Source organism: Girardinichthys multiradiatus, chromosome 24 (assembly GCF_021462225.1).
Source record: "Girardinichthys multiradiatus isolate DD_20200921_A chromosome 24, DD_fGirMul_XY1, whole genome shotgun sequence".
Taxonomy (NCBI): domain Eukaryota; kingdom Metazoa; phylum Chordata; class Actinopteri; order Cyprinodontiformes; family Goodeidae; genus Girardinichthys; species Girardinichthys multiradiatus.
In genome coordinates, this window is record NC_061816.1 from 5,704,753 (window position 1) to 5,834,157 (window position 129,405).

The following is a 129,405-nucleotide window of genomic DNA, read 5'->3' on the forward strand; positions in this document are numbered from 1 at the left end:
TTCAGTCCTCACTACATTTAATTTTATGACGTTTAACTGCCTTTAAAATGTCTTTATTTTTGTGTTTTAGAGATAAAACACAAGATTATTATCCAATCCAAGTGTGTCAATTTTTTATATTTTTTGTGCCAAGTTGTTACAGAGTCAATGAAAAGTTTTTCACCTGTCCCATTTATGCGAATTGAAATGAAATCTAGATGATATTTACACATCAGGAAATCAGCCAAATTTTATGCAATTTGCACCAAAACATCTAAAGTTGAGCAACAGTAAAATTTTAAAAACAAAGCAAAGAAAATGTCCAGGGATCCAGGAGGGTTATAAGAAGGTCTGAACCAGAAAACACACCAAAACATAGAGTTCAAAAAATAAAGTTTAATGTTTATGTGCTGTATAACAAATAAAATATATTAGTGTTTAAAAAACAGGTGCATAACTGGGTGAAAGCCTAATCTATCACTTTAAAAGAACAGAACAGTGAAACAGTAAAAAAACAGTGATCAGTGAGACGACATGCGACCGCTCTCAAAAATCCAATGAGACGTGGAGTCATCGCTAACCTGCAGAGCTTTTTAAATACAGACAGAGTGCTGGATGCACTAAAAGACAACACAAAGATCTCCCAGAAGGTCCCAACCCTGGTGACAGACATACAGTTACTGAGCACATGACCAAAACAATGCATTTAGGATGCAAATACACTTATTACTTACATAAATATTGCATTGATCTCTCTGAGACTAAACTATGTGCAGGGGGTCAAACAGATGTATTTACACACAGAAAAAAAACAAACAGCTGTCATGTTTCTACATCTAAACATCAAGAACAAGTTTGAAATCTGCACAGATGGCCATTAAACACCATTAGAGCTAAGGCTAAAAGCAGGTCCTTATATACCAGACACGTTTTTTCCTTAGTGACAATTAAGATTTCTTTTTTCTGTTGTAGCTCCACATACATGAACACTGTATAGACACCAAAAATCTACAGCAAAGTTACACTGGACACAGAAAACCCTGGCTGACAGATTAGGCTATTTGTTATATTTACAAGCTGCTGCTTCAACAACAGCAATAAACTTCTTTCATTTTGTTGTATCTTGCAGCCGCTGCAACAAAAACCCACAAACCTGTGAGCTTTAATTATTTTACTGCATCCTCAGAAACTTTTTTTCCTCAAAAGCACACAGGCATCTTTATTCCTGAAACGCTCCCTGCATGCAGAAGCACGGTTTCTCTTCCAACAGCAGTGTTTTGCTAAATTACAAAGTGAAACGGAGCAGCAAAGGTTCCCCTGTTTGCTGCTGCTGATCCACAACAACTCCTGTACATCCTTTTCATAAATTACCTGCCATAAATTTACATGAGACAGGATCGAGGGCGCAGAGGTCAGTCCCGCCTCATATGTGCGACCGTGTGAAGAAAAAGACACAAAAGTTAAAAAATGAGAACCCGCTGCAGGGCTGCACCTTATCTCTTCCTCCTTACAGTACTTAGTCCTCTGTTTCCGCCACCCTCTGCTTACATATACCAGCAAACACCTGTATGCAAACTGAGAGTCCTAAGACATTACAGGAGCATTAAAAATCCATTATGGATGTGTTAATGATTGACTCTCAGTACGAAGATAAGATTGATTTAGGGACCTTTGCACTGAACACCCCAATGAGCACTACAACATTGTGAATTTTAACAAGCAGATCAAGTTTGCAACACGATTTTTAAATAGAAATTGCTAAATGCATCAACACAAACCAATGCTTCAGCCTCCACAGTAAGACTGGAGTTAAGATTCAGGCTCTGGCAGCACAGCCAGAAACCACAGAAAGCAACTCCCAGGCAGAGGTACAGAGTTTAAATTACATGTACATCAAATAAAAACAAAAAAGACCTGCAGAGCACTGAGGGGCTTCCTGATGAGCTCTCTGGGTGCTTTGGCAAATACTTTTAAAAACAAAGAGACAAATTAAAATAAATGCTATTCATGAGGCAACGTTGGTTGTTAAGGCTCTACTGTGGCTGTGCTTGCTTAGTATCTATTGATGGGTGATAACTGCATACTATCAAGTGAGAGTAGAATGAAGAGGGTGGGTTGATGGAGATGCAGGAGGCACTATGTGGAGTCTTCTGGTTCTGATTTGATGATCTTCTTCTCTGTGTTGCTGGGCGCCCGCTGTGACACCCCGTTTTCTGGTGAAACAAAGCATGGTATCATCAGCGTAGAGGTTTATAACATTTCAGAAGAAATTCTGAAGGGTGCCAATATAGTTACTGATCAAAAGTCAACATACATCAACCTTCTTCTGTTAAGCTGGTTAATATGGATCTTAAAAAAAAAAAAAAAAAGGCATAACATTAAGACCGGCAAACTTGCAAACTAGCCAAAAAGAAATTGGTTTGACAATATTAAAATTCACCATGAGTTCCAGCTGGCGTTCGCAGAAAAGTTAAAATCCGTTCCTTAAAGTTTATGCTTTTAAAGCGTAAGCGTAGGAATTTGAGCAAGTTTGATAATCCAAATTGTGATGATAGGCTGATTAAATCAGAGTATGTTCAAAACTGCAGCTTTTGTGGTGTGTTTCCAGTCTGCAGTGGTCAGTAAGAGAACAGCAAAGGATGACCCATGTGGTCTGATCCAACCGATGAGCTACTGTAGCTCAATTTGCTGCATATTGTGAAGAGCGTTGGTCCGAGCAGTGGGCCCAGTGGAACGCCATTATTTTTTGTGTAAACAAAATTCAGTTTGTCACATTATAATAACCACCCTAGAAGTGTTTCTTTGGTCAAGCACAACGTTATTAACCGTCTTAAAGCAGATCAACCAAAATCTAAAAAGTGATCCAAAAGACAAGCAACTGTAGCTCAAACTGCTGAAGAAGGTAGTGCTGGTTCTGACAGAAAGATGTCGGTTCATGTAGTTTGTTGTATGCAGGGTTGTATACCTGCAGACCAGTCAGAAAGCCCATGCTGGCCGTAATGTTATGCTGATTTGGTGTCTTTGATAATGGAATAATACAGGAAAAAAGAATTGGCTGAGTACTATGATAATCAGACATTAGCCCGTAGTTGCTATGGTGCTATGGTCAACCTACAGTGGTTTATGTCAGATAAATGAAAGGTTAAACAGGCCTTTTTGATTGCAGTTTTGAAAATAGACATAAGACTTGATATTTAATGGGAGTGAATAGGTGTGAACACTTTGCACTGTGGAGGGATTTGACAAAAAAAACATAAGTCCTTCAGCAATGGGAGACACACTGGGTGAAAGTAGACAGAAATGCCTGTAATTTGACTTATAAATTGTACATGTAAAGGTGAAACAGTGGGCTAGTAAGTCCCAGTTTTTACTTTTATTCTTTTAGAGTGTGTGTAAGCATCACACTAAGCTGAAAACCCCCTGGCAAAATCTGTAGAAATACTAAAACTTAAATAGTGATTCATAAAAACAGCGAAAGGTACCAAAATACCAAATAAATGAGGTTAAGTCCAACTTTCTGTAAGGAGTTTAATTTTTGAATGGTGCGTCTATCTGAAGGTATGACTAAGTTATAAAGCTACACCAAGCAAAAAATGTCATCATTGGTAACTTTCTGCAGGTTTTGCAAATTTTGGTTTTACTCCAGCACTATTAATAAAGTAAAAACGCTTGTGAGTCCAGGCATTCATCACTAACCTGTTGCTGGTGTTTTGGTCTCATCTGTGCTGCTGCAGTTGTTATTGTTGTTGTGGTTATGGTTGTGGTTATGATGGCGCTTTAGCTCATTGGCTAGCTGCTTGCCCAATGGGAGGTCGCCCTCCTGCATGCTCTGACTGACCACTCGCAGGTTGATTGGTCGATCATCTAGAAAAAACAACCAAGAACAAGGACAAACTTACTGTTTTTCTGCCATATTTGATTTTAAGACCTTCACTGTAAAACGTCTGTCTGTCTGGTTATGACAGGTTAAGGAAGCAAAGACAGAAAGAACAAATGACAGAGTCACAAAAAGTTCAAGGCAAAGAAAACTGAAAAGTAGAGCAAAATCTGAGTGAGAGAGAAAAACAGAGAAAGAGAGAGAGAGAGACGCCCCCTCCAGGCTTCTGGCTAAAAGGTAAACAGGCGTGGGCGCCATAATTACAGGTGCATTGTGGGATTTGTGGGAGCAGTGTTATAATGAGCTGCTGGGAGTGGGTGAGGGAGGAAAAAGGATGAAAATGAGATGAGGCCTGGAGGAGAAGAAAGATCCTGAATAATGATGTGCCTTCTCTCCTCATGTCTTCTGTCCCCCTCTTCTGTGTTTGAGAACTCAGAGCAGGAAAATAAAAGACACTGGGATAGAAAAAAGGGTGACAGCTGCCACAACTGAGCGGGAAAAATCTGCACATTTTAGGCGTTTAGTTTTCATCCACTCACTCGCTTCCAGTGGCATTAGTCTGCGAATAAGACTGTAAGAAGCATCAAATTGAGCTGAATATGATGCAGGTTCATGCTGTTTGCTTTCATTTAAACTCAAAGAACAATGGAGTTGGATGGATTCTTTTATCTGGACCCCGGGGGCAGCAGTGAGCCAGAAAAAGGTGTCAGAAACGTGTGAAAAGTGCATTTTGACAATCATTGCTGCTTATGCAACTCATTTCTGTTTTTATACAGAATATCTGAAGATGTTTAAGATTTCTCTTCCCTTATCTTCATGCACTGTGTCTGTATCTATATTGAATAAGATCTGTAGGGGCTGTTGCTCTACCTTGGCTTTCCCTGCTTAAATCAGCAGCGGCGGCTCCGTTGGTGTTTTGGGCGTCATTGAGGTACTTCAATGCAGCGGGCGGGATCCTCCAGTCCAGAGCCTGGAGCCGCTCCTGCACGGCGGCATCCTGCAGGATCTCCATCTGCCTCGCCAGCAGACGCTCCAGCTGCATCTGACAGACAGAGAAAAGTGAGGCTTAAATTGGGAACGCAGGTGGTTTCCTGGATTTTTGGTTTGTGTGTGCAAAAATTCTGCAAATACAAGACTCCCTGCAATGCCCTGTTTTAGTTGGTGACATCGCTATGAAGCACATCTGCAGGTGGGTAATACAAACAGAGAGGGAACAGCTGTTCTGAGCGCTATTTGAGATCTATAGCTGGCCAATCAGGACAAACAAGGCATTCTTTTAAACAGACAGGCACCAAACCACAGAATGGTTGATGGCTACCACAATATGCAAATCCAAGGTTCCTCATTGCATCCTAAACTCAGAGTGTGCTTATAGTCAGTCACTGTCACTTTAAATCACTGCATGGCGTGTTTTACATCCTCACGCGGGCGATCCGCAGGCCTGCGGCGCCAACACAGCCATGAAATCTCTTCTTCTTCTGAATGAGATTTATGAAAAATCATATCAGCCTGACAAGTGTGAAAACTGCAGCCACAGGAGAGCTGAGGGAGCAGAGAAGACGCACAGATACATTCAAAAAGGTGAGGGGCTGCCAGTTTCTGGACGAGCTCTCATGTTTTCTGTTGCTATGTTAGAACTCACTCATCTTAAAAATAATAAGCTACTTTTAGACACGAAAAGCTACCTAAACCTATAAGTGTATTAAAACTACTTAAACTTTTATATATATATATATATATATATATATATACATATATAGATTTTTTTTTTTTCTTGGCACTAGAGGTCTTTATTTTTTATTTTTCGACAGTAGGCAGACAGGAAAGAGGGGCAGAGAGAGGGGGAGATATTCGGCACAGGTTGCCGGGTTCGAGTCCCAGACCCAGGACGGCTGCATCGAAGACTGTAGCCTCTATATATGATCACGCGCTTAACCCCTACACCACCAGCGCCACACCAAAACTACTTAAACCTTCTAATATTTAAACGCAAATTCTACGTAAAAACAAATGACTTCAGAGCCCTGAACACATCTCCCCTATGGTGAAACATAGTGGTGCCAGCATCATGCTGTGGGGATGCTTTCTACAGCACAGACACATTGCAACCACAAACCTCAATGTGTTTTATTGGGATTTTCTGATCGATCAACACATTGTAGTGCATAACTGTGACTTTGGAAGCAAACGGATTCAAGGTTTTCAGGGTGTGTGGCGTGTATTCCTATTCATCTCCATCGGCCAACAGAACCACCTTTCGCTGCAGTTCCAGCTGTAGGTCTTTAGGGTTATGCCTTTATCCGCTTTGCACATCTAAATCTTTAATGAATGACTAAAGTGGATCTCGGCAGCTCCTCCAGAGTTACCAAGGACCTCTTGGCCTCTTTTCTAATTAATGACCACCTTGGTAGGTTTGTGCTTCTGCCACACTCTTTCTTTTTTTAGATAATGTATTGAACAGAGCTCTGTGGGATAACGTTGTATAATATATCCCTGCTTCCAAAGGCAATTTGTTACACTAGATTGTATTTAGGGCCAAAATGGACTAAATACAAAAACCACCATATGTACAACTTTTGAGTTTTATTTGGATAAAAAGTGAAAATCATTTATCATTTTCTCTGTATTGGAAATCAGGAACTACTTTGTGTTGGTCTGTCACATTAAATCCAGTAAAATTCATTCAAATTTTGGATGTAATGTAAGGAAATGTGGAAAATTTTAAGGTGATTTTTAGACAACTTTGTAGCATTGGCTGTAAAAAAAGAAAGAAAGCAGGAGCGAACTACTTTCAGCAGCAAATTAACCCAAATCTCTCTGCAAGCATTGATTTCAGAAGTATTTCTTGACATTCATACATGTTTGACTCCTTTTAAATGAGTGAGCATGTTTTTTCTGGTACTTCTCTCTGATTCCTCCACCTACCTGCAGGTTGCGCCCAACCGTCTCCTCTCCTTTCGACTTGGCGCAGGCCAGCTGCTCCCTCAACATCTCCTGCCTCATGTGAATGGCCTGTAGCGCCTCCTGGATGTCAAAGAAGTTCTCCTGAAACAAAATTACATTCCCTTAGTCATTGAAACAATGTATGTTTTCATGTTTTGTTTCTTTTCTTGCCTGTCTTTATTTTAAGTCCATTTCTATTCTTCTCGTGTATTAGTTTTATGCAGAAATAGGGGCCTGTCACTTTAAAAGTAACTCATTCCTGCAGGTTTGTTGGAAACTGACAGGAATTCCCCTGTTTTTTCAGCAGGTGTTGGTTCATCTGCGCCTTTCGATCCCTCCAGAGTTGCTGGCCGCCACATGGTTTCCATTATCGGCTCGCACTCTGAGAGGACCCATTCAGAACCGGCTCTCGGCCGAGCAGCAACGAGGAGAAGCACTAAGAGTCGGCTTTGTACTCCGATCCAGGGTGCTGTTGCTCTGAGCTCTCAGAGGAGCTCCATCTGCCAGACCTACGTCTTTCTAAACTTCACAAATGTGCAGCTTCAACTGCCTTACGAGTGTCAGAGTTTGATCTTTAGGTTTAGCTCCACCATGATTTCAAATAAGCTGGAAGCCTTCATGTATTTGCATTAACCAATTGGAACAGAAAGATTTGCAGCACAAAGAGAGAAAGATGAGCAGAATCTTCAGAAATACAATAAATGTTTGTAGTTTCATCCTGGAGCTGCTGCCTAATTTTGTCGACTGGAAACAAGTTTCAACTTGACGAAAGGTTTAGAAGATGGAGACTACAATGCAGGTTAATCACATCGAGTTTAAAAAGTCGATCTCACCTCAGTTTTAATCCTTTTAGGGGACGGTTCGTCTCTGTCTCCACACCGAGACCTGCAGAGACAAACATTTAGGTTTTACCTTCCAGTAACCTGTTTTTAGCTCTTGTTTCTTAAGAAACTGGTGAGAAGAAGAGTAAGTGGTGCATGGCGGCTCTTACTTGCTGGTGCGGTAGGTGTATTTGTAGGTGACCTCTCTGGAAATCTGCCGGGCGAGTCCGAACAGCTCGTCCCGGCGCGTCAGCAGAGCCATGTCCCTCATGCAGAGCTGAGCTGCGGCCTCATTCACCGTCAGCTGCACATTTAACACAAATCAGTCAGGTTACACAGAAAAACCACCTTCTGAGGGTTCCTAGAACTATTCCAGTCTCAGTGAACTACCTCATGCAGTGTCAGGTGTTTGCCGTCCCTCCTCTTTGAGTCAAAGCGTCCGTAGATGGCGCTGTACTTCCGGATCTCCTCCTCCCTCCGCGGATCGTCGTCGCTCATTTCAAAGATGTGTCCGATCATCTTTGCCAGTTTCTTGTTGTTCTTCAGCTGCTCTTTGACCTCAGCCAGGTCCGTCTTAGGAAGTCCAGGTGTCATCCTGTCCACACACTCTAGGACCGACTGCACTGCCGCAGCGTCCAAGGCTTCCATCGCGTCTCTGGGGGAAGAGGGCGAGCCGAGATCTGATGGAGACAAGCTGTGCTCGCTGTCGTTGCTGTGGCCTGACCAGAACCGAGCCTCGCTGCTTCCCTGCAAGGGCGATCCGGTTGAAACTTTATCTCTCGCCACGTCCAGCTTCCCGGGGTCGGAGCAAGCGGCAGCAATAGCTTTGGGAATCTTAACACTGGCGGTGTTGGTGCGGTCCTGAGCGCTGAGCAGCGTGGGGGAACTCTCTGGCAGCTTGTAGACGGGGATGCTGCAGACGGGCAGTGAGGTGAGCGGCTGGTTGAAGATAGCCGGGTTGGTGACCCAGTCCCGCAATGCCTTCTGCAGGCGCCGCACATGCAGTGGCTTGCTGGCCATACCAACGAGGGCCATGATCTCTAGAAATTCTTCCTCACCAGCCTCACACAGCTGTTGCACGTCATCGCCGCCCTGCTGGATGAAAGCCTCGTAGTAATAAAGAAGGTTAGCTCGCTGCAGGATCCTGTAGAGCTGCAGCTCGCCCAGGGTTCTCGGCAACACCGCCGCCATACCTGAGACAGGAAGGAACAAAGAATCAGGAAGTTAGCTAAGTCTTCACTGTTGGCTGACCTAAAAACCGGTGGTAAATTGGCGCCCTGTCCAGGGTGAAGCACACCTCTGGGCGAGTGGCCAACCAGGACGGACAGGATAGGCATCACTTTCTTCAAAAACCTTGGGTTCGGGTGTCTTTAGACCTTTTTTAAATTGTTTTTAAGCAACTTTGCATTCTGAGTTTTACCCACATAAAAGACTTGGCTATATACCAAAAATGTGTTTATATGCAGATAATTTGGCCTTAAAATCAGACAGAATTATTTTTGTATACAAGATAAGCATTTGTTTTTATAAATATAAATAGATTTTTCATGATAATCTGTTGCAGAGGAAACCTCTCAGTTAAACCGAGGAAACACACATCCTTTTTCCACTGTCTGTTCAGCTCTGAAGGTTCCTCTACAGGCACACCTCCCTGTTCCAGCTCCTGACAGCCCGTCAGGTTGGTATTTATCCTCGAAAGCATCGCGGTCAATTTCTCAGCCTGCAATCTCAACCTTTTACCGAACCAATGTCCACACAGGGCTCCTGCCACTTTAAACCCAGGCAGGCAGGGAGAACAGGCTTGGCTTTGACTCTTCCTGGGTGCATGTGAGGCCCCTGCGGAGGCTCGGCTCAGCTGAGGAGTGGCAGCCAGCCGACCCAGCTAGCAGGGAGGACCACATACCTCTCTCCACCCCTGCAGGATGTGTAGGTGGTGGGCCTGCCTCGCCCAGAATAGGCCCAGGGAGCCAGGCAGGCGTCGACTCAGCCTCACACAGACAGAAGCTGCCTGAGACCAAGCCAAACAAAAATAAGTATATACATCTGTTGGAATGTTTCATCCAGAACGTTTTTAGAAAATTTAAATTCTTTAGCATAAAATTCCTCCAATTAGCCACATCTACACTGGGCATCAAAATAAGGTGATTAAGACCTTTTGCAACATGTAGGTTTAATCAAATGTAAAGACTGAGCTCATTTTTGTTTACAGTTTGTAGTGACTTAGCATTGAATTTTCTCTCTAAATCACTGCAGCTGCTTATTTGGACCTGTACAAACATCTTCCAGCAGACCAGAGCTGCAAAACAAAGACGTGAGGAAGAAAAATCTCTGTGGGAGAGTGAAGTCATGCCACTGAGCAAGTTCCTTATCTGCAGGATGAACAAAAACGCTTCTGGAAAAACCTAAAGCAAACAAACATGTGCAAACTGATGTAACAGAGACTGTGATGCGTTCAGGCGGCTTCTGTTCATAGACGCTGGTTTGTTGGAGCCCTGCTTTAAAATAACTGGGTGGACAGTTTCACAACCAGGGAGGGACGGAAATAAAGAAATGGTATGAAGCTGGGAGGTAAACCAATCAGTGCTTCATTAGTTTGCTGATCTTTAAAAGTTCAAGGGCAAACTGTAGATCACATTTCAAGCTTTAGACTAACTGTATTTATACAGAAATTAGACCCAAATCCTGAATCTGGTTCCACAAACAGGTCCCTAGAAACTAGTTCTAGCTGGTGGCCAGATGGGAGCCAGTCTCAGTTTAACACCAGAACCAAAGGTCCCGTCAGGATTTCAGGAGTTTTACTGTGCTGTTGTCATGCCATCATGATAAAAAGAAAGTACACCCCACGTCGGTCCTAGGTCTTAGTGATCTGCTCTTTATCGGCTTTTAAAATTCATTAAATCTAACTCCGAATATTTATGAAGGTTTATGAAAAATTCAGTACACCCCTCCAAAACCCAAGACTGTAATATTAATATTACTAAGGGTGTATTCAGACCAGGAAAGTCCTTTGGTCTGCTTGTTTGGTCCGGACCAAAAGCGAACTTTATTTTTTTCATTTGGTGCTGTTTGTTTTCACATTGTACTTTTTGCAAGTGAACTATTACTTGTAAACAAAGCCACGCGGGTGACGATCATTGTTCCCATTGGACAGAAATGACGGGGACGGGACAGAACACAGACCCGGAAATTTAGGAAAACAACTGTAGACGTGCTGCGTGCAGCTCCTCTGTTCTGCATATTTGTGCCGTTATCAAAGCTGTAATATTATTATGAGGCTGAAGAGCAGCTCATTCAACACAGACTTTGAGACGTTCCATTTATAATGTTGGAACCCCGTCAGAGAATGCGTGCTGAACGCCGACGTTCTCTACGTGCAACAAGCCAGTAGCGTTGCTAAGCAACACACAGCTTATCAGGTATGATTACCTTACAACACACACCTTTGCTACCGGCTACCGTGGCTTTTTATGTCCAAAGAGACGTACGCTTTTTGTAGTTGGTTCGGATCGGGGCCGGTTTGTATTCAGACCATAAGCGAACCGCACCAGAGTCCGTTTGGAAGCGGACCGAGACAACCTCAAAAAGTGGGTCTCGGTCCGGTTGTTTGGTCCGGACCAGAGTTCGCTTGAGTGTATTCACACCTGCACAAAAGGTCCGGACCAAGGGGGGAAACGAACTAAGGTCCGTTTAAAGCGGACCAAAAGTGGCAAGTGTGAATACACCCTAATATTTATTTATTTATTATATCTTATTGGATCAGTCTTTTTTTTATATAAGATTAGGCCAAATTATAAAAGTGTACTTAAAATTAAGTGCACCCCCAAAATCCTACAATTTGTGAAATAAATAAATAAAAAATAAAAACAAAATAAAAATGCACTTATTTGTCTAACCCAAAATTTACAAAAACAAACGTTATTATGCAATAATAATGATTTTTTTTCTTTTCTGCTGTTAAACAAATGTTTTAAAATAATCATGAATAAAGGAACTTTTGGAGGTGGCCATGGCCCCCCTTCAGCCCCTCTCTGTGACACCCCTGGTTGAACCCCAGATCTCAGCAGCTTTTTTTCTGATTTTCCCTCTCCATGATGCTCCAAAGAGTTTAAAGGCGACGCAGATCCACATGCAGGCCAGTTGAGCACGCATACACTCTGAAAAGGTCCGTAAAGCAACACTGTACGAAGTCCAGCAGGACGGGTTCTGCTGTTTAAAACATGGACTTTTATGGTGGCATATGTCCAAACATCTAACATCAGCTTCTGCATCAGAGCTGCAGGTCAGCTATAGACAATGATGCTCCTAAAGAAAATTATAATTTCTCAGTGTAGGACGTGCCTCAGTCGTGGCTTTAGGGCTCTAACGCCCAAAGAGACATTTCACACTTTCCAAGAGGATATTTTACATTTAGAGACAGATTTTTAGCTAATCAATGATTTTCAGCTTATTCTTGTTGAGCAAGTCTAAACCTCCTTGCTGACACCCTAATTAGTCATTGTTCCACTGATAGCAAAAACCTTCAACAATCATATTTTTGTGTTTATAAAAAAACAAAAAAGCATTAATTTGAATCCGTAGCAGTTTAAAACAAGGACCAAGAACTGAAATATGACAGAAAACAAACGAGGACATGCGGGACGTGACCAGATTTGATAAAGAAGAGGTGGAAAATAAACGGAACGTGAAATGTCACTTAAAGAACATTAGCATTGATGATAAAAACACGTGGGCTTGTGGAGCTTCTTAAAGAGCTCTCGTCCTCCTCCACCGGTTTAGGAGTCACTCACTGCAGATAAACACCGGTGATTTTGGACTCTAAAGCTTAAAGCGATTTATTTCACAGATGTTAGCAGCTCATTTTGCACGTTTTAATTTTGTTGGATGGCTCAATGTAGGCTCTTCGTGGTGAGGAGGGGGAAGGTTCACACAATTCGCTTCTTGCTACAAATATTCATTTTCTAAAAAGGTGAATTTTGTCCAAAAATAGCTACATTTTTCTACTTCTGGTGTCTAAAATGTGATATGTTGATATTTACAAGAAGCTGGTGTGCAGCATGTCATCCGAATATGTAACATTTCTTTCAGGAAACTGTTTTTACTATGTTTGTCCCTGGAAGGCTCAGTAATAATCAAAGCATTGTTTGTTGCATGTGATGTTTTGATGTTTCTGAGTGTTTTCCTTCTACTCCTGGAGCTAAATATAGCTGCAGAGTGAAAGCAAACCTCTGGGTGTGCAGCAGGTGAAAGGACCATCTTCCACAAAAATGAAAGCAATCCTGGCAGACAGACAAACAATTTAGTTGGGAGATCTCAGATGGAAATCTCCCAGCTATATAAGTGGGCTCTGACACACACAGAGGTGGAGTCCCCAAACTGCAATGAGGAATCCTCTGGCTTCACTCTTATGCCAGAGAAAATTTCAACAATTTTCAATGAGAGGGTATCCATGGAGGCTCACCATGGCACTGAAATTTTCAAGAAATGTTTTTAGTAATGGACACTAGTGAATGTGTACCACTTGTGCTATAGGTGCCGACACTGTTGATCCTGATATTCCACTCTCTAGGCTGTAGCATGCTTTTAGTCCTACCTCTCAGATGTTTTTGTGTCTGCATTAATGATCGTTTCTCATGGTTTTGTACCACAAGGCTCCATTCTCGGCACCCTTTTTTTCCCACTTTACTTGCTGCCACTTGGCTTTATTTTTCAGAAACATAAAATGTCCTATTATTTTTATGCAGATGACTGCCATGATTATTTTCTTTTTGGAAGTAGTCAGGCTGCCATAGCTTGCTCACAACTGATGACAAGTATTAAAGCTTGATTTTTAACTTATACCACTACACAAGGGCTAATTTCAGAAGGGCTAATTTTAAAAACAGTTTTACTCTGGCCTTTAACTTTGTATAAGATGTTTATTCCATGCTTTTAACTTTTGCATATTTTTCTGTTTGTGCACCGTTTATTCTCAGGCTTGGGTTATTTATGTTGAGTTTTATTGTTGGCGAGTCTTGATGTTGGCTTTTTAACTGCTTTAGAAATAAATCAGTATGTGTGGCAAGCATGTGCGTGTATGTAAGTGTGTGGTGTTATGTGCTCCTTAACAAATACTCACTTTGTTAAAGTCTCTGTATAGCAGCAAAAAATAGCCCAACAGCTGATAAGACAAACATGAAATACTTCAATTATTCGTGTTATTGTTCCTCTGTCATTCGTGGAAGGTAACATTCAAAGAACTTAAGAGTCCTGTTGTGTACAGATAATGAATATTTAGCCTGCACAGGAAGCAGAAAGTAGATCTACCGCTGCTTTAAGTGGTTTACCTGGTGCTCATTGTGTAGAAAATATTGATGAGTGATGCTTTGAATAATGTTTATCTCCGTTTTATTTCTCAGGTTTATTCTAATAGACACTAATTAAACAGCAAATTCATTTATTTACTATATTCTACTGCAGACATGTTTACATTTAACTGTCATTCTTTTGTCTGGATGCACTTCTCTAAAGCATTGTTTATATTTGCAGCAGAACTTGATCATTAATTTATGATCAACTGCAGCGGAAGAAGAAGAACGAGAAGGAAACAAGCATAGTTTAACCCGGCTTTAAGTGTTCCTACCTGGTGAGTGTTTGGCCCCCTTGGCGCGCCCTGGTTTGGACCCTCTTCCTTTTCTTTATTCCTCTTCTTCCTCCTCTTCAGTTTTTACCAGCACAATAACTGCCCGTTATTTTGTGCACAAAATAAGAAAAAGGACCCCTACAAGATGAGATCCCGCAGCCGAGAGCGTAAAACGGAGGAAACCTTCAACTTCCAGGACGCATGCAGAAGCGGTACCGAAGCAGCGGCTGTGCGTTTTTTCTGGCTCCTGTCCTCCCCTCTCTGCGTGGAAACTTTTTCCGTCTTCTGGCGCTGAGAGAAAAGGACCCAGAATATCAGAGCTGAGCTGCGGAGCTTTGTGCGTCTCTTCTCTCAGAGTGTGCGTTGCTTATGTGCGTGGGGAGTGTGTGATGAGTGTGTGAGAGTCCTCTCCCAGCGTCTCTCCACTCCCCTGCTCATCAAAGGTCAAACCACACGCACAGGCGCGCACACACATTTCCACCTGACCCAACAAAATAAGAGCTCAACAGGCTGAGTTTGGTGATGAGATACTGACGCAACAGGCAGGTTAGACTTTATGTTCCTGCTGAACCACAAGGATCTGATTAAGATTAATTACTTTCAACGTTACAAGTAAATAACAGAATTTCTCAGTATTTTATGTAAGCTAACACTAAATGTTCACAAACCACTTTCGGTGTGTCTGAGTTATCGATTTAAATCAGATGCAAACTGTCACATAAGCAATTATTTAAAGTCTGGTGTGAAAACTCACAACCTCACAAAGCTGGAATTTCACCATCAGCAGGTGTCCCATTTAAATTTGACTTTTTTTTTTTAAAGTACTAGATTGGACCAAAACATTTCAGTTGGCTGTGATGTCATTCTGAAACTGGACTCTCTAGGTCAGTGGTTCAAAGTCTTGGCTATGCAAACCAATTTTGCCAGGTTCAAAGTGCTTGTGGGCCACATTTTTTTTTTTTTACCTGTTCAGTAATAAATAAAACATGCAATATCGGAATGCAACAAATAGACTAAGAGTTTTTGTAGAAAAAGGGGGAACTATTCGTTGATGTCGATCCAAAACATGAAACAAAAGAGAAAAAAAAGTAAAGCAGGTCGTTTCCTAATTTTGGGGTTTTCACATAAACTAGAATGGATTAAAGGGTCACTCTTTCTTTGAAGAAGTTTCTGTATTTTACTAATTTTGATAAATGGATGCACCCATGTTTTAATGTTAGTGGTTCCACTTTCCAATAACTTTAAAAAAAAAAAAATGATAATAAAAAAACAATATTAAGAACATTTTAAACAGTGAAAATGTCCCTCTTATAAATGACAAATTGTGTCCGTCCGTATTGACAGATTGTTCTGGAGTGCCAAATTTGTACCATTCTTTTATTGAGGTCCAATAAGTTTTAGCACAAAACGTCATTATTTTATTCCCTACACAGATTATTAGTCTACTGGTGTTTATTTATCTCTACATGCTCTCAGACAGTCAGGTGCTTTTACTTTGGTAAGACTTCCGGCGCGCCGCGTTCTGACCACGTGGAGCTTCACGCGGCAGCTGAATAAAGTGGGATATTCCGCGCGGTCGCCACAGAGCCTGCTTCTCCCCTCTCTCTCTGTCTCTCGCCCACGCTGCTCCCTGCGTGACGCAAATCCGCGCGTGGGTGGACACACGGGGCGTGGGAGGCTTTCTGCACGGAATACTAAACACAGGCAGGTTCGACACCCACAGAAACACGCAGAGACGCTCCCTGGTGAGGAGAGGAGAGGTTTCTTCAGCTGCTGCTTATGTTAATATGCGTTTTCTGGTCAGTCTCTGGCCTCTGGAAATATGAACTCCATAGTGCTGCTACTTGCAGAGCATCTCTTTAATAATTTAAATATTTTATTGGGATTTTATTTGATGTAACAACATAAAGCTGTGTGTAATTTTGAGTGGAATGAAGATTGAATAAATAAACATTAAAAATGTGGTGTGCGTTTGTATTCAGTCCCCCTGAGTCAACGCTTTACAGAACCTCCATTCTCTGCATTTAAGGCTTCAGGTCTGTTGGGTTTGTCTCCGGCAGTTTTGAACATCTAGAGGCTGAAGTTGTGTCCATTCTTTATTATACAGCTCAAGCTCAGTCAGACTGCATGGAGAACATATATGAACATCAATTTTCAAGTCTTACCACTGATTCTCTGTTGGATTTAGGTCTGGACTTTGACTAGGCCAGCCTAACACATGAATATGCTCTGATCTAAACCATCTCATTGTAGCTCTGGCTCTATGGGTGATCAAGGAACCAAGATGGCCGCAGGTAGAATTGCAGGAACAGTACTCTTGATCTACTGCTTGCTTTTAAAATTTACAAAGCCCTTTAATGTTGACTCAGCTCTAAGGATTGGTAGCAATTTTTCACCATAACATTTAAATGACAACGCATCTAATTATGAGGATCTAGGCTACAAACTAAAACAATGAACCGGCAAAGACAAGCATCGGCTATGGAACCTACACACTGACTGTGACCTTGACCTACCCGTCGCTATACAACAAGATGACTAAGAGACCTAAAATAACAGCAGCAACACAATCGTGCGTCATTTCGTCCTTACAGGTATGGTCAACAGGTACATCTCAGGGTTCTTCTGTGCACCACTCTAATCCACTCCTGTCCCCGTCGATAACTTTGTCTGAGCTGTCTGTCCGGAGAGTCGGCTACAATGTTGCAGAGGGCGAGGTACCGGGGCTGCATGAGCTGACGCTGGACCAGCGGGTGTGTGGAGGTGTGTCGGATGGAGGCTTCGATCAAGGGACCGTGGAGAGGCTGAGTGCTCTGGCGGTTGCCTCGCTTGGTAGAGGGCGACATCACCAGGATGCACAACAACAAACCTTTTTATGGGTTAACACGATTAGTTGATCCTGACATTTTGGACACGCAGAAGTTAAAGCGACAACTCCTGAGCGATTTGCTCATAGGATAAAACAAAAGATTAAAATGAACAGCAAGAATGCTAATTGTGTAGCCAAAGATCCACCACAGATGTCATGCTTACACACCTCAGCCCTTTGGTGCACTGAACAGAGAGACATTGCCTGCAAGGCAGCATGCCACATCAGTTTGTGGAGGCATAATGGCAATCGTATTGCCGTTATTGGGGACTGCTTTGAAATAAGCATTGAGAGAGCATCAAATTTGAAAGCTGGAGCCCAAACATTTACACATTACATGCACAAGCACACTGTAAAGTATCTGGTTTTCATCACACCGCAGGGAGCAGTCTTTATTATTTCTAAAGGTTGGGGACAAACAGGTGACAAACACGTGACTGGGAACTCTGGGCTCCTACAAACATTACTGCCAGGATGCCTGGTTCTGGCAGAAGTGAAAATCCCCCCATTCACAAGAGGACGCTGCAAACTGGATGCAAAAGATGATGAGACACAACGGAGAGCACAGCTTAGGATCCATGTGGAGAGAGTGATTGGAAGTGTGTGCAACAAATACACCTTGCTGCAGGGTAACATACCACTGAACATGGTGCTGCCATGTGAAGAGGAGGTTGTGGTTTTACTGGACAGGACTGTGACAGTGTGCTGTGTTGTGACCAATATGTGTCCCAGTATTGTTTTGAAAGTGTAAAATCTAATAGCTTTGTGAACCACTTGTGAAACTTCTGCTAAGTAGAAAGCAGCGTACCGAGGCTGCCTTATGAATACATGATGGACAACTTTAAGATTCTTTGGAATCTTTATTAAACAATAAATGTTGCAAAGAAATGTAGTAATAATAGGAATTGCACATCAAACACAAATGGGAACAAATAGTTTAGTCCCCAAGTTTAAAAGGAATAAAAATGCATTAATAAATATAGAAAACCTCGACAGTTTCATTGTAGTGGAATCACATCAAGTCCAGGACTTGTAATTTCTGAATTGCATGTCTGTGTAGGAACTCACTCCAAACACGCCAGATAATTTTACCCCAGGAAGTTTGTTTAGGTCGGTTGTCCACTCACTGTGCTCGTAGGCAACGCTATTTCGCTTCGCTGTTCAATTTGTTGCTGAAGGGAATCCAGGACATGCTCTTTTCACGGTCCATAATCATTTGTGTTAGCTTCTGTTAGCGTGTGTTACAAAATGGCTGCAGCAACCCAGCATGCAATGCGTCGTGACGTCGATTTACAAACCCCATATAGGCTAATATGTTTGGAAGAGATGAGCAGAGCAGAAAGGGTGGTAGTGTCTTGATATATATATAAAAAATAATATCCAGTGTCAGGAAAATCAGTGGCTGAGTTGTCATGAATTAGAAGGCTTAGATTTAAATATTTTATCACCCCAATTGTCAATTACAATAATTGTGATTTATCGTCGTCCTTCAAATGGTAGTTTTTATGTTAGGTTTGAAAAGTTACTTTAAGAATGTAACTTAAATAGAGAGACTGTTATATTTGGAGATTTTTAGCATAAACTGGGAGGATACATCTTGCAGAAAGAACCTGAAAAGTGACAAATATTTCTATTTGTTCAGAGACAACGGATGAAAAATTGGCTTATTCCGGTACATTTACAGCAATGTCAATTAATGTACATTGTCCCTGTTAAATAAATCAATAAATAAAAACAAATGTTTAGGGTTGTCATCCTGCTGGAAGGTAAACCCCCACCCCATGATTCTGGTCTTTCTTCCAGCTTCCCTGCTGAAGAAAAGCCTCTCCACAGCATGATGCAGCCACCACCATGTTTCATCATGGGAATGTTGTGCTCAAGGTGACGTGCAGTTTTTCCAACACCAGCAGCGTTTTGCTCGCAAGCCAGAAAGCTCAATTGACCTCTGAAAACAACTGGTTGCACTAGATTTTATTTGGCAATATCAGAGTGAAGGGGGCTGATTGCATGCCAAACTTGCTGATCCATCACCCAAATCCCTATCCGTCTGTCCCCTAATTTTTTTTTAAGCAAGTATTTGCTAATTGTTATGTGAAATGATGAAGTTATTAATCATTCAAGCTAATATTTGGGCACTCAAACACTAAAGGAACATGTTCAACAACAGACGATGTAAAGACTCATTTTATTTTATTTTATTAGTGTGGAATAGAGGCTGAAATTTTTTCAGGAATCCCACGGGTCACGCAGGATGGGAGACAGCTTTAGTAAAGATGGGTTTGAGGGATCCTAGAGGCTATGTTGCCCGGGGCTTAAATGCCCCTTGTAAGGTCTCTCATGGCAAACAGGCCCTGGGTGACGGCTCAGACAAAGAACGGTTCAGACGCCTTCATGACGACCACTAGAACTAGGCAGGTGACATCGCCTGGTACAGGGGAGCTGGAGTCCCACCTTTGAGCCAGGCCTGGGGGTCGGGACTCGTCGCCGAGCGCCTGGTGACCAGGTTACTCCTTGCGAGACCCAGCCAGGCCAAGCCTGAATGAGAGACGCAAGGCCATCCCCCAGTGGGCCCACCACCTGCAGGGGGAACCATGAGGGACTGGTGCAAAGAGCATTGGCAGCGGACAAAAGGTGGAGACCTTGAAAACCCGATCTCTGGATGCTTAAACTGGCTCTAGGGACGTGGAATGTCACCTCGTAGGAGGGGAAGGAGCCTGAGCTTTTGCAGGAGATATCGGCTACAGTGTGAAGAGGTGAAGAGAGGGGCTGAGCTGTCCACTCATCACCACCTGGTGGAGAGTTTGATCCGCTGGAAGCACAGATTTGGGGAGTCATTTAATTATTAATATAATTAAAATATAGCTGTTTTCTCTTTCTTTTTTGCCACGTAAGACTGATGTGAGTAGGGTAGTCATGCTGCCAAAAAAGGCAGGTAATTTTGATTACATTAGCATACTCAGGACACCAGCCGGTTGTCACAGATAGATTAAGAATGTGTTAGCCAAAGGCGATTACCACCGTCATCCAAAAAAGGGCGCTCACATTTGTTTCAATTGTTTTTAAGTGCCACAGCAGTAAACGAGTAGATGAAGATACGTTCTAAGGCACTCCACACCAAAGCCATGCATCAGAGGCTGGTAATGAAAACAGTATTTTGAAAAAGGTTCAGGTTCCCAGAGATCTCAGTGGTAGGTAGTTAGTGCTGGATGTATGAAAAGCCAATAGATCATATAAAAGTGCAGGAAAATTTGATATATTAGGAGAATTGTGTTTGAAGACCAGTCGGTTAACGTCAGATTTATTTATATAGCATGTTTCCAACAACTCATGCTGCACAAACTGCTTTACAAGTAGAAATCAGCCAGAAATGGTAAAAGGTGTGACAGTAAAGCAATTGAAATAAAAAGAATCAAGAACAAAACAACAAAACATAAGACAATAAAAACAGCTTAAAACTGCTTTTTAAAAATACACAATAGCAGCCAGAAAGATAAAAAGGCATGAGGGTGAAGCAATTAAGATAAATGAGAACTAGGAGGAAACAAAAAGACGACAAAACGACTGTAAGAACCAAATGTTGCTGAAAGCAAGTTGAAAAAGTGAGTCTTCAAAAGGGATTGGAAATGTGTTTGAAGAAATGTGAAAATGAGTTTGAGCTGATTTAATATTAAGAGGCAGGCTATTAAAGCTTTGTCTTCTCAAAACATGAGTTTAGACGTCGGATTGGATAGCATTAGCCAGTCAGTGGGTGTGTGGTGGTACAAGTTTTTGTCCAGTACTGTCACTACAGCCGGATGAAGAATAGTCCCAGGTTATCACAACTCTCATTCAACGCTCACTTGTGTTTCAATTAGGTTTAAGTGCCACAGCAGGAAATTAATCGATGACAACACTTTCTAAAGCACTCTACACCAATAATCTGACTCTGCTACGGCTGGTGGCGTTGATTAAATAATGTTAAATACGCTGCCAGTTATTTAATAGACATTGCCTGGTGTTAAGACAGTGTCACAACAGAAAAATGTTGGGTGTCTTATTTTTCTTGTGTTATTCTGGGTTGCACAATAGAGCGTTTGGCAGCACTGTTGCTTTGCAGCCAGAAGGTCCTGAGTTCTAATCCCCGTCTGGGTCTTTCTGCAAACGTTTGCATGTTCTTCTAGTGCATGCCTGGGTTCTCTCTGGGTACTCCGGCTTCCTCCCACAGTCCAAAAACATGACTGTAAGGGTAAAGTGGTTTCTCTAATTTGTTCTAGGCTATGAGTGTGTAGGTGCTTGGTTGATAGTGCTGTGTGCCTCTGTGTTGTGAAATTGTTGTGAAAGAATTTTAAATGAGTCATTCTTTTTTCAGCAAGAAAAACACTATAAAACTATCAATATTAGCTTGTTTTGCTTATTATTTAATGTTAAATAGTCAGGTTTGTTTGGTGGATAATGTATAGATTCTGTCGTGTTTTCGTACATGTGTGTTAAGATTTATTTTCAGAACCTGTTAAAGACCAGATAATGTCCTGACACATAGACCCGTAGACTATAGAGGGGGTGCACTTACTTTTCATCATGACTGTGGCTGTCTGTATTATGTGTCATGAATGAAGGGTGCACGGAAGACAAAAAATGACTTTACCTGAGGAATTTTGAGGGACATTCCAGAGTGAGAAGAGATGATCTGAGAGTCATCTAGAAAAGATTTGGTGGCATTTGGAGGAAAACACACCGAGGCTGCTTTCTGGCAGCAGCAATCAGCACTTTTTAAAAGTGTAAAGTGGAAATTTTCCTCCTCACTGTGAAGCTGGAAATACTCCTGCTGTTTTTCAGTCTGCTCAAGGCTAGAATGTCAGATAAAAGTCAGAAGAATAACCTTTATTGATATTTATATTTTGATTTTATGGCCGAGTGAAATCAGAACAAGCAGCCCAGGCTCACGCGTGAACCTCCAGAGTCAAGCCCCACACACATGCGTCAGTGAAACACGTCTGTATGCAAATGCTCGATTCAGATTTCACAATTTTACAACTAGCAGCAAAGCGACAGGACATGCAAATGGTTTCCAACACAGGGAAGTGGGTAGCAGGAAGCTCAGAGCACTGCGTGAGCGTCTGAGCTCTGCTGATCTGATCGAGAGTTTCCCCAAAGTGACTGATGACAGAGCTGCTCTTTACTAATAAAATAGTCAGGTTAATACCGCTGTTGGGAAAGCTGAGCCAATATGATGTGGTGGAGCTGCAGACACGTTTGTTACGCACAAAACCCACAAAGACATGCTCTGTTTTACATTACCTGGATGTGTTCACAATGAAATAATTCAGATTTATTACAGCTTGTCTGCAGGGATGTGATTTAGCTGAAACCAAAGCAAGATTACTCACCACTGTGTTTGTTTTGCAGCACTTTGACCACTTTTGTTGTTGAAATAAGGAGTGTTCACACGTGTCCTCACTTCTCACGAACAGGTTAACAGATTGCCTTTTTATGCCCAGTTGAAACTGCATGTTGAAAAATGCTGATGGAAAAGGTCAGAACTTCCTGTTTTTTCCCTGCTTATAAAAACAGTCACTGATCAGAAGATACTGGATGGAAAAACCTTTTAAAAACTCAATTCTTATAGTAAAAAACGAGAAATATGCACTGAACAAAACCATTTCCCCCTCACTGACCGACATTAAATCAGGCTGAATATTTCCTGGTTTAGGATTTTAATTTTTTGCTAAATCCGAGAATTATGAAAGAATTTTGTTTCAAATTTAGAAGTGTATATACTTTTCTTTTAAATCAGGGGTGTCCAAAGTGTAGCCCCTGGACTGATTTTGTGCGCCCCCCCCGACTGCAATACAAGAATGATACATATTTGCCCCCCCCCCAGCACAGGCAGTTGATGCAGACATTTTTTTTTTTAATTAGCTAAAAATTGACAAATTAAAATGTTCTTATGAAGGCAAATATTATGTATTATTTAAGTATTCGTCATTTAATAACCACACTTAAATGTCTCTTTAATTTCATAGTAAATAAGACCACAAATATTCAGCGACTTTTAGTCAAAAGCAGGTTTTGGTGCACCCAAATCTTCCTGTAATTCTTTTAATAAACTTGGCTAAATAGATTTCCAAAAAACAGTGACCTAAATCCTGTTCTTATTGCTGAGAAAAATTTGTGTCTATTTTTCTAAATTGAGCCCAAAAGGATTTGCAAACTGGATCACTTTCATTTAAACAATACAAAATGTAAAAAGGGTTTTTGCACGTTTGCCTATGATTTACACATCCCGTTCCTACAAGAACATCCATCTATTCGGGATGTTTAATTAAAAATATTGTCCGCTTAGTGTATTAAATGGGTAAAACTGAAATTACCAATATAGTTTTTTATGATTTCTTTTAAAAAAATGTCTTTTTAAATAGATTTAACTAGATTTTGGCCCATGTGAAAAGACGTTTGCACATCTCTGCTTTAAACTGTAAGACCTGGTTCAGACATTCTGGGTTCTTGTTCCTCCTTTTTGCCGGACAGAACTGGTGGAACCAGGTCAGGTTTGTTCAAACACACCTTAACTTTTTGGACTGAGATCAGGGCTTTATGATGACCGCTCCAAACTTTGTTCTCAATAAGCCCTATGATGTAATCCGTTATGTGTCATGCTCCCGCATCAAAGCAACCCCACAATATGATGCTGCTACCTCCATATCATGTTTCCAAGCTGGCACACCTCTCCTGTTCTCTTCCAAATATAATAATGGTCATTATGGACAAAAACATCTGTTTTATGGTGCGTTCACATCAAACGCAGTTTCTGCGATAGGAGCGGGCGATTTACATGTTATCCCTATGTAGAGGCGCGTTCAGGAGCGATGGACGATGGACGAGTTGAAAAATCGTAACTTTTTCCTAAATTCGCGTCAACCAATCAGGGACTGGATGTGGCTGTGACGTAGAGTGAAAGACCGCAGTGGAGAAGAAGCAGTTGTCAATGATGGAGGACCAGATCATAGTGGCGGTGTGCGGCAAGCCAGAGTTGTATGACTCAACTAACTACTTTTACCGAGACAAGTACAGAAAGGACCTGGCCTGGTTATGTTTTGGCACAAATATCTTATATTTAGGAGATGTGGACATTAAAAATCGGCTGTTTTTTTACTGAGCTGAGATTTATTTACTCACCGAAGACAGATGGACAGGCGTTCAACAGCGGGGATACAGCGCCGGTAGTTGGCGTCCCGGAGGCCGATTCGTCTCCCAACGCTGGACAGCAGACCTTTGAACTGGGTCCTGGATAGACGGAAGTACCGCTGAAATCGACCGTCATCCAGACGCAGCTCCTGGAGTAGGTGGTGGTAATCTCCGAACTGGTCCCGACGTCCCTGAAGAATCTGGTGAACCCAGGGACATTGACGTCGGTGTCGTTTTTCGGCTCTCCACAGGTAAAACACCGTGATTATCCATGAAATCCATGTCCGCCATGTTCAGTTGAAACCAGCCAGCAGCAGATGGAAGCTCCTCCTATTTGATGACGTGGCGAAGCGTTGCCGCTTGTTGCCAAATGCCAACGCGGAGTTCACGCGGAATGTCAAGCGGGCAAAAGCACACAAATCATACGAAATATTCGCAGAATCCGTGTTTGGTGTGAACGCACCATAAGGCTCATCAGACCAAAGGACATGCGTCCAAAAGCCATCTGTTCCTCTGAGTGCTTTTGCAAACTATAATTTGGCTTTTAATGCTTTTTGAAGGAAGGTCTTCTTCCTTTCTGAGTGGCCTTTCTGTCCATGTTGGTTCAGGACTTGTTTCAATGTTAATGATGACACTTTCTTACCAACCTGCATCTTCACAAGATCTGCAGTTTGGGTTCTGAGGTTGAAATTATTCATTTCGACCCAGAACACTTTCATCTCTGGGACACAGAACCCATCTCCTTCCAGAACTGTATGATGGCTGGACATTCCAATGCTGTTCATACTTTTAACTGTGGAGGTTTATGATTCTTTTCAAATGTTCCATGAGGTCACAAGGAATTGGCGTGTTTGAGGTGTTGCTTAAACTACATCCACAGGTGTACTTCAGAACATTATGGCCAAGTTTCAACCATCCATCTGTCTGAGGTGAAGATGAAGAAGTTGAAAGTAGTCTTTCTTCATTGTGCCATCAACTAGTGCACAAATAGCACCAGCAGGTTGAGAACCCCACAGCATGATGCTGCCACCACTGTACTTGACAGCAGGGTTTTTTTTCCCCCAGGTGACCACTCTCTTGGTCCATGTTGATATTACACTGGCTTCACACTGGTGACACTGGTGTGCCAGCAGTGTTCAGCTCATGGTTGTTCCTGAAAAAACTAGTCTACCTTGACCATACAATGTTGTCTGAACTGCTCATTATGGAATCAGTAGTTCTTTAGTAAGGCTCCAATATTTTCCAAACTCCTGTAAATCTGTAGTTTTCCTTAGATCTCTGGTAAGTTCCTTGTTTGATGGAATAGCCAACTCTCAAATCCTTTTTATGATGCCAAAGACTAACTACAGGCACCTCTGCATATATTAGAGTTTAAGTGTACAATTTTAACTCTGTGTGCTTTGCAGAAAACATGCAACAATTTCAGACAATTTGTTCTTTTGTTGGCTATAAATTAGACCTGGTGACTGAAGCGACTACCACTGCAACTTGATGACAGCTTTCCATGACTATCTGCTCTCACTTCCCATTCATGTTCTGTCAACATGAAACATAAAGGAAGCTTCACTTCTCGAACCATTAGCTTTGAAAGTTAAAAAGCAGGTCAAAGGTCATGATTAACACAGAGCTCATAAATATCAGTCAGTAGATGTTAAGAGTTACCTAACAAGACGATACTTCTGGAAGAATTAAACCTCTAATTCTGCAGAGAAAAACTCCCTTTGAGCGAGAGAAACTTGTTACACCAGAAGATGAAGCATCAGAAAACGTTCTGCCTACAGAGCGACATACTCAGCAGCAGCTCAAGTCGACTCTATCCCCAATCACTTCCACTCTGCCTGATTTCCCATCAGCGAGCTATTTTGGGGAATTAGGCCAGCTGCCACAGGCGTGAAGCCCTCAGGGACCAACCCAGAACAGCTTCTGTCAACCTCCCACCCCTCAAAGCCCCCTTCCTCCCTGCTCACCCACCTCCAGCGCCATTACACCCTGAACGCAGCAGAAACACTACATTACAGATTAAGAACTGCAATTTATACAGACACTGTTCAGCTTCTTTTATATGTTTTTATAACGCCCAGGAGAAGAGAAAACCAGTACTTGGGAAGTGCTTGTGTGTGCTTTGGTTTTGAGGTGTGTGTGTTTCTCTGTGTGGGGGCGGTTAGGGTGGGACAGCATACGGTTAACATCCTCTAATTAATTTCAGAAGGAAACTAAAACAAATATCAAAGCAAAACTGTAGAATATACCAGATCCTGAAAATATTCTGGGGCTCATTTGAACTGCCTCAGATGAACAAATCATATCAGTTTGTTCTAACGTTTATTTAGGGAAAAGAAAGAAGATATAAATCACGGTCACCAGAATTGTCTATAAAGTCGCACGAAGAAACCCCTTGAGGAAAATTACTGCTAGGAATCAGGAAAGACTTTTGACCATCCAACCAATCGGCTAACGTCAAATTATCCAAAATCGGGTCATACTGGGAAAACCCAGCATCCTTCTTCACCAGCATCACTTTACAAGTCATTCTGGGTGGGCTCCTTAGGTGTTTTCATTTCAGAGGCGTTTTAGATCTCCAAACTATGGCTCTCATTTGTAGCGAGGAGCCGATTTCTGAATATAATCAGAGTTATGGACTGCACCCATACTGGTATAAGGGCCCCATCTGTACGTCAATACACTTTTATGAATAGAAATTTAATTCAATATATGTGCAACCTATTTGTGCTCTGCAAATGTGTCAATAATGCAATGACACGTTAGACTCCTCAACTCATGATCCCTTTATACTGTAATAATTCTATATTTATTCTAATTATAATAGTTATGTTGGAGACAAACCTCAAGAAGGCTCCATGCACAATGGCGGCTTCTAGCTATTTTTCTATTTTTTATGTGACCTCCTGAATGGCTGTAGATTCACTTCAGTCTTCCTAATAGAAATATGGGAGGCATATTCACTTCATTACAGGGATCAGCGCTGAGCTATGATTGAGCTTAGTGCAGCAGCTAGACAGCGCTGTTTGGATTTGATACAGACATTGTAGAACAGAACAGGTTCAAGCTCCCAAACTTTTTATTTTCAGTCAGGTTTTAGTCGCCGATATTATTCAAGTAGTTGTTGGTTTGCTGAAATTCACTATAAAACTCCCTCATGGTGTGTAAACAAAGTCCACCCGCTATGTATACTGCTTGGCATATGTATTTTTGGGCAGAGACTAGGCAGTCCAAGCACCACGTGCAGCTACGCCAAATTCACCATAAAGTGGGATGTATGAAGGCTACATGTGCGGTGACATGTCTACGCACAGTTTCTTACATCAGAATCTTGCAAGTTTCAGTATTTCTCACTTCTGCAAACTTTTAGCATGAAAGCTGCGCACTCTTTCATACATGAGGCCCCTGGTCTATGGCGCAGTATCAGTGCCAAAGTTCAGACTACTGTTCACCCAGCAGTGGCTTCTTCCTTGTTGCAGGAAGCTATATCCATTCTGAAGCCAGATACTGATCTGATTAATGGTAGGCCGACGGTCACCGTCATGATGGAGTAAAGCATTATTTGACATTTCACCCATTTATTGTTATAGTGCTTTAATATCTGCATTGTTTCTGTTTTTCTATTGATAATGGTATAATGCACTCTTCCCTATTACAACAGATATGAAAGGACTGGTGTCAAAAGACAAGCACAACACAGCCAAAGCCTTGCTGGACATTCACAATGTGCATGAACCAGAAATCATTTCATTGCATTCGGCTAATGTTACATTGTGCTTGACCTACCATGACCTGCCATGTAACTGGGGTTGTTCACCTTGACTGGTGCACATCAGGGGGCAGCACCCTTAGAGGAAGGAGTCGTCATGTGGGCCTGATCAGCCACAGGTGTGGACTCTGGATAATGTGGAAGGTAGGTCAGCCAATGAAAGATGTATTCTACTATTGTTTTCTACTATCACTGTAAAAACTTAGAGAGAGATAAGGGGAGCTCATACAATCCATCAGTGTAGATAACTCCTGGCTGGAGCTGCTTTCATGTTCAAGGTTTCCAGCATGTAACCATTCTTTCGAATGAAAAACATTACACTTCAGAGCTAAACACACTATTTAGAGGTAATGAATATTTTAACATATAAGCAGATATTGAGACAACACATTAAGCAAAAGTCTTCATGGCGATCATAACAGATTCTGGCAGACCATGGGTGTGGGAAAAGAGGTGGATAAGAGTAATCTTAAAAGGTTCCTCAAAAATAGCTTAAAGGGCCTCAAAGGAAACCATTAAATGTATGTTGATGAGAGCAGTGCAATGAAAATGAAAGTCCAGGCTGAAGCTAATAAAGAAAGTCTGAGTTGAACTTCTGGCTCAACACTCATGATGCATTTTCCAAACGCACACATCAAACAGGTAGGCAGGTAGGATTCCAGTCCGCCCACCTTCGGCCTCTAAAGCTACGTCTGGTAACTCAGTGTGTGTTTTGTGCAGATATAACCTAACACTGAGGATTAAGCTCCAAAAAGAGGATGAACAGGAAGTCAGCTTCATCTCTTTTCTTGAACCTCTCTCCTCACCCCCTTCTTTCTCCCCTCCTTTCACCTACACAAACTGAAGTCAACATTCAACAACAAGACTCAAATAAAGCAGATAAAAACACCGACAGGAAATGGAATGTCTGCCCACACTGGGAAGTAGGTTGACACCCAGGCCGCCTGTTCCCACAAGTCCCAGATTATCCAAATTTTACTCAGCCAACCTACTTCTTTATTTAGTGACATTTTTAGTAGATGAAAATCAGGACGACTCATCCTACCAAATTTGCATTTAATCACCCTGAAAGTTTGTTTATTTTGCTCTTGAATGTTCACTTCATTCCTTTAAAATGAGCCTGACATTTTAGCTCAAACGTTTGGTCTCTCTATGACTCAGAGTTGGAGGAGAAGATCAATACCGCTCTGGTTTCTGCCCAGCACATGTAGGACTGTGCAGCCTGGCTCTGTCTGAGGATAATTGTGAAAGAAATAGCTCAGATCATAATCCCACCCTCAGCCTGTCTGAAGGTTTGGTGTCGATAAAACGTTATTTTCCTTCATAAAAATACTTATAACATTTTAGCAATTCATTCCAACTGTAGGGTAATTTAAAAACGGAGACAAATTCTATGATGTTGGAAGAAAAAGGTAACAATTGCATTAAATTAATGAAAAGCTTCGACTAAAACTCCCTTCTTGACGTTATATTTTGGCCGGTAAAAGAACCAAATGAATTACAATCACCTCCTCAAAAGGTCATTCTGTAGCCATCCACAGTTTTACACCAAATCCCATGGGAAGAAGTGCAGCTGCAAATGTAAAAAATGCCACTAAAATGCAGAAAAGTTGTATTTTCTACAGCTTCCATCCACTGCTAATTTCTTTTAATAAAACCAAAGTTCAGGACCCACTGACCCTTAGGACCGAGCCATCTTAAAAGAACTCTGCTAAAAAACAAAACTGTTTTGACCAACTGAATAAGCCTTTATTTATCTGCACATTGCCTGTAGTCTGTATTTCAATACAATCAGCCACACAAATAGCTTTGTACAATTGAGCTACAGTATGACTGCATAAAATGCAGAGAAATACACTGTTAACAGCTTGCATTGCTAACATCAGGTAAGCTGGCTACTGAGTGAAACCATTAGCAAATCCCACTGGTTTTCCAACTTATGACTGGAAAACTATCCAAATGAGGGTGATGTCATTCCCAGATGGGAAATCCAAGGCAAACTGAGCCCAACATTTGATCCAACACTTCTATTGGAACTCTAAGATCCTTTGGATTATTGCCATTAAGTGGCAACGTATTCCATGATATGTTAAATGAATTGTTATATTAACTCAAGATAAATGATGCAGATATTATGCCTTCATGATTTGCATATTGTTAATTATGGGTCTGAAAATCTAAAGTCAGCAACGATCACATGAGTAATCAAAATGGCCCTTTATGAAGTCCAAGGACTCCAAAGCACTTCACACAACAATCAGTCTTCCACCCATTCACACACTGACACTGGTAAGCGTCATTGTAGCCATAGCTACCCCGGGAGAGACTAACAGAGGCGAGGCTGTCATACAATCTGCACCACCGAGCCCTCTAACCGCCATCAGCAGGTTGAAGTGTCTTGCCCAAGGACACAACGACTGAGACAGGCAGAGCGGGAGATCGAACCGGCAACCCACTGCTTACAGGATGAACTCCTACCACAGTCTCCAACGTTGCCCTGTTTTAAAACTAAAAACCGATGTTGGGGAGCCATCCTGTAATATTCAGAACACTGAATTGTTACATTTCTACTATTTTTTAGCCTTCGTGTTGTCAGACAGATACTGTGTCTAAGGGATCAATTGATTCTAGGTCTGGCAGTAATCAGACAATGGTTTTTAAAGTGGATTCGTGATTTAGCAACGGGGACCACTACTTTTCACATGGGGTCCAGTTGGTTTACTGTGGCACTGTCGCTCTGCAAGCAGCTACTGAACAGGTTCTTCTACATCCAATAAGTTTTCATAAGTGACATTTCAGAAAAATATATTTTCTGTTCTAAATAAAAACAAGATGAAAGCGTTGGGTTTGTGAACCTTGAACTTAATAAGGCTGTTCGCAGCAGTTCTTTCCTGTAACATTAAACAATGTTCTATGTGGATGTTGAGGACTGCTGTCAAGTGAGAAACATTTGTACAAAGGACGGATTTCTGGATGGAATGAGGCTAGACATTTCCTCTTAGGAGACCTGGTACATTATAAACTTTACTATAAAAACCAGAAGACCCATCAATTACCCATCAGAATGGAAAGATTATGTAAATGAAGCTGTGCCTTAGTTCTGCTTGCATCTTGTGGTAGCATACCGACAGTTCAGATAAATGATCCTGATCTCTGCTTGCAGGCAACAGAAAAGAGCAGAGGAAAGGAGCTTTCAGACAATGAAGAGCATTTTATCTGCAGGAATCCTTTCCATGAACCGGGGTGGGTTTTCTATCCCAGTCAATTCCACTTCAGAAACCAGGGCCAAATTACATTACCAGGAATTATTCTTCGCTATTAGTTTGCAAACAGAATTTAAACCCAGTCGCTCATTTTGAATATCCCAGTGTTTATCTTATCAAATACATTAATAAATGAAACATCTAAATAAAAAGTAGACTTCTGCGTTAGGTGTCGAGGCTCTCAAGTTAACTTTCAAAGACTAAAACAAGCAATGTTCTGCTGCTCTGTGCTTGATGGTACTTGTTCCTTTAAGATGGCATACAGGCTTTAATCATTAAAGATATGTGGATGATTGCAAACTTTGAGTATGAAGTGATTTTAATTCTGTTTCATATGTAAGCGCTAAAGAAACAATCTATTTCTGGCTGTATATCATTGGGTTGTTATCTGGACTGGAGATCTTTCCTCTTGGTGAACAAACAGGAAATCTGTCGACAAAATCTATTTAAAGTTGCACCTCCCCAAAGGATTTGGAGGCGACTCCACACGTTAAGTATCATTGTCCGTCATATAATCAGTTTATATGTCAATTCAGTTTTGTTTTTATAGTGCCAATTAAAAAAATATGTTGTCAGAAGAGACTTTTTAAAAAGAATAAAATATTGACTGGGACTCCTGTCCTCTCTCTTCCTCAAACACTCAGGAGTTGGTGTAGCTCAAATTTTACATCCGTTCTAGTTTCCAAAATATTTATTGTGACTTTTACTTAAAATTAAAGGTGCCTCAAAATAAAGTGGTTTTTTTTTGGGGAGGGTGTTCAGGTTTGGCTTGTGGAAACACATGTATAGTTCATGTAATTAACCCCAAATTATCAGCACAGATGCCTTTAAGTACCTTAAGTGAAAGATTTGTTAATTGGTGCCATGTCTAAATATAATTAGAAAAAAAAAAAAAAATGAATGGACTGCTTTTTAGTCAGATTTTCCGATCTCAGATCTGAAAATATCTAAAGAGAGCTGCCGTTAGAGAAATTTACCATATTCTAATACCCTACACATTAACACGGGAGAAAGACTGTACATGACTGCATAAATAATGTTGTAATTCACTCATATCTTTACAGTGTGGTTGTACTTGGTGAACCTGCTGGATGGTTCCTGTGTTTGGTTGTCCTCTGCCTGTTTCTTTAATTTCCTGTGTGAAAGGTGAAAAATGAATGCGAGCTACAACCGGCGCTTTACTGTTCACAGCAGGGGTTTCTGCAGTGCGCTGTGGGGGCCATTTGTGGCCCTTGGAAGGATTTTGTGTGGTCCCTGTCTGCAATTAAAAGAATAAACTAATTTTGGCTACCAACACAGGCAGATGGACACTTAAAAAATGTTCAGGGCAAGATTTTTATCACTGAACGGCAGATGGTACAATCAAAGTATTCATCTTTTATTAACCACATTTTTGCTTTCATTTTAATTTGATAGTAGAAACACAAACATCCTGTGATTTCTACTCAAAATTAGACATCCTTTTATTATTCCATGTTTAATTCAGTATTGAGCAAGTAAAAATCACTAAAATCAATAAAGTTTTTTTGCTTTAAGTTAATAGCCATTACGGCCCTTGCAGTTGTACCATTTGCCTACCAAGAATCATGCAGGGCTAAAAATCTGACCGGTTGCTGTTACTTTATTTCCTTTTATCCAGCAAACGTCTCCTCTGCTGACACAGGACTTTTAGCAATAAAAAGGGAAAGCTGTGGTTAACTGTCTGAACATCTGTTCCACTTGGAATCTTTCAAATTAAAGCACAGAAACATGGAAATGTTGTTATAGTCTGACAGAGCGGCACATGTCAGCTGTAAATGTCTGCTCCTCCTCAGCTGGGATGCTTTTTTAATTGAAGAGTTATTTCACACAGAAATTAGCTCCTGTCAGCTCATCTGATCGGCTTTAAAGCGGTTTCCATCCTCCAGTTTTAGTCAAAACCATTAAAAATCAGAGCAGGAGCTTCAGTTTCCACATGACAGCAGCAATCTGCTTTCATGTTGTCCTGTCAATCTTTCTCTGAGAGTAGGCGTCACTTTTCTTTTTTTTTTCCTGGCCCTCCCCTCCCCTACCCAAACCTCCAAATAGTGGATGTATCTCATTTGGCAGGGAGCCTCTTCATATTTCACTTTTCACGAGACGCCTGTTCATTTAATTTCTGCAGCCTGTTTTCCCCCTCTCCTCTTCTTCTTCCCTGCAACTTTTTTCTTCCCTTTCCCTTCCTCTGCCGTCTTATTCTCCCCCCCGGAGTAGAAACACATTTCAATGACACGCCCACGCCTGGGCCTGTCAGCCCCTCACCCTGTCAGAGCGCCCACGCTGCTCTGCTCCCCTCGGTCTCCTCCCCTCTCCACCAACCCACATCCTCAACACTTTGCGCTCTGAAAAAGCAGCTCCTTTCATCCAAGTTCCTCTTTTTGGAGGACAGATTTGAAAAAGAAAGAAAGAAAACAGGGGAGGAACAACAGAGGGATGTGATTCAGTCTCCAGGCGGTGTTGTGCCTGTCATGAAGTGTCCCCTTTCATTTGAAAGAAATATGAGTGTGATGAAAAAAGCAGTGGAATAATTAAAAAAAAAGGAGAAAAAACAAATGCCTCTCGTCTAGATCGTGTTGCCTCCTATTGTGGTCTCCACCCTGTGTTGTGTTGCTGTTTTTGGGTGGCAGACATGTTTTAGACAGGCGTGGATGTGACCTCACCGGGGAGGAAAAAGTAAAGAAAGACATTGTGAAATCAGAAATGTTGGAGCAGTGAAACAGGTTCCTACTCCAATAATCAGAGCATGTTCTCAGAGTTTCTGAAGCATTGTGAGGCCATACTGTGTGTGTATATGTGTAAGTGTGTGTCTGTGTGTGACGTGCAGGGCTGGAGCTGTTGTATGTGCTCAGTCTTACTTTGTGTCTGTTGAGAAAGTGTGGGATGGTATGAGCGGCTTATGTCTGACTGAACACGTGTGTGCCTGCGTGGGCAGGGAGTGTATATAGGGTTGATGTATGTATGTGTGTGTATCTCTGCACACATTACACTGGTGTGGGCGTTTTGGGCAAGGATGTGTGTGGGTGTAGTGAGCGTAGGCGGGGGTTATGTGACATACAGATAGAGACTGCAGTGTTCCTGCAGTGTGTTTATGTGTGTGAAACTTTACTGCAGAGTGTGAAGTGCAGAAACAGCTATAAGGGCCTCTTGCCTACAAATGTGCCAGTGTGGAAATCTGCTGCCTTTGCCTGAGTCTCTTACTACTTTAAGTTGAAATCACCTCCGAGAAGAAACACTCTCAAAATGTGTCACGATAAAGCGCTGAAAAGGACACCATCACAACTGCTTGTTTTACATTTTCTAAGCAAACTTTACTTTCTGCCTCAGAAAGAACATCCACTTAACTGATTAGATGTTTTCAAGTGCTATTGTTGCACATTTTTGCATTGCAATGCAGAATAAATCAATGACCATCTTCTTTACAAAGAAAGAGAACTTAAAAGAGCCCAAATTTAACAGAAAAATTCAAAATTCAAACTAGCTCAAATTAAAAATTTACAAAGAATTTCAGCTAATATTTTTTCCAAAAATATATATTGTAAAGAAATTAGGCCCAAGCAGCGAGCCCTGGGGTACTCCATAACTCAGGGATCTCAAACTCTAGTTCTCAAAGGGGTACTGGTTTGCAATAGAAATGTAGTGTTGTCATTGTTTGACCAGGAACCGTTATTCCAATCAAAAACAAGACATATAACCTCATAAAAAGGACTGCAACTATGGGGAAAATGGTGGACACTCTTATGAAGTAACAGAAGTGATATAAAAATATTGTATTTTGGGTTTTTGAAAAGAAAAAAAAGAATTTCAACTGACTAAAGTAAATCTATGTTTTTATTGCAAAACACAAATAACTGATCCAACCTTGGATAAATGGTTCAGTTAAAGGGGTAATAGGCTCTTAAAGAATGTTCCTCCATTACTTCATGTATTAATTCACCAAAACTGGACAAAGACGACCACACGGGTCCTTTTCTTAATTAAACCAGTTTACCATTTCCATCAATATTAACGCTGCAGACACGTAAACGACAAATGAAGATTGTTGTGTCTGGGGCTTCATTGCGACAGACCAGTAGGGCTGAGAGGTTATCTAGTTGCACTGTGGAATTAAGCTCTTAATGGTTGACCCCAGTTACTGAAACTTATCCACTTTCACTTCCTCTGCTTCTTGTATAAGAGGGAAGTGCTTCAAATAGTGACTAACAGTAAAACTACTTCCATCCATCGTCTATACTTGCACGGTTCTGGGGGGAGGCTGCCAATTTCCAGCAATCACTGGGCAAGGGGCAGGATACACCCTGGACAGGTCACCAGTCCAACACAAAAGGTCAAACAACCACACACACACACACAGAGTACCTGGATGGTTTTTTGGACTGTGGGAGGAAGCTGGAGTACCTGGAGATGACCCACAAATGCACAAGGAGAACATGCAATCTCCATGCAGAAAGATCCCAGGTCGGATTTGAACCCGGGACTTTCTTGCTGCAAGGGAACTTTGCTACAAAATGCAGCACCTTGCAGCCGGTAAAACTACTTTAAAACCAGAAATTTCCTTGCTGATAAAAGTTTTAGTGTTTCACAAATAGGGCAAATAAAAAAAAATTGTTGTTGGTGCCGTTTTACATTTTTTCCATGGAGGGAAATCTTGGATGTAGATTTGGAAGCTCAGAGTTTGACACATCAGTTCCTGTTGATAAAACAACCTGATGTTTTTCTCCAACCATCTTTGAAGAATCCCGGTGATGTCATTTATCCCAACTCTGGAAACATGTCCTGATTCAGGGAACAAATGCTGCACAGTTTAACTTTAAACACGCATTTCGCTTTTCAAGTCGAACTTTAAACGCGTTAAAACTTGTATTTCCCTGTTTTATCAAACTTTGATACGTTATAAATGACTCATCCTCGTCTAAAGCGGGCTACGTTTGTGGCAGAATGTGTTTGTGGTTAAAAAGAACACACTGCAGCTGAGTGGTTAAATTGCTTCAGAAGCAACACCTGCCTCTGATGATGCGTCTCAGAGTAAATATCAAACATTGATGTTCATATAAAAGCCTTGACAGCAGCCTGTTGGGTTCATCTAACTGAGGCACAGTGTTCTTTAGGTTCTAGCTTTTTGGGCCTGAATACAGGTGGATTTTTCTACATGTAGAATCGATAACTGGAAACGCTGTTTAGATTTAAAAGCACAAGCAGAAAAATTACTGCTGGAAATTCATATCTATGAAGTAAACTAAATCGATGCATTTCACTTCTGATTTGTGCCACTTATTAGTTTCAGATTTTCTTTCAGGGATGTTAAACTTGTAGCATACGTTGCCGTGCAGAAGTAATCACACCCCTTAAACTTCTTCACATTTTGTCATGATCCAACCAAACTTATGTTATTTTTGTTCATTCTTCAAAAATCAAGCTCAGTCCGATTGGATGGGGAGCATGTCTTGGTAGGTTTGAAGTTGATCCATCCGCTCTCATTGTTCAGATGGTTTGAACTGAGCTCTGGGAGATGTTCAGAGCTTGGGATATTGTTTTCGAACCTAACTTTGCTTTAAACTGAACCAGAACTTTCTCCAACCTGTCACCTGTGCTCCTTGGTCTTCATGATGCTGGTCCTTCTCTCATGTTCTCTAACAAACCTCTGAAACCTTCAGACAGATTAATTTGTACTCAGTTTACAGTACTATGTTTAATGATTAGCAGACTTCTGAATGTCAGTTGGTTGCACCAGATTTTCTACTTGGGCATCAGAGTAAAAGGGGATGAATATCAATCCATGCCACACTTTTCAGATGCATCATTTTCCTTATTCCTCACAATTATGCACCACTTTGTGTTGGTCTCTCACATATAATTCTAATTAATACGTCGTAGTGTTTGCTTGTAAATGTGAAGAAGTTCAAGGTTCTGTAAAAGTAATGAAAATAAAATTAATACTTGAGTTCACCAGAAGCCATTTCATTGGGTTTAATCTCTTTTACATGTTCTTTACTCCGGTTCTTCCCTCACACCGTGTTGCATTTGTGAAGTTTGAAGAACTTCAACTCAAGTGACTAAATATTTAGGCGACCAAATGTTTAAATTCGATTTGCTCTGATGCTGTAAGTGTAAACCAAGAGTCATTTCCAGCAGAGGTTTGCATCAGTTAGTGTGCACCGAGCTCACAAACACGCAGGAGTTTTTGATCTTTTTAAAGCTGCTGTTGCACCTGAGAAGCTACAGCGGGAAACCCTGCAGCTCTCTGCTGACATGCAGCCCGGCTGATGTCGCAGTGGGGTTTGCCCATTCTGGCCACGCGGTGACCTCAACGTCCCTCACCCCCAGAAGCTGCTGACGTCTGACTGGGCTGCTATCTGAGGCGGGGGCTGGCTCTGCCTTCGCCACGACCACACACACACTGCAGTCAGTGGCGTGAGAACTACACATCGGCTCTGATCTTATCTAAAAGGTGTGATTAATCCACCGCCTGTATTAATCTGAGCAGCTAACAGAAAGGTTAGGGCTGCGTATCAGATTGCCTTCAAAGAGATGAGACAAAAGCTGAGGAGTAAAGGAGGGAGAAGAAGGAAAAACTGCTAAAAATGATGAAACAATGCGAGCTGCAAGGGTGTGAGCAAAGTTGAGGCAGGCTTTGAAGTGAAGCCACACATTTTGCATGATTATTGCTGGTAAAGTTTTTGATCTGGAGCCAGCAGGCTTGAACAACAACAGCAGCTTGGGATTAGTCCCCCCCTCCCCACTCACACGCCTACCTTTGCCAGCATAAGTCCCTGACTCAATTAGAAAAAAAACCTTTGCAACTTTAGGGCTCCTCACGCACAAGTACCCACATCACCCTGCCCACGTCCCTGCAGCACATCACAACCGACATCGCTTTAATCGCATGGCACAAAGAGCGCTCAGGGATTTGTCTTGGTGGCATTAACGCCGAGACAACAGGGTCCAACGCTGCGAGGAGATGAAGACTTATCCGCCTTTAATTAAACCTCAGCTTCAGAGCAGGCTGCTCCAAGCTGGACCTGGACTCTGAAACACCAACATAGAACCACGCTGACCCTTCAACTGGGTCAGCAGCATCATTAGAGACTTTCACTCAGATTTATGAGAAGAGTGTTAAATACAGATACAAATCAGTCCAAATGTTGGTTTATGGATGAAGAGGATGTATTGTGTTTTGAGTTCAGACATCAGCAGCTGCAGGAGGTCATGAAGAGCCCATTAAGAAGACAGCAGCTCGATTAAATCTGATCTCCAGCAGAGTTTAATCATCTCGCTCCTGATAATTACTGAACAAAACCTATAAGAGATGTCATAAACACTAACTAATATGTTTACAGTCAGAGGGCAGAGATGAGGATGAGGAGTCCTAAATTGTCCTCCCTCATGTAAAAAATCTGAAGCTCCTCCAGCTCATTCTGCTGCATCCCAGGGTTTCTCAGGCCAGGAAAGATGAATAGTGATTGACTTCTGGTTCTGGACCCGGGAGCCCCACCTGGTGGGACAAAGAAACCATCAAACGAGAGACACCCAGGAGGAATCCTGATCCTCCTTTCCATGTGGAGGAGCACCATCCTGATGACTGAGCTCCTCACCCTCTCTGAAATCTTTATGGATGAAGCTCAGGTCAGCTGCTTGTATCCAGCCAGAGATGGCAACTCGAGTTTGGCCATAGGTGAGGGTGAAACTGAGAGAGACCGGTAAAGAAGAACCTGGTCCATTTATCCATCTCGACTCGTGAACAGAAGATTAAAATTCTTGAAGTTCTTTGCTTGAGGACAGCCTGAAAGGGGCAATTCCCCCATTTCTGGTTTAGAACCATGGTGTCAGACTATAGGGTGATGCACACCCAAAATTACGCCTCTATTCTTTTCTATTTGTCTGGTCAGCAGCCAGCTCAGCAAGGCGAAGCACTTGTAGATCCCCAAGGAGCTTCTCTGTTCAGACTCATTGACACTTCTGATAAATCGATCTGGTCTCTGCACATCAGCGCCAATCGGTGGGCGTTACTTGGATCTGACCATATCACATGATGTAAACCACTCCAGTGTGCTCTTCAGATCAGAAGCGAGTGAGCTGCAAAAAAGCAAGGCTAAGTTTTCCAAACCAGACATCCTCCTCTCCAGTACTACTTTTTGAGATCCTGTCAGTGTAGGATCAGAGACAGAAACCAGCCCTGGTGCTGTCCAACCCAAACTGGGAGCAATCTTGATGCGGTGCTGAGAATGATAGTTTGAATGAGTGTTTATATGAAAACTATTACTTTGTTGAAGCATCTTTTGACCTACACCACTTAGCACATTCTTAAAACAAAAATGTTTGTCTTAAATAATAAATCTACATGCTTTTGGGTTTCCAGTCAAAAATGTCCTTCGAGGCCTCAGTCTTTTTCCTGGTTCAGGAGTTCTTCACCCTCATGCCCTAAAGCTTTACCCTAACCTCGGAGAAAATGTATTAAAAACCTTGAAACTGGTCAGGGACGCTGACGCAGAGCTGCAGGAATTTCCAACAAGTACTGGTTGTTTTCACAACAAATGCATCTCTTCCGAAGAAAATATCCAGCCCTGGCTAAAATCTCCCCAAGCCTTGTGGAATAATGTGCTTTAGTCGAACAAAACCAGTCAGAAACGTTCGGGCCACTGTCCCTGAAGGTCAGTTCATCACCATGTATAACCAAGAGAAGAGCAGACCCCTGGTTTGAAACATGGTGGTGGCAGCATGATGATCTGGGGTTACGTTTCTACAAATGGACATGCATTTTGGATAAACTTAAACAGTTCCAAATACCAGTCAATGTAACTTCTGCTAAAACGCTTGAGGTGAAGGTTTCAGCATCACAGTGAGTAGAAACATTCATCTAAATGTTACCAGGCCATCGTTGCCTTTTACTTATTCACCGATCACTTTAGACTGTATCTAATAAAAACAATGTGTATTTTTAAATGTTTGTGTTTTTTGTCCTGTGAACCAGGATAAGGAACCATGAGAATAAAAAACCCCTCTTCCAGGCAATCTGCCTCTCATGTCTGTGGTTTCATTATTTTGTGTTTTCTCTGAAGGGAAATAAACTTTGTGATTCACCCACACAGGAACAGTGGACGTTTCACCGATTCCAAGTCAGGATTGTGACTTTTACTGCTTCCTGGTTGTGTCAGCATTCTAGGAACTGAAGCAGAGGTATTTACTGGATGGAAAAATGGTAATAAAGCTCCAGCTTAGAGAGGAAAATGGAAATGTGGACATCCTGACTGTGGGTGATAAGTAAATGTGCACTTTGCTCTGCGGCGCTGCAGGATGAATGTAGCTGAAATGTAAATGCTGCTGGGTGTAAACACTAAAATCCCTTCGCATCAGAAGAAAATAAAAATAAAAATACATTTGAACATTTAAAGACCCTGTTAGACTACGATGTCTGGAAAGCAGGACCTGAAGATGTTTTTCGTAATGTCCAATCAGGATGTTAACATGTAATCCACTGCCATGAAACACCATTATATTGTGCCGAATGTTAAAATTTTGACCTTCTCTGCTCTGTAGTCCAAGTTATTCCTCTATGATCAATGCTCAATAGCTACCAAGACTAAGGTAAAGAGATTTTCCCAAATACAGAACCAAGGAATTAAACAAGATTATATATATATATCCTACTTGATTTTTGAATGACCCAAAAGGGCCGGTGAAGGACTGACTGGATGGATGAGTGAGAAACAGACTGATGGCTTGTTGGAAAGATGGGAAACAGAAGATCATGGTTTGATCTGCCCTCTGCTCCATCAGTACCACCTTTGCACCTACCATGGCTAGTCCTGCTAGGATCATCCAAAAACTCTCAGATTAATGTAGTGCTTTCTGTTCCCAATAGTTGCTGAAAAATTGACTGGAGATCCTTTAAAAAAAATCACTGAAGGACCAACTTCTGCCGCCATCCAGTGGCAGAAATGACCTTTTTTTTGTTTTAATCGGTAAGAAAAATTTAATTTACATTTAGCTTTTAAAACAGTCCTATCAAAATGAGTCTCCTCCTCCAACTCACATTCTATTGGTTGTAAAAGATGCTTCCTAGAGCAGAAAGTATCTCTCTTGCTCTTTTTACTGACTTTCCAGTGAACTGGAAAAAGTGTTCAGAGTGCAGTGTTCCTGTGGTCCTGGGCCCTCCTCTGGGCCAGGCAGGGTCGGACTGGGCCGGACTGCTGGGCCACTAGCCGCCTACAGAGAGGCATGGCTTGGTGGGCGTCATCTATGGACTGATTGATCCTGGTCAGGACAAAAACATCCACTGTATTCCTGTTCGAGCAGCAGCTGCGTGCTCTTCTGGCAGAACAAATCAAGGCTGATTTAAACTGTAAAATACTGCTAAATATTTTAATACAAGCATGGGACTTTTCTGATATATCCTCAGAGGCCTTAATCTGTTTTATTACAAGTCTTCTACTAAAAACGACTTTCAAGAACAAATTTTTTTTTTAACCAAAGAACAATTTTGTGCTTTTGTCTTTTTGTTAAACAGTGTTTCTCAGGAAATGGCATAAAACGTCAGTTTATGCTTTAAAAAGAAAAATTGTTGCACAAGTTGCGTCTTTTGTAGATTTTCTGTAATTCACAGTCTCAAAAATCCACACGAATTGAATATCCCTTTGGAAGCTGCACCTCAACCACACACCTATTCATCAGCAAGCTTCTGCCATAATTTTAGCTGAATATTTGACTTTTTCTTCGCAGTTTTTTCTTCGGTTTAAATGATCTGCTTTTCTGGCACAAACCTGGTTTATAAGTACAGTCCACAACTTTTCAATAGGGTTCAGGTGTTTTTATTTTTTTTTTTTGAGAAGGTCATTCCAGTTTGAATTATTGTCTTGGTGGAGCACCAAGAAAAGACGCTGCAGAGAGACGCAGGAAGCCGAGAAAAAATCACAGAAATCCGTTCAGAATTTGAAAATAAGCCTCCTTGCTACAAGTTCAAACCAATATAAGATGGTTTAGTCCTAATGATGGCCCATAAAATGGTTTCTCGTCACAAAAGGCAGCAAATACAAATATGTTATGATGAGTAAAAACAAAGAGCTCTGTCAAAACGAAGAAAGTTTAGAACCTAACTGATGACATTGCTTGAAGAAGTATTTCTAGACAGTCACAATCACCATGACCTCATTGCTTGTTCACTGCACAAAACTCCACTGTTGAAGAAAAATCATGTTAAAGCTCGTTTATAGTTTGTTGCAGAACATTTGGACAAGCCAATGAAATACTAGGAAAACCCTGTCTGGTCCGGTTTGGAGGCAATAACATGAAGACATTCAGTCTTTCTGCCCATGGTACTGAGATTTTTCAGCAACATAATGATCCTAAACACACACTTATGGAAAATATCAATAGGTTTTAAAAGGACAAATAAAGCTGCTATAATGGTCCAGTCAATCAACAGACTTGAATACAAATGAAAATCTATGCAAAGAATTGAAGACCAGAATGCATAGAAAGGACCCCTGGAAGCTAACTTTTAAAAAGACAGTTTGGGTGGAAGAAATTCTCAAACACCACACAAGAGAAATGTATGTGACTAGGTACTGCATATAGGAGGCATTGTGAAGCCATCCTCACCAAAAACGTTATTTTTTACAAAGCATTGGATACATTTCTGAGAATTACAAGTACAGCTTTAAATATTTGAACATAAGTCATGAAACAAATTTATGAAAAATTCCAATACTTGTCACTGATTTCAGAGTGAAATTAATATAGATTCATTACACAGTAAACCATTTCAAGCCTTTACTTCTTGCCCTTTAATAATACAAGAAAGACAAATAACATTCTTTGCTGTGATTTCTTAGTGTGCGCTGATAACCAGGGTTAACGACATCTGGTTTGAATTTATGTGAAATACACCAGTAAAACGGTCTGTGAAACAGGCCCACAGTATGATGCTGCCACCACCATGCATCTTGTCAAGGTGGGCAGCTGCAAATTTCAGCTAAGCTTGAAAGTGTTGATTCTGGAACAGGGACTTTCTTCTTGGTTGGCACCTTCTCAGTCCAGGTTGATGGACAGTGACACTGGCATTCCAGCAGTTGTCTTGGTGAGTCCCCAACATCCACACTAATTGGATGATCTGAGGGACTTTGGGTAAGTTTGGGTTGAAACAACTTTCAGAAAATACTGTACTTCCCTTTTGAACCTCTTGTCCTTACTGTGTCACATTCTTGTCAACATGCACAAATAAATATTTCCGTTTTCACAAAGTTTTAGGTTTTAAATTGATCTTGATTGAGGTCAAAAGGCATCTCACGGATATCACAGTTCACAGCAGATGGAACAATAATATATGCATCTTCTAAAACGAACAGTTTCCATTAATTAATGCTGCTGTGAGAACAAAGTGTGGAAAGTGCGAAACGAGGAGCTAAACTTTGTGCCGCTGTATGACTCTGGTATTTTACCAGTGTCTCCTTTGAAGTCCAGGCGGTGCTGCCGGGGTGGCAGCGGCTGTTCTGGGTTCAGTGTGGAGGTGTGTGCTTGGAGACGGGGAAAGGTCACGGCTGCACAGCATGCATCCTTTACTCTTCACAAAACACATCAGAGCCGTTTATCAGCTGCTGAGGAGGTGTGGGTGTGATGCTGTCTTTAACAGAGAACACGCTTTGGAAACTTTAAGGGTGGAAACTTGAACTTACTGCAAAGATCCTCCAACAGTTTAAGTGTTAAAAGTAATATTACAGTCCAGGGCTCAGTTTCTTTAAACCGCTCCAACAATAATAGATAAAAAGACCCCCAATCTTCCTGAACAATAGCAAATTATGTTGTCAAGTAGGAAATCTTGTAGCTTGGCAGGGAATTTTCTGCATTAAGACGGACTTGATCAGTTCATGTTTAAGTTTTGTCTTCTTTCAAATAAATTTAAATCTTAAATGTTTTCACCTCCTTACACTGACTCGAATCATGTCAACGAACCTTTTCAGCAACCTAGGAAGCAGTTTTTTGTTGCGCTCACATGTTTGGTGGTATTGTAATGGGCTCCGTCAATAACATGCTGGTTTTTTGTGTCTGAATGATTTTAGGAAAATGTACAGATTCCTCTTTGTTGACTTCACTTCTGCTTTTACCACCATGCTCTGAGACAGACTCACAGCAAAGCTGTTGGACTTTGGTCTTGGCCCCCTACTGTACAATCTGCACACCTACGATTGTCAGCATCCACCCAGACAAGGCTGTCATCAAGTTTGCAGATGACACCACAATTTTGGGCTCATTTCTGGTGGTGATGAGACAGCATACAGGTCACCAGGCAGGAGCATCCTCTTTTCTCACTGAAGGACCCCTTCAGAACCTGCTGTACACAACCAAGGCACCCGGTATTTGACCTGCTGCCTCAAGTTGCAGATGCTGCTGAGGTTATCTACTAATAGACTCAGGAGCAGGTCTGAGAACAGTGCAATAACTGGTCCAACTTCTTGGAGTGGACCATGTGCAATAAACACATAATACAGAGAGTATAATTTTTATTTCTCTGTTTTAGAAACACAATTTTATTCTATACAGTTTTTGATACATTTCTCTATGCACCGTTCGTGGATCAGAAGACAGATTTTATTGTACTACTGCACATTGCATTTTGGTACAATGAAAATGAAGATTAATCTGTTTTATTTAAATTTTGATTTACTGATTTATAACCCATTTGAGGCTGACAAATAAAACTGGTAGACCTAAATGCATGAATGTAATTGACCATAGTCGTTATTCATGCCACAAAAATAATGAAATGTTTTCAAATTGGTGGATGCAGTCAGTAAAGGTTAAAACAGGTTGCTGCCATCTCAGCTGAAACCTTTAATAAATCATTAAAGCATCTGTATCTGCGGTTACTTCATCTCTCCAGTCAGTCTGTGTGACTCTCAGTCAGCTAACAGCATGTGCTGTGTAGTCGATACCTCCTGCACTGCTTTCAACCAACTAACTGGCTTAACCATTTGATACATACACACACCGACACTGACCTATGGCTGTTTATGAGTGGCAGCGGCGAGTTGGTGTTTTTTTTTTTTTTAAATCCTTCAGGTTTTACAGGAATAAAAGCATTCGTTGGACACTTAATTCACTTTTATGTTGTCTGTCATCCATCTGACAGCAACATCTGCTCCAGACGTCAAGTCATCTGGGAAAAAGAGGTTTTATAGAAATTAGTCCAGTTAGTGACACTTCACCCTGCAGCTTCTAATCTTCCTAATCCGTCATTAACCGCTCTGTAGAGCTGCACTGCTACACCACAGTGAGTCAGCTCTTCCTTACTTTATGTTGCGATTAAAAATGAATGTCCCCGGTAAGCCCTCTGTCTACCATCTAACCCAAAACAACAAGCTTTATAAACTGTAAGACACATTTCAGCACTTCTAAGCTTCATTTTTTTCCACAGTCAATAGGAAGTTGCTTTGCCTTTAAATATAATCCGACAAGAAATGAACATCAAAATCTGTAAAGCAGCACCTATTGTGACCAGTGGATGAAAATTTTAAATTGCTCCTTTCGATAATGCTGCATGTCACATCCAAATGTGATTAAACTAACAGAATGCTGCGCTTGTAATGTGTTTAAGACATTTTTTAAATACATGCCAGAGATTGCACAGTGGGACACAGGAAAACAAGCCCCAAAGGCAAACCTGAAAGACTAAAATTGGAGAGGGACCAGGATTGGCTCCCTGAGGAACTCCGGGATTAAAGCTTCTTGAAACAGAAAAGACAGATTAAAAGGGGATTATTAGAAGAGCATCCCAGGATTTTAAGGAGCCAAAAATATGGTGACATAACAGAGCAGGACAATCTTAATGGAGTACAGCAGCTCCAACTCCAGAATTGGATTCTGCACTTATAGAAAATTTCAGGTAACCATGGAGGATAAAAAAAAAAAACCCCAATGTGACGGATGATTGCCAGGGACAGGTAAGGCTGCAGTGTCCTCTGTGTCCTGCTCCAACATAGGCAAGGTCGTGCGAACAGAGCCAGCAGGGTGATGGCAGAGCGGTCATGACAGCTGTCTGCTCTCATACATGTTAATTTTCTGGAGGCAGTAGAAAGTCCACAGTCTGATGTACTCAAACACACCGTTACTGTAATGCCCAGAGGATGGAGGCAAACGCAGAGGCTCTGTTGTAAACTGTGAATAACCAAAAAAACAGGCAACTGCATTTTATTTAAAACCTAGATTTAAAAAGGACAAAGAAAGCTAAAAGACAGAAAAGTGTTGGTTTATTTTGGAAATGAAGTGCTCATTTTGATCCGTTCTCATGAAAGGCGGCTTTCATGTGAACGGATCGTGTGAATCTCTAAACTCATCAACCTAGTCAGACAAAGAGTTGATTTCTTTTTTAACTGGTGATAATTGAATCTTCTGTGAATAGTTACTGAAGCTGAACAAAGATTGTGTTGTTCTGATTAAAAGCTGTGATATAAACAATGCAGAACCCACAGCACCACTTGGGAAATTCATGGAAACTAAAAGGAGAGTGTCTGTTCTAAAAAAAGGCTCTAATTTCTCGATCCAAGACGAGAACAAGAGGCGTACAGCCATGTGATGTGCAGTCTGCAGCTTCCTGCCAATAACATGACTCGCTGTGGTCTTCAGTCTGACTCTGCTGGGGGTGGGGTGGGGGGTGGGGGGGTCCAACGAAGGTCGTCTGATGGAGGGGGGTCCCGCCCGGCTGTTTGCTCTCTTACACTCTTTGGTTTAGTCATTTATCTTGGTGGTCGGCAGCGTTCTTTAGGTTTCTGTTACGAGCAACGCCTCATGCAACACACAGAAGCCCCCCCCCAGAGAGTCAAAACAAGACGTGATGGTGGTCTGTGGCTTCAGCTAAGCATCAAACAATGTCAACTTTTTCTTAGCCATTAAAGCATCTGTACTACTGTTGCTGCTGAGCTGCAATGAGTGAGTGGATTTAATGATCTGATAAGGTTCACTTAATGATACTCATGTTGGGGGCTTTATTTATCCGTGCTGAATAAGTCAATATAGCTTTAACAGGGGGATTGTAAAAAGCAGTGAAGAAAAGCATTTTAATTTAGGTGCTGACACAATGCCAGGATGGAAAGACATCAGCAATGATCTTAGAGAAGCAGCTATTGATGCCCATCAGTAGGGAATGGCTTTAATCCCGTTTCCACCCTATCTGAAGTCCATCTTTGTACAAAGTGAGAAAACATGATAACATTGGCATTTTAAATGTTGCAGTTAAAAAAAAAAAAAAAAAAACTGGAACGATATGGCTTGTTTGGAAGGGTTGAAAGAGAAAGCTTCTTCTCTCTGAAGAAATGTCAGTTTGACTTGCAAATCTGAATGTTTGAAACAAAAGTAGACATGTTCCTCATAACACAACCACTTCATGACAACTGTCAAGCATAGTCATGGAGAAGAGATGATGTGGGCTTGTTTCAGAGCCACAGACTGGACCATGATCTCCTTTCCCTTTAAATATTAAGCCAAACTGGGTCGTTAACAGAACAATGATCCCAGAGCTTCAAATGGCCTAGTCAAAGTCTTCAGCCTGCTTGGTGGGACCTTTAGGAAACCTATGTCTGCAAACCTCAATAATTTGAAGAAACAAGGAATGATGGGACAAAATTCAGACAGATTCTAGTGAGAAGTCTTGGTTCTACAAGATGCTGGACCACGATGATTAGATCATGTTTGTTCAAGTAAATTTAGAAGATGGTAAAGATCTGATCCTTTTTATGATTTCCTACTGGATGTCTCACCGCAGAATAAAGAGGGTGTACTTTCTTTTTACCACAACTGTGTACTAAGCATAAAGTGAAGCAGGATATGAAGCAACGCTGTGATTCTAGAGCTGATGTTTGCCTTTACATTTACAGCAAATCTTAGGCAAAATTATGAGTCACAAGAATATTAAACCTTCAAGAGCCAAACAGGAAGCAGGAGAGAGGAATTATTCTCAGATATGAAAGAAAAATGTAGAGTTTTCAGGTCTGAGTGTTGGTGTGACGACAAGGAGTCCTTGAACACCTCGACAAGCCCTGCCAGAACTTCAAAACTGACGTTTGCTTCAAAAGCAGTAAAACCTTAAGGTGTTCAGCCACTTTTCAGCAGCAGCAGGCCTACAAGGAACAGCTAGATGTCTGAAAAGCTTCTCGTAATGGAAAAGGAGGGTCTTTGTCACACCTAAAGGGGGTCTGGGGGGACAGCAGGAGCTGCCGTCACCTCTAATGAGCACGCCCACTCCTCCATGATGGAACAGCCATTATAAATAGCCTCAGGTTGTATCTGGGCAGGAACAATATTCATGCTCTTTAATAAAAGGAGGTAGATGGGTGAAGGTAGGGAGATTGGTCCAAAGTGAGCCTCAACAATGAGGCTGTTATTAGCATTTAATGGTGGAAAATGGCCATACTTTTCACACGTCAGAATAATTGCCGCCTGAACAAAAAGGTTAAATTAGTGGCTTGGTTGGTCTTTTAAGGTGAAGTCCAGAAAAAAAAAAGTCCCACAGTATGAGCCACATCCTGCCACTAGCAAAGCAGCTCCAGTCAGTGATAAACTGAAGCATGTGGAGGTCAGCATAGATGTTCTCCCCAAAGAGAAGAGGCTCGACCTTCTGCGTCACTTGAATTAAAACGTGTGGCATTGTTCTGAAGAAGACCACGGCCTCGGCACCTCCGACGGAAACCAGACACCATTATCCTGCTCATTAATGAGGAGCAACCAGGAGCAGAGGGGCTGAAGCCATTCCTCCGCGGATATCAGACAGCCTTAGTGTGCCAAGAAGGTTTGATTTTAGGATTTTTTTTATGACAGCACATAGTCTCGTTTTTGAGGAAGCCTATTACTGTCCTCCCACACACACCCATCAGCAGCAGGCACACCACGACCTCAATAACCCTCCACACACACACACACACACACACACACACAGACGTGGAGGCTGACTGGATCCATCTCAGCCTGCAGTGATGCTCCCAGAGCGCTACTGCCATCAAGTGGCTGCACACAGAAACTGCATCCGCTGCAACTATGGAAGCACACCGAGTTTGTTTTATACACCTGATCCACCAGCTTTGGGTTAACATCGAGTGTTTTGATTTTTGAGTTTATTGTTTTGCGATTCCACCATGGTGGAAAATCCACCAAATCGTTTCTGGATGGTTGGAAGAAATCTTGGAGGAAATTTTCACCTTTTCCATCTCCTGATAAATTATTTTCTAGATGTTGCAAATGATCAGAACAAGGATTCATGAGAGAAAATAATTTTCAAAACTGTACCTGCTGATTTCATGTCGTCCTGAGGTTCTCTGAGTGGCTGCTTGAGACCTTCTTCTTCGACTCCTCTGTCAGTAACCCTGTGAGGAGCATCTGATCATGTTTGGTTTGCGTTCTCAAAGGTGCTCATTTACATATTCAGAAGTTTAGAAATGAAGGTCCTGAAAGACGGCATGCTTTAACCATTCATGATGTGTTTCTCGTGCAAAATCTTGGTAGGAAGCAGCCCATCAATTAGGACTAAAGCAGCTGATTTTCATCTGCACTGATAGATGACAGATTACAGCTCGTTGTCTTAGCTTTAGGCTTTTTTGTGATTTATGGACTAATTTAGTTTGACCTCTTTAGATGTTTAAAGTTTTCAGGTCCTCACTAACACCAGGTGTGAATTTGGTATTAATATCTCTGTTAGAAATATTTTTCCAGATAAAGCAAACATGTTCAATACTTATTTTCCCTGGTATATGTCAGCACAAAAGCCACAAAGCAACATTTGGCCATGAAGGCCACTTAGAATGAGGATCTTTAAAGAAAAAAAACAACTATTTATTCTCATTTATTTAGCTGAATCTGTGAAAACAAATCCCAAAATATCAGTTTAACAGACAGGAAAAAGCATTTTAGCTCCAACAAGGCGAATCCCAAGTCAACATGTTTAAATTGCTGCTTTCAGATCACATCCCTAACAAATCAGGAGGTGGATTTTACTGTGCCGCACAAAGACTTTGTTTTACTTTTTTTTCACACTTACATGTTTCAGATCATTAAATAGGCATTATGAGTAATCATAGAAAGCAGATCGATTTAAATCTTTGGTTAAACTTTACTCACCAAACATAGATCTGATTATTACCAGATCCCTGGACCTTAAAACAGCACCTGTCTGACAACATGAAGTAGGCTAAAAGATCTCAGAAAGCAACACATCGTTCCCTGATCTAAAGACGTTCAAGAACAGAGGAGGAACAAAGTCATTGACATCTATCAGTCTGGAAAGGAACCACAGTGAGAACCATTATCCAAAATGGGGAAAGCATGGAACAGAGGGGAACCTTCTTGGCCCATCCAGAATCATCCAGAAAGTCACAGAGGAACCCAGAACTAGTTATAAGAAGTGATAAGTTAGTGATAAAAATCATGATTTATTACAATAAGCTCTGATTATGTTTCAAACCTCCAGAAACTAACAATGTTGTTGGGATTGCTGTGTTTACCATTTTATCCACTGTTGGTTTCATGAAAGCATCAGTAAATGTCCATAAATTTGATTTAATTTGGTTACTGTGTGCTATTTATTGTTAAAACTGCCCTACTGGTGTCACCGTGATACTTGGTAATGAGTTATTGGGGTTTCATTTTTCCCACAAACATCTTAAGGATCCCAAAGACTTCTGGGAAAACATTCTGGGGATTGAAAAGACAGTAGTGGGATGTGCTGGAAGGTGCTTGTCCCGTTACATCTGGCATACAGACTAACAGCATTTCAGGAAATGAAACATACATGCAAGCAAACACAGTGGAGGTAGTGTGATGATCTGGGTTTGCTTTGCTTCTTCAAGACCTGGACGACTTTCTGTAACTGATAGAACGATGTATTCTGCTCCATGCTTTAGTTCAACCTCACATGGGTTATGCAGCAGTGGAAGAATCGGAAGCACAACCAAAGCCTCACATCTGAATGGCTAAGACATAAAAAGAAGGTTTTGAAGAGGCCTATTCAAAGTCCAAACTCGAGTCAGATTTAAATGCTGTGGCATGAACTTAACAGAACATTCATGTTAAAAATCCTCCGATGTGGCTGAATTTAAACACTTCTGCAGCGAAGAGCGGGCCAAGATTTCTTCACAGTGACAAAAAAAAGACCTTGTCATTAAGTTTAGGACACTTACTTCTTTCCTCTAAAGTGAAGCAATTATCTAAAAACTGTTTAGATCTTTTTTTTAGAAATATAAAGATTTCTTCACTAATTTTTACACTGATGTGACATTTTAAAGATTTATCTACTGGAAACGAATTTCATGACATTTGTGCCAAAGGTCTGAAGCATAAAGAGAGACGAAAAAGTTTCAAAATGTTCTTTATTCATGTGTACACCAAGAAAGTAAACAGTCTCTTCATCTTAAGGCTTTCCTCCATGGGAAACATTGAATACTGGGAATTATTTGGCATGAAAATGAGAGAGGAAGCTGCGTTTGTCTTCTGCTGCAGGATGAAAATATTGGAAGGAGGCTGCGTTAAAAACAGCAGATCTCTCAGTGGGAGTGCAGCACAGTGAAGGAGTCTGCTTCTCGTCACGAAGACGAATGAGAAGCGTTAAATAATGAAAGAGGCACTTCTTCACAGCTCCTCTGGTGTGCTTTTCTATACAAACATGCAGAAGTGAAACATCAGTCTTTGTCTTCGAAGAAAAAAAAAAAAAAGAAGCTTTTTTGTTTTAAAAGAAGTGATGAACTCTGAAAAATAGGATGGTACACTGGTTTAAAGGGAAATATTTGATTTATTGCAGCTCTGGCTGACAGAAAAAGTTTCAAAACGCAAACGTTTAGCAATTTCTCAGGCTTAAAAAAATCTGATATCAGGAGCATTTCTGTTCATATTTACTACATTGTCTAGTTTCTTCCATTGAATTGATTTTTGTTTTTCTTATTGAAATTATTTATTAAATTGTGTCAAACACTCTTGATTTATCTGTCTTATAAAAGGACACAAGCAGCTTTAACTCAGCTGAGGCACGTTTCCACCCAATAACTCATGTAACTGTCTCCATCCCGGTGTTTCCGACCTGGAACCAGAACATCGCTCTAAAACCCGTTAACATCTTCCTCATGCGGTTCATTTAATTGGCTGGATGGAGGCATTCTCTCAGTTGAGAAAGAGAAAGTATCTCGTTGGGTCCAAAAATACATTTAAAGAGTGCTCTGTAATGAACTGATAAAACTTCTGCCTATTGCAGGTAAAATACTGACTACCGACAACTACCTCACAGAACCCCGATTTAAAAAATATGAAGTAGTCCTTTAATAAAGAACGAAGTGTTTGATGTGTCTTTTTCATTAACAAGCTGAACCCTACCTCCCCATTTTCAGCATGAGGTCAAACCAACCCAATAACATGTTCAACTAGAAAATTTCGGAAGAAATTTAGACGGGGCCTGCCTCTTGGTGCGTTTTGCTCCAACCACAGCTTGCTATTTTTATTGAAATTCATTGTCTATGCTATTTTCTATGCTATTATCAGCTTAAAATATTACTAGTAACTCTGGAAGACTGAAGCTTTTATTTTGAAATTTTCAGTAAGCCTTATTTTAAAAGGCTAACACTGGGTGAGTTCCAACACTAGTGTGAAGCCCAGTCCTGAAATGATCTATCGTTTAAAATGTAAAGGCTTTTATTTTGTAGAGCCTTTTTTGTCTTATTTTGAAAGTCCAGCATTGTTGTCCCTTCAGGTCTGGCTTAGTTCCATTAGTTATATAGAACCTGCTTGCTATTTAAAAATCATTTTCTATGCACTTGTCAGCTCACAAAATCCATAGTAACTATGGAAGGTGTGTGCTTTTATTTTGAAAGTTTCAGTAAGCCTGTTTCAAAGGACCAGCATAGTCCCATTCCCATCACTGGGGGAGCTCCAACAGTAGTGTGAAGCCCACTCCTGCAATCATCTATTATTTAAATGCTTTTATTTTGTAGAGCATGTTTTGTCTTATTTTGAAAATCAAGCATGGTTGTCCTTTCAGGTCTGGGTTATTTCTATTAGTTATATAGAACATGCTTGATATTCTAAAACCATTGTGTATGTTATTATAAGCTTTAAATAATCATTAGTAAGCATGGAGGGTTGATTAAATAAATTGACCTTTAGGGTCAATCACTGTTGTCTGGGTGTTGGAACAGCAGTACATGCTGTTTAAGTTCCCCACACAACATGGCCGCCATGTAGTTGCCTCCTATGAAGCTGGTCAAAGGGGGTCAGGTCAGGTTTAAGCCATAGAAATGAATGAATATCAATGAAAGTCAATGCAAAGTCCTCAGAAAGATAGTAATCCATGCATGTGTGTGTGGGTGTATGTCTGTGTGTGGGTGTGTGTGTGTGTGTGTGTGTGGGAGTGTGTCTGTGTGTGGGTGTGTGTGTGGGAGTGTGTCTGTGTGTGGGTGTGTGTGTGTGGGTGTGTCTGTGTGTGTGTGGGTGTGTGTGTGTGTGGGTGTGTCTGTGTGTGGGTGTGTGTCTGTGTGTGTGTGGGTGTGTGTGGGTGTGTGTGTGTGTGTGTGTGTGGGTGTGTGTGTGTGTGTGTGTCTGTGTGTGAGACACAGAGAGGCAGAAAGAAAGACAGAATCCCATCCAGACATATACAGTAGGAGATACACAGAGCTATAAATAGAACAGTGAGGAATGAATCAGCCAATCAGCAAAGAGCATCAGTGTAACTTGACACCTGCTGTTTCTCACTCACGCAGCACCTCTCTCTCTGTCTCCCCTGGTCTAGGCTTTATAACATGGAGGCGCATGCTCCCGAACAACTGGCCATAACTCTGAAACCGTAGGGGCGATCGATGTCATTCTTGGACCGTTTTTATCAGAACGGACAGGGGAACATTAATATTCATCCTTTATTTTTGAAAATATAATAATAAAGACATAACACTGGGTGAAAAGAGAGGGAAAATGGAGAAAAAGGTAAAAATGCCTGAACATGCTCCCGAACAAAGTCTAATATCTCGGAATCCGTACATGGTATTTAAAAAACATTTAAACTGTGGGCGACAGCTATCCCTCGTCCCCAATCATGGAGATTTCCGTAGCTCTATGTCATTCACAGTATAAAATAGGATTATGGAAATAAATGGTGTCACTCATGGATTACAGGTCAAGCTCTCATTGAAAATACATGGGAGAAGGCCTACAGAAATCTACTGACTCTTGGCGATCGAGGGTGTTTTGACAGAAAACTATGAGACTTTGAACAATGTTGAAGTTATTGTGTGAAAGCAGAGGCCCGGCCCTACAAACTGACGGAAAATTGTGACTGTAGAGCGAAATATGTGGCCGTGAGTGCCAGTTAAAAATCATTTTTCCTTAAGAAATCCCCTCTTTTTATGCTGTAATAACTGCCATCTCCACTGTTAGAGTGTGATTTTCTCGCAAACTTTGTGTCGCTTGGAGTCTAATTTTAGAGAAACCGTAGCAGTTATCAACAAACCGTTTTCACTTCTGAAGAGCCGGCGGATTTTTCTACAAACTGAAAGTCAAACTGTGTTTCTAGGTGAAAGTATGGCGATACAGCAGAATTCACTCAAATTCCTCAAAATTCACTGTTTTTGAGGATTCCTCCACCCCTGACTCCTTTCATTCCTATGGGGGATTTTGGGGGGTGGTTTTTCGTAAAGTACGTCGCCATGGTAACTCGAAACGCCAATAAAAGTAATAGCACACCTCCCGGGACCGAGCCGGACGTTTTGATGTATATATTGTGGGGGTGCGCGCTGCGGTTCGGGCCGCATTAAAGTGGATAGGTTTTGACCAGGTGAATAGTAATAGGTGCCTCCATGCATTGCTATGACAGGCCCCAATTACCACTAGCTAAAACATCAGTTACATACCAGTCATGTTCATTTATTCTAAATGTTGCAAATTAACAGGTGAACACTAATTTATAGCCATATAAATATATTTTTTGAAAATCTGCTATCAAAATGTTAGCTCACATCACTTTGACTTGATGTTCTGCACACAGATAAAACTGTCTGCTGCAGGTAAGATGATGACTACTGGCAACCATTCGGCAGAACCCTACTGTAGAAAATCAGAACTGTCCCTTTAATAAAAGCGAAAGAAGGAAGTATACAAGGAAGGAAGGAAGGAGACAACACGGATAGGGAATAAAGTCTGGAAATATCCGTATTAATGATTTTTCCTTCCAGACACATACTAAATAAAAACTCAGTTAATGTGTTAAATTACTGCATCATCACAGTGATTATAGGTCAACTTTACATCCCCCACATGTTAATTTACAACCAACAAAGAAAGTTAGATACATTTTATTAACTAACATGAACCTGACTTGATGGACAGCTGATTTACAGATATGTAAAGAATTATTCTGCTGGTTTAAAAACAGACAAAATAACCTTTGATGCATAAATGTTTGGCGTTTTTAAGCAGCCAGTCTGTAGAGAACAAAACCAACCAGTGTTGAAAGAAAAAATGAATGATTTCCTAAATGTGCATTTCATCACTTCTTTTAAACGTTGAATATGTTACGATTGAGATCACCGTTCAGCTAAATTAACTTCAATAAGTTAGGGAGAAGCACTTCTGCATCTGAAGGAACGTCCTTCACAGTCCAGTGGCAGTAAATACAGTCCACAGAGAGCAGAAGGTGCGTTGGATTTATTCACCTTTAGGAGTTTAAACCACTGTAAGCACCTCTGCTTCAAGTTACTGCTGGAAAAACTAAATCAAGTCTTGAAATAAAGAGAAAACCCTCAATAACTTCAGTAGTTTGCAAACATTTTCTGGACCTTCGCACCGGCTTATAAAGGCCATTAGTTTTACATAAATATTTAAATACAGTGTTTATAGACTGGTGAGAAGATTTCCCCACAAAAGCAGGTTTTAACACTTCATTTAGGACCGAGCTGCAGGAGCAAAGTAAGTCAGAGCGTGTTTTCTGCAGACCTTCCTCTGTCAGAGACGGAATCTGGGCGGGAAGAATCCGGCTGCGTCTCAGAGGCGGTCTGGTCCCCGTGCGAAGTGGCCACCGCCTCGTACTCAGCTGGCGGCTGGCCTTTAGGAGCCTGGCAACGAGAGGAGAACAAGATGATGGAGGCTGACAGGTGGATGGATCCTGCAGGGGCATCAAAGCTTCAGGTTGGAAGCAAAAACATGCTTTAATCAGCTAATACAAACCTTCTACCTGGAAGAGAGGTCTGCTGATGGGAGAACATCAACAACAAATCCTGTTCCAGCTCAGTCCAACACAGACCAATTAATTCCAGTTACAAGAGTTTAACACCCTGATTCAGAAATGTCAAGAAACCATCACAGGAGAGAAGATCTGAGGGATTTTACAGAAAACACACATTCCTGCTCAACAACCCATTTTACCAGAACCACCATCTGCTTGCTTCAAACCGCTGAATCTCAACAGCCCAAAAGTGTATTTATTTTAAACTACGTCACACATGGCTGTATTCAAGGAGCAGAGGAAACGTTAAAGACGAGAAATGAAGTAAAACATCCAAACCCGGATAAATTCAGCCTCCCAGCATAGTTGATCAGTTATAGGTGATCAGTCAGGAGAGTAAAAGGTGTAAACCGCTTCTCAAAGCTACTAATGTGCAATTTTTCATCAAACAACACAAATAAAAGCTATTTTCTGCAACAATTTCTCATGCTAAGCTTCTAAATGTGATTCAACACAAGGGAGCTTCTTTCATAGAAGCACTACACAGGAAGAAAGATGTTTCAAATGGGTTTCTCACTTACCATCATGTCCAAACTGCATGGGAGATTTACCTGACAACTACCTACCTACCTGAGCATTGCAAAATAAAAAATAAGAAACAGCGCTGAACTTTTTCCACATTTAGTTGTGTTAATCACATTTACGTAAGTATTAGGTAACAAACTTCTTTCACGAGGTCATAAAGGGGTATTGTGTTTAGACTTTTTAGGAAAGAGATCAATTTGATACCATTTGAAATAAGGCTGTAAGATAACTAAATGTGGAGAAAGTGCAGCACTGCGAATACTTTCCAGGTGCACTGTACTTAAGAACTGGAAGAATTACATTTTATTTTATAAATGTGTTATTAGAATTTGTTTCTATGGACAGAATGTCTGTTAGCAAGAAAAAAAAATTAAAAATAAACAGAATAACTTCAAATTGCTTTGGTCTTCTATAATTCAATACATTACCTTGGCCGCAGGGGGTATGGGTACTGCTACCTTGGGGATGTGGGGCCATGAGTGGGTCAGAACAGGGTCTGGGGCTGGGATGGGCGTTAAGAGATTTGGGTATGTCCTGGTGGACAGTAGTGGCCTGAGGCTAGGAGGACTTGCCGGGGCCTGCGTGGTGCCTGCCGTCCTGGCTGGTCTGGGGGTTCTCTGGGTCCTGAGCTGCCGGTGGTGGGGTTGCTTCTTCTTTTGGCTAGCTCGCGTTCTCCCAGACTGCTACCGCTCAGGGTGGCTGCTGCTCTGTGAAAGCAACCCCATGGTGTCTTTATAGATCTCTGGGGGCTCCCTGGCCTCGGTGGGCGCTGTGCTGGTGTGGGCGCTGGCGGGACAAGAGGGGGCCAGTTGGGGAGCTGGCCCCCAATGGGGGATTCATGCTGGTGCCTTGGTGTCCGACCCCTCCTCCCTCACATGGGCATGGAGGAGCACCATGCAGTGCTCCCCCTCTGCCATATTTGGCCCCGTCCTGCACCTCAATTTTAATACACTAGATACCCCTAGGGCTTGGGGGGGCACACCACCGCCTTGGTGGTATGTTGACTTTGCGGGTGCTCGGGCCATGACCAAGAGAGGTGAGGCCCCATTTGGTGGCCGATTGCTCCCGGAGGTGTGTTGGGTCTGTTGAGGGCTGCCAAAGGTGCACTAGGCTCTGGTGGGTGTCAAACCACTCGGGGACTGTGCCCAGGGTGAAATACAACATGCCCCTCCTCCCTTGGTGCCTCCGGGTTCTGACTGCTGTGGTGAGCTGGTGCCTGCCCAACATGCTGGGGGCGCTGGGGGTCTCCCCTGCTTGGTGCCGGCCAGTTTTGCTGTGGGCCCTGGGGGGGGGGGGACTGGTTCCTATGCTTGGCCTGCGCAGCTCAGGATGGCCATCTCATCTGACATTAACAGCTTTAGATCAATTTTCTCCTCAAAATAGGGGAAACAAACAACCACTCTCTTAGGAAAAGCCCAGACTTAAAAAAAAAGCTAACAGTTGAAGAATATCTCTGGTTTAAAAGCGAGCTATTTCCCCTTTTTCACAGTTGAATTTTTGCATTAAAGCTAGATTTAGCAACACTGCAATGTTTTTTTTTTTGTTACAAGAATCAAAGTTTAGCATGACGAGTCATTGTTAAATATTTTCAGGTTTCTCAGATGTACTTAGTTTTTTTCTTTTGACATCCTCTGTTAAGTGACGACAGTACAGAACCTGTGGTGTTTAGCTTTGAATATTTGTTCGATTTATTTAAATTCAGAATCTGGTCTATTATAAAAATGTAAACAGTTGAATTAGCATTAGACATTTTCTACTTTTTGTGCAGTGCACTTCCCTCCTTTAATGTGACCTCCAACCTGTATGACAAACTGATTGCGGTCTTTCATGGGGGCGAAATAAGAAGCTGAAATAAATGTAAAAATCCCCTGCTCTAGTTGGCTTTTAATGGCATTTTTTTTCATTGCGTCACAGAGTAAAAGCCATGGACCGCAGAGAATGTCCAAAACATCAGAAGGATCTCCTTGGCAAAAAGTATCAGTGAGGAGAAGGTTTTGTTTCTGTTCAGCGGACTTTCTTGAGATGTGTGTCGGTAATGCTGTGTTTTTAAATTCTTGTCTCCTCTGATTAATGATATCAACATTTAAAGAAGTTTTCTGTTCTGTGATCATTTGTTTTTAGCTTGTGGTTAAATTTGAGAGGTGATATCCACAGCTTGTACCAACTCATGTACTCAGGAGGGTAGGAATCCTTTTTGAAATGTTGTGTTTATTTATCCCCTTTTAGCTCTTTGTCAGGTTTTGTGCCTTTAAAGATTATTTAGGATTTTGTTTGTGTTCTTTCATTATGTAACCCATACAGTAGCGCCAGTTCTTGTTTGCTTGGTTCTGCTGTGTTTCATGTGAACAACCGGTTTGTTTGTATAACCAGCTCACCCAGGCAACAATAAAACATCTAAAACTACAATCTGTCCCATTGACCTGACCTTTTCCTCACACACCAACCAAACCTGACCACCAGGGGGCAGAGTGACCTAACTAGGAAGCCATAACCCAGACATGGCCTCTCTAATCAGATGTGGGAGACGGTTGCATGCACAGACATGCCCCCACACACACACACACACACACAGGTGGAGATTAGTCAGCACTATCACATGTCAGCTCGCCACCACCCTGCACACACTAGATTTCCATTAACCGCCACACGCCTCACCTTTCTTCAGTTTGAGTAGGCAGCCGATGAGAGGAGGAAGTGTCTGATTAGTGAAAGTTAAACCATGAAAGAGGAGGATTTTAGACAGACGTCAACATGGAAACAGTGACACAGCAACTACGTCAGGTACAACGACGCTGCTGCTACAAAAGCATCTGAACTTTCTGGTTAGCAGCATATCTGAGGTGTGAGCTCGAACCTCATTGTGTTTTATTGTGATTTTCTGTGACAGACCAACACAAAAAAAAGGCATAATTGTAAAGTTGAAAGAAAATGATAAAAGCGTTAAAAGTTTACACAAATAAAACTGTCAGCCCCCGCAGGCCAATACTAAGTAGACCCACTGCTGCAGTTACAGCTTCAAGTGTTTTGAACTTTTTTGCTCTACATACTGATGTTTTTGTCTATTCTTCGTTGCAAAGGAGGCAGAATTCAAATGCACGCCACACTTTGCAGATCTTTGCTTGTAAACAATGTTGGAATGTGTTTTCCCAAACTTCACATTTATGCACCAGTTCATGTTGGTCCGTCTAATAAAATACACCGAGGTTCACAGTGTTACATATAGTGAAGAAGTTCACATGTTTGCATGGCACAGTACATCTTTTATCTGTGTTGAAAGCTTGTGCTGGACCATGTAAATGTGTGTGTGTGACGCGTCGCTTTAGTGGGAGAGAAAACAAGTAAAGGTTAATGTGTTAAAAACAGCATAAATGACACAGCAATCAGGAAACACATAATTGCAAGGTAAAATAAAGGGTTTCATTAATAAATGTTAAAATCGTAATTACGGAAAAAGGCTGTTGATATCAGGTTAGGTTGAGCCGACAGCTAAAATAATCCTCAGCTTAGTACTAAAGTCTCAAATACTGACTTCCAGATGTATTTTTGGTCTTTTTCTTGTTTTCGCTCATTTGTCTGCCCTCATAACTCTTGCAGGAACCAATGCCTGCAAAGAGCTGGAGACATAATGCAGGGATCCTCATCATATTGATTATTAGGACTCCCAGACTCCAAACATTTTTTCTCCTCAAGGCTTTAGTTTCAGATCAGTGAATAAAACAAAGAAAACATGCATCTGAAAGGTAACAAAAGTGGTTTTTAGGTCTTTAATTAAATGCCCAAAAATACTTTATTGTTCATCATTAGGACAGACATTACAAAATATCACCCTAGCTACCACTGTATCTAATTTATTAAATATTATTGCTCTATATTTAGCTTAGCTGGCAGGTTTCTGTTTTCTGGCTTCAGTTTTATCGTGAATACGCTCTGCTGTCTGACTGACGTATTGAACACTGTGTTGGTGTTCACCTGCAGTGGCTGGTTCTCTGCAGGGGGGCCTCTGTTCTTCTTCATGTTCATCATCTCCCTGATCTGGACCAACGTGAAGGTGATGGTGACCCAGGGGGAGCTGGATAGCACCCAGGCCGGCCTCGTCACGTCCTCCTGGTCCTCTTGGTGCTTGGTTTTCCTGACGGGCAGCGCCACGGCCGGCTGAGGCGTCGCCGGGCTGCCGGGAGCACTATGGCTCTCAACCAGGTCGATGGTGGCGATGGGGACCGGGCTGGAGGGAACTGGGATGTTCTCAGCCAGCATTTTGTCCTCTGAAAAACAAAAGTTGCTTAAAAATTAACCTTGGCGCCCAGTTAGATGATATTAACTTCATTTTTATAATCTATTTGTTTAGCCTATATTTCTTTTTGTCTTTCGTATGACCAATATAATAATAAATGGGGGCTTGTCCGGGATGCATTAAAGGTCAGGTTTTAAGAAAAGAAAATTAAATCTATGTGACCTGGACGTGTTAAAACACACAACATGCATCCGGGTGAAAATAGAATATTACCAGATTTTATTTTATGACATTTATTTCCAACAAATGACTCAATGACTGTAAACTGTGGCTGCAAAACGAGCCCAAACCATCAGCCCTCCACCACCATGCTTGACATTTGGCAAGATGAGTTTGATTTTTATCATTAGTTTTAAGGTTCACTCAGATGTAACTTTGCAAACCTAAATCCATCTGCTGCATTCTTTCTAGGGAAAGACACTTTCTCCTTCCACTCTTCTAAACACGCCACTCTTTTCTTATACATGACTGCAATTTGAAGCCCTACATACTTTTGGTTTAAATAGATCATTTTTTCTCACCTTTTCCTTCGATCTCTTGAGTCAGACACTGGATGAAGGAGAAGATGAGGAGAATTACCAAAGAGGCCATCCCGATTCCTCTAAATGTCTCTGCAGCGCCTGCGACACACGAAGACCAGACGGAACAAAAAAGAAAGTTAAAGCATCCACTGATGGGTCACTTAGATGTATTACCATATTCTTGTCACCTCCAGTGCATCTCGTACCAAAATAACTGACGAACACTCCTCCCACCATGGCTCCGCAGCCTCGGCCCAGTCCGAGGTGCAGACCCTGCAGAATCCCCTGCGCTGACGTCCTCAGAGCTGGAGGGACGGCAGCGCTCAGGAAGGAAATACAAGCGGCCCAAACCGAAGCATGGGTCACACCTGAGCCATGCAACAGAATCCAGAAGTGCATAAGATTTACAGTAAGGGTTTAAAGAATATCTGCAGTTTGCATTGTTCAAAGAATAACTGTATTAAAACCTGCATTATTGTATTTTAATATAAAGACAGACTGATGCAGACATTTACAGTAAACAGCTGACGTATGCTTGCAGCTTTTACCCCTGAGCTCCACTTCCTGTTTAAAATCTGAAACTGCAGCTTTATGTGACCACAAGGCCGCCATAAAAAGGCTGTGGCCCTGTAAGAGCGGGAGGCCACAGGCTGCGGACGTGTACGCCGCTTTGACTCTTCCAGGCATCAACCTGCACTTCCGCTTTACCAGGTTCTCTGCTCATCTGCAGTAAGAGCGGACGCTGAAGCTCTTTGCTGCTGGTTTCATTGGTTTATTCTGAGAGGAGTCTCTGCTTCTCAGGGTTGGTCTCCAACAACAAAGGCCTCGAAATCAGCTTTTAGTTCCCTTCTGATGAATTTATCAGTATCACAAACATAAAAACATGCCATCTGTGCAAACTGAAACCTGCATTTGAAACCAAAACCACTTAAAACATGTTGCCATAGCGTCGCCACCCGTGAGGCGTGTCTGCTTTCTGCTTCCTGACAAGATCCTGCTTTGCTGCTGTTGATTAATTTGCCGCCTGACAGGCGTCCTGTTGGACAAACACAGGCTGTTCCTACTCTGTTCAGTCTCCTGGCTCTTAGTGTCCCACCCCTCCCTGCTGGCAAACAAGATGATTACCTTGCAGGACCTCCATGGGCAGAACAATCCAGGCGTTCTCCAGGTACGAGATGTACAGGTACCGAGCTGTGTTGCAGGCCAGGCCGATGTACAGCACTCTGAGAGAGACAGAACCAAAACGCTTTTTAGATGCTGCAAACCAAGTGGAAAAAAGGCCTTCAGCATTAGGTTGAAATGATTCCAGTTCTTTCTAACTTGCTGCAGAACACAAACCAGAACACACCCATTTGTTCTGGCTCTTATTTCAGTGTTTGCTCAAGAAGGCTTTGCTGAGAACATAGAGAAGGATGATAAACGGCTGGATGAGCCGTTTGGTTCGAACAGGTGATCAGCATAAAGCAACACTTTCATTTTATATCCAAATCTTAATGGACAAATCACCGTTCTCTCTCTCTCACACACACACACACACACACACACACACACACATCTGTGTTTTACTATCTTTATGAGGTCTTTTCGGTTACTTCCATTGACTTCCATTCATTTTCCTTGATTTTTAGTGCCTAACCCTCACCCTAACAATAACTCAATTCATACCCTAGTCCTAAACCTAACCCCTGTCCCAAGAACGGAATTTGAAAAAGTGAGGACCAGGAAAATGTCCTCACTTTGTCAAAATGTCCTCACTTTGCGATAAAATAACGAAAAATGGTTCTCACTCAGCAACAAGTACAAGAACACACACACACACACACTCTTGTTTTGCTATATGTAGTGAGGACCATGTGTTGACTTCCATTGATTTTCAGTCATTTTCACATTCATACTTTAGTCCTAAACCTAACAGTTAGCAAAATAGGTCGTGAGGACCAGCAAAATGTCCTCACTTTGGTACAAACGGTCCTCAATTTGATGGTAAAATCGGGAAAATGGTTCTCACTCTGATGCCAAGACAGGAACACACACACACACACACCATAAAATTAGGTAACATAGCAAGAGTGCAAACAAGTTGATCTGATTCAGTTTAATCACGTGTGTCTTTTAAGCAGCATATGAAGCATAAAGACACGTATGAGACATTGATCTACGGTAAAAACAATATTTTTAAAGTTTTCTTCATAGAGAAGTACAAATGAGCATTTCTATCATTTTCCAGTTCATTGAGAATCAGTGTTTCTGTGTTAAGTTGGAGCTCTTTCCTAGACAAAGTAACTTCTCTCATTTTCTGTCCTATAGAAAGTACTCCCGGCTCAATGAGTTTGTAATAAAGTTACTAATTAAGTGATTGTTACCATTGACTGTATGCCCTCTCTCTTTTTTCTTCTTACAGAAGGTAGTCCTGACCCACAAGCTGTGCCTCGAACTGGGTTGTAATTAGCTTTGAACTCAACTTTTTTCCCCTATAGAAAGTACTCCTGGGTCAGTGATCTCTTTCCTGGACAGAGCCACTGACTATGTCAATACTACCATTAACTCAGTTTTTCCTTTTCCATTGAAAGTACTCCTTGACCAACTCTTCTTTTTTTTCCTTGCCTGTCTCCTTTCTCTCCGTTTACCCCAGATTGTTGCAGCTGTCGGTTGAAAAGAAGGGGCCTGGTTCTGTTTGGTGTTCCCTCCTGAAAACCAGCGCTTCTTCCATAGAAAACGTTTTACCAACTAACATTTTATGATAAACTGAATCTGAATGCGCTTTATTATAATTAGACTAATTTGGACCACACGCAACTGGAACTGAACCAGACTCTATTAGAAGGGTGCACCGATTGCAGTTTTCTGGCCGATCACCAATTATGAGCTTTAAAAAGCCTGACCTGCCGATTCTGATTTTGGTTGATACCGATTTCCTTTATAACTGACACCCTCAGGTGTCGTAAGGTCACAACACACTTTCAATGTTCCAATCCTATGTTGTCAACAGAACCGCGCAGGTGCAGACGTGACCTGTGGGTGATTGTCAGACCTTTGCGGAGGTAGATAAGATCAGTTTCACATGTAAGTCTTGGCGGATCACCCAAAAAAAAAAAAAAGAAATCGGAGCCGATCAATCGGTGTACTCCTACTATATTACCAGTTGCTTTGAATTCAACCTGGACCAAGTTAAAATAAATAAATAAATAAAAAATTGAATATGAATCAAAATCGTAATTCAACTCAACACAATCTGAACTGCCAGAGTAAGAGTGTATTTTAAATCAGTTTGTGTTTCTAAACACAGCGGATTTAATCGTTTAACAACTCAGACTTCTTCTCATGTTTCAGTTCCTCACAGAGAGGAGATCTCGAATTAAAACTAGGCTCGTAAATCCAAAATTAAAGTGACAAACAGATCATGAACAGCTTCTTCTAGTCAAACAAATTCATGTAAAGAGTTTGAACACAAGCTCGTTTCGGTCAGGCCCAGTGAAGTAAAAACAAACACATACCAACAAAAGTGATTCAGATCTTTCCGGTTTTATGATTTCAGAACTTCAGCGTAGAGGTCTGGTGACGTTCACATTGATAAATGAGAGATAAATCATATTTAACATACAGTGCCTTCAAAAAGTATTCAAAATTGCGGAAATACTTCCAATTTTATCGCCTTAAGGTCATACATTTTATTTTATTGCAGTTTTATGACACCAAGAGGTGTGGAGGAAAATGTGAGCATCAGTTGTTAAGTCTTGCCACAGATTCTCAGGACTTTGACTAGGCCACCCCATTGTATCTCTGGCTGTATGTTTAGGGTGGTTGTCTTACTGGAAGGTAATCCTCCACCCAAGTCTCTTGGCTGCTTCTCTGATTGATGCTCTCCTTCAGGAGGACAACCATGTCTTCATGATGCTGTTATATATGGAATATTAAAATGAAATACAGTTTTACTGCCTTTCTCACAAAAAACCGTTTTATCAGCCAGCTCCTTGTTTCTGTTTAAAACGATTTCTAAAGGGGAAAAATTGACATTAATTAAACATAAGCGTCTGTTTTCATTGAGGAAATGTGAAGATTAAAATATAATTAAAGAAAATGTTGAGTTTAGAAACGGGTCAGATAAAGGTGAAATCAGATTAATCGGTCTCTTTAGCGCCACCCAGCAGAGCTCCTGGATTTTATTAGGTCACATCCTCCTCATTTCCTGTCCTGTAGACCCGTTTCATCCACGGTTCAGGTTGAAGCGCCGCAGCCTGAAATCAAACAAGTCGCTCTCAAATGTCCCCGCCGGACGGAAAGCCGTAAGCATCAATGCCTGCTTTGTCTCAGTGAGGCGACCCTCGCCCGTCTCCGGGCAAACCAGAACATAACATGTTCTTTAACATGAACTAGTCTGTTCTCATGCATGTCACCCCAAACATATCTGAAAGCAAAGACCTACAAATCCCATGAAGTCTTTAGCAGATGGTTAACCCTCACAGACCTGTTCCTCCAACTGTTTTCATTTATTTGACACCTGAGCTGCGTTTATTGAATCAAGTTTTAGAAAAGCTCCTATTTTTCATAGAAGATATGTCCTGATGCTTGTTATTGTTTTGCTTCCCTGTTTTAGGAGCAGTTTTCTAACCTCCAGCAGAGTCCTCTTTAATAAAACGAGCCAATTATTTAGGTTATCTGTGGCAGGAACATTTCTGGAGACACTGTTTAGTGTAGCATAAAAGCATTTTAGAAGATAAGGTGATAGTGACGTCTTTTATTGCCAAAACAGTAGCAGGACTTGCAGGAAAAGAAATAGAAATGCTGACGTTAATTTCTTCCCGATCTCTGGACAGACTACTCTCAGTCTGGGGTCGATGTTTGCAATGAATATGAAGCAATAAGTTTAAAATAACACTGTTTAACAAACTGTTTCAAGTATTTATTGTGATTGGAACTCAGGTTTTCCTAATATCCTGCAGCCCTAGCTGCAGCTTTAGGAGCAAAGAAAACTTACAGTAGTTCATTTTTCTCGGGTCGGTCTCTCAAACATCTGCTGTGTTGCTCATGTTTGCAACAAACCTGCCCGACCTGAAGTATTTCCGCCTTTGAAAACCTTGAGAGACTTTTCAGCCCGCTTGTTCAGGCGTACCCAGCTGCCCCATGATCCACTATGTTTGTTTTGCGCGGATGACAGCCAGCCAATGACTGGAGCCGAAGGCACAGCGCACACATATTGCTGCTGACTGCAGGGAAGGGACTCTCTACACAGACTGGAGTTTTACACCAAAACTGTTGTGACTTTGGTTAAGAGTTTTAACATCATGAAAAAGATGAAATCATAAAAATTGGCGACTAAAACTGTCAGGTTTTCATCAATGAGGTCGACGGATCGCAGCGGTCCTGGTGTCTGTAGCACAAAACATGCCGAGGGAACACAGATTACTCTTTTTGATTAAAAAGGCGCATTAAAAACTTGAAGACAATAACTACATTCAGACATAAATACACAACCTAACCACATTTAAGTGACTCGGGAGGTTTAAATGAGTCAAATCTGAATATTTCTCACCTGACGTGACCAACGAGCTCGATGAACTTGTGGCTGGTGAAGTAAGCTGCGAGTTCTGAGACGTGGCTCAGGATGGAGCAGACCCCGAACAGCGTAGTGGTCCCCTTCAGGTCCTCCAGGTGCCAGTACAGGAAGCTGAAGACAAAGCCGTAGCCGAAGCCCATGAACCAGGCGACGAAGAGGACGGAGCTGTAGCGGACTGTGCACAACAGCCTCAGCAGGTCACCGTAGTGGAACTCCTGGGTGGCCTCAGAGTTGACCGGGGTCTGGTCTGAGGAGCTGGACTCTGGTGATGCCTGAGGGTTTGCTGGGTCCTCCACCACCTCTGGCAGCTCCTGTCGGTACTCCTCTCCCTTTTCAAAGTAGAACTGAGTAGCCACCACGAAGGCCACACCCATCAGAACGCCGAAGATGATGAAGGCGAGTCGGTAGTTGTGCAGGCGGTAGTCCGGCAGGATGCAGCCGACGCCTTCGATCGGGACGGTGATGTGCGTGTGGTCAATCCAGATGCCCACTCCCAGCATGGCCAGACCCCAGCCCAGGGAGCCCCACATCCTCTGCAGGCCATATCGGTCACGGGCCTTCCCCAGGTACTGCAGGGTGACGGTGTCCACGATGGTGACGGCAGGTGCGCTGAAGAACTCGCCTACAATAATGACGAGCAGGATAAGCAGGAAGATGCTATTCACCTGGTCCTGGTTGTAGATGATCTGGTACTCCTTCTTGGAGGTTGTAGCTGGGGACGTGGTGGTGGTAGTCTGTAGGGTGGAGTTGGGCACCAGTTGTGTGGTGTTTAACGGCAAGAAGAGAGCTGAGGTGCTGTCATCGAGGCTTCGTTTTTGCCTGTAGAGAACGTTAAAGGAACTGTGCAACACTTCAAGAACTTCAGGCATGTCCAAGATGCTCCGCCGGCTTCTGGTGTGGTTAGTGGAGTTGCTTGGAGAGGTGACGTTGCCAGGAGGAAGAGTGGTGAACAGTGGAGGAACCGTCGTCGTAGAAACACCTTTTTCTTCACACTTCATCTCTGCTGGTTTGACAAAGCCGATGCCACAGTTGAACACCAACCAACACATGACGGAAAACAGCAACACAACCTTCCCTTTCTTAAAACGGTCCGCCACTACGCCCCAAAAGGGGGCGCTGCAGAACTCTATAAAGTACCGAATGCCAACAAGCAAGCCGCTGCGACTGGCCGACATGCCGAGCTGTTTATAGTAGACCGCCAGCAGGGGATGTAATGAGCCGTAGGCAGCGTAGAAGAAGAAGTAGAAGATTTTAGATATGAGGAGGTGGTTGTTAATGCGGAGGCAGATCCTCTCGCAGCAGTCCACAGGGTCGGGCTGCGGCATGGACAGCTCTTCAGGCGGCGCCGGCGTGGACACGCCTGCCTGCTGCACCATGGACAGGGTGTTAAACGGCTCCGCCAACACATACTTCCTCTTCTGATCCTCCTCATCGTCCGTCAGGATAGCAACCTTGTCGTCAGCTGCCATATCTGAAAGATAAGAAAATGAGGGTGAGGGCGGCTGGGCGTTTGGTATTTCACAACCAAATGATGCATTAGTTTAAACAAGAGCAAAACTAAAACTATCCTGGAGCCCATCTGTCTTCCTCCCGCTGATAAATCATCCATCAACATCAATACTGACCTCAGTACATGAAACAAACCGACCCAATGACTATAAATAGATGTCTCTTGAGGAACATCAGAAGAATATTTGATTTGGCCACAACCAACTTTCAGGTGAAACTTTAAACCTAAGAACACTATACCAGCTGTAAGGCATGGCAGTGGGAGCATCATGCTGTGGGGATATTTCTCTTCACAAACTGGATGGAATGTGGAAGAAGGAAGACAGACTCCAGATTTTTTAAACTCAACCTCAAATCAACAGCTAGGCGGTTGAACCCTAGACAGAACGGGGGTATTTTTAATTAGACAATTATCCAAAACACACATCCAAACCGTTTTCTTTTATTGGGGAAGCAGAGACATCAAGTTTCTGGAATGGCTTTTACTAGTTTTAAAAATGTAGACTATGCTTTAGTCGGGTCGGGTTTAGGAAAACAGAGAATTTAAAGGAGCTCTACCAATCTTTCCAAGAAAAGTGGCCAGTCGGAAATATGTTGAAAAGCTTGTTGATGGCTAGAAAAGCAGATCTGCAACTTGCTAATGGACTGAAATCCTTTTATCTGTGCCACTTGAATCAAATCAGCCCACAGCATGATGCTACTGCCACCATGCTTAACAATTTGTACAAGGCCCTCTCACTGACTTCTCTAAAAACTAATTAATTTATGGGGTCTAATTTCTTAAAGCTCTTGATTATTTCATTCAGATGGCTTGTCCCCTTTTATCTGGGTATCAAACTCAAAAGACAAGTTTTTCCTGGTTTTACAAATGCCCCCGAAGCTAAAATGAACCTGACAGAACCCCCCTGTCAGTTTCCTGATCTAGTCCCGGTTAAATGTTTAACCACAAAGCATTTTAATCTGAATTTGGACCTACAATTTACCTGTACCATTTGAAGGCCCTCGGACCAGATGTTGACACCCATTGTGTGTTCTGAGGGCCGCCGGTCTGTCACCGGTAGTCGCATGCGGAAGTATCAGTCATTTCATTTAAAACAACGTTTATTTTTAACCTTCTGCAACCAAACTCAATGGAAAAACTACAAATTTACGGATAACATCCCCAGAAAAGCTCGTTTACTCATTTATAAATCGGTTAAAGCGACAGAAAGTGACGCTTTAAATGAACTTCTTCCTCTTATAACCCCAGTTTAAACATTTAAAGTCGTTTTTAAAACACTCGCTAAAAACACATGATTTCCTTACCTGCTCAGGTCACCGCTCCCATTAAACGGTGACTGCGCAGTATTTTCTCAAATTTCTCCCTTCTCCCTGGGACATTGTTTCACTCAAAACCCGCTAAAATTATCGCTTAAAATCAGCGGAAATCGTTTAAATCCACGACGACGGTTCCATGTTTGTGTTCCGTAACGAAAATTAAGGCGTTTTCTCCGGGTCGGTTCCCTTTTGTTGTGAGAACAACAGCGGCTTCGTCAAACCGGAGATTCCACCTGTCCCGAAACAGACAACAGTCAGCAAGCTAGCGGCTAGCACTTACCGGAATTTCCGGTAAGACCCTTCAAAATAAAACGAATCAATTGTTTAAATCAGGAATAACCGACAGTTAAAGCTGTATATTGTATTAATACATCTGTATATTTCAACACATAAATGATTGAACCTGTTGCTTACTATTGGGATTTTAAAGATGACAAATTTACAAATAAGTGCATTTAATTTTGCTTACATCCGATTGTTTCGGTAGGTAATTTCTATTCATTTAACATGTGGGACAGACACGCCTAAAAGCGGCTGCACTGCCTCAATTAAAAGGAAACTTCCATTAACTTCAGTATTTACGTCTGAAAGCATTCCTGTGGCTAACTTTAGAGACAGACTGAGCTTGGAAAGTCTCCAGGACTCCGTGAGGGAGAATCATATTAAACATAAAAATCACACAGACATCAGAGACTGAGAATAATGAGGTAAAACAGATTTTTATTTTCCATTATCCCCAAAAAAATATATATAACCACCATGAATCAGTTTTACTGAGTAGAAAAAAAAAAAACACAAAATTCTGTTTAATTTCACTGTGAATTATAGTTTTCCTTCTAAATGTTACTTTACGTATACGCCATACACTAGAAAGTTACATTAATTTTTCTGAGTGAGTTTTACGAAAGTGGATTTTATTTAAAAAATGTGGAGAAAAACAATTTCGGAAAGATTTGCATCTCTTTCAAAACTTCATTTGTATTTAGCTCTTACAGAAGGTTGTGAATGGTGATGACTCAAACTAAAGGTGTGGAAAGCAGTCTGTTGCCATTCCTGATTTTTGTAAAAAGGAAATGTTCCTGGAAGGCGTAATAAAACCACCGGACAAACTACAAACCACACCCAGCTGCTTGTAGCAAATGACCTCAGGACATCAGCTGATTTCTTTTCACCTACAGGAGGAGACAGAAACCACAGCTGCCATGGAGGGGTTTTCTAAGTGCGAAGAACTTGACGTTTTTCAGATTTGGTCGAGTTAAAACCACAAACTTCAATATATTTTATTGAAATTTTGGAATACTGGAAAATCTGAAGCGTGGTGTACATATTTATTTACCACTTCTTACTTTAATACCCCTGAATAAAATCCAGTTCTCTTCAAAAGTCACATTATTAGTAAACAGTCTACCTGTGAGTAATTTAACCTCAATATAAATTCAGCTCTTCTGTGAAGGCCTCATCGGTGTTTTTTTAGAGAACATTAGAGAAGAAACCATGAAGACCAAAGGACCAGAGTATTCAGGTCAGAGAGAAAGAAGAAAGAATCTCTTGACAGTACAACCATCAGTGGGCTGCACTTCAGAAATCTGTCCTTTATAGACCAGTACCAAGAAGAAAATCATAGTTGAAATTAGGCCATGAGAAGTTCTGTTGGCAACAAGTCATGCAGGGAAAATAGCAAACAAAAAGAAGGTGCTCTGATCAGAACCTTCTGGCCTACATGCGACACAGTGTGTGTGGAGGAAAACTAATAATGCACATCACCCAAAACATGGTGGTGGCAGCAGCATGCTGTGGGACTGCTTTGCTTCAGCAGGAACTGGGAAGCTGGTCAGAGTTGATGGGAAGGTGTGTGGAGCTAAATGCAGGATATTCCTGGAGAAAAAGCTGTTAGAGGCTGCAGAAGACTTGAGACTGAGGTGGAAGTTCACCTTCCAGCAGGACGACGACCCTGAACATACAGCCAGAGATAGGATGGGATGGTTTGGATCAAGGTGTATACGTGTGTTAGAATGGCCTAGTCAAAGTCCAAACCTAAATCCAATTGAGACTCTTTGGTCAGGCTTGAAAATCTATGTTCAGAGATGCTCTCCATCCAATCTGGCTGAGCTGGGGCTTTTGGATAGAGAAGAATAGGAAACTATCTTAGCCTCTGGATGTGCAAATCTGGTAGAGTTGTAAGACTTGAAGCTGTAAGTGCAAGATCTACAAAATCAGATGCAAATGCAATTCATTCTTTTCCAATTTGTTTTTTATGAATTAAATGAAAAATATAACCATGTATCATTTTCCTTCAGGTTGGTCTGTCACATAAAATCAGAGTGAAATATATTGGTGTTTGAGGTTGTAATGTGATAAAATGCAAAAGAGTTCAAGGCTCATGAATACCGTTGACTCGCTGTATGTATGAATGAACATTTTATGGCAAAAACTAAACATCCACAAGGATCCAACTGTTTCCTAAAGCTGCTTTAGAAGATCAGCCGCAGAGCAGGGAAATAACCACATTGTTTCAGAAGTCCGAGTCATCTGAGAATTCCCTCTGCTGCGTCCAATGTAGCCCGTTCCTCCTCTTCTTCTTCTTCCTCTCACCCATAAGCATGGCGGCCAGCACGGTTATCACCACGGTGATGGTTATGATGAGCACAGTAACTGTCTCAGCAATGCACAGCTCGCTGTCCACCTCCATCAGCCGGTGGTTGTGAAGGACAGGTGGGTCCCAACATGTCAGGTTGTAGTAGTCGTCCAGAAAGAGCCTCTGGATGCTTTGCAGCTTCCTGAAAACTCTCTGCAGCTCGCAATCACAGTTCCAGGGGTTGCCCTGCAGCAAGATGTGGGTGCTGTAGGTGTGGATGTTCAGGAAGGTCTTAAAAAAGACTGTGGAAAATTGGTTGTCTGCCAAGTTTAGTAAGGTCACACTAGTGAGCGGGTTGAACAAAGCTAAATCCATCTCATTGATCTGGTTCCCAGCGAGATTGAGGACTTCCAGGGAGCGCAGCATAGAGAAGGTGCCGCTCCTCAGAGATGTCAGCTGGTTGTCCTGCAAGTGGAGCTGCCGCAGACTGCTCATGGAGGCGAACGACCTTACCTGGATGGTTTGGATGCTGTTGTTAGTCAAGTTTAACCTTTGCAGGCCATCCAGGTGGAGGAAACTTCGACTGTCCAGGCTGGTCAGCAGGTTGTGGGACAGCTGCAGTTCCTGAAGGAAGGCCAGGCCAATGGAGAATCCCTCAGTGAGGGCAGAAATCTGGTTCCAGCTCAGGTCCAGCTTCTGCAGGAACTCCAGCTGAGAGAACCCGCCGTCTTCCACCGTGCTAATGTTGTTGTTCTGCAGCAAAAGCACCCTCAGCTTACGGTTGCTGCTGAAGACATGTTTGGGGACAGCGGAAATGAGGTTGTTGGACAGGTCGAGGAGTTCGGTGGAGGGGGGTGCTCTGACAGAAAGCTTGGTGAGGTGAGCACGGGAGCAGATGGTGAACTTAAGATCTCCACGGCAATCACAGCCTGGCTCGCACATCTTGCTGGGAGACCTGCAGGTTGACTCTGTGACCAGCAGGAGGACAAACATGAACTCCCTCATGACTCCAAAGAGATCTCTGAAACAACAGAAATGTAAGATAAGGACAGATAACATTCGAAATCGTAAACACTGAGAATACCAATTCCTGAAAACATCCAGTAGTTATTTAGTCCCATTTTCCCTGAAAATTTCACTTTATGTGACCCACAGTATGGTTAAATATTGTAATCCCATTCCTCATTGCCAACATTGGCTACTCAGTCATGGCTATAACCTCCTCTTCCTCAGCCATGCCTTTTAGATGTGTGCTGGATGTATGAAAACTGTATGGATGTCACTGGAAAAGATGAAGTGCTGAATCTACCTCCATTCCAACAAAGGTCTGGAATACAAACTGAATACAATCCGGGTCTGCTTGGTAGTCCATCCCATCCCTCCCACCTCTGGAAAAACATAAAAGAGACTTCTACTCTGGACAGCAAAGTTTGACTACGCAGTTGCGGAGCTTAAAGATTTCCCAAAGTAAACTATTGTGTTTGAGGGTTTATCAGCAGTTGATGACTGATGGTTCTTGCAGTGCCTTCTGTGGGTTTAGACTTTACAGCTGTGAAACTAAAGCTTGCCCACAGTAATTCCTTGAATCCTTTCCCAATTTTCCACACTTACAGAGGAGGAAATCTGAAAATTCTTTAAAATCTTACAGTAGTAGACATTGCAATGGGATAAAATCATGGTCAAAACAGGCCACACATTTCACTTTTCATAGAGTGTGGCAAAAGATGCTTGATTGGTTCCAAGCGAGTCCAATCAAAACCAGAGAAGGCATCAAAACACCAGGTCAAAAAATGTAAGCTTAATTGGCCTGAAAACAACAAAAGAAACGTAATCAGGAGTTTGTGATTGATCTGTAAGGAATCAGTTGAAGGAAAAGAACCCAAATGATAATAAATATCATCCAAACATTGGAAAACAAAGTTCCAGTGGGTTAAAGACAAGCAGTCGTGGACTGTGGATGACTGGATGAAACTCCGCTTCTGAGAGGGACCCTTAATCTGCATTGTTCAATGAGATTATGCTGGGATGCTTATTTGGTGCTATCTAAATGAAATAAATGAATTCACCACTTAATAGAAACAAACTACGTTTCCTCAGTCAGTGATTTAAGGAGCTATATAGATTGAAGGTTTGCAGACAAAGTGATTTCTTATGAAGCGAAGACCAGATCAATTGTTTTTCCTGAAGGATTACAATCCAGCCAGCAAACTGTGTGGACCTTAATCCAACTGGAGATTTATGGTGAAAACTGGAAAAACTGGGCTCCATTCTGCCAAGCTATAATATGAGTATCTAAATGACTGATCAACACCTTTTTTTAACCCGAGGACGTTTGAAGGTTAATTCTTTAACTTCATTAAAAGGGAAATTCAGTAAAAGTATCCAGAATCATCTGAGTTTAGGTGTGTCGATTCCTGCAGGAAGGAACAAGTTGTCTATTTAGAGAATGTAGATCAGCTTGAACTATCTGATCCGTCAATGCGAGCTTCAATTCTGTGATTTGACTGAATTACAAGGCACAACGATTTCACGGAAGCATTCGGATATGTTTCAGAGTTATGATAAAAAGCCAACAGAATAAATGGGAATAAACAAAGAATAGGAACACGGACGGTACAAACAGCTATCCCGTTTCTGTGATACAGTCCTTAATTTCTTCATTTAAAAACATCAGGGGTCAGAAAATATGCAGATTCTTTTTCTACAAGTTAAAGTTTTCTTGAAATTAGAAAACTGGTTGTAGAAAATGTTCTATCAAAGAAAAGACAAAAAATTGTTGAATTTAGATGTAGCTCTTACGGATTAACAGTTCACATCCAGATACTAAAAAAGTGCTTAATCCAACCACATATCAGACTATTACTGTAGTAAATAAATGATCTTTAACAATCAAAGGTCAAGCATTGAAAAGAAACAGAGTTGCAGCTGTTTTCCAGTCTCTGTTCCACGCGAAACAATGATACAATCATCAGGACTTACCAGCAGCTGCTTCCAGAGCGTTTGTCTACCTGCTGACAGTCATCACCATCCACCCAGCAGCAGGTGGAAACTGGACATGATAGAGGCAGTGGAGGGCGGCTTGTCACGGCCCGCAGAACCCGACGAGCGACATGACAATGGTAGAGGGATGGAAAAGAGGAGAGAGAGCTGGTCAATTATTCACCAGCCAGGCTGCTGGCGTTCCAGGCGCGTTGTGGGAGGGGGTTAGGAGAGGGGGAGCTTTAAGAGATTGAAGGCAAACTGGGACATAGGAGCTGAGAATTAAAAGCTCTGGACAGATGTGATTGATTGCAGGCACAGGCGTGTTTATATCCTGCTCTATTTCTTTTTAAGATTATTTATGCTTAGTTACAGAAAAGTTAACAGTTGAAAGGTTTGTGGTGATTTAAAGAAAATGATCAAATTTTAATCGATAAAACTTAAAAAATGTGAAAGAAATGCGCTTTTAAAATTTGTTTATATTAGGGAAAAAAGACAAACAGTTCTTTAAAATATTTTATTTTTTGCTACTTAAAAGTCTTATTTAAATTGTTAAAAATTCACAAAGGTTTGTTCATTATATACAGCAATCCTGTTTATGCATGTTTCCACTGGGTAAGTAACAGATAAAACTGTCAAAATTGAAAAAATAAAAAATAGAAATGCGTGTTTATAACTTTGAATTTCTTTGTCACTCAAGATTTGCTTTCAGAAAGACAAACTTGATGGCTTCTCTATGTTTCATCGGCATCTACAGGGGTTGGACAATGAAACTGAAACACCTGTCATTTTAGTGTGGGAGGTTTCATGGCTAAATTGGACCAGCCTGGTATCCAGTCTTCACTGATTGCACATTGCACCAGTAAGAGCAGAGTGTGAAGGTTCAATTAGCAGGGTAAGAGCACAGTTTTGCTGAAAATATTAAAATGCACAAAACATTATGGGTGACATACTAGAGTTCAAAAGAGGACAAATTGTTGGTGCACGTCTTGCTGGCGCATCTGTGACCAAGACAGCAAGTCTTTGTGATGTATCAAGAGCCACGGTATCCAGGGTAATGTCAGCAAACCACCAAGAAGGACGAACCACATCCAACAGGATTAATTGTGGACGCAAGAGGAAGCTGTCTGAAAGGGATGTTCGGGTGCTAACCCGGATTGTATCCAAAAAACATAAAAACCACGGCTGCCCAAATCACGGCAGAATTAAATGTGCACCTCAACTTTCCTGTTTCCACCAGAACTGTCCGTCGGGAGCTCCACAGGGTCAATATACACGGCCGGGCTGCTATAGCCAAACCTTTGGTCACTCATGCCAATGCCAAACGTTGGTTTCAATGGTGCAAGGAGCACAAATCTTGGGCTGTGGACAATGTGAAACATGTATTGTTCTCTGATGAGTCCACCTTTACTCTTTTCCCCACATCCGGGAGAGTTACGGTGTGGAGAAGACCCAAAGAAGCATACCACCCAGACTGTTGCATGTCCAGAGTGAAGCATGGGGGTGGATCAGTGATGGTTTGGGCTGCCATATCATGGCATTCCCTTGGCCCAATACTTGTGCTAGATGGGCGCGTCACTGCCAAGGACTACTGAACCATTCTTGAGGACCATGTGCATCCAATGGTTCAAACATTGTATCCTGAAGGCGGTGCCGTGTATCAAGATGACAATGCACCAATACACCCAGCAAGACTGGTGAAAGATTGGTTTGATGAACATGAAATGAAGTTAAACATCTCCCATGGTCTGCACAGTCACCAGATCTAAATATTATTGAGCCACTTTGGGGTGTTTTGGAGGAGCGAGTCAGGAAAAGTTTTCCTCCACCAGTATCACGTAGTGACCTGGCCACTATCCTGCAAGAAGAATGGCTTAAAATCCCTCTGACTTGTATATGTCATTCCCAAGGCAAATTGACGCTGTATTGGCTGCAAAAGGAGGCCCTACACCATACTAATAAATTATTGTGGTCTAAAAGCAGGTGTTTCTGTTTCATTGTCCAACCCCTGTACATCCAGGTTTTATTTGGGTAGAAATTATACTAATAAGCTGACAACGGCATTAAGCCGAAACACATCCCATATTAAATTTGAAGAATTTAATATGGGAACTGCTGGTTATCCAGATTTTTATGTAAAATATACAAAAAGCCTATTGTTCTGAATTAAATGGTTTAAAGTCAGAAAAAGTAAAAAAAGAAGCGGGGCAGGAACTCCTCTTTGAGGTACACCACAACTCAACTAAGCCACTGAGGATCCGTCATCATTGAGAGTCACAGCAAAGGTTCTGTTTAGGAGATAGGAGTGTAATAACTTCAGCACCAACAAGTAGTCTAAAGTTCCTTTAAATAATGCAGTCTCTTTACTATAAATAGCTCATCAACTGGATTGGATGTTGTTGAAAACAGCAGAAAAAAGCAAGTATTGCTGCTGCATTTAAACATTTGACCAACTAAAACCCAAAGCATATAATGGATTCTAAACAACAGAAAATGGTGCTTTCATTTGAAAATGAACTTGGATAAACTGAAAATCTTTCCCACACAGTGAATTACATGTTACATCACAACTGTCATGACATACAGACTCTCAGTTGGGTGGATAATCTAAAGCTACTCTCAGGCCGTTTTATGACACTTCGTGTTTAGAAGATTTGAAGAGATTTAAGATGCTGTTCCTTAATCCCACATTCGAAGCAGTAAAAGAGGTCAGAAGGCCAATGCAATTCGTCTAAAAAAGAGGCAGGGATGTAAAAAGCTTTTTGGTGGAAACAGAAGATAAAATGTCTAGCGTCAAGGTTTTTTAAATGGTGACTTGCTGTTTAAATACTGGTAAATGAGACCATCTTCATCCCAGATCTATTGAAACCTGTAGATAAAGAGGGTACAGGTCCTTCTCAAAATATTAGCATATTGTGATGAAGCTAATTATTTTCCATAATGTCATGATGAAAATTTAACATTCATATATTTTAGATTCATTGCACACTAACTGAAATATTTCAGGTCTTTTATTGTCTTAATACGGATGATTTTGGCATACAGCTCATGAAAACCCAAAATTCCTATCTCACAAAATTAGCATATCATTAAAAGGGTCTCTAAACGAGCTATGAACCTAATCATCTGAATCAACAAGTTAACTCTAAACACCTGCAAAAGATTCCTGAGGCCTTTAAAACTCCCAGCCTGGTTCATCACTCAAAACCCCAATCATGGGTAAGACTGCCGACACGACTGCTGTCCAGAAGGCCACTATTGACACCCTCAAGCAAGAGGGTAAGACACAGAAAGAAATTTCTGAACGAATAGGCTGTTCCCAGAGTGCTGTATCAAGGCACCTCAGTGGGAAGTCTGTGGGAAGGAAAAAGTGTGGCAGAAAACGCTGCACAACGAGAAGAGGTGACCGGACCCTGAGGAAGATTGTGGAGAAGGGCCGATTCCAGACCTTGGGGGATCTGCGGAAGCAGTGGACTGAGTCTGGAGTAGAAACATCCAGAGCCACCGTGCACAGGCGTGTGCAGGAAATGGGCTACAGGTGCCGCATTCCCCAGGTCAAGACACTTTTGAACCAGAAACAGCGGCAGAAGCGCCTGACCTGGGCTACAGAGAAGCAGCACTGGACTGTTGCTCAGTGGCCCAAAGTCCTTTTTTCGGATGAAAGCAAATTCAGCATGTCATTCGGAAATCAAGGTGCCAGAGTCTGGAGGAAGACTGGGGAGAAGGAAATGCCAAAATGCCAGAAGTCCAGTGTCAAGTACCCACAGTCAGTGATGGTCTGGGGTGCCGTGTCAGCTGCTGGTGTTGGTCCACTGTGTTTTATCAAGGGCAGGGTCAGTGCAGCTAGCTATCATGAGATTTTGGAGCACTTCATGCTTCCATCTGCTGAAAAGCTTTATGGAGATGAAGATTTCATTTTTCAGCACGACCTGGCACCTGCTCACAGTGCCAAAACCACTGGTAAATGGTTTACTGACCATGGTATCACTGTGCTCAATTGGCCTGCCAACTCTCCTGACCTGAACCCCATAGAGAATCTGTGGGATATTGTGAAGAGAACGTTGAGAGACTCAAGACCCAACACTCTGGATGAGCTAAAGGCCGCTATCGAAGCATCCTGGGCCTCCATAAGACCTCAGCAGTGCCACAGGCTGATTGCCTCCATGCCACGCCGCATTGAAGCAGTCAGTTCTGCAAAAGGATTCCCGACCAAGTATTGAGTGCATAACTGTACATGATTATTTGAAGGTTGACGTTTTTTGTATTAAAAACCAATAAAATTATTTTATTGGTCGGATGAAATACTCTAATTTTGTGAGATAGGAATTTTGGGTTTTCATGAGCTGTATGCCAAAATCATCCGTATTAAGACAATAAAAGACCTGAAATATTTCAGTTAGTGTGCAATGAATCTAAAATATATGAATGTTAAATTTTCATCATGACATTATGGAAAATAATGAACTTTATCACAATATGCTAATATTTTGAGAAGGACCTGTATGTGTAGATAATGAGCCAACCTGTTACCACTCTCTGCTGGATGAACCCCAGATGTTTGTTTACGATTGGTATAAGCCCAAATGAAAAGACTAAATATATTTACTAAAAGGTTAAAAAGTCTGCTGAAATAAATGTATTTGCAGTTATATTCATTTCTCACAACAATCTGAAACACCGGTTCTCAACGTTTTCTTAGTTAAGTTAGCTGTAAATGAAAGTCAAAGCCAAAGAAAGCTGTAAAAAGTTGTATTTTCACTGTTTTCCTGAAAACCATGTTTCAAGGGAAGATTATGTCTCTCTACAGCATTGGTAGGACTTTTCAAGAGCCAATCTATTCACACACAGTTAACATCTGCGGTAATTCATCACTGAATATTATATACCCTTTTCTGATGTGGTGCTAACTGTAGTCAGCACTGACCTCTACCAGATCAGGATGAAAATGTAACCCAGCTGATGACCAGTGGTGCCTCAGCTCCTGAGCCACGAAATCAAACATTTAACCGGTATGGGACAACTCTAGGTGGAGCATAAAGGCAATTTTACTGAGTGACTGAAAAAAGCGGTACAATGACAACATGATCAGCATCTACAGTTGCTTATAGTATGTTGCTTTTATTTATTTTTAAGCCCTGTTTTTGTATATTTTACATTTATGAAATGAAGGTTTTCTCATTGTCAATTTTAGGTTCATTTCTGAAGAGGATCTCAAGACCTAAGACTTACATTGTTTTGACCCCAAGTGGGGTCCTGAACCCAGCTTTAGAAACCTAAACAGTGCAGGATAAGGCACACTATACTGAGGACATGGAGACCAGGCTAAGGAGATCCTCAAAGCGATCCTTCCATTGGTCAACAATATCTTCAATCTGGTCCTGCTTCCCCTCCCCACAGTTCAACCATAGCCTAGGACTGGCCTCACATTCCTTCTCTGAGCCAAACAGTTTTTAAAGGTCTTGCTTGAAGCCAGTCAAAGGTTATTCTCAACAGTCTCTCCCCCAATCCCTCCTAAATGCATGTTTTTGCATCTGCAAACACAAAAGAAGCTGTCCTTCTGGCCACTTGGTGTCTGTCAGCTGCTTTAGGAGCCTTCAGAGACAACCAAGCCCTATACCCTTCCTTGTTTAACTTGACAGCTGCTAATGTTCATCAACACATTCTCTGGTTGCAAATGCAACAGAAGCCATCTTCCTTCCAACCACAGCTCTTGAAATCTCCATGCGCAGTCTAGGCCCTGAAGATGGCCCATTCATAAATCATGATCAGATTCAAGTCAGGGAGGCATTTCTTCCAAACCCTCTGGGCAGTGACAGTAACTTTGTCATTGCCTGGATGGGTAATGAAGGAGAACGATGAAATCCACAGATAGCTCCCCTTCCATGAAGCATTCCATGAATATAGAGCAAGTTTATGATGCCGGGAACCTACGTCAACCCTCACTTGCCACCCAGCTCATGCCCTAGTTTACATGGTTTGGCTATCATTCAGTGAGGTATCTGGTCTTCATCTCACCCCTCAGTTGAGGCTACGTTCCCATGGTAACAGACAACATAGCTCCTAGGATCACAGGGGGACCAGAACTGCTCCACATTACGGTGGTTAATCTTTGTAAGGGTTAAAAATGTTAGATGCACACACATGGAAATCAATTGAACACGTTTTAAAACTGCAATATTTTCACTGACCAACAGGATTTCAAATTTTATTTTGGTGGCCCGATATGTTGGTAATCATTTTTTTGTATTGTTGGGGTTTTCTGTCGGTTTTGTCTTCGTTGTTTGGCAGCTGGGGATGGTTTATTAAATAGAGAACTCCTGAAACTGATGCTCTCTGGTTCGCTCATTCAGACAGAGCTACTGTATGGTTTCCTCTCACAGATATTAGGTGTCTGCCGGAGTTCAGTTTCACTGTGGCATCCGACTTGACCTAAATTGTGATGGACGGTAACAGTCCCTGGGAGCTACTTCAGTTACCTTCAGGGATTTAGAGACGGTGTTGGTAAAAATCTTCATAATATGAACAGCTTTTCTTTATGTTTGCCAGTATTTTAGAAATCCACCTTTAAAATGTACAGTATTGCACTAATTGCTGCAGCCTGTCATCTTCAGTTAGACTATTATTACCTACATAGTCACAACTGGTCTAAATCTATGTTTACTGACAACTAGAGCTGCAGATGTGTCCAGATACGGCCGTTTACAGGGTGGCTGTGCCATCAGCTGTCAGATCATGAGAGAGCAGCAGGATTAAGGTAAAATGGAGTTACTGAAGCACATGAAAGCTGCTCCAGACTCAATGAAGACACTAATCCCTGCACGAAAGGATTACTTTCTACTTCAGCTGAAATGATCAGAAAACTGGAAAATTCTGTGGTGCCTGTGTTCACTGAATGATCAAGTTTATTAGGATTTTAATACAAAAGATTGACTACTGCATCTTGCATCTCATGTTTCAGGTGTTGACTGGATGTTTTACTCTGATTCTTAAAGACGTGACTTTCAGATCCTGATATTCTGCTGCCAACGTGTTGGAAATGCCACATTTTCTGCCAATAATCCCATTGCTGAAGCAAAACCTATATCTTGCTGGCTTATCCTTGGAGTTTAGGAGTCTGAATGATTGTTAAATGACTAAAAGTGTCCAGGTAATGGACTCTGGATGACTAAAAAAGCAGCTAAAGTCTAAAAGACCTCTAAAAAGTCTGCAGACCTGTCAAAGCCAATGCTAAAAATGACAAGAAATCCAGTATTTCAGCACCCGTTAGAGTTTACTACTGTACAAAAGTCTTGCAGCACCCTTAAAGTCAATCTGCTTTCCTTCAAAGAAACTATACTTTGTAAGCTTTCAGCTTTTCTTTGTATTTGTTATTTTTCCACCAATCTCGGGTCATTCAAGGTTCCTTGGACGGTACCTATGAAGAGGTTCTTGAGATGAAATTGATCAGCTCTTCAACCAAGACCTGTAAAGCATCATATCTGTGAGGATAAAACGTCTGAGAAAAAATTGGGGGAAGCAGAAAATAATACTTTTAGGCTACCTTGCTCAAAGGGCTAAATTCAAACTGAGGTTTGCACTAATGGCCAGGAGGGGGCGACCAAGGCTGCCACAAAACAAGAGGAAACTTCTTCAAACAACCTGCCAATTTAAAAGTCAAAGTAAGCAAATATTTTACAAATGTTCAAGAACGTTTTAGTATCTTGGATTAACTATTAGATTCTAAATAAACTTTAAAACAGTGCTTTCTTTATAAATGTGTTTTGTGCAAATCTATGTATACTTGATGAGTCAAACCTCAGTTACCACAGGCAGACCAGTAATTTCACTGGGAAGACAGCTGCCATTCATCCCACCATCTGTCCACCATAATCAGCTGGAATCTGTTCACCCACCCACTGCTGCCCAGCAGGATGCCATCGGGCCGCTTCACCCTCACTGAGCTGTGTGTGATAACTCGTACAGTCTGTGTGAAAATGAGAGACAGCCGCGGTGATGCCCGTTCACACCCGTCTCTGGATCCATCCTGGCAGCTGAGGCGGAGAGGTGTGGAAATCTCAGAGTGGGTGGGAACAGATTGACCCTGCCGCCATCAGATTCCTCAAGCAGGACCTGAGATCTGACAAGGAACCAGGAAACACACACATCTGTCACTTAAATTACTGTGAAGCACGCATATTTCTAAAATGGATATATTTGGCTGCAATTTTAAGCAAAACTCAAATTAAATATTACATCCTAAAATGAGGGAGAAAGGGACTGCTAGTGTGTGCCAAATAAAAGAAATAATTAGAACAAAACAGGGCCTAACAAACCTCTATTCCTAGTGACAACAGTAACCCCAATATATAGGTGGCACTAATCTACTTATTCATTGTGTCTAACAGAAAGGAAGCTACATGTGAAAATTTACAGAGTGCCCCAAACTTACCTCCAACTCCCACCTCAAACCTTTAACAATCAAAAGAAAAGCTACACAGAGCAGCAACACAGGTGGGCCAAACAGTCATCAGCAGGGAGGAGGAGGAGAGAGTGGCTCCAGTGACACAGATAAGCTTCCTTCATAGGAGGGTCCTGGATTCTCTCATCCAATTAGATAGATTAGATTGGCACCAGCCTGTCATCTGTCAGCCCAAGGAGAAACAGAAACTAAAGAGGAGGGGAAAAAGCAAAAACACGCAGTCTGCAAGACAAGTGACAGTAGTTATAACAAATAAAGGCACAAATAAATAAATACAAGCACATTCAGTGTCTCAGAAAATTAGAATATTGTGAAAAAGTTATAGCATATTCATAGAAAGTTGAGATGCTGATTTTATTTTCCAGCAGGATTTGGTACCCACACTGCTAAAGGTGCCAAAGGTACCAAAAGCTGGTCCAATGACCATGGTATTACTGGGCTTGTTGGCCAGCAAACTGGTCTGACTAGAACCCTTTAGAGAATCTATTGAGTATTGTCAAGAGGAAGATGAGAGACACCAGAACCAACTATCCGAAGACCACTATCAAAGCAACCTGGACCTGCAGAACACCTCAGCAGGACCACAGGCTGATCTTCTCCATGCTACGATGCATAGTTGCAGTAATTCATGAAAAAGGAGCCCCAACCAAGCTGATATAAACATACGTTTCAGAAGTCTGACATTCCTGTTCATTTTTATTGATAATTGTTTTACATTAAATTTTGGGTTTTCATTCTCTTTCAGACAGAATCCATAAAGGCTTGAAATATTCCACTGCATGTGGAATGCATCTATTTAATATGAGAGACTTATATAAAAAGTTCAAATATTGAACTGAGATTTTGACCCGAGAAAATAAAAGCATTTTAAAAGAAAGGAAACTGACCACAGAAAATAAAAACACATTGAATTTGAAACAAGAGAATAAAAAACAGGATGACATGAAACATTTGAATCTTTGAAAATAAAAGCACCTTGAAATCAATTACATTTGATCCTAGAAAATATAAGCACATAGAGTTTGCCAAACGAAATAAACTTCACCAAAGCCATAAAATCATTAAACGCGAGCCAAGAAAATAAGTAACGGAAAAAGTAACTTCCTGCAGAAATTAAAAGCCTTTCCAAATAAAAGAATTCGGTACTAGAAAATAAAAGCCCAGCTTGACCTGACAAAATAAAAGTCCCGCAAAGTAAATCAATTTGACAATAGGAAATAAGATTTTTCTAAATAAAATAAATTTCATCCCAAGCTAAAAAAATAAATGAATATTATTGACCCTATAAAATAAAAGCCTCTTTAAATAAATAAAACACATAATTCTTGATCCAGCCATTGTGACACCACAGAAACCTTAATAAACTGGTTTCCCTGGTGCATCTCCAGTAAATCACATCACACTTGTCCATGGTGTAATGATGGCAGAGACCCCTGAGTGGGTGTGAACCCATTTATCTGAATAACCATCATCAATGCTGTCATTAACCCCATCATCCCCCATCATCTTCATCTTCATCATCAACCCCACTGAGATGTTCTGGTTTAATCCCATTTTAACTGGGTTCAGACCCAAACATCAGTAACATTTTGGGGGGTTTTAGCAGGAAATCTGTATCAAGACTGGGAATCTGTCAGTTTTCAGCTGCACTGCTGCTGCAAAGCTGGGATTTATACACAAAAACAGAGTTTTAGATCCATGGATCTAAGGAGGGGAAACTAACTTCTACCGCTGGGATTAATGCTTCTGCCATCTTTAATGCAACTATGACTGCGCTCCTGTGTGAGCTGGGATTGAGTGAGTTTTTTTCAGACCAAGCTCCAGTCAATAAAGTAGTAAACACCTCCAAGGAAACTGGTCAAATAAGTGTGTGTGTGTGTGTGTATGTATGCGCGTGCGTGTGTGTGTGTGTGTGTGTGTGTGGGTGTGTGTGTGTGTGTGTGCTGGGGAGAGTGTGTATATCTCCAGTGGTCTCTGGTTGTCAGTGTGGATCCATCACACCAACAGCAGGGAAGCTGTGACCTCCAGACCAGCACTCCTTCCTCCCATCCTCTGTTTCTCTCCCTTGTTCTAGCTTTTCTTTTCCTGAACCCTCTTCAGGTTTGGTATCTAGGTCAAGGTTGTGTTTCTGCTCTCCACTAGAGATGCCACACACACACACAAACACTCCTGAACACACACACTCTGCTATTTCCGCAGCCAAGCATGAGATCGCCCCCTGAGACGCGAGAGCTTTTATGTCAGGCAGCTTCCAGGAGGACTCCAGAGATATGAATAATTCAGCATCATCATGTCAGAGTCAGCACAACAAACAGAGAAATGAAGGCACACAAACACAAAACCACATTAAAGCATTATGTTTCATCACCTGTTGTTCACATGGAGGCTTTCCATGAGCTCTCAGCAGCACAAACAGCAATGGTTTTTAATCTACAGCTGCCTATGATCAGTGACAGAGAAAAAACAGAAACCTTCTCCTGTCAGATGAAGGATGGACAGTGTCCTTTGGGTCTGACATGTGAGTCTGTGTGTGACAACCTTACCGAGGCGTGTGTGTAAGTGACAGCCCAAGGTTTCATGGGTGCTGCTTTGAGCTGTCAGTCAAACATGCAATCTGTGATGTGACCCAAGCGCCACGCTGAGGTGACAGGTCCAACATAAAACGCTCAGTAAAGGTCAGGAGAGTCGAAGGTAGAGCGCTGCAGCTGCACAGACACACACACATACACTGGTCCTCTGTGTGTGCTGCGACCTTTCAGACGCTGCAGGTTGAGTCTAGCTGCTGCAGACTTTGTGGAAACACTGAAAGCCGAGCTGATTGATGATCTTTGATCTGATGGAGGTGAGGAGCTGAGCAGAGCTGCACTGATTAAAACCAATGAAACCACCTGGTTCGACCTGTTCATCACACCACTACAGGTTTATAGTACATCTAATGCAGATTCAAGCTTCACCTGAGCACATACAAAAAGCAGCTTCTTAAATCATTAATTAATTGTTATTAAACGACACTTTTATAAACCAGAGCTCAATTTTACAAGTAAAACCCGAGCCTGACTATTACCTGACCTGTAGATATAATAAATCATTCAAACAGAACCTCTCAGAACACATGAAGTAGGTCTCAAAAAGCAACAGAACATCTAAAAATGTTTGTCATCGACAATTATCAGTCTGGAAATGGTTACAATGCAATTTCTAAGCCTTTGGGACACAAGAGAACAACCATGAAAACCATTATCCACAACTGGAGAAGACATGGAACAGTGGAGAACCTTCCTAGGAGACGTGGGTCAAAAGTGGGTCAAAATTATTCCAAGAGCTCTACCACAACTCATCCACGAGGTCATGAAACAACCTGGAACAACATCTAAAGCTCAGCAGACCTCACAGCCTCAATTAAGGTCAGAGTTCATGATTCAAAAATAAGAGAGAGAATGGGTAAAAATGGCCTTTATGGGAGAGCTTCAGTGCCAGAGCCACTCCTGACCCACATTTATCCAAAAATCGTCTTGATGATTCCAAGACATGTGGGAAAACATTTATGGAAGGTGTGCGTCTCGTTACATCTAACCTACAACTAACACAGCATTTCAGGATCAGACCATCAAACTGACAGTCAAACACGGTGGTGGCAGTGTGAGGGTCTGGGGCTGCGTGGCTTCTTCAAGATGGAATCGTGAATTTTGCTCTCTACCAGGAGAAACGTCCAGCCATCAGCACAGGACATTAAGCCCAACCACACTTTGGTTCTGCGGCAGGACAAGGATCCAAAGCACAGTAGCAAGGCCTTGTCACAATGATGTGAGTTTCATACCGACAACCCTCCAACATAGCTGAATTAAATCATTTCTGCAAAGCAGAGTGGGCCAAAATTCCTCAGTGGTGATGTTAAAGACTCATTGTCAGTTGTCGCAATGATGTCAGTTGTTGCTGCTAAGGGTGGAACAACTAGCTATTAGATTCAAGGGGTAATAATCTTTTTCTTTTCAGAGGACCAGGTTGGTGTGGGTAGATTTTTTCCAGGCTAGTTTCTGAAAGTAACCTGTAAGCTCTGGAATGTAACCAACAACTTTCAGGAGGTACTGGTGGTTCTCGGGTTCAACAAAAGTAACCTATAAGTTCCAGAAAGTAGTGAAATGTAACCTGCAGGTAGTAGAAAGTAACAAACATTCAACAAAGGTAACGTGAGCTCAATGTCGCCCAATGTCTGCTGTGATCCAGCAGGATAAGTATGTACAGACTATGGATGGATGGGAAAGTTACCTGTAAGTTCAGGGTAAAGTCAATTCAATTCTGTTTTATTTATATAGCGCCAATTCACAACACATGTTGTCTCAAGGCACTTCACAACAGTCAGGTACATACATTCCTATTAATCCTAACCATTGAACAGTGCAGTCAGAGTTAGTTATTTATTCAAATTGGATAAAAAGTTTTTCTGTCTAAGGAAACCCAGCAGATTGCATCCAGTCAGTGACTTGCAGCATTCACTCCTCCTGGATGAGCTTGTAGAGACAGTGGACAGTCACTGGCGTTGACCTTGCAGCAATCCCTCATACTGAGCATGCATGTGGCGACAGTGGAGAGGAAAAACTCCCTTTTAACAGGAAGAAACTTCCAGCAGAACCAGGCTCAGTGTGAGCGGCCATCTGCCACGACCAACTGGAGGTTAGAGAGAACAGAGGAGAGACACAAAGAGAACAAAGAAGCACTGATCCAGGAGTACTTTCTATGGGAAGGAAAAGTAAATGTTAATGGATGTAGCTCCTTTAGTCGTTTCACCTAGAAAGAAAGAACAGATCAACTCTGAGCCAGTTTTCAAGGTTAGAGTCTGAAAGAGAGCACATAGAGTTAGTCACAGTGAAAGCTCAGTCAATCACCATGTCTAGGAGAGAGAAAGGGTTAAACACTAAAAGACAGGGCTATGTGGATCATCGGTAGAGGGTGAGCATTAAGTTGTTGCTAGCAGAAGCTCGGACGATTCCCCTCTCCATGAAGGTGTCACAGGTAGACACAGAGCCAGGCCAGGTGTAGCTTCTAGGAAGAGAAAAGAGAGAACAAAGTTAAAAACTGAAATAACAGCAAATAATGCAAAATCGGAGAGTAGTGTGAGAATGTAGCGAAGAGGGTGAAAGTGGTCATTATATCCTCCAGCAGCCTAAGCCTATAGCAGCATCACTACACAGATAGTTTCAGTTCAGATTATTTAGTTAAACGGCGCTTATTTACAACAATGTCGTCTCAAGGAACCTCACAAAGGGTCCCACTGATGGTCATTGTTATACTAAAAACCACAAGGATTGGGATACCTCTCTCTGTCAGATTGATTATAACCATTGGAAAAGAGAAGGGGTCATACAGGTAGCAGAAATGGAGGGTGTGTTTGCACCTCAACCATAACTGTGGCTAAACCTGACTCCCCCTTACTCCATCCAACAGGGAGGGAGGAAGGCTTCCTCCCTGATAAACTAAGCCACTCTAACTATAAGCTTTATCAAAAAGGAAAGTTTTAAGCCTAGCCTTAAAAGTAGACAGGGTGTCTGCCTCACGGACTAAAGCTGGGAGCTGGTTCCACAGGAGAGGAGTCTGATAACTAAAGGATCTGCCTCCCATTCTACTTCTAGAGACTCTAGGAACCACCAGTAAACCTGCAGTCTGAGAACGAAGTGCTCTGTTAGGAACATATGGACCAATCAGATCTCTGATGTATGATGGAGCTAGATCATTAAGGGCTTTATATGTGAGGAGGAGAATTTTAAATTCTATTCTGGATTTAACAGGGAGCCAATGAAGGGAAGCTAAAATAGGAGAAATATGATCTCTCTTTTTAATTTTCATCTGAACTCTTGCTGCAGCATTTTGAATCAGCTGAAAGCTTTTAACTGCATTTTGTGGACATCCTGATGGTAAAGAATTACAATAGTCCAGCCTTGAAGTAACAAATGCATGGACTAGTTTTTCAGCATCACTCCTGGATAGGATATTTCTAATTTTGGCAATGTTCCGGAGGTGAAAGAAGAAAATCCTAGAAACCAGTTTAATATGGGATTTAAATGACATGTCCTGGTCAAAAGTAACACCAAGGTTTTTTTTACTTTATTACCGGAGGTCAATTTAATGCCATCCAGGTTAAGTGATTGACTAAGCAGTTTCTTTTTTTAAAGACTCCGGTCCAAAGATGACAACTTCTGTCTTATCTGAATTTAGAAGCAAAAAATGTAAAGTCATCCAAGTTTTTATATCTTCAAGACATGCTTGTAGTCTATCTAACTGGTTGGGCTCATCAGGATTTATGGATAAGTAAAGCTGAGTGTCATCAGCGTAACAGTGAAAATGTATCCCATGCTGCCTGATAATTTGACCTATTGGAAATATATATATAGTAAAGAGAATTTGCCCAAGTAGTGAACCTTGTGGTACTCCACAATTAACCCTGGAGTTTAAGGATGATTTATCATTTACATGAACAAACTGGAATCTGTCAGACAAATAAGATTTAAACCAGCCTAGCTCTGTTCCCCTGATCCCTACAGCATATTCCAGCCTTTTTAAGAGAATATTATGATCGACTGTATCAAATGCAGCACTGAGATCTAACAGAACCAGAACAGACACAAGTCCATTATCTGAGGAAATAAGAATATCATTAGTGACTTTCAGCAGAGCTGTTTCAGTGCTGTGATGAGCTCTGAAACCTGACTGAAACTCTTCAAACCGGTCATTGCTGTGTAAATGCTCACACATTTGATTAGCAACTATTTTCTCAAGAATTTTAGATAAGAATGGAAGATTGGATATAGGTCTGTAATTTTTTAAGTCATCCCGATCAAGCGAAGGTTTCTTAAGTAAAGGTTTAATTACAGCTAACTTAAAAGCCTGTGGTACATATCCATTTACTAAAGATAGATTAATCATATCTACAATGGGGCTGGTAATCAGAGGGAACACTTCCTTAAATAATTTGGTTGGGATTGGGTCTAACATACAAGTTGAAGGTTTAGATGAAGCCAATATTTCTGATAACTCAGGAAGCTTCACAGGATCAAAACAGTCCAAACACAAATCAGGTTCTGCAGTTATTTCCAATCTTGTCTCACTTGCTGAGGATGAAGTAATCATCTTCGGGAGTATGTCAAAGATTTTATTTTTAATAGAATCAATTTTATTTAAGAAGAAGCCCATAAAGTCATGGCTGCTAAGAGCTAAGGGAATGGATGGCTCAACAGAGCTGTGACTCTGTGTAAGTTTAGCGACTGTACTAAAGAGAAACCTAGGATTATTCTTGTTCTCTTCTATTAATGAGAAATAAGCTGTTCTGGCTTGGCGAAGTGTCTTTTTATACAACAGTAGGCTATTTTTCCAGATTAAGTAGGAATCCTCTAGGTGTGTAGAGCGCCATTTTCTCTCCAATTTTCTAACATTGTGCTTTAAAGTACGCAGATATAAATTAAACCAAGGAGCTAGCCTCCTATGAATAATTACCTTCTTTTTCAAGGGGGCTGCATTGTCTAATGCATCACGCAATGATGAAGAAACACTATGAACAAAAGAATCAATTTGTGAAGGGGCAGAAACAGAATTATTGCCCTCCACTGTGCTTTTCAGTGATAATGAGGAAATTAAAAGTGGAACAAATTCTTTAAAGGTTGTTACAGCATTGTCTGATAATGATCTACTATAATGAAATTTTCTTTCAGGTGTGGAGTACTCGGTTAAATTAAACTCAATGGTTATTAAGAAATGGTCAGACAGGACAGTGTTATGAGAAAATATTGTTATGTCTTTACACTCAATGCCATGTGTCAACACAAGGTCCAGAGAATGAAGACAAAGGTGGGTAGGTTTGTTAATGTTTTGAGCAAAGCCAATTGAGTCTAAGATAGCATTAAACGCTATATTTAGGCTATCACTTTCAGTGTCTACATGAATGTTAAAATCCCCCACTATAATAACTTTATCTGTATTTAACATTAATCAGATAAAAGGTCTGAAAACTGATCTAAAAATTGAGAGTAAGGGCCTGGTGGACGGTACAAAACAACAAACAGAAGTGGTTTTAGTGCTTTGCAATTTGGATGAGGAAAACTAAGGATTAAATATTCAAAAGAGTTGTAGCTATTGATTGGATTTGGGACTAGTCAATAAATCGGACTGAAAGATGGTTGCTACTCCTCCTCCTCGCCCAGTATTTCGAGGAATGTGAAAATTTAAATAATTAGTAGGAGTTGACTCATTTATAGTAACATAATCCTCTTGCTGCAGCCAGGTTTCTGTGAGACAAAATAAATCAATCTGATTGTCACAAATCAGGTCACTAACTAGCAAAGTCTTTGAAGAGAGAGATCTTATGTTCAGTAGGCCACATTTAATTGTTTTATTTTTCTTTTCGGTCTGAGTTGTGTTTATTTTTATGAGATTTTCCTGATTTCCTCCTTTTAGATTATTTTTTAATCTATTCAATTTTGGCCGTGGGCGAGACACTGTCTTAATAGGGTAATGGCTGGGTAGCAGTACAGAAGCTGCAGAGAGGAGTATTAAACTACGACCCTGCTTCTTGGTCTGAACCGTGGGTTGTCAGAGTTTTGGACAACTAATAAATTCGGTCAGATTCCTAGAAAGAAGAGCTGCTCCATCCAAAGTGGGATGGATGCCGTCTCTCCGGACAGCATCCATCCCACTATGTAGTCTTAAAGTAGTCTTAAATCCCAGAAAGTACTGAAAGTAACCTGTATATTACAAAAAGTAGCTGCAATTAAACCATAAGTTTTGGTAGTTTTTTGAATTTCTTCAAACTGTCTCATGTTTGTTTCATAGGCTGTAAATTCCCCACATGAAGCTGTGTTCACCATCACTCTTCACAGCTGAATCTATGGACTGTTTGTGACTCTATAAACACAGTCTGCCCCTTTATTTTAATTTTCTGGTGTTTATAAATCCTGACTGAGAGGTTTGTTTAACTGCTGTTTAGAGCGCAGATCATAAATACTGTCAGTGCCATAAAGAGCGCTCATAAACGCCATCTGTGGTTAAAAAACAACAGACTCTGAGATGTCCTTCTGCTGCCTTGTTTTACCTGGGCTCTCACGTTTCACAGCCACACTCCAGGCTCAGTTCACACCTTATTTTGCTTTTGATATTTAAAACACTTGACTGTACACGGAGTGGTAAGAGCACAGAGTGTGAGGAAGTAGTTCTCCACTGACACTAGGTGGAGGTTTCTCCCAACACCTTCGGCTGTGGTTTTCTGTCTGGACGTTTCTGTGTCAGAGACCTTCAGGCTTGTTGCTTTTAAATTTACACATCATGCGTCGGGTTATTTATGCACAGACGTGGACATTTTACTGCTAACCTTGTGTCATTAATCCTTAAACTCCACGTTTGTTCTGTAGCAGATGACTACAGACCCCCGAATGAAGCTGCTGTTCATTATTCATCGACCTCTCATGCTGGGCAGCAGGGTGTTTTACCTTGGTGGTCGTTGGGGTGGAGATAATGCACACTGACAGCCCGACGGGAGCAGGCTGGCTGTGCACACAGAGGGAGAGGAGCGTGTCCTGCTGCAGATCTGCTTACAGATACAAAAAACACCAGAAGTGAAAGAGGACGGAGAAGATCAATCTGCATTTGATCAATCAGAGCTTCAGGGCTCTGCAGGATGAACATTTCAGGAGAAAACTGATTTTCAAGGAGAAACTTTTTCTGTTAAACTAAATTCTCTAATAATTAAATGCTAAACATGCTAAAAGACAAACTCTGGGTATGGAGGAACAGCATGGATGCATTAAGCAGGTCTTAACTGAACCAAAGCCAGTATGGAGCATCATCCTGAAAGCAGGTCAGCGGCTCCACACCCACCCACAGAACCAGCACAGCGTCCATATCTCCATCGGAGAAAGGCCTGAATGGTTAAAGACACTCCTTAAATATTTCAGATCTTCTCTTTGCAGCAGCAGTGACTCAAAGCAGATTGAGGTGTTAAACACTCACAAAAGGCCCGTTTGGGCTCAGATTCTGCAGCTTCACCAAATCATTAAATTAAATTCAAATTCAAAAATATTTTCTTCATCCCGAAGGGAATTTAAATGTTGTTGTAGCTCATTATGCAGGTTTCTTCAAAGAGCCGTTGTAGATGCTGATGGCTGTGGGCAGGAAGGATCTCCTGTAGCGCTCCGTCTTACAGCAGATCTGAAGAAGCCTCTGACTGAAGACACTCTGTTGTTGTAGGACAGTCTCATGAAGAGGATGCTCAGGGTTCTCCATAATGTTCTTCATTTTATGAAGAATCCTTCTTTGCACAATGATCTCCAGAGGTTCCAGAGGAGTTCCCAGAACAGAGCCAGCCTTTTTTATCAGCTTGTTGAGCTTTTTCAGGTCCCTGGCTCAAACAACTCATAATAAAATAATTTTATAATAATTTAAAGCAATAATCTCTTCTGTTTCCATTTAAACATCTACATCTCAAAGCATTTGGAAGCTGAATCCTGTTTGGGGTGTTTTTCTTACACTTCATCCCATGTATCAGCGGTCTGCTCAGAGCGCTTCCTGTGAGCCTGCTAGGCGCCCTGTGGAGGCAGGAGCTAAAGTGGGACACACAACATCTTCCTTGGATGATTGATCACGTCACAAGCGGGCAAAGTTAACCAGCCCAGAACCGCAGGAGAAGACAAACTCTCATGAAAGATTCAGAGCTGGCAGCAGACAGCGCTTTGCACTCCAAGAGGAAGCTTTATGGGCCTCACTCTAGCTGCCTGATTTAAGGTTGACATTTGTGAAAGTGTCAAACTGTTTCTCTCACAGCCATTGCTGTCATTATCTTTGTTTTCCTATCACATTGAGAGTACACCTGGCCCAGTGCCTTAGCTCTTAGCTGTGTCTCTTTCCCAAACAAATTGATTAAGGAAGGTATTTCTTACTTTGCATACTTTTATATTATTATTTCTACAGAGAGAATGCCTGGCCCAGAGGTTTGATATTTAGCTCTGTCTTAGTTTTGGATGAATCATTTGACTGAGCTATTGCTGCCCCTTATCTTCTGTACTATTGTTTTTTTATTTTCCATAGAAGGTACTCCAAGGCAAGTGCTTCTGTGTTTGGTGTCTCTTTTTTAAACTGAAATAGAAAGGCTGCCTTAAAAGTGTTAAAGGTAAACCTTGAACCTCTAAGATTTTTATAGGTTGTATATTCTGAAGCAACTGAAACCATTTTGGTGGAAATATGGCGGTCATGTTAGTTTCTGGTTGATTGCCCTGGGAATCAGTGTGTATTTGTTTGCGTCTGGCAGTGTGTGAGTTCACACATCCGCAGGTGCAAAAAGCGAAAGAAAAGAAGGGCAGAAATGGGTGTTTGCTGAAGCAACAGCAGCTAAAAGCCTCCTTGGGCTGTTGTTGGTGGCATGCATCCTTTCAGTGTTTTCAGACTCTGAGGGATTTCTTTTAAACAGACCTGAAATAAACAAAAACAGCTAGGTGCTGGCTTTCAATTCATTCCTAACTGTTGGATATGTCTTATTTTCTTAATTTCTCACTAGCCTTTCTCTTCATTCTGTTTGTAAGATGTTCTGTTTTAAAAGGGGTTGGCAGCTACACTGACACCTTGTGGGCAGGTAAGGGAACAACAGGCCCTGAGAGCAGCAGTTGTTTGCAAAGAGGTAACAAATGACTGATTGCACAAAATCCTTTATTTCCAGCATCTCAGAGCACATTTCGACACACATCTCAGAGACAAACTGCATTCCTTCTTCTTTTTTTTAACAAAAGTTTTACAAACAACTATGAGCTTTAGTGAAGAACAGTCATAAAATAATTGAGCTAACGCGGACGAAAACGGTGTGAGGAAAGTTTGGGTAACAGGTGGACAACGTGGATTAGAAAAACATCAGAAAACACATTTTAACACAGAAAAATGCTTCTCTTGTGCCCTTTTTATTTGTGAAACACTGAACTAAGCAAGCCTCAGCTTACTCATATGGCACCATTTTTGTTTCTGCTAAAGTGACTAACTCCCCGAAACATAAAAACAGAACACAGGAACAATATTCCTACATCGTAAAATGCTTTTTTTCCTCCTTTAAGAGTCCGTTCAGTGCTGGAGAGAGTTTGTAAGCCCAGTGATAATAGACATTTAACACACACATACACAACCGTACTGTTTTAGTTTCCTAACATCTTTAAAAATGATGCTTTAATTTATAATTTGTCTTCATACAGCATTTGATCTTATAAGTGCTCTTAAATAATCAGTTTTCTAAGAAAAGTCACAGAAGTATAAAACCAGCCGAGGCAAACCTGTAAATGCATTTTGTTGTTCTTTTGATTGTCGTCCGCTGATGCTGCAGGTTACCCTGAAGCACCTTCTTCCAAGCCACACTGGACTCCCGACATTTCTCATTTGGTTTCTGAGTTGGTGCTAAATGCTAAACGTTGTCCCGTCTGAGTAAAGAACCCGCTTTTGGGTCAGAAAGGAGACAGCCAAGTCACGGTCTCTGCAGTTACTTTGGAGCAGCGTGGTCGGTCTGTCGCAGTGGGAGGAAAGAAACATGGCAGCAGCTCTTCTGAATGCGCAACTCTGAGGGTTAGCCTGTTCACACCTGGTTTCAGGGGATCACAGTTTGGTCAGAACAATCTTTTGGAGCCATGTCTGAACACCTCCAGACTCTAAGATCACCAGTTCAAATATTTGTACTTAAATCAGGTCTAAAGCAGGACCCAAACTGCCCCCCTCCGATAAAATTATGTGCAGATTTAAGAACAGTGTACAAACTGTCAAGTATGGTGGTAACAGCATCATGCTGTGGGACTGCTTCACCCAAAGGGAATTGGTTAGGAAGCTCAGGAACAACCAGGGAACCACCAAGGCTCAAGCCTGCCAAGAACTGGAAACCTGAGTCCTGCTGTAATTTGCTGCTAAGCAAATCAACGAGCTGTCTGGTCACAAAGACAAGAGGTTTGTTTGAAGAGTCAATGTGACACTTTCAAACCTAAGAACAACCCAGTAGTCAAGTATGGTGTTGACAGCATCATGCTGTGGGAGTGTTTCACAAAGAGGTAATTTGTTCGGATCTTAAGAAACAACTCAAAAACCACCTAAGTTCAAACTCTTTAACCTTTCAGAGACTCCGAACGTATAAGACCTAGAGCTCTGCTGGTGTTAGCTTGTTTTACTGTTTGGTTTGAGTCTCCAACTAAAGCCGCTGACAAACAGCACCAGAATTTAACTTGTAAACACCTTCGTCTAATTTGCAGTCATGGTAAAAAGAAAGCACACCCTCTTTTAATTGTGGAGTTTTATGTCTTCAGGATATAAACGATTGTCTGCTCCCTGGTGGGATCTAAAATGAATTAAATCTAACCTCAACTGTACAAAAGATACACAACAGATCCACACTGTCATTATTTCTTAAACAAACAAACATCAAGCCAACCTAAAAGGTGGTATGTGCAAAAATTAAGTACCCCATTGCAGCTTCCACAAGAGTTAAGAAAGTAAGTAGCAGTAACAATCTATAACTTATAAAATCAGGGTTTTGATAGTTTTCTGCTTTGGAGCACACCATGCCAAGGCAGTAAGACATCAGCAATGACCTTAGAGAAGCAACAGTGGCTACCCATCTATCTGGGAAGGGTCATGAGACCATTTCATAGTTATTTGAAGCCCGACATTTGACATTTAAGACATTTGCCAATCTTCCAAGGAGTGGACGTCCCAGCAAATTCACCCCAAAGTCAGAGCAATCAATGCTCAGAGTATGTGCAAAAAACCCAGGAGCTCCATCTCAGACTCCACAGGCCTCAGTTAGCAGGTTAAAGGTAACGAGAAGACAATTATGAAAAGACTTAACAAGTATGATTGTTTGGAAGGATTGTAGGAGAAAACCTCTACTCTCTAAAAACAACATTGCAGCATGACCGCGGATTGCAGAGTTGTATCTGAATGAACCACAAGACTTTTCCAAATTTGTAATTGGAACAGATAAGAAAGTAGAAATGTTTGGTCATAATGTACAGCTCAACCAGAAAACGCAACACTGGATATCAGCAAAAATACCTCCCACCAACTATCAAGCACTGTGGTAGAAGAGTGTTGATCAGGACTTGCGTTGCGGCCATTGGACCTGGGCACCTTTCAGATGACCGTGAACTCCTCTGTACACCAAAGGACTCTAAAGACAAATGCAGGCTGAAGGTTGGACCAAACAGGGTCATCAATAGAACAATGAACCCAAAAACAGCTGCTAATGTACAACAGAATGGCTGAAGCGAAACAAATGCAAGGTACTCTAAAATTAAAAGCGGGTGTAATTACTTTGTTGCCATGACTGAACAGAACCTGCTGATTAGGTCAGTGGTTTAAGTGCTCTCTGTTATAGATCCAAAACTCGTTAAATGAAAACAAACGTATCTACAGTTAGGTCATCATATCTGCCGAGGCGGTGAGTGCGTTTAGTTTTTCCCACTCGGCGAGAGTTTGTTTCCAAGACAAGGCATTAACTGGAGCTCCTTCCACCACCTCCAGTCAGAAAATAAAAAAAATGCTTTTCGACTTTTCTCGTACAAATCCGGCCCTCTATGACTGTGTCCCTAACGGACAGAACCACCATGAACCTCAAAACGCAGCATCAGGTTTTCAGTGCTCTCATTTTTCTTCTGCTTAAATCTCTTTTTAATAACTTCAACAAGAAGAAGGAAATGTTATTTTCTAGATTTCTGTGCGCTCATGTAAACCACCCAACCTCACCCCTAATCTTCCAAACCTGTTGGTGTTTCTGGTCCAAGAGGAATCTAACAGCAGTGAACATACAGGAAAATACAGAATATTTCTCTCCTGTTAGATAAACTCTTAATTAAAATACTGCAAATTGTTTTAAAATCTCCATCTGTGGCCTAGTTTCTGTCAAATATCTTCTGATAGACTATAAAGATGCTACAGTTTATCTCCGGTCCGTGTTTGCACCACGTGACGACACTAAACTCTTAACTAAAGCTTCTTGTTTAGAAGATTTAAACGCTCTTCGAGTCTGAGCCTTGCAGATTATTTCAGACCACGCTGATATTAAACCAACATCTGTTTGCATAAGAGGACATTAATCTTAAAAGGTGGAATAGAAGCAGCAGTAATGAGGAGAGAGAACATCAAACCTTCTCAGCAGCTCCTCTGAGTGGAAGGGATCTGAATGAAGATGTCTCTTCATTCAGGAAATTCATCCAATCTTGTTCCAGTGAGCAGGACGCTTCTCTGAACACTGAGGAACTGAACTGTTTCAGTGAAAAGGGTCCTCTGCTTGATGATGTTTTTCTCCGAACCATAGCAGTGTTAGGTTGAGATGAGACATCAGAACAATCGTTGTGAAGAATGATCCAAACTTCTTGATCATTCCCATCTGTCCCACCTCTGCTCTGCTTCATCCAGTCAGGGGAAGAATTCAGATTTCTGGGGGTCCTGCAAGTTGGAGACACTGTCAGGGCAAGACACAGTGATGTCACTCGCGTCCACGCCGCTCCTTCCAGGAATTATACACGTCCTGACGTACCCTCTGTTGGTGGAACTGAGGAGGCAGCCATTCTCCACCTGAAAACAAAACACACAGAGATTCAGAAAGTTTTAGTCTTATCATCAGGGACTCAAAAGAACATAAAGAGCACCTGAGATTTGTTCACAAAGAGTTTAAAACAAACTGAATGGTTTAACATGATAACTGACACAATCGGTTATTGGAAACACTAAAAGATATCATATAAAATGCTAGACATTGGCATGCCCAAAACACACAATCTCTGCATCACCAAAACAAGAGCTTTGCTCACGCGTTTAGGTATGTTCTCAGTGCAGGTTGGACTCTGCCGGAACCATCCCATGTGACTGATCCTGTTTGTGGTGTTCACGGACAGAATCTAAAGAGGTTTTGTGATGAGGAGGGGATCAGGTTTAGGAACCTCAGCTTCTCATTGTGTGACGCGGCTCGGATGAGAGTCAGCAAGTCCAAGTCTGAGGCCATGGTTCTCCACCAGAAAAAGTTGGATTGATGCTCCTGGTTGGGAATGACCTTTCTCTTCAAGGGGAAGAGTAAAAGTTTTTTGGTGTCTTGTTTAGGAGTGATAGGGGGATGGAGAAGATGTAGACCAATAGACGGAGGCTTTGTCAGTAGTTATTGTCCTAAAATCATCAGATATCATGACAGTGAGACACTAGATACAAGCAGTTGAACCGAGCTTCCAGTCTTTGGTAGGTGGGCTCAGTCTTAGAGATAAGGTGAAAAGCTTGGACTAGAGACCCTGCTCCTTAACATTGAAAGTAGTTAGTTGAGATGGCCTGGCATCTGATCAGGATGCCTCCAGGATTTATTGGGTGCATCCTATGGATGGATGTATGGACAAACGGTCTCATGCTTGTTCATTAGTATTTGAAAACTATGTTCAGACATCATCAGGATCCTCCTCTTGTAAATCCAACCATTTTCCCATCCGTCGCTGCAGCTAGAGCTTTAAAACAATTAGATGAGTATGGTTGAAGCTATAGTGCATGTTCTGTTTTGGAGGCTTGTTGAGGAGAGCAGGAGAAGGCATGAATATACTGAGTGTATCCTCCTGTACAGACAGTCTCAGTGCTGCGAGCCGTGTCTCTCTGCACGCCCCGTCCTGTGTTTGCAGCATTAGGTAATGATGACAGATAAATTGTAGGTCAGCAGTGCTCATGCCTGACTGGCCAGCATGCCAGTATTTTTCTTTCAGCGACAGCCACTGACCCTGAAGAATAACAGAGGAGGCTGAATGGGGCGGGGATGGAGGGATGCCTGCTGGGCTCGGCTGTCTCTGGGGGCCGACCGCGGCTCGTCCCGGCCTTATTCTATTCATTATTGTACTCACTGCCAGTCTGCTGTCCTGTCCTCGCTCATAATTCATTTCATCTTTATCCTGATCTGGCAGTTTGTTTTTTCTGTTCAAATGCTGCTGTCATGCTTGGAGGAACACAAAACAGTACAGGATAACAGGGAGGCCCAGCTGATCCAGAACACTTTATAAAACAGGAGCCTCATGAATTTCTTTATATCAAACCAGCTTCATGGTTCCTCCTTCCTGTTTGCGTATTTGCAGCTAAGCTAAGAATGGCAACCTGCTTTATGGGGCAGACAGACACACCACAGGGTTTTTGAGATTTTTCACCACGTTCCTGTTTTAAATCCTGGAAGTAGGCAGAACTGACTATTGGGATCTTATTACCTTAAACAGTTTTACAATGAGGACTGTTTGGACATCCAACTGCTTTCCTCTTTATCCTCGCTTTGTGTTTTTAGCATCCATGGATCTTCATCATACTTACTGATTGTTTTTATTCCATTTTCCTTTAATCTGTCATTGAGTATCGATGAAAACCCTAACCCTAAATATTAATTACTGTACCTGGCTTTTAAAAAGACATGTGCTTTAACAGGGAGGCATCAGAAACTTCTATCATTCCTAGATCTTCAGAGCTGCAATTATATCACATCTTACTACGCAGACGGGGACAATTTATGGTCATCTGGCAATTATTAATCTAAACTAACAAAAAGCAAATGTGAGGTTCCTAAAGGGTTAATTCTTGGGAAACTTTTATTTAATAGCTACATGCTACCTAAACCTCCATTAACAGAGTATTAAAACATATTTTACTGTATGTAGATGACACTCAACCTTATATTTCTGTCACCAAATTACTGCTGTAATTAACACTCTCTGACTAAGTGTGCCCTTAATATCAGTGGTTTGGTGGCCCACAGTTTGCTCTAGCTTGATGCAGAAGAAACAAAAGTATTTGATTTTGGCCCAATAATGTTAACAAGATTAGAAATCCACATTCCCCTAGATCAAGTGAACCTAAAGACTTCAGAACATTCCAAAATCAAGATGAGTTTATGGACTCAGAGATCAATTTTAACAACCACATAAAGATAATTAATAAATTAATAACATCTAGAAGCATTGCATAAACTGATTAATGTCTTACTTGGTAGAAAAAGAATACTTTGTGTCATTTAGCAATTATCACTTTGAGCAAACATACTGTACATCAAATGTGGAGTTCCTCAAGGATTCGTTCTTGAGCAACATTTATTCACCACTAATATGCTTTCCCTAGCTCAGGTTACAGAGCATTACACTATGTCTTACTAAAGATATATTGATGATACTTAAATTCATCTGTTACCATACTACCTCTTTAAATTACATTCCCTGATTAGGTGTGTCTTTAATATCATTGGTTGGATGAGGCCAGGATTGATCTAGCTTGATGCAAAAAAGACAAAAGTTGGGGGGTCACGTGATGCACAGAGCTAGGCGAATGTGATTTCTTTCGGCTTCACGCTAGATTTCCTGAACACGACTTTTACTTAAAACTCCACTGGTAAGAACCAACTCGAAGCTTATGAAATGTCACTTGACATCTTCTTGCACATCATGGGTCAAGCAAGAAGAAAGGTACCCGCAAAAAAGAGGGGAAAGCCAACCCTAATGCTACCGACACAAGTGCTAGCTTCGGCAATGAGGAGGGCTCTATGGGTGAAGATATTGCCAGCACTATGGACAAAGAAGAGGTTAACAGAGACTTGGAAGATTCAGTGGTGGAATGCGTATCGGCTAACATAGCGAAAATGCTGGATAGTAAATTGGCTGTGTTGATTAAACCAGTTACGGAGCTTTCTGAAATATTTGACGGCTTTATGGAACGACCGGGGACAGCGGAGCAGCGGATGTCAGACCTGGAAGATGTTACGGCTACTGATGTATTGCGGGTGGCGATGTTGGAAAGCCATCTGAAAAAGATGCAAGACCGCTTGGAAAGTTTTAAAAACCAGAGCTGTAGACAAAACATCAGAATTCTTGGGTTGAAGGAAGGAGCAGAGCACCTTCTACTGTAACTAATTACAGGTCCTTCTCAAAATATTAGCATATTGTGATAAAGTTCATTATTTTCCATAATGTCATGATGAAAATTTAACATTCATATATTTTAGATTCATTGCACACTAACTGAAATATTACAGGTCTTTTATTGTCTTAATACGGATGATTTTGGCATACAGCTCATGAAAACCCAAAATTCCTATCTCACAAAATTAGCATATCATTAAAAGGGTCTCTAAACGAGCTATGAACCTAATCATCTGAATCAACGAGTTAACTCTAAACATCTGCAAAAGATTCCTGAGGCCTTTAAAACTCCCAGCCTGGTTCATCACTCAAAACCCCAATCATGGGTAAGACTGCCGACCTGACTGCTGTCCAGAAGGCCACTATTGACACCCTCAAGCAAGAGGGTAAGACACAGAAAGAAATTTCTGAACGAATAGGCTGTTCCCAGAGTGCTGTATCAAGGCACCTCAGTGGGAAGTCTGTGGGAAGGAAAAAGTGTGGCAGAAAACGCTGCACAACGAGAAGAGGTGACTGGACCCTGAGGAAGATTGTGGAGAAGGGCCGATTCCAGACCTTGGGGGACCTGCGGAAGCAGTGGACTGAGTCTGGAGTAGAAACATCCAGAGCCACCGTGCACAGGTGTGTGCAGGAAATGGGCTACAGGTGCCGCATTCCCCAGGTCAAGCCACTTTTGAACCAGAAACAGCAGCAGAAGCGCCTGACCTGGGCTACAGAGAAGCAGCACTGGACTGTTGCTCAGTGGTCCAAAGTACTTTTTTCGAATGAAAGCAAATTCTGCATGTCATTCAGAAATCAAGGTGCCAGAGTCTGGAGGAAGACTGGGGAGAAGGAAATGCCAAAATGCCAGAAGTCCAGTGTCAAGTACCCACAGTCAGTGATGGTCTGGTGTGCCGTGTCAGCTGCTGGTGTTGGTCCACTGTGTTTTATCAAGGGCAGGGTCAATGCAGCTAGCTATCAGGAGATTTTGGAGCACTTCATGCTTCCATCTGCTGAAAAGCTTTATGGAGATGAAGATTTCATTTTTCAGCACGACCTGGCACCTGCTCACAGTGCCAAAACCACTGGTAAATGGTTTACTGACCATGGTATCACTGTGCTCAATTGGCCTGCCAACTCTCCTGACCTGAACCCCATAGAGAATCTGTGGGATATTGTGAAGAGAACGTTGAGAGACTCAAGACCCAACACTCTGGATGAGCTAAAGGCCGCTATCGAAGCATCCTGGGCCTCCATAAGACCTCAGCAGTGCCACAGGCTGATTGCCTCCATGCCACGCCGCATTGAAGCAGTCATTTCTGCAAAAGGATTCCCGACCAAGTATTGAGTGCATAACTGTACATGATTATTTGAAGGTTGATGTTTTTTGTATTAAAAACACTTTTCTTTTATTGGTCGGATGAAATATGCTAATTTTGTGAGATAGGAATTTTGGGTTTTCATGAGCTGTATGCCAAAATCATCCGTATTAAGACAATAAAAGACCTGAAATATTTCAGTTAGTGTGCAATGAATCTAAAATATATGAATGTTAAATTTTCATCATTACATTATGGAAAATAATGAACTTTATCACAATATGTTAATATTTTGAGAAGGACCTGTATATGTGCTCTCTTTCAGACTCTAACCTTGAAAACTGGCTCAGAGTTTATTTGTTCTTTCTTTCTAGATGAAACGACTAAAGAAGCTACATACATTAACATTTACTTTTCCTTCCCATAGAAAGTACTCCTGGATCAGTGCTTCTTTGTTCTCTTTGTGTCTCTGCTCTGTTCTCTCAAACCCCCAGTCGGTCGTGACAGATGGCCGCTCACACTGAGCTTGGTTCTGGTTCTGCTGGAGGTTTCTTCCTGTTAAAAGGGAGTTTTTCCTCTCCACTGTTGCTACATGCATGCTCAGTATGAGGGATTGCTGCAAAGTTAACGCCAGTGACTGTCCACTGTCTCTACATGCTCATCCAGAAAGGAGTGACTGCTACAGATCTCTGACTCGATGCAATCTGCTGGGTTTCCTTAGATAGAAAAACTTTTTATCCAATTTGAGTGAATAACTGAATCTGACTGCACTGTTCAATGGTTAGGATTAATTGGAATGTATGTATCTGACTTTTGTGAAGTGCCTTGAGACAACATGTGTTGTAAATTGGCACTATATAAATAAACCGAATTGAACGGAATTAAATTTTAAAAAGGAAGGAGCTGCGTGAAGCAGGGATGAGGTACTCTTTTCTGTATCCAGCAGTTATCAAGATCTTCCACCCTAATGATGCCGACACTTCCCTTACAAACATGGAACAAATAAACGATTATATTAAGAAACTGACATCTCCAAAGTGATCTCACTGAGCTGAAGGTTCAGACTGCTTATGAGTGTGAAATGTTTAAGGTATGATTTATAAATTCAGGTTGGACTGATTCAGAAAGTCGAGAGGTTCTTTAATAATTCCTTGGTTATAAATAGAAGATTTGTTAACACCAGTGGCCTAAATAAGGCATACGGGTGAGGAGAATTTACAGTCAGGGTCTGTTTGCCTGTTTTGCTTTTTTCTTCTTCCCCCCTACAATTACATTTTTACAAGTTTGAGGTGTAGTTAAGTCAAGATAATAATAATAATTTTAGTTTGTTTCTTTTGGTTGCAGTTATGTTTTTGCTTGGAACATTTGTTGTTTTTTGATGTTCTATTAGAAGTCATAGACTGGTCACATAAATACTTTTTGGTTAGAGTTGTTGCAGCATACAGCTCAGGATGCAGCTTGTGTATGATGTCGGTTAGGATTAGCACATGGAATATCCGGGGGTCCAACAATGCAGTAAAGAGAAAATCTGTTCTTCATTCTCTTTAAAAAGATGGGGCCCAGATAGCTTTTCTTCAAGAGACACATTTAAACAATGAAGAGCATAAAACATATTGCAGAGATTGGGTAGGGCAGACATTTTTGTCATCTTATTCAAGTAATAAGAGGGGTGGTATATATTGCATTGTTAAATTACCCTTTACTGTCACAGCCCCATATATTGAAATGGACGGAAGATTTGTCCTAGTGAGAGGAGTACTGTATGGAGAGGATATCATGTTAGGAAACGTATATACACCTAATGTCCAAGATGAGGGATTTTATACATCCTTATACTGCCAACTAGCAGCTATGGACTGTACCAATATTATTATGGGAGGTGATTTTAACTGTGCACTTTGCCCTCAAATGGATAGGTAGCCATCACAGATAGACCAATCTAAAAATGCTAAGGCTCTCTTAAAGATTATGCAGGAGTTTGATCTCTTAGATGAATGGAGGCAGCATAATCCCCGGGCACAGCAGTTTATATTCCATTCTCGTCCACATCGGTCGGCATCCCGGATTGATTATATTTTTATGTCTGGAGGTCTTAATCACTTGATTGATCAGATAGATATCGGCCCTATGGCTCTCTCGGACCATGCGCCTGTAAATCTGGTCATGCTCTCTCTAAGACCCCCTGAACGCTCATTTTATTGGAGAATGAACACGTTCCTGTTACTGGATGGAAAGTTTACAAAGCTTATCGAGGAACAAACAGATTTATTTTTAAGGCTAAATGATAAAGACGACATTGACCCAAGAACTTTATGGAATAGTTATAAGGCTGATATGAAGGGGTAATTATCTCAAATTCAAGCTACACAAAAAAACTGAGATTGGTAAAGCAAGTGAAACTGGAAAAAAAAATAAAGCAACTGGAGGAGACTTACTATTCAACAAAAGAAGAACAGATATTATCTGAACTTAAAATCACCAGAGCCACACTATATTATCTGATAACTAGGAAAGCAGAAACGGATTTAATGTTTGATCAATATGGAGAAGCACAAAACAGGCCGTTTTTTTTGACATAATTTAACTTTTCCACAGATACCAGGGAGGCTGGATGCCCTTCTGGAGTCTCCTATATCCCAACCGGAAGTGGACAAGGCCATCTCAGCACTCCAGTCAGAGATATGTCCGGGAGCGAATAGTTTTCAAGTTGAGTTCTTTAAAGTGATGAAGGGGAGAGTTAGCAACCTGATATTGAGGGTCTTCAACAAATCATTTGAGGAATTGGAACTCCCAGAATCAATGTATAGTGCAAATATTACATTAATAACCCATAACAATGCTCTTCATATCGACCAATTAGTATGCTGGGGGTGGACAACAAAATGCTATCCAAAATAATGGCCGGTAGGTTGGAGCAGGTTTTGACATTCGTCTTGGGTTCAGTTCAGAAGGAGTTTATTAAAGGACGAAACTCATATTATAACACAAGACGGCTCTTCAATATTATCCACTATCTGAATGTTAATCAGATGCAGGGGCCAATCATTTCTATGGGTGCGAAGAAAGCATTTGATAGAGTTGAGTGGGAATACATGTTTGACATAATGAAAAGATTTGGATTTGGACCAAATTATTTGGCTTGGGTCAAGCTTCTATATAGAGCTCCAACTGCTTTGGTTTTAACAAATGGTCTCCTGTCAGCTCCTTTTAAATTAAACAGAGGCACAGCACAGGGAAGTCCATTATCTCCTCTCCTTTCTGCTCTGGCAATTGAGCCTTTGGCAATGTCTATCAGGCAAAACCGGCATTTTCGAAGAGTAACTATTGGTCCGTAGCAACACAAAATGTTATTATACGCAGACGACATCTTATTAACATTAACAGAACCAACTAAATCACTACCAGCTGTGATTGAGTGTATTGAAAAGTCTGGTCAAATATCTGGCTATAAAATTAATCTGGACAAATCAGAGGTTATGCCCCAGGGTGAAAGAGGTACCACTGAGCCTATCCGCTGGGCCCCAGCAGGATTTGTATACCTAGGTGTTAAGGTTACACAGACAACTGACCAACTATATGTAAAAAATATTAACTGTTTGATAAAAGAACTCAAAGACAGTCTAACCAGATTTCCGATATCATTTCTAGGCAGAATTAACCTTATTAAGATGTCAGTACTCCCAAAATGATATATCTCATATCTATGCTGTTCGTGATATTAACATCAGAGGATATTAAAGTGATCAATAAAGCAATGACAGATTTTATCTGGGCTGGCAGGAAGTCAAATTAGCCACACTACAACTGCCGAAGAAATGGGGCGAGGGGGCTTATCAAATATAGAATACTATATATAGGCCATTCAGGCCAGAATGCTCTAATCCTCGGCCAATGGGCAGTTACAACGTCCTTGGATAGAGCTGGAGTCAGCAATATGTAAACCCTTTCACCCATTGAACTTGTTAGGGAGACGTCCAAATGAATTACCATGTATGGTTAAAGACAACGTCTTGATAAAAAATGCAGTATGGGCATGGGGGAAACTGAGAACAATGTTTAAAGGTAGCTCATTTAATATTTTATTAACACTAGATGACCCAGAACTCTCACTACAAAATGTGGGATTAAACTTTACAAGCTGGCAAAGATTGGGAATAAAAAGAATATATGACTTGTTTGATAATGGAAACTTTAAAACATTTGAGTTCCTGAAATCTGACTATCACCTGTCAAATAAGGATTTCGACAAATATCTTCAGATTAGACATTACGTGCTATAGAAAGTCGGCTCCTTGAATCTGTCAGAAGAATCACATCTGTTAGAAATGTTTCTGTTGAACCAGAGAGCGCAGAAGCACTTTATACCAATATTTTGTACTGAGATATATGGTTTGACCTTGGAAAAACTTGAATGGCTGAGGAAATCCTGGTGTAATTTACTTAAATGTGAAATACAGAGTGATGTTTGGGATAAATTGTTGCTGCTGTCCTCCAGGGTCTCAATATCCAATAGATATAAAGAATTGCAATTTAACACACTGCACAATGTTTATATTTCCCCATATATTTACAGTAAGCACAAAAGTGGAGTTTCTCCAAATTGTCCTAAATGTAAGATCCAAATCAGAAAATACTCCACTGTCTATGGGAATGTAGCATCATTCGTTCATTCTGGAGGGCAGTATGTGGTAACATTAGCAAAGCAATAAGGAAAGACGTGCCTGTAGGTCCACTAATATGCTTGCTTGGAAGGGTTCCAGACTCTTTGATACAGGCAGGAAGAAATTATTTAAACTCTTCTAATGCTGGCAAGAAAAACTACTTTGTCAATGTGGGTCGGACATGAACCTCCCTCCATTTATATATGGAAGTCAACACTCCTGGATGTGTCTGTTATGATAAAACTTGGATATTATGCTGAAGGTGGGATGGATATTTTTCTGCAAAAATGGAAGAAACCACTAGAGGTCCTGGGACTGAACTTTCATTTAGACTCTAGGATGTTCTGTGAATGAATGGACAGATGGACCCATGTGGAGTACAGCTCATCTACTAAGTGTAGCTTTGGATACTACTGTCTAGTGCTGCTATGTATCAACATGTGATTGACCAGCTATGTATGGAGATTGTGTTATGAAAGGAAAGAAAAAATAAAAAAATTCTTTTTAAAAAGACAAAAGTCATTGGTTTTAGCCCCGAAATGTATATTGATGACACTCAACTTTACATTTTAGTGTCACAATAGTCCCCTACAGTCACTAGCTTTATCCATAATATCACTGAGGCTAAGAACTACAGAACATGCTAGAAACCTAAGTGAAGTTATGGACTCAGATTGAGTCAGCCAGATTGAGTCTGTAAATAAATGAACTTACTAACATCATTAGTCAGGTTTGACCCTAGTAAACCCCACAGGTCATCAGAGACCTGTTCACCCAGTGTCGCCAGGACCAGAACCGAACAAGGGGAGGCAGGAATAAGTGTGAAGAACCTCTGCGCTCTTTTAATCAAGACTGAAACCTTCACCGTTTACAGCGACGTTTACATTTCAGTAGCTGCCAACCACCCTGTGTAGGAACAGAATCCTGCAGGGAAGCACTGGATCTAATCAGTATAGTCAGATTTGGGTAAATCTAGCAGAAGTCAAGATAATTCACCAAATGAACAAAATGTGATTCTACTAAACAGTCAGCACAAAGCCAAGTAGATCTTCCACTAAAATATGAAACCCCTAAATTTAAACTGACTCAGTGCCGGCCCGGCCCATCTCTCCCTCATCGTATTTACATGACTTGTCCACTTGCATCATTGCAGTTTACTCTGATCTCCCCGTCGGCCCCGGGCCTCCAGAGCCGACTCAGAAATCAAATAATCCATTTTCCTGACAGGGAAAGGGAGCAGCACAGAGCTGCAGGGGTTTGTTGATGTTTGCTTATATGTTGGTGCAGAGACTTCTGGCCTCATCCAAAGGCTGCAGGGTGCAGGGCAAAGAGGATGGACCTCGGCTTCGTGGGGCAAGTAGAACGTGAGTTCAAGTGTTTAACAGGATTTTATAGACAGACAGACGGACGGATGGACCACACCTATCCAATCCTCAGAGCTACTTAAATGGAAGTAGGCTCTTCCAGACATTTTAGGTGTATATCCACAAAAAATATATTTAGTATTGGATGGTTTTAACAACTAGAAGTGCATTAGCTAAATTCTGAAGTTCCTTTCAGTGTGGAGTTCAACTCTGACAGCTGACAGGAAATAAAACATCCTATCATAAACATCCTATCAGGTTACCATCTTCTCTTGGCTTCTCACCTTTCCGTCTGCTGCAGGACTGAACATGCTGTAGCCGAGGGTGAGCAGGCTGTGCCGTGACTGCGGTAGAGAAACAAGCTGCTCCAACTGCGGCGTTCCATGGGACAAACAGGACACTGAGATCTGTTTCTGCCCACCCAGATGTGTGGGCGACGCTGTGGTCACCACACTCTGATGCTGACTGACCTCCGTTGCTGTCCCGCCATTTAGCAGTGTGGTGCATTCATCTGAAGGGCTGGGGGTGCTATAATCTGGGAGGTTAACCTCCAGGTTCAAGGGGAACGTTGTGATCTGGTTTGGAATGTAAGATCCGTTCTGGAAGCCTGATAAAGTTGTGCTCTCTGTGTCTATCTGCAGCTGCCACTGTGACTCCAGATGTGGGTTTAGATGCTCACCGTCCAGCTGTGGACCTCTCAGTGGAGTCTGATGATGGTGGTCCACCCAGAGGCTGTCAGATAAACCTGTTGGATTGTTGGCTCGGAACACTTCGGGATGCGAGGCAGACTGGATGTGCTGGTGCATCTGCTGCGACAGCTGGACGATGGGGTGCCTGAAGGTGGGGGGGTCCAGAGGGGCTGAAGGCGTCAAAGATGGATGCTGGGGGATGGAGCTGGGGTCTGAAGATGGGACTCCGTTCTCTGTCTCACTCTGTAGCGTGTCATGGACGTAAGTGAGGATCTCGTTATTGGTGAGAAGGTCGCTCAGAGTAGGAACATGGTTGGGATCCAGCTCCACCTGCATCATCCGCTCATCCAGCAGCAGCAGTTCCAGGTCGTCGGCGTTTAGGCCCAGACTCTCCAGAGCACTGAAAAGCTCACTGTTGGAGCAGCTTTCCCCTTCATCCAATGACAGAGAGTCCAATGTCGACAGAAGAGGATCAAAACCATCCCCGTTACACGTCTCCACCTCCCGGTTGGAGACAATATTCCAGTTGGTACTGCTCAACAAGACATCAAGCTCACCAGGCCTGTTGCCGTGGTAGCACATCCGGGAGTCTGTATCTGGCTGGCAGACGTACACAGATTCATCCTGACTCATCAGCGCCCCCAGCAGAGAGTTTGGCTTCAGTTCATCTGAGGAGCTCTTCTCCACTTTGCCCTTTTTTGACTTGCTGCCTCTGGCTTTGCCATTAGAGGAATCAGGGAAGCCGTGCAGCGGGTGGCCAGTCTGGTATAGGAGAGCCTCTCCGGTGGCAAAGGTGAAGGGAAGGTGCATCGATCTCTTCCTCAGGTGTTCTCCTCCTTCCTCCTCCCTGTGTATGAAGAAACAAACACATCAGTGAAAGAAAACTCAGAACAGAAACAGGAGAATCCCAGAAAAGCACTAACACCAAAGGCCTCTGGGTGGCAATGATGTAGTCTGGCTTCCCATTCTTGTAGACGAGTCGGGCGTTGGCCTGGACCCACTTCCATCGGTTGTCTTTGGTGAGCAGCCTGAAGACGGTCAGCCCGCTCTCGCCCGTCTTAATCACTGAAACCACATCAGAGAACATGTTGGAGGATCTGTGCGCCCATTTGGGAAGCAGATGCTTATGTTTGCATTCATAACATCATCAACGCTTCATTCACAATCACCTCTCAGAAATAGCAGACTGATATCTACAAAACAGGTGCTTAAAATCATTGTCTTCTTGTTAAGGTAGCACTAAAGAACCATGCTGCCACCAGTGCAGAGCTTGCACATCATCGGTGCCAATTGGGCTTGCAGCAAAGACGCCACTTGTCTACAAGAAAACCATCAAGGGCACACTTTGACTCTCCAGAACGGACGTGGATGGACAGCAGACGTCTGGTGCGAAGTCACACTCCTGCTTGTTTGAGATATCTTGAGAAGAAACGCTTGGAGATACTGTGAGACTTGTGCTTTAAAGCATCCTGATCCACTTTATAGAAGAGGACTTCCTTCCAAGAACACTGCTAAAAATAAAGTGTGGGATCAAAATCTCCTCCAAGAGCAACTCTTTTCAATGATTCATAAACATTTTTAGTGATGATCTGTGGATTTTATCACACTTTAAAATATTTTAATATATTTTAGTTAAATTAACCTAAATAAAAGGAAAAACGAATTCAGGGAAACACGTTCACATTCAGTGATGTGGTGTTTTGCATGCTGAACTTCTCTTCAATCATGGGATCTGTGACAGCATCCAGATGTTCAGCCAGCTGTGATGGTGCAGCTGGGTTTGGAAGTGTGCATTGATTCAACCACAAGTGTAGAGACGCAGCAGTGGCTTCAATCAGTTCAAAAATGAACTGCTGCACGCATTACAGTCTCCACCAGCACCAGAAGAAGTCACGGGAAAGAGCAGAGCAGAGAGCTACATTCAGCCGAACTGATACCTGGGTCAGAAGGATCCACAGTCAGTGGAGAACCAGCTCAGCCTTCATTGGTGAGACAGAGGATGCAAACCTACCACCGACACAAAACCAGTTCTGGCCTCAGATATTAGAGTTCTGTGCTCCGTTTCACACAGCTAATTAAATGATCCTCTTACAAAGATTTGAACATGCTGCAGGGGTCAGGGGAATTGTACTGGACTGGTTTACGTAATATTGGTCAGATGGATTTCAGGAGGTTTAAGTTCATGATCAATTAGTCATGGAGTACCACAGGGGTTTGTACTGGGACCAGTTCCCATTATAGCTTATTTGGATTTGGGAGGGAAAGCAGAGATGAAGGAGATAGTGCTGTCTCTAAAAAAACTGGATTTTGGTTTTCAAAACATCTAAATCAACCACAGTACCCGATGAGACCAAAGTAGAGATGTTTGCTCTTAATGTATAGCTTCATCTAAGGAGAAAACCTTCTCATACCAACTGACAAGCACAGTGGTGGAAGTGTGATGATGTGGGCTTGCCATGCAGCCAAAGGATAGGGGCACCTTGCAGTCCAACACAAACGTGTTTTAGTATTAAAATGTAAGGCCATGTGCCTAAGAGCTGAAACTAGGTCCAAACGAGGTCATCAACAGAACAATGAGCCCAAACAAGGCTGCTAATCTACAACAGAACGGATAAAAAAAGAAAAGAATCACGCTGCAGCAGTGGCCTAGTCAAACTCAAGACCTCAACCTGACTAAAATGTTGTGGAGGGGCGCTAAGAGAGCTGTGCACAAACAAATGTCTGCAATTCTAAAAGAACTGAAGTGACACCTACAATGAAGAATGAGACAAAATTCACCCTGAGGCTGATAGTCAGACAGAAAAAAACAACTACTGAAGTTGGTCCTGCTTTTCTCATATCTTTAAAGTAAAACTCTTTATAAATTAGGGTCCTGCCTTTGAAATAACCCAAGGTTTATTATCCACTCTGACAAGAGGATGGCTTTAAAATGTTCCTAGTGGTTGTTCAGACAGCATTAGTCTGGTCCGAAGCAAAGCTGAAAGGCAGGGATTATTTGTTGATAGTAATTAGATCCGTTTCCTTGTTTCGACTCGTGTTCAAGGAGATTACAGGTGAAAATACTAAGATTTTCTTCCATCGCATGATTCTAACCACCCTGCGATGTTGTCTGTACGCTGTAGAAAGGTTCATCTGGTATAAAAACCTGCAGAAACAAACTTCTTTCAAGTCAAGAACCACTGAAGTGCTGTGGATCTGAAGAGGAAACTCCACGTGAGTCAGCATCCGTGTTTATGGGAACTCTGAGCGCAATGTGTCGGAACATGTGTGCACGTATTCCCTGCCTGACTGCATGTGTATCAGTGTGTGGCACCAATGCAGGCTTTGCAATGACTAACCGGGTCATCTGGGACATGAGTTAAATGGGCTCCAGTCATTTGCACCAGCAACCATCCAGTCAGTATGAAGTGAATCGAGTGGCAGCAGCTGGGACTTACTTCTAATGTGATTTTCAGCGCAGTACAGCATGTCAGCAGCGTGGATGAACTGGTAGCCCGACCCTCGCACTCTTAGCTCAGCCTCGGTGTAGCCCAGAACTATTTTCCCCCTAAAGGGCCCAAGAAACCAGAACAAACACTGTTATACCCAGCGTAACCACAGAGCGTAGATCGTTTCAGGTTACAGCAGGACGTACTTTGCGTCGCAGGCCATAGGCGTAAAGTCAAGTTTGTGTTTGGTCCTGAAGATCATGTTCTTGGTCCGGATCTCCAGGATGGCTGGAGGCTGCAGCGGTGTCGCCACGGCAAACAGGGCGAGATGAGGTGGGCTGCTGCTTCCACTCTGCTGCCGGCTCTGACCGTGGAGGAACTTCTGTCTGCCCTGGATGCTCAGTGGCTGTAAGCAGGTCATTTCATCAAGTCATTACCTCATCATCATCATCCTCAGTAATCCATAAATCCAAACAAGCCAGCAGAGGAAAACATTTTGTCCTTCAAATAGCAAATAGCCATTGTTGCACCATCCAGGGGTCTCGGTTTCAGAATAACAGACTGATAAATGTACGGTGCTGTGAAATATTTTCCCCCTTAATGATTTTTCATATTTAAATGTTTCCGATCATCAAGCAAATTTAAATATCAGACAAAATACAGTAACAATGTAACAAAATCCTCACTGAATCATATCAGTGAAAGGGTTAGAAAGCCAATTCTATGGCTTTGCAACTTTAGAAAAGTAAAGTAAACTCTGCTCTCTACCAGAAGATCCTGAAGAACAATGTCTGGTGATCAGTGCATAATCTTAAGCTCACGTGCATTTCACAAGCAGACCACCTAAATGACCTCTAATGGATTTATACATAGATCGGTAGGCAACTTGAGGTTAAGTCCCTTGCTCAGAGGCACATCGACATGTGGCATGAGGAAGCTGGAATCAAACCCACAACTTTCAGATTGCGCATTAAACCTAATTAAGATGTTGTGGTGGCCTTTAACAGTCCTCCAATGTGACTAAATTAAAGCGATTCTGCAAAGCAGAGTGGGTCAACATTTCCCCCTAGGTGGGGGATAGATAGCTTTTATTTCCCTCTGTAAATTAAATCCTCATTTGCAAACTGCATTTCAGTTTTTCTCAGGTTAAAGCAGAAGAATATCTTTGAAAAAACGTTTGTTAAATGGTTTAATTATTTTTGCATTTGTTGGGCTCAAATTATCTGAAGCCGTGTCCCTGTTGCATGCATCACTCCCTGGAGCATCCTCACAACATTCTGCTGGGGTTTAGAGGGGTATCTGTTTCAAAGCAGCTGAAACATTGTCAGACTCTCCTCACAGCATCTTCATGAGCCTCTAGAACCACTACCATCAGGCAAATAGTACGAGAAGATCACACTCAGAACCGAAAGATAGCTACACACTGATAGATGGATGGATGGGTTTAAGAAGCTGCATCTGTGTGGTCAGGAATCAAGCCCCGAGTAGCAGGAGGGATTATGGAACAGCTAAAGCCAACACATCTGGTTCCTCCGTGGGTGCAGGACCATCACGTCTTCACCCTCAGTACAACGAGGTCAGCAGCATTTCTCAGAACTGGATCAAAATCCCGTAAATCTCACGTAGCTCATTTGATTGTGCACCATCTTTGAAGTGTTCTTATTTTCAGACTGCTCAATGTCTGAATGACCTGGAGCAGCTGTGGCTCTACCTGAGAAGGTTTCCTCAGTGAGAGGAATAATACATTTTCCCCAGGACCCAGAGGTTCCTTTAAAGTGGATTAGGAACAAACAGTGGCTCCTGATGGCTGTAGACCATAAATCACCCCTGTGATCTCTTGACTGGAGTGATCACTAAATATGATCAGATCCTAGTTGTTGGGAAATTCAACACCTGTTACCTGTTGGGATTCAGTGCCCGCTCCGACTTGGCACTGTTGTATGCTCAACCCCTAAATGGTTAAGAACAGTTTCCCGGTGAAGCGGATGAAACTTTCCGACTTACCAGGAAGCCGGAAGAGTTATCCAGCAGGCAGCGGAAGCGGCAGACGAATGCTCGCTCCAGGAAGGAAGAGTTTTCAGGTGGAAGCTGGTCAGGGTTGTAGCTCACCGGACAAGAAGAAGTCACCTCTACACCTGAACACGTTAGATACAGTTTAGTTAAAATGTGTTGAATCAGGGACGGTTTATGGGAGGATATGCTGACCTACATGTGCTGCTGCTGCTGTGTGTGAGCCTAACCCAGAATGACAGCTGTGTAAACCCGTGTGTACAGTAAGAGCATCTGAGAGCTTGCTGTTGCTGCTGATTTGGACTTCAAAAGGTCACATTTCCTCACCGCTTCCTGACCTCAGGTTCAGAAAGAAGAAAAAGCTCAAACATCTGATTCCTCTTTAGGTTTCAGTTCCTCCCATTTGCGAAGAAATATGGAAACCAGTATATTTTTGGGAATGATGCTGGACTGGACCTGGTGAGTGTTCGGGAAAACAGACCTGCAGGATCAGTGGTGGGCTCCAGGCTGGCTGGGGGGTTCAGGGCCCAGTGCAGGTTCTTCTTGAACTCCTGCTGGTCTTCAGTGTGAATCAGCTCAAACACACTCTGGTGCATCACATCAGTCTGATGGCGAAACAACACAAGCTTCAGGACAACAGTTCTCCTTCTCGCTCCATATTCACACTCAGATAGTTCTGGGGAGGATCAGGTTGCAGATTATGTTTTCTCTTACCCACATACAGGCTCAAATATATATATATATATATATATATATATATATCCACCCAAATCCTTCAATAAATGGTACTGAAGGTTCTACAATGTAGTCTAACTTGGTCCTGATTTATTAACTTCTGTTTTGTGATCATAATTGTGTGCAGCTAGTGGTTTCATTGTGAGGCTTTCAGACCTACTATGCAAACCATCAAGCATGGCAGTGGCAATATCATGCTGTGGGCCTGCTCCAGAACTATCTCCACATCCTTCAACTTTACTTCAAATCAGCTGCGACAGAAACGGTACATATAACTAGTAATTATTTCATAAATTGCTACGACACCATCAAGATTAAAAAAATGTGCAGCTGCCAACATGGACCAGCCAAATTGCTTTCTGGAGAAAGATTTTATGGTCAGACAGGAAAGATTGAGCTGTTTGGTCACAGTGACTTCTCCCAAGAATGTTGGAGGAGTCAAGTTGATGCTTTTAAACCTAGGAACCAATTGTCCAGCATGGTGGTGGCAGCATCAAAGTGTGAGCTTTCAGAGCTACCTTCAAATTCTTCAACTTCACGTCAATTAAGCAGCTAGATGGTTGAAACCTGGACATAGTTAGGTGTTCCTACAGGACGATGATCCCAGACAAACATCCAAACTGGTTTTGGACCAGATAAAGCGGACTAGGCTTAGCCTCCACAAAGTTCCAAACCCGGTACTATTGAAAATATGTGAATTATGCTTAAAAGCTAGTTGGAAAAACCATGAAATTACACACAAATCGATTTTAAATGAACTCTACCAACTCTGCCAAGAAGAGTGGAGAGATGTCCATCCAGAACGATGCCAGAAGCTGGTTGATGGCTGCATGAAACGAGCAGAAATGTGTTGAGTTGAGATGAAACGGACTTAAAGAGACGTTAATGACCTCCACCACATTCTACCTCCAATATCTGTTTCTTTCAGTCGGATTCAGACTGCCTTGAAGTGATGCCAAAAGAAACCAAGTGTCGCTTATTGTTTAATTCAGACAGATGAATCGAAGTCAGCGGCCTGCCATCTAGAACCACCATGACCTGGATTTGGAGGTGAGCGGACCGGACCCGCTCTCTCAGTGGGAAGGAGTCACGGCCGGGTCAACAGAAGGAATTTTGACAGGCAGAAGTGTTGTGTGAAACTTTTCGAACGTTTCTGTTGACTTCATCTGGGCCCCGGATTGGTGTCCTGACCCTGTCCGGTTCACTTAGATCAGAACAAAGAACCCCGTGAGCTTAACCAGGTTCTTGTTATTGTTCCAGCTGAAGAAAGATTAAATGTTTTAATATAATTTCTCCAAGTCTGAGGCAAAGAATGTATGTATTCTTCCAGGGCTATGATGAAATAATGATCTCATTATATTAATCTGCAAAGTTAAAGCAGCAGATAAACACAAGCCTTCAGCAGATGATCCAATAACCAACGTTAAGTTCCAATCAGACCTGTGCTCACTCTCATTAATCTGATGGGGTCAGATTGAAAAACAAATGACCAAAAACTGCTTTAAATCTGGTATAGCTCTGGCATCGTCTAACCAGGTCTGGGTTCGTTTGGTAAACAGTAGGAGATGGCCCTCAGGCGGACGGGTGAAAAGCAGGGGGAGAAAGGTGATGATCACACCCCGATCCTTGTACGTTCCCATCCAGCGTGTGAACATAAACCCCAGCTTCCAGTCCAGATTTAGACGCTGGGGCGGGTTGGGAGGGTGTGAGACGGGCCGGCAGACCCAGACTAAATTTAGAAGCACGTTTTCTGAAATAAGATTAGGCTGGAGGAAGCAGCGCTCTGTTGTGACGCTAACTGGATTTATCCTCCTGCTCCACATGTGCGTTTCGGTGCAGTTCTCTGGCCACCCAGGACCATGCATTAAACCATAAACCATATATTTACATACACTGTATAATAAGACCCAGAACCTTTAAATCAGACTAAACTTTCCCTGTTTTGGGTCAGTGAGGATTACTGAAATATCTAAAAGCCAGAAACAAAAAGGCTTTTTTTCTTCAAATCAGAAATGTACATACTTCTCTTGAGTTTTTGACCTTTACTCCAGTAAAACGTTTTAGGTTTTATCCCAACAAGCTTTACGCAATGGTTTGCTGGGATTTTGGCCAATTCCTCCTGACAGAACTGCTGTAACTGGGTCAGGGTTCTGTGATGGCCACTCCAAAACATTGACTTTGCAACTAGTTTGGTGGAAGGCTGAGGGACACCTTCCATTTAGAAGACCATATATCTGTCAATACCTGATCGTCTTAGCTGATGTCATGAGATGTTGCGTTAATCTTTCCACACAACGTTCTTTCCTCATGATGACATCTATAGAGAAAAGTGCACCAGTCCCTCCTGCAGCAAAATACCTCCACAACATGATGCAGCCACCACCGTACTTCACAGTTGGAGAGTTCAAAAGTTTGTTGTTGCGTTAAGCAGAAAGAAACCCAAGTGCACAATCAGGCCTGGTATTCCAGCATCGACAGACGGATAGAAAGGGATTTAGCCACTTTTAATGAACATCATGGGTAATAAAAGAATCAAGCTGTCAGTACCACACCTTGATGAACTGCAGCCTTTGAAACACATGGCCTTGTGAAATGTATGGAGTGATGAATGAGTGACTACCTGATGGAAGCCGAGGTAATCCTGGATGGTGTGAGAGCAGAAGAATATGCTTCCTTCAGCCGTCACCACCAAGACGAAGCCGTTCAGAGCCTGCAGAGAGAAAATCGTCTGCTTCATGATGCTAATGATCGTATTTGTGTTTGAAACAGTGACAGAGAGTCTAAATTAGGTACAAAACATGAACCTGATTCTCTAGATGTGGAATAATCCCATCTTTAGGTCTGATTACTCTGAGGTTTTTGTTTTCATTCGGTGGAAAAGGCATCAGCGTAATCTATTTGCAACCTCTGATTCACCCTCTGCTTTTGTTGGCTTAAATCAGACTAGTTGGATAAAAAGCCTTGAAATAAGAGAGAAGAAATGGGCCAGCAGCGGATAAAAGAGGATAAAAAAACAAAACAAGCAACAACAGTGGAGATAAGACTTCTACCCCAGGCTGAGAGACAGGAGACGAAGAGGGGAGGAAGGAGCAGAGTGGACGTCAGGTCAGAGAGGAGCCATGTAGAGAAGGAGGAGGTCACAAATGGATGACTAACACCTCCATCGTCATCTTCATCAAGCCTCAGGGGTACTTGAGGAGGCGATGACACGGTCTCACCGATGAAGACCATGTGTACAACCTTCATGAGAACACACTCCTTATGCGATCTGACACATTTGCTCATACACTGGTTCTGATTTCTGTTTTTTTTAAACCCTTGATTTCAGAAGCACATGAGCATCAGACAGCCTCCCCTGAGCAGCTGAATAATTTACAGGCTGGAGCAAAGAGGGTCAGAAAAACTGATTTTTACTCTTTGTTCAAATGAAATTCACACCTGGCTTCTGCTTTTACCATTTCGAAAAGCACCAGAAACAATAATTTATTTACATTTTCCCACCTTTTCTTGCAAATTAAGACAGGAATTCGAGACAGAAAAACAGCCATGTAGGAGATACGACAAATTGACAAAACTGGCTGTAAAAGTGGCTTAAATCAAAACGTTTCTGAATATTTCTCAGGGTCAGAATCTATCAACAGGCTGTTAGCTGGAAAATCTGCGGTAAAATTCAAAAACATGCAGCATATTCAAACTGTGACTGTGCAAAATCCACAAAAGGTATCAAAACACAAATTCAGTCAGATGAAGCCCAACTTCCCATTAGCATCTTAAGCTTTGAATGATGTGTCTGCCGCAAAATATCACTAATATCAGTGGGGAACATTTTAAATGTTTCCCAAATGTTAAATACATTATAAAACGTATTAGTACCTAAAATCATAACAAGCTGTTCTCGACGTAAGCACCTGTATGGGTTTCCCTAATGCTGTGGGTTTAAATATCTCTTTAATGAGAAAAACCCAACAAAAAAAATGCAGGTTTAGGGTCCAGGAGCCACGTCTCCACCGTTCACACACATAACCAGTCCAAACCCAACAGATCTGGGATCGGTCTAGGCTCTGATGATAACAGCTAGAAAGGCTCAGTCCATGCAAACCCTCCTAGCTTTAATACGACAGGCACTAACCGGCTCTGTATAATTCATGGCTCAGTTTCTGAAATGGAACAGAGGTTGCAGACCTCCTCACTCCTCTGGGATCAATGTATTCATCAGCCAGAACTCTGCTTGAGATGTTATTTTGTTACATCTGAGAGACTGCTGCACTAGTTAGACCAAAAACTTCCAGTCTCTGCTGTTATACTCAATACAGCTGATGGCCGACTCTCTGTGTCTCCATCTAAAAGCACAAGCTATTTAGGTTCCTGCCCTGCTGTGAAGATCCGCCTCTCCTCCATTAGACCTAAAACAAGCAGACACTGATGCACAGAGCAAGGCTTTACTAAGATGTTGTTTAAGACCCTTTGGGAACAGTTTAAGCTTCAACAAGCTGAAGGATGTGATCAGGAGGAGTGCGTTGGTGGACTGGACCAACCTGAAGCAGCAGCTCGCCCTCTGATATGCTGCCGTCTGCAGGTCGCGAAGTGTCACTGCTGCTCTTGTTTTCATCGCTGCTCTTGTTGATGCCGTTGGGGGGTTGGTTTTTTAACGCCACTATAGGAGCAGACAGAAGACGAGTTACAGGCGGCGCAGGCTGAATGTTCCTTTTGGGTTTTATCTACAAAATAAGAATGTGAATTTATGGTAGAGAAAAACTCTTTACTGCATAAAAAGAGGAGACTTTTAGCTGCTTCTATCCACAGTCGTTATGTTTCACACAATGGTTTGGCAGTAACCGGTCTCTAAAAAGCCGCAGCATTCATATTGTTTGAAAATCAAAACTCATAGTTTGCTCTGAAATTTAGGGCAATTACAAAAAAAACTATAAAGAAAACATTCAAAACACATCTTAAGTTGAGTTTCGGTGAATGTTTGGTATGGTTTAATCTTTCTAGTTTGTCTAAGACCTCAATATGACGCCAATAGAAGGTAAAATCTTTAACTTTTCATCGTCTTTGACGGCTGATTGGAAGTGAAAGGTGAAAAAAGACATGTGTCCTCATTCTTATTGAATAAAAGAAGCCAGAACATTTCAAGATGGCTCCACTCTAAAAGGGCTCCTCTGTGCCCTTTGACCTTAAACACATAACCAGCATGCTTTTGACCATGGGGACAAAATCTGGAAACAAAGAGCTTCTCTGAAACAGCAAGGAGAGACATTAATAGAAGGGGAAATCTCTGAGAATCCAGAGGGAGACAGTTGGACATTCTCTGGAACCTGACCTAGATTCATCACAGGGATTAATACATCTGAAGCAGATGTTTTAATTTACTGTGTCTTCCACACCACATCCAGAAGGCAGCGGCAAACATGGATATGGCTTCCTCTCACTTTGAATGCAACCAGAAAGCAAACAGTTCCTCTCGACTGTCAATAATTCAGAGCTGGAGAGGCAGAAGGGGAATTTAGCTGCTTGACATCACGATCAGAAGCCGACAAGAAGAAAAACCCGCCCGAGGCGACGGTATGGAGGATGGGAGGGGACATGTTGGCACAACGCAGGGCGACGAGCTTGCAAACATCCATTAGAAACGTCACAACAGACACTGGTTAGCAGGGAAGACGCTACACACACCAGCCTGACGGAGGGAAGGAGAACACATCACTGATGAACAGCCCTCAGCGATGTGGTCTCTCCAGCTGAACACAATCTGGGCCACGGTTCATCAGCGCGAATGAGGAAAGCAGCTGTCTGAGGGGATGATGACACACAATGATGACCCAAGTAATCCGCCGCCCCCCCTCCAACGCTACGTTCACAGGGCTGCAGACTGGAATTAATTTTTTTGTTAATTTTCCTGTTAGCAAACTGCACATACAACAGGCTCAAATATCTACATACACTCCCATTAATCTCCGTTGGCCAGTTGCACCTGGACCTCATAATATCTGCAACCATCGACAAGGTTCTGGCATCATTCGGGATGAAGGTTTGACCATTCCCCCCCCGGTAGAAATGGTATAATTCATTTAAATTAGTTGGTGTTCTAGTACAGACCCAGCTTTTAAACAGAGTTTAGGGCTTTGGGTGTGTTTTTGGGATCATTGTCCTGTTGGACGACCCAGTAGTGTTTTGGCAAGATAACAGTTTATTTGAGGTAAGGTTTAGGACTTATAAGTAGGCAGGTAGCTAGCTAGGTAGGCAAGTCCATCCATCATCCTTGGACTTGGACATTACACTACGTATTGTTCAACCCAATGAGGGCTTGGGTGCTCACAGTTATCTCAGGCGTTGGATCATTTTGGGTCTCAACAGTTTCATTCTTTAATAGCTGATTGTGACCTCACGAGAAAACCCCTGCAGCAGTTTTCTGGATACTCCTCTGCAGACTGAAGCTTCTGATCATGCCTGATCTTTTAAGGTTGGAACCATGTCCTAACCCTGCAGCTTTCCTGGATTTTACAGAGGATACTGACTGAGAGTGGATTGTACTTTGTTCGGGCTGTACCGTCCTCTCCTTTAAAGGCCCGTAAGCCTCCTCTGAGTGGATTATCCCCCCCGTGTTTTTATTCTTTCATCTCCTCAGCGCCCACAGTAATGGGGCCGTCTCCCTAGACCCACATTACTGTATCGCTCAGCCTTCAGGACGAGGGTCGTCTCATGGCCACAGGCGAGAAAAGGCTGAGTCGTAGTGGGCTTCTCTTGTGTCTGGATGGCAGGAGAAGAAGAGGTCGAGCAGAGTCCAGGCACTTAGATGAAAATGGGTGCTCTGACCTAATTCTGATATCGAGGGCTGGATGTGTGGTCTGGTTCAATATAAACTCTATTAAAATATTCCCCACGTAAAGAGCTGCTGTGGTTGAGAGCATTAGTAGAAGCTGTTTGCTTTGGTAAGAACGCAAATCTGTGAAAACACACTCTTTGACCCTGAAACGCTGGTTTTACCCTGCAGGGTTCAGTGAACGGGTCCAGTTTTTTAGATGTTTGAAGGTAGTAAAACTAACACATCTACTTATCCAAAATCAGTTTGCTGTGTGTGTGTGTGTGTGTGTGTGTAAGCCCTGCCTGACAAAAACAGCCTTCTGCTCGTCCTTCAGCGCCTCCTAAACAGAGCCTGAAACGGACCTCTTCGCTCTTCCAGTTCATCAGAAGAGACATTCTGCTTCCTTCTGCTGGAGGAATTCTTCAAGCTCATTTTGGATGAATTATTAACAGCCAGCAGCTGCAAATCCACACTTGGGGATGCACAATGGAGCCAAATAAAAGCTCCTATAAATAAAGACAGGAAGAGAAGGCTGGAAAATGTTCTGAGACGTCGCAGGATGAGACGTTTCAGCTAAACGGAACCAAGATGGTCCATATCTGAAATTCTGCTTCATACTAATTTTCCAACAAAAACCTGAATCTTTGTTGTTGAGCTGCAGAAACCTTCTCAGACCTTATTTCTGTCCAACAAGTTCCATCCACCATCATAGACAGGACCATCACCAGTGCACCATTGTCACTGGCAGCCAAACAACCCCACAGCATGATGCTGCCACCGCCTGACAGTTGGGGCAGGGTCTCATCCAAACATATTTTGATGACATAATGATAATTTAGGAACATGATGATGAATGTGTGGAACGGTACAGACTTGTTTGAGATGTCCCCACATTTCTTTACCGTGTAACTGGAGTTCATGAGTTGATCTGACAGCAAAGGACTGAGATGTTTGAGTATAAACCAGCTTGTGTCTGAGCTTGGTTCCCCACCTGAGAAGAAGCTCTTGGTCCGCAGGTAGCTGACGCTGAGCCTCAGGATGGACAGCTTGTCCAGGCTGGAGGTGACGTCCTCGGCGAAGGGCAGCAGACTGGCGAGCCGGTCCAGTTCTGAGTTCAGTCGGTCGCGGTGACGTTTGGATGGGTTGGTCTTGGTGCCCTCAGCAGGAGTGGGTTTAACTCTGGAGAAGAAGAAGTACCACGATCATCATATATTTTTTCTATTTTTTTGCACAACATGAACAGGAAGTCCATGTAGGAAAGAAATGATGTCTTCACTAACTGTGGAAAACAAAGTTAATTACAAGTTTACAGGTTAAACTATATACAGAGCCTTACATTTTGTCATGTTACCGCAAGGTTACATTCATTTTCCTGGGATTTTATGTGACAGACCAACACAAAGTAGCACACATTGAAAAACAATGGCGATCATTTGCATTTAGCCCCCCTGATGCAACACTTTGCAGAACCACTGTCTGCTGCGGGTCTTAAAGGTTTGTCTTTACCAGAACTTCAACATCTACAGACTGAAGTGTCTGGTCCATTGTTCTTGAAAACACAGCTAAGGCTCAGTCACATTGGATGGAGAGCATCTGAACATCAGTTTTTAAGTCTTGCCACAGATTTTCAGAAAAATATGGGCCTAAACTTTGACTAGGCCATTCTAACAAGTGAATCTGCTTTGATCTAAACCCTCCTATTAGTAGGTCTGCAGTGGGTCCATCCTCTCATGTTCAAAGCTTGGGATGTTGTTATAGAGCCTAACTCTGCTTCAAACTTCTTCACAAATTTCTCCCTGACCTCTCTGCTGGGCTCCTTGGTCTTCATGATGTTGGTTGTTCTCTAATGTTCTCCAAAAATGTTCTCTGAGGCCAAAAACAGAGAAGCTGCATTAATACTGAGATTAACTTACAAACAGCTGGACGTCTGAAGTTGAATGATTGGACTGGGTTTTATTTTGAGGTTTTGGAGTAAAGGAGCCAGAATGGAAAGACACAGATTTATGTTTCAAGTTTAATTTTTCTCCTCCTTCATATTCCTGTATCTGTAAAACTGATAAAATGACTTCTGAGTTAAGATATTTACAGTAAATCACTGAGCTTATGTTGAAGGGTGAAGAAGATGGACAAAAAGATTAGACACAAAACTAATCCAAACACAGAAAAAAAAAAAAAACAGCACAAAGGAACACAAAATATCAAGAAGAGACAAAAACATTATATAACAGAGAATTCACAAAATGACCATGCAAAAATATCCCAGTGAGATGCAGAATGACGAGGAAAAATAAATAGAGAAGGAAAACAGCATATTCAATTAGACAAAACAACAAAAGCTGCATACACAACGAAAACACCGATGGAAAAACACCACAGAAAATGGCTTGAAAGTTGAAAGTCTAGAAAATGACCACAAAGAAACTAAGAACCCTCCCACAGGGATACAGTTTCACAACTGTCATAATCTAAGCAGAAAAAATGAAACTACACAGCCATAAAAGCCAGGCATTTGAAACAGACAACTACAAAAACAGCCACATCACACGTCCACATTGAAAAACACTCCATTAAATGATACATTTCTGATGCTTCAAACACAAAAACTCTCAAATATACGATTAAAAAAAAAAAAAACACCATCGCGACATCAGAGGAACACAGAACACCTTTCCACTGTGTGGGGCCTCCTGTGCACCGGGCATTTAATATCTCTTGATCCGCTCCTGGATAATCTGATAAATAATGACGAGATAATTAACTGTCTGATCAGACTGCACCTCCCACCTGCTGCCCACAGGGGGAGCTATTTCCACCTCCTAAATCCAATAATCCCATGTTTACAAACTGTCTGCCGCTGCTAAAGAGGGACGACTTAAAGTGTAACTAATACGTCTTACATGTCCAGAATTAGTGTCGGGCAGCCTTTTTTAAGCGCAGTTTTATAACTCACCCCCTTAGCGCCGGTTTCCTGCGCTTCCTCCCAGCGTACATGTTTGCGTTCATTTATAACCGGTGTACCGGAAAACTCCAACTGAACCCGTCCCAAAGAATCCGCTGGCACTCCCGGAGTTTAGATCAAAATGGGTTTTTTTTAGTTTTCACTGCGGCGATTTCACATATTCCGCCCCCCCCGGCTCCGTCAAAAACAGCGTCAAAAGTCTCTGTGCGGCGCTAATTCACTTAAACGAGGGAGAAATGAACGCAGGTAATGTTCTCTGTTTGCACTCGGTGCAGCAGTAATGTTCAAGTCAAGGAAGGTTTCTGGTGCAGTTCGCTCCCTATGTGCGCCAGATGCAGCGGTCCGCAAAACGATCTCAGCAAAACCCGGTAAAATCAGCCCGGTGAAGTTCCGTTTTCTGCCTCCGCCTGCTCCTCTTCCTCCTCTCCCAGCTCCTCCTCCACCTCCTCCGGGTTTCTCTGCTGCTCTGCGGGCCAGGGCACGCTTCCAGGGATCTGATAGGACCTCGGGAGCGCGCATGCAAGAAGCTCAAGAGTGACGTCAGAGTGAAAATAACGTTAAATTAACAGTAGTAAAAAAGACCTTAAAAATGTGAGAAGCGTTGATTTAGCTCAACCCAGCCAGCATTTCTCTTATAATAAACCCGGATGATCGATGCCTTTAAAGATACAGCTTTATGTTCCCACATGGTGTGACATTGCAGGAGGCTTATTCTAAGTATTTATCATTTTAAAATCACACCAGCAGATAAACTTTTTAAATGAACATTTAATAAATAGGACATTTCCCAAAGCAAAGGGCCCCAAGTGTAGACCTGGAGAGCGACCATCCTGCAGCTTTTTGATGCATCAGTTCTCCAACACGCAACACTGAATGCTGATGAGGGAATTCAGCCATTTTATTCAGGTGTGGTGGAGAAAGGATGCATAGAAAAGTTGCAGGATAGTAGGTCTCCAGGACTGGACTTGGGAACGTCTGGCATAAAGGTTCCCTAAAAATTACACAGCAGATAACATTCATACTGTTCTCTGCAGGCAAAAAAATCCTGTAACCTTCATGCACCCTTAAAGGGACATTGCCAGGAGGTTGACTACAGCTTACACTTTTTAAGGCATTTCGGGAATGTTCCCTAATGGTTCCCTGAATCCCATTTGCATCTTTTCCAGTATGACCTTAAAAAGGCAGGGAACATTAGTTAAAGGTTCCCTGAATGCTAACGGGATCTACCACAGCGTGAAGTTTAGAAAACTCTTTTGCTAAATGTTCTATGCAGGTTAGAAAAGCTGCAACATTTCCTGAAGGTCAACTGCAGCATCCTGTCATCTTGTGACCTTAAAGTACCAGTAAGGGAACATCTCCTAAGGTTAGCTAAAGCTTTTACAGTGTGACCTTCGGAAATTCTTCCAAAAATTGTCCTAACGGTTCCCTCTAGGTAAATTGCATCATTTCCAGAGTGCAACAGGCTTAAATCAAAAGCAACCGAAACTTCGCTCATCAAGGTGTCTTTGTCAATTCTGGAGGCTCGCAGTTTTAAAGCACATGGATACTCATCCTCCTATGAGCACTCCAGGTAAGATGCAAATCAACGATCCCCCCGTCCTTCCCCTGGGTCTTTAGAGTCTGTTGTTTGGTGTGAGTTGTTCACTTTGTCACCTGAATCACGATGAGACCGCACATGTAGTTTCAATGCAGGGTTGTAGATGCTGGAAAGCTGAAACCGCAACCCTTCCCCTTGGGTTGCGGTTTCAGTTTCTCAGACGGTTTGAAAGAGGGGTGAAGGATTTAAGCATCGACTTGGATAATCTTTTCCAAAGTGACTTCTGGAAAACCTTCATGGACCGTTTTCTAAAGGTTCTGTTCGGGTTGATTACATCGGTGGGACCTTTATGTAATCTTTAAAAAATGTGCCATGGTTCCCAAAGCCAATGTTGGGGGAATCCAAGGAAAACCCTCCATAATGACCAGTAAAGAGAATTAATTTTACTAAGTAGCATGAATGTTGGGATAAACTGTGGGAGGAAGCCAGAGTGCCCAGAGAGAACCCACACATGCTTCGGGAGAACATGCAAACTCCATGCAGAAAGACCAGACTGGGATTCAAACCCAGGATCTTCTTGCTGCAAGGCAACATGGCTACCAACTGCCCCACCATGAAATTATACTGATGTCACTGAACGCCATTTGATGTCCTTATATGTTTAGTTTAGTCACTTTTACATCTTACTACTTTTGCTTTATAACAGCAACACTTTACATTATCACCTTCGATTGA

General features: G+C 42.0%; 4 protein-coding genes across 8 annotated transcripts; all 4 read right to left on the bottom strand.

Moving 5' to 3' along the window:
* Positions 1 to 355: 355 nt before the first annotated feature.
* LOC124861940 (NGFI-A-binding protein 1-like) lies at positions 356 to 49,788 on the bottom strand. 4 transcript variants are annotated; one of them, XM_047355940.1, is made up of 9 exons: positions 49,587 to 49,788; positions 8,011 to 8,813; positions 7,791 to 7,924; positions 7,633 to 7,684; positions 6,782 to 6,901; positions 4,727 to 4,898; positions 3,676 to 3,843; positions 2,294 to 2,328; positions 356 to 2,192 (listed from the first exon to the last, which is right to left on the bottom strand). In XM_047355940.1, exons 1-8 carry the CDS (start codon positions 49,597 to 49,599, stop codon positions 2,318 to 2,320), a joined length of 1,473 nt encoding a protein of 490 aa, XP_047211896.1. In that variant the 5' UTR covers positions 49,600 to 49,788; the 3' UTR covers positions 356 to 2,192; positions 2,294 to 2,317. The 4 variants fall into 4 exon arrangements, with proteins under 4 accessions (XP_047211896.1, XP_047211894.1, XP_047211893.1 ...); XM_047355938.1 differs by lacking the exon at positions 2,294 to 2,328 and having other exon boundaries at positions 6,782 to 6,898; positions 49,587 to 49,787; XM_047355937.1 differs by lacking the exon at positions 2,294 to 2,328 and having other exon boundaries at positions 49,587 to 49,785.
* Positions 49,789 to 55,602: 5,814 nt separating this feature from the next.
* Positions 55,603 to 70,537, bottom strand: LOC124861928 (major facilitator superfamily domain-containing protein 6-A-like). The gene is made up of 7 exons (XM_047355915.1): positions 70,253 to 70,537; positions 67,415 to 68,909; positions 63,010 to 63,107; positions 62,091 to 62,252; positions 61,885 to 61,983; positions 61,042 to 61,334; positions 55,603 to 56,377 (listed from the first exon to the last, which is right to left on the bottom strand). The coding sequence occupies exons 2-7, from the start codon at positions 68,905 to 68,907 to the stop codon at positions 56,237 to 56,239; spliced, it is 2,286 nt and encodes a 761-aa protein (XP_047211871.1). The 5' UTR covers positions 68,908 to 68,909; positions 70,253 to 70,537; the 3' UTR covers positions 55,603 to 56,236.
* Positions 70,538 to 70,964: 427 nt separating this feature from the next.
* On the bottom strand, positions 70,965 to 76,624 carry LOC124861949 (carboxypeptidase N subunit 2). The gene is made up of 2 exons (XM_047355953.1): positions 75,819 to 76,624; positions 70,965 to 73,860 (listed from the first exon to the last, which is right to left on the bottom strand). Exon 2 carries the CDS (start codon positions 73,842 to 73,844, stop codon positions 72,777 to 72,779), a length of 1,068 nt encoding a protein of 355 aa, XP_047211909.1. The 5' UTR covers positions 73,845 to 73,860; positions 75,819 to 76,624; the 3' UTR covers positions 70,965 to 72,776.
* A 19,314-nt stretch (positions 76,625 to 95,938) lies between these two features.
* ahr1b (aryl hydrocarbon receptor 1b) lies at positions 95,939 to 127,578 on the bottom strand. Of its 2 annotated transcripts, XM_047355901.1 has the most exons (11): positions 127,125 to 127,578; positions 125,166 to 125,353; positions 121,905 to 122,023; positions 119,990 to 120,079; positions 117,116 to 117,239; positions 116,629 to 116,759; positions 114,831 to 115,030; positions 114,634 to 114,743; positions 112,120 to 112,261; positions 110,792 to 112,043; positions 95,939 to 99,843 (listed from the first exon to the last, which is right to left on the bottom strand). In XM_047355901.1, the coding sequence occupies exons 1-11, from the start codon at positions 127,175 to 127,177 to the stop codon at positions 99,685 to 99,687; spliced, it is 2,568 nt and encodes an 855-aa protein (XP_047211857.1). In that variant the 5' UTR covers positions 127,178 to 127,578; the 3' UTR covers positions 95,939 to 99,684. The 2 variants fall into 2 exon arrangements, with proteins under 2 accessions (XP_047211857.1, XP_047211858.1); XM_047355902.1 differs by lacking the exons at positions 114,634 to 114,743; positions 114,831 to 115,030; positions 116,629 to 116,759.
* Positions 127,579 to 129,405: the final 1,827 nt, after the last annotated feature.

What these genes read in the sequence shown, in the direction of transcription:
- LOC124861928 (XM_047355915.1), bottom strand. Translation starts at nt 68,907, where the DNA reads ATGGCAGCTGACGACAAGGTTGCTATCCTGACGGACGATGAGGAGGAT. An exon ending in GAGCTCGTTGGTCACGTCAG is followed by an intron (nt 63,108 to 67,414) that starts GTGAGAAATATT and finishes TGTCTCTCTCAG; the next exon opens with AGTGCTGTACATCGGCCTGG. An exon ending in AGTGTTCGTCAGTTATTTTG is followed by an intron (nt 61,984 to 62,090) that starts GTACGAGATGCA and finishes CGTGTGTCGCAG; the next exon opens with GCGCTGCAGAGACATTTAGA.
- LOC124861940 (XM_047355937.1), bottom strand. An exon ending in CGGTTGGGCGCAACCTGCAG is followed by an intron (nt 4,899 to 6,781) that starts GTAGGTGGAGGA and finishes TCTGTCTGTCAG; the next exon opens with ATGCAGCTGGAGCGTCTGCT. An exon ending in TTTAAGCAGGGAAAGCCAAG is followed by an intron (nt 3,844 to 4,726) that starts GTAGAGCAACAG and finishes TGTTTTTTCTAG; the next exon opens with ATGATCGACCAATCAACCTG.
- LOC124861949 (XM_047355953.1), bottom strand. Translation starts at nt 73,844, where the DNA reads ATGAGGGAGTTCATGTTTGTCCTCCTGCTGGTCACAGAGTCAACCTGC.
- ahr1b (XM_047355901.1), bottom strand. Translation starts at nt 127,177, where the DNA reads ATGAACGCAAACATGTACGCTGGGAGGAAGCGCAGGAAACCGGCGCTA. An exon ending in GCCACCCAGAGGCCTTTGGT is followed by an intron (nt 112,044 to 112,119) that starts GTTAGTGCTTTT and finishes CTTCATACACAG; the next exon opens with GGAGGAGGAAGGAGGAGAAC. An exon ending in GTCCTGCAGCAGACGGAAAG is followed by an intron (nt 99,844 to 110,791) that starts GTGAGAAGCCAA and finishes TTTTGTTTTCAG; the next exon opens with GTGGAGAATGGCTGCCTCCT.